At 35.8% G+C, this 144,179-nt stretch overlaps 1 protein-coding gene across 3 annotated transcripts; it reads left to right on the top strand.

The window, feature by feature from the left end:
- Positions 1-29,220: 29,220 nt before the first annotated feature.
- LOC100378114 (D-serine dehydratase-like) lies at positions 29,221-112,272 on the top strand. 3 transcript variants are annotated; one of them, XM_085495599.1, is made up of 8 exons: positions 29,221-29,317; positions 50,507-50,899; positions 100,897-101,177; positions 105,457-105,661; positions 108,705-108,832; positions 110,657-110,837; positions 111,276-111,381; positions 111,600-112,272. In XM_085495599.1, the coding sequence occupies exons 1-8, from the start codon at positions 29,280-29,282 to the stop codon at positions 111,687-111,689; spliced, it is 1,422 nt and encodes a 473-aa protein (XP_085351725.1). In that variant the 5' UTR covers positions 29,221-29,279; the 3' UTR covers positions 111,690-112,272. The 3 variants fall into 3 exon arrangements, with proteins under 3 accessions (XP_085351725.1, XP_085351724.1, XP_085351727.1); XM_085495598.1 differs by lacking the exon at positions 29,221-29,317 and having other exon boundaries at positions 50,321-50,899; XM_085495601.1 differs by lacking the exon at positions 29,221-29,317 and having other exon boundaries at positions 50,321-50,899; positions 105,457-105,643.
- Positions 112,273-144,179: the final 31,907 nt, after the last annotated feature.

Here is a 144,179-nt window from a genome sequence, read left to right on the forward strand (position 1 = left end):
GTGAGTACCAGAGATACTAGAATGTCAGGAATAAAGACATTGTACCTGTCTCTGTGTGATGAGAGTTATTGAGTTATTGTGCGAGTACCAGAGATACTAGAATGTCAGGAATAAAGACATTGTACCTGTCTCTGTGTGATGAGAGTTATTGAGTTATTGTGCGAGTACCAGAGATACTAGAATGTCAGGAATAAAGACATTGTACCTGTCTCTGTGTGATGAGAGTTATTGAGTTATTGTGTGAGTACCAGAGATACTAGAATGTCAGGAATAAAGACATTGTATCTGTCTCTGTGTGATGAGAGTTATTGAGTTATTGTGTGAGTACCAGAGATACTAGAATGTCAGGAATAAAGACATTGTACCTGTCTCTGTGTGATGAGAGTTATTGAGTTATTGTGTGAGTACCAGAGATACTAGAATGTCAGGAATAAAGACATTGTACCTGTCTCTGTGTGATGAGATTTATTGAGTTATTGTGTGAGTACCAGAGATACTAGAATGTCAGGAATAAAGACATTGTACCTGTCTCTGTGTGATGAGAGTTATTGAGTTATTGTGTGAGTACCAGAGATACTAGAATGTCAGGAATAAAGACATTGTACCTGTCTCTGTGTGATGAGAGTTATTGAGTTATTGTGTGAGTACCAGAGATACTAGAATGTCAGGAATAAAGACATTGTACCTGTCTCTGTGTGATGAGATTTATTGAGTTATTGTGTGAGTAGCAGAGATACTAGAATGTCAGGAATAAAGACATTGTACCTGTCTCTGTGTGATGAGAGTTATTGAGTTATTGTGTGAGTACTGTTAGTAGGATACTTTTAGATTACATCATTGTTAATGTCAAAGGTCACCTGATGTAACCCACAATGCTTTAGGGCACTTGTAATAAACATGGCGTTCTCCAAGTAACACTCACTGTGTGAGTCTGAGTCATTTCTTAGTCTACCGTGCCTATCAGGCATAACATGGTGTCAGAAGTGCAAGAAGCCAGCGACAAGTATTCATCGCAGCACTGACAGGATCTGAGAGCAGTGAAGCACCAGAACGTGAGAGATTGATGAATGAAGTCGATCTTCCGTAGAGGTTTCTCGAATTCGCGCCATACCACGAGTCTGACAGGAAGTCGTCATATTTGAAACCAAGTCAAGTCGGACAGTCGGGAACACATGTACATCGATTTAACTCGATTCTAAGTGAGTACAAGTAATACGATACTGAACATTATTGTCAACTGCAAGGCCAGTTAGTAAATCATTTTCCGACAGATAGATCAACTTACGTGTTTACAAGCAGTCGATCTATTTATAGCAATGGCGACATACCAGATACCAGCGCCACAGCCCATGAACGTAAAGGGTGATGTGTCAACTAATTGGAAGCATTTTAAATCGGCATGGGAATACTATGTTGTTGCCACAGAATTGGGAGATAAATCCAAACCAATACAGGCTGGTGCACTATGCAGTGTTATGGGTATGGATTGTGTCAAAATTATGAATAGTCTCACGACATTATCCAATGAAGATAAGAAAGATCCAACAAGAATTCTAAAAGAGTTAGGGGATCATTTCATGCCACAAAAACATTTATTGTTCGAGCGTGTGAAATTTGGATATGCAAACCAGACTGAACATGAAACAGTTGATCAGTATGTCATGCGGCTACGTCAACTATCAGAATCGTGTGAGTTTGATAACCTAAATGAAAGTTTGATAAGAGACAGACTAGTCATGGGTACTCACGATTCAAATACAAGAGACAGACTACTACGTGAACGTCCAGTCCCCGATTTGAAAAGGTGTATCGAAGCCATGAGAGCTAATGAACTGTCCAAAGTGCACAGAGAACAAATAAAAGGTGCAATGGGTGAAACACAAGACAACACAGTGCATGCAACACAAAAGAGCAAATCACGAATGTATAGCAAATCAGCTAATGTCAAGAAGCAAGGCAATATTGATAAATGCAGGTATTGCAGTTTGAGCCATTTGAGAGATAAGACAAAATGTCCAGCGTTTGGGAAAACTTGCAACAAATGTGGCAAATTGAACCACTTCGCATCAGCTTGCAGGGGAAAACAGAAACCCAGTAAGAAATTTGTACATCACACAGCAATTCATGATAGTCAAGATGAAGAATCTGACAATTCTGTATTCACATTTCATCGTATAGGTACAGTGAATAGCAAAGTGAACAATACAGCATTTATGATTCCTATGACATTTCATACAGATTATCCTTGCAAAATGTCTGTACAATTAGATTCAGGTGCAACTTGCAACGCTATGTCACATTCAGATTTATTAGGTATTGTGCAAGTTGGGAGTGTAAAATTAGATCCTCCTAAAGGTAAAATTAAGCTTTATGATGGTAGAATTGTAAATCCATTGGGTACATACACATTGACCGTCAGTCAGGGGAATAGCCCTAAATGTAACATACAGTTTGATATACTTGAGAATGCACCATAGCCCATCATAGATGGAAGTACATGCATTGAGAAGGGTTGGTTATCACTTGGTGTAAACAAATCAATAAATATGGTGCAGAGTAAGCATTATGAGCCAATTTCAATGGAGAAAATATTAAGCGATTACAGTGATGTTTTCACTGGATTGGGGTGCTTACAAGGTGAATACAGTATAGAGATTGACCCAACAGTCAAACCTGTACAGCACGTACCACGACGTGTACCAGTTCCGCTAAAGGGTAAACTGAAAGCAAAAATTGATGATATGGAAAGGCAAGGTATCATCGCTAAAGTGACACAATCAACAGATTGGATCAGTAGCCTTGTAGCAGTGCAGAAAGCTGACAAGCTGAGGGTGTGCTTAGACCCAAGGGACTTAAACAAAGCTATAAAGAGAGCAAAATATCAGTTGCCAACAGTAGATAAGTTGCTACCCAAACTAACAAATGCAAAGATTTTCACAGTGTTAGATGCTAAGGATGGGTTCTTCCAAGTCAAATTGGACGAAGAGAGCTCACATCTCACCACATTTTGGACACCATTTGGCAGATATCGCTATCTAAGGTTGCCTCAGGGAATTAGCAGTGCCCCTGAAGAATATCAACGGCGTCAGAATGAGGTTCTTGCAGGACTTGAAGGTACTGAAGCTATAGTAGATGATATTCTGTGTTTTGGTTGTGGAGAAACCATGGATGAAGCACTAGAAGACCATGACAAGAATTTGATACAATTGCTTGAGCGAGCACGAGAAGTAAATCTGAAGCTGAATAAAAAGAAATTCAGGCTGAGAAGAGAACAAGTTACATATATGGGACAACTTGTTACGAGTGAAGGGTTGAAACCTGATCCACAAAAGGTTTCTGCCATTGTCAATATGCCCACACCGACTGACAAGAAAGGAGTTCAGCGCATGTTGGGTTGTGTTAACTATCTATCTAGATTTTTACCAAAGCTGTCAGAGATATGTGAACCACTTCGCAAAATGATAAAGCACAATGTTGAGTTTGTCTGGGAAAGTCAACAAGTGGAAGCATTTTCTGACATAAAGAAGCTCATTAGTTCTGCACCAGTACTCAAGTATTATGATGTGAACAGAGAGGTCACAATACAGTGCGATGCGTCTCAATCTGGATTAGGAGCCACTCTAATGCAAAATGGGCAGCCAGTTGCGTTTGCCTCCAGAGCATTATCACAAACTGAACAAAATTATGCGCAGATTGAGAAGGAGTGCCTGGCAATAGTCTTTGCTTGCTGCAGATTCAACCAATACTTGCATGGTCGTGATAAAATCACTGTATAATCAGACCATAAACCGTTGGTTCCGATCTTCCACAAATCATTACATTCAGCGCCAAAACGTTTGCAAAGAATGTTGCTTCGTTTGCAAAAGTACAACTTGCAAATTGAATACTTACCAGGATCCAAGATGTATATTGCTGATATGTTAAGCAGAGCGTATGAGCAGACAGCAGGACTACAAGAAGACAATATTCCAGAATACCAAATATTTCAACTCGCACAAGAGCAGAGCTTGTTTCAAGAAATCGCTGATATAAAACAGGTAGAATATATGCGCTTATCTGAGGGAACTCACGAACAAGTCAAATCCTGTACATCAGCTGATGCTTCATTACAAACGCTCATGAATACAGTCATGACCGGATGGCCAGATTCACGCGAGGAAATCCCAGTTTGTATCCATGAATACTGGAACTTTAGGGATGAACTAACTGCTCAGGATGGTGTTCTATACAAGGGTATGAAAGTTATAATACCATTTTCAATGCGACCACAGATGATCGCAAGAGCACATACCAGCCATTTAGGACCAGATGCTTGTGTTCAAAGAGCACGAGATGTCCTATTTTGGCCAGGCATGATAGGGGAAATCACAGAGAAAGTAAAGTCGTGTAGTACTTGTAATGACTTTTTGGCCAAACAACAGAAAGAGCCATTAATGACACACAGCATTCCGAATACACCTTGGTCCAAAGTTGGACAAGATTTATTCATAATTTACGGAGAAAACTACTTGGTTACTGTAGATTACTATAGTGACTATTTTGAGATAGATCACCTTGAAGACACCACGTCATCAACAATTATCGATGCGACAAAGTCTCATTTCGCAAGACATGGAATCGCTGACATGATGACAGATAATGGTCCGCAGTATACCAGCGATGAATTCTCTGCTTTCGTACATAAATGGGAATTCAAACAGACAACCAATTCTCCACTGCACAGCCAAAGTAACGGCAAAGCTGAGTCCGCAGTCAAAATTGCAAAGAAGCTAATCAAAAAAGCTAAACGAAACAACAGAGATATACAATTAGCTTTACTCGAATGGAGAAATACCCCTGATGTGAATGGTTCAAGCCCAGTACAGAAACTGATGTCCAGAAGAACTAGAACCAGAATTCCTACAGCTGAAGCTTTACTTAAACCACGAATAGTAGACGGGGTTCCAGAAAATATCAAAATCAAAAGGCAAAAGGCAAAGGCAGTTTATGACAAACACGCTAAACCTTTACCAGAGTTAGTTATAGGCGACTCAATAAGATTACAACCACTGAGGCCTAAACAGCCATGGAAATGAGACTCATGTGTGGCAAAGGTTGGTCCACGTTCCTACTTAATTGAATCAGACGATGGTCAGTTATACAGAAGAAACCGGAAATTCATACGCTTAGATCAGAGTGACAAGAAACCACCACTACAAAGTGAGATTTCACCTGAGCCAGTACAAATAGAGCCACCTTCAGTGTCAGTCATCGATCCAAACAATCCGTCACAGCAAACAGAATCTACAACTATACAATGCTCACCAGTTAAACAAACAACTACACGCAGTGGTAGACAAAGTAAGATCCCGAATCGTTACAAAGATTATGTCATGAACATGTAGCTAGTTAGTGAGCTGGTACAGACACACTTGGGTAAGAATAATTCCCAGTCTGACCAGTATATGGATTTTAAAGGGCAGTCCACCCCTTATCCATGTTAAGTAGATTAGTCAGGCCAGTTATGTTTATCAATTTGAGAAATCAAGTTTTTTCATTGTTGTAAAGGGAGATGTTAGTAGGATACTTTTAGATTACATCATTGTTAATGTCAAAGGTCACCTGATGTAACCCACAATGCTTTAGGGCACTTGTAATAAACATGGCGTTCTCCAAGTAACACTCACTGTGTGAGTCTGAGTCATTTCTTAGTCTACCGTGCCTATCAGGCATAACAAGTACCAGAGATACTAGAATGTCAGGAATAAAGACACTGTACCTGTCTCTGTGTGATGAGAGTTATTGTGCGAGTACCAGAGATACTAGAATGTCAGGAATAAAGACATTGTATCTGTCTCTGTGTGATGAGAGTTATTGAGTTATTGTGTGAGTACCAGAGATACTAGAATGTCAGGAATGAAAACATTGTACCTGTCTCTGTGTGATGAGAGTTATTGAGTTATTGTGCGAGTACCAGAGATAATAGAATGTCAGGAATAAAGACATTGTACCTGTCTCTGTGTGATGAGAGTTTAATATTGAGTTATTGTGCGAGTACCAGAGATACTAGAATGTCAGGAATGAAGACATTGTACCTGTCTCTGTGTGATGAGAGTTATTGAGTTATTGTGTGAGTACCAGAGATACTAGAATGTCAGGAATAAAGACATTGTACCTGTCTCTGTGTGATGAGAGTTATTGAGTTATTGTGTGAGTACCAGAGATACTAGAATGTCAGGAATAAAGACATTGTACCTGTCTCTGTGTGATGAGAGTTATTGTGTGAGTACCAGAGATACTAGAATGTCAGGAATAAAGACATTGTACCTGTCTCTGTGTGATGAGAGTTATTGTGTGAGTACCAGAGATACTAGAATGTCAGGAATAAAGACATTGTATCTGTCTTTGTGTGATGAGAGTTATTGAGTTATTGTGCGAGTACCAGAGATACTAGAATGTCAGGAATAAAGACATTGTATCTGTCTCTGTGTGATGAGAGTTATTGTGTGAGTACCAGAGATACTAGAATGTCAGGAATAAAGACATTGTATCTGTCTCTGTGTGATGAGAGTTATTGTGTGAGTACCAGAGATACTAGAATGTCGGGAATAAAGACATTGTACCTGTCTCTGTGTGATGAGAGTTATTGAGTTATTGTGCGAGTACCAGAGATACTAGAATGTCAGGAATAAAGACATTGTACCTGTCTTTGTGTGATGAGACTGAGTTGACCTGCAGTGTTATTCATGAGATTAAGTGGTTGGTGTTATCCATGTGATATGGCATACATGTGAAATGGCTGTGAAAAAAAATGTATGAATTTCTTACTGGGGGAAATCTTTGTGTTTTTGCAAGTTGTATACTGCAAACTGGCATTTCTATTTCTGTAAGCTATTTAAATTGTATTGTTTTTCTGTTGTCATAACAACCATTTCCCATTAACCAATTTTCTAGCTCAACAAGTTTTTAAACCTGTCACACTCATAAGATGGTATAGATGAGGCATAGACTGATTACGCCTAGAGGGATGGCACTCAATCACACACTGCTAGAATTTCACAGGGAAGCTAATTTATTGCTTGCCGGCTCTACCTGCTGTGTCAATTATAACATGCCTCACAGAATCCTGAGCATTCTGGGATTGGAGGGTGGTGGCTAAAAGGGAGGGTACTTCCTCCCTGAATTGTAAGAAGAAAGTACACATATCTTTTGAAGTAATTAGTTGCTGAAAACAAATATTTTTATTTTTCAAATGTACTTGCACCAGTCCTGTAATATTACTTTGAAGGTGTTACACCAACCTTCTACCCCCCCCCCCCATTACACTCCTAATATATAAGCATTAATGGCCCTATATTCATGCACCCATGTATTCGTACATGTAGATATTTATAGATGATGAATTACCTGAAATATATTTACCCTAAGGTACAGCTGCTTGCCCACCTCTCCTTGACAACTACAATTATAGTAACACAATCACCATGGAAACCATCTGGTATCTGATGTTTTTTGTGTTCAGTTTATTTAAAATTGTTTCCATGGTGCCATTGCAAGAGTGTCTCCCCTAGTTGTCTTTTGTGTCTCCAAACTTTGAGCTGAATTGTATTTATTATGATGAATTGTTTTCATTTTACTGTGTGTTTTGAGTGAGCTAGACTCATTACCAAATGCCCTATGTTTACGTACAGAACATATGACAATGTTCTAGAGATGTCCCCCATGGTCAGTAAGGTGGAATGGTTCTTGTATGTTTTTGACATGTGTGAATATTTCAGCATGTATAGCAGTGGTAATATTATATGCAAAAATCTGTTTATAATTAATTATTTTAGTATTATTCAACAATATGTGGACCTTTTTTAATTCTCTGTTACTGTAAAATACTTTTATTTTAGCTGGAATTAATTTTCGCTGAAAGGACATTTTAGGTGTTTTGTATGGAAATTAATTTCGCTGATTTTTGACAAGTTTAATGTAAAAATATATAAAAAAAGGTATATTCGCTAGATTTTACTTTTGGTGAATAATTCCCTCAGCGAAAATTAATTCTTACGGAAAATAATGTATTTTTCAGTTATCTGTTTTTTGATAATATGTTTAAAATGACAATTTAGCAGCAGTTTGCTCAAACCATAATAAAAACACAATTTTTCATTAAAATCCAGATGAAAATAATTTTTAATATCATTTTGTTATATTTTTCCATATGGTAAAATACCTTAAAACAGACAAAACTTTGCTTTTTTCCCTGTCCATTTTGTACAAGTATCTCAGGACTGGGTATGGTAACCCCATATCAATTTTTTTTTTCTTTGTATTGTGACATGTCACATATGTAAAAAAAAATAAAGAAAATTAAATTATTTTTATTTTTGTGTTGCATATTTTACCTTAATGTAATATTAAAAAAAATGAACTTTTCACTTATTTGAATAAATGCAGTGGAATTTTTCAGCTGTATTAACAATTTGAATGTTTTAGATATCAAAAGATAACCAATTAATTTAATAACAAATTATAAATTAACTTAATCACTTGTGGTTTTATCTTTTAATTTCACCTTACATGGGTTATTACAAATTGCTACTTTAGAGAAGTACCCTAACCTCCTTAACATACACTTCCTTTAAACTATTTTGCATAGTGTGTGCGTATATTTGAGATGACCCCTGCATATAATTAATTCTGTCAATTTCTATCAATTTATAGGGCTGTATATGATAATGTTCTCCAGTCTAGTTACCTCACTCATCAAAGTGAGCAGCTGTCTCCCCCAAGTACATTGCAGCGACCCTACACACATCGAACACCAGCCAGAAACACACTTTACGTACACTGGCCAGTTATAACAGGTAAGAATATATTACAGTGTCTAATCTCTGAATTGGTTCTCATCACATACAAGTTTTCCCATGTGCACTTCTATGAATTATCAGCCAGATAGCTGAAAAAGATGCCAGTGTGGTCCAAAATGAAATGTTTCGTTTCTTTCTGATTAAAATGCAAGGCGCATCCCAATTTATTTTGTAGCTTCAAAAATGCAGTATGCCTACTAGCTGATCCCATAGTTGATTATGTAACTATACCTATATAGCTCACATGTACAGTATAGATCTTATAGCCAGTATATGCACATCAATTCCATAGCCAATATTAAAGCTCCCATAGTGAATGTTCAGGCCTTCATTCTATAGCCGATAATGTTGCTCCTATAGTGAATATTGTAAGACTTCATTCCAGTCAGTATTGTAGCTCCCATTGTAAATGTTGTAGACTTTCATTCTATAGCCAATAATATAGCTCCCATAGTGAACAATGTAAGACTTCATTCCAGTCATTAGTGTAGCTCCCATAGTAAATGTTGCAGGGATTCATCTTAGTCAGTATGTTATGCCTTCAATCCACAGCCAATAATATAGCTCCCATAGTGAATAATGTAGGACTTCATTCCAGTCAGTAGTGTAGCTCCCGTAGTAAATGTTGTAGGCCTTTATTCCATAACCAATAATTTAGTTCCCATAGTAAATGTTGCATGTCTTCATCTTAGTCAGTATTTTATGCCTTCAATTCACAGCCAATAATATAGCTCCCATAGTGAACAATGTAGGACTTCATTCCAGTCATTAGTGTAGCTCCTATAGTTAATGTTGCAGGGATTCATCTTAGTCAGTATGTTATGCCTTCAATCCACAGCCAATAATATAGCTCCCATAGTAAATGTGGTATGCCAGCATTCTATAGCCAATAATGTACCAGTTTTGTAAACTTGATTTTGATCATTAAATCCTAACAAACATTCATAGTGTATTGGTAAATTTATGTTAAAATTATATCTACTGCAACAGTTTTACCTTTTCACCACCAGTTCCCTCTTTTCATCATAAATTCACAAAATTAGTGTTCATTTCCAGAAATATTGAAGAATATGAAAAATTTTGGGCGAGAAAGTCTGGTGGTGAGAAGGTTAACACAATTTATTCTGGCTATCCATGGAGGCTTACAGCAAGCATTATAATTCTATTTTGTGTCTATAATTTGCGTGTTACGTAATCAGTCTGATTTATATGTCAGACAATTTAATATTTTACTGACTTAGCCATTTTATTTAGTGTCTAATTAATACATGGTAGTCATTAAGATGCAGACACTATAACTTTTTTTTATTTGTCGTGGGATTTACTGTTTTATACTTAAATTAAATGAATAATTTAGTTTCTTCTGATGCCACTTTAATGATTGTGTACTTTATTTGTATTATGGATGAAGTAAGGAGAAATTTCGGTTTATGTGTTCTTTGTCTGCATACTGTACAAAAATGTATTTACAATTATACAGTGAATTTCATAAAGGCACGAATGTTTTTTGTAAAACATTATTCCAGACCATCACACTGTGAAGATTATGATTTCATTGGCTGTAAGAGCTGTTTGGTAATGCCCATTACCCATGAGTCTTTGTGGCATACCTTCAATCATTGGCTGTTTTACTGCTATGCATCTGTTATGATTGGTCAAGTTGTTTTCAACTGTCATTTAAAATTTATAAAAAATTGATCAATAGAAAAATGGAGGGATATACATTTTTCTTCCGTACACTAGCATTTTTGTGTCAGCCATTAATGTAAAACTGAAATGTAGTTTTCACTGAATTTTTATGCATAAAATTGAATACCTGCGCAAAATAAATTTATTTGCTACTGATGAAATGGAAAATGTTCTGTGGAAATAAAATCCAGCAAATATACTTTTTTTCCTATATTTCACATTAAACTCATCAAAAATCAGTGAAAATAAATTCCATACAAAACGCCCAAAAATCGTTTTCATCGAAAATTAATTCCAGCGAAAATACATTTGATTTAACTATCACATGTACAAATGTCAATTCTGCAAATAAAAATGTATATTGCTTGTGAATAAATTAATGGAATATATTGTGAAATATTAATTTTCTTTGGCACACCTTCTTCTCCAGAAGTTGAACTTTGGCATTATGCATCAGAAATGTTAGACCTTTCACAGACTTTTGACCAGTAATGTCACATAAGTGCTTGTGTTCTGTTTTCATGCATTTTGTGATCAGCAAATCAGGTTTTATACCTCTGAGAAAAATGACTGCTGTGTACACACGCACATGATTGTAACACTGGAAAAGCAATCACATAGTCAGGAAGTATTGGAATCCAGGAAATGAGATGGTCAAAATATATAAAACAAAAGATATAACTATAAAACACTATGAATTCTAATTGTGTGTATATCTTCAGTAAATTTAGATCCATCTCTGTATTGGAAGTATGGAATTTACCTAAAATGCTGGTTATTCTTATGCAATCGCTGGTAAATCATTTTTTTTTCTAAATTAGCTCCATCTTGCATTGGCAGTAATACAGGGTAGCTCATATATTTTCTGCGATGCACAGTCAAGGTTATTGTGTCAAGTGGGAGTTTACTGTAAAATCTAACACCATGTACATATCTTTCATAATTGACAGTGATTTTTCACACCACTCGTGTGTACTTCACTTAAATCATAATGTATCTCACTAAAAAGCTCGCCCATATATGTACTGTAAACGTTCGATGTTTGCTGCTAGAAATTTTCACTATTTAAGAATTTTATGGTATTCCTGAAGACAAAAATGTTCACTGTTACACCATTTGACATAATTTGCGAAAATTTGAGCAGTTCACTGTATATTAGAGTTAAATATATTAGGCCTTATGCGATTATTCTGGGACTACATGACATGACAACGCAATTACTTCACTTGAAATTATACCTAGTATAACCACCATGGTTTAAGTGTAAATACTGTAAAATACTTTATTTTCGCTCAGAATTAATTTTTAATTTCGCTGAAGGAATGATTAAGTGAAAATAAAATCCAGTGAATATACTTTTTTTTTCTATATTTTACATTCAACTTGTCAGAAATCAGTGAAAATAAATTCCATACAGATCACCCAAAAAGTCTTTTCAGCGAAAATTAATTCCAGCGAAAATAAATTATTTTACAGTACTATTAATATTCTAAAAGTGTAATAAGTTGACTTCCATGTCAGACTATACTTTATAAAACATTCATTTCGTGATCTGTGGTTTATTTTCTGTGAGGTAACAATATGATTACCCCCATACCGGTGTCATAACATTATTTATGATTCCAGAGCAGCTGCAGTTACTCATTTTAATTCTTACCCCTGTGAATCATCCTCCCTCCTGCAGACAAATTGTTATTTAATTTTATTGATTTTCACCAATCTTTCTTTATGAGGTTTTTACTAGAATACAACAAAGCGTCACCAAAGGTAGTAAAGGGATGGCTTTGACATATTTGCCGACATGCTTGTAAAGTCAAAGTTTCATTTTCTATCATGCATGCAAACAAAGGAAATTATTAATCAAATTATTTCATATAAAATTACCGGTAGTGAAGCGTTTACTTGGCTGTGGCAAATTAACCACAAACTGTATCGATGACAGAAATTGGTTAATTTCTTCTTATTCATAATAATAATAATAACTTTATTGCATCCTTAGAAATACAATGTTTCTATCAGTTAATAGCAATAAAGATTAGTTGTGATAACTACTACTATAAAAAGAAAGAAAGTTGTTAAAAGGATAAAGCAAGTGTTACATATCAAATGGCATTTTCATTTCTTGATTGAAATGCGTTATGAATATAGTTGCCAATCTTTTTTATTATTACATCATCTTTTGAAGTCATCAAGAAATTAAATTTCTGGAGATCACCCTGTGTTTCTTGTGAAAATGTAATGTCTTGTATGATTTGTTGGCGTATTAATTTATATTGTGAGCATATCATATTTCATTCCATGTACATTATTTGCAAACTCTATTTTTGAGTAGGTATTTTTGGTTGCATACATACGCCTCCCTTTTTCTATTGCTAAATTGTGATTACTAGTTCTGTTACTACATGTATGATTACTATGCATATACATATGCAAATGATTTGAAAACAATTAAGCTAAACTACATATAGCTTACAGCTAAGTAAATGTTAACTTATATTTAGATCATGTAGCTTAGTAAGCTTAGTTGAGGCACATAACTCTGATATTGCCAATATTGTTGGGAATCTAAGCTTTTTGGAGTCCTGTTTTATCATTCACATTTTCACTTCTTCCACCTTTTTTTTTCATGAGCTTTTACGAGCAAAATTGTTAATTTGATTGAGCCATGTTGATTGGTTACCATGTCAAGCTGAAAATGCTGAAAACTTGTTCGTATAATTATATGACTAATTTGCATAGCATAGTTATTAATAATCTTGTTTGTAAGAGAAATTTGAATATATAATTATTGAAATATATACAACCATGGTATTCAACAGTATAAATGGAGTTTAAGAATTCACTTCAACATTTCAAGTAACACAACAAAAACAACTCAACTTTAGTGATTGACTGCTAAACTTGGGGGAGGGCACAATTGAAATATACAATTGTACAGAAGAACATTGTAAAAAAACTTGTAGGGATCAATACCAGAGATAAAAATCTTAGGGGAAAAAGTATTTCGCACAGTAGAAAATACAAATTAGCATATTAGATGAAGGAAACACCAATTTGCACAGTTTTTCAGGCCATCGTCCCTCATTTGCATATTAGTGATAAATACCACCAATGGTATTCCACGACAAATGACTGAGTAATCCATGGTACATTATAGTATTTAATTTTAACCAACAATATTATACATCTGTCACCGTAACGCCATAAGTCCTGTAATTTTGTGGTATTTTACGGAGTATTTTTCATCCTACCATATTAGGAAATGTGAATTCCAAATATGGAATGATTACGTGCGTAAGCGTCCTCTAATAATAAAAACAAACATGGCTGCCACAAGGGTTTGACCTGACTCCACACAAAGAAGTTTGCTGATTCTGTTCGAAACTTTTTGGATTACGGCATTCCCATGATGCATCCTTGGAAGGAAAAGATATATAATAAAAGGATAATAATAAGTACTCAGATAGTACACCATCGCATCGACCTCCGTTGTGCGTCAGTCGATACTGCCGCTGTATTGTCTTTGTGCATGATTTGAGGTAACCTCGTAATAACCTCATATAATGCATCTGAGTGCATGTTCATAAGATTGTGACTCACCTGTGTACTCTACACAGAGGATAAATTCTATAACATATATTTCAAAAAGAGTCAGGTGTTTTCAGTTCCCTATGAATGAGTCATATCGCTCCCATAATGTCATCTATTGTCACATGACCATTCATCATTCAATATAACATTTTTGTAACAAATGTTTTCTCATTTCTGTTCATTTTCTGACTTTCAGCATTCCATCATGGTTCTAAATTAATTAGTTTTCAGATTAATTACTAACTTGACATACTGGTGCCTACACAAGTGTTATATCTTCATTTATAACGATGTACTTTGTCATTATCAAAACTATTGTGTTAAAATAATGGTAACATTAAAATGCTATAATAGTGACTATTAGTGTTATTACAACGTTGTATGACATCCCCGACTGTGGTATAGCGTGTTCACCTCACTCCATGGGATGCTTTGAAATCGGTTCTAATACTGAACTAATTAGAATAAGTGTCTGGCAATTAAATCAATCAAACATATGACATTGTGTTAAGCTCTGTGAAACTAAGCTTGTTTTTCAAGATTCACACACTTTTTAACATTTCTTTAAAATGATGAAATCTGGGGTCGTCCCAAATCTTAATTTATTACTTTAATGCTGTTAAAATTATTTTTAAAACTAATGAGCTAAAAGTGGAATGATCCCTTGTGGATGACTTTCTCAAAAAATACAGAACCACTTTACTTATTAGCCTAAATAACCAAAGAAAATTATCTCTTTCAATTTAGATTATATATATACAATAAATAATGATAAATTTATTACATACTTAGAAATACAGTTTCCATTGGTTTACAGCAAAAAAAAATAACTCAGTGATGAAAACACAATACATATACATATAATAGTAAAATGTTATATTAATAGTAAAACTAATAGTGATATTATTGCATTGATTTGATTTGTTTTTTTAATTTCATATCTTCAAATGTTTAATTTGAATAAATATTTTTGATAACAAAGATCATTATTTTTGAAAACCACCAGCCTTGTTGTTTACTGCTGGCTATAGGCTTACATGCACATGTCTAGTACAAAAATGTAGTTTGCGGTTATTCAACCAAACAAATAGGGATGAAAAATGTATCACAATCTGATCTGTTATTGATTTGGAAACATGTCATCAACTTTTCAGGGTTTTTTTCCCCAAAAAATACCTAAAAATTTCATGAAAAAAAAAATCACATTTTAGTGCCAAATTAGGGATAAAAAAATTATTACAATTTGTTGTTTCAAAAGTATGAAATAATATCAATGTTTCAGGTTTTTTCCTCAAGCAAATTCATTTTTTGGAGAAAAACAACTTAAAGTACGAGTGTATATATAAATTACATTTAATGCAAAAAATTACTGCTACATTTTGAGCACCATTTTTTGTTCCCACTCAAATTAGAGTAAATTCAATTTTTTTTTTATTTTTCACTGAATTTAATCTTAATTATGGACCATACAGACCAAATATAAAATTACAAAAAATTTGAAATTTTCACAACATTTCATGCGATAAGGTACAGACTATAAATAGAATTATTTTGTGGGTGGTGATTGAAGTTGACTCAGAGGGGGTTAAAATATCATTTTTCAGAATTTGCTTATTTAAAGATAAAGTTCGAAATTATGCAAATGTTTTTTTTTCTACCATAGCTGAATTAGCATACAGATATTAGTAGATCACATGTGTCTCCAAACTGAGTTTATAACTAATTACTTTCATATTGATTTGAATGAACATTAAACATTCCAATACATTAACAATTCACATTCTTTGAAGTGTAACATCTGGAATAATAAAAACTCATTTATTTTAATTAGTTCCCTGTACATAAAGAACAAACATAAAATATTGTAATTACAGATCTCTGTCATGCATGTATGTATGTGTTTCTGTATATCTATATGGACAAATTTGTTTCTTGAAAATCTCAAATGACTTAAATCGATTCAACTTAGCTAGCATTTTAAGTGTAATGCAAAAAAACAAAAAAAAACAGGAGACAGAGTTAAATAATGGTTTTCTATTTTCATATACTGTAAAATACTTTATTTTCGCTTGGAATTAAAAGGAATGATTCAGTGAAAATACAATCCAGCAAATATACCTTTTACCTATATTTAATATTCAACTCGTCAAAAATCAGTGAATATAAATTCCATACAAATCACCCATAAAGTGTTTTCAGCGAAAATTAATTCCAGCTAAAATACAGTACTGTCAAATATTTTAGCTAGCATGTTATTTTAATTTGACTAATCTGTTATTTTGCTAATTCAAGATGTTAATTCAAAAGAAAGTATATTCTCACAATGAAACTAATTGCACTTTAGTTAAATTAAGATTCTGTCAATTCATGTATTGAGCCAAATTTGTTAAAATGGCATGTACAATATATTATGTGTTTTACAATATATTATTATATAATTATTTAATTATTTAAATTTAATTTATTGACATATTTAAAAACATATGTAAAGTACTTATTTTAAAACTTAGAATTTATTTTCGCTGTTTCGACAAGATGAATCAGTGAAAATAAAATCCAGTGAAATATGTTTAGCCCTACGCTTTGCACTCATCAAATATCATTGAAAATAAACTTAACTAAAAAATGTATTTTCATTGAAAACTAATTCCAGCAACAGGTAATATAAATGATTTTACAGTACAGATGTAGATGCTAACTGTATTTTTTATGCTTTTAATAACACAGGTGGAAACAACCTCATTACATTTTTGTTAAACTTGATAACAATTGTTTATAGCTTTTTAATTGACCTTTTCATCACCAGACTTTCTTATCCAAATTGTTCTGCACTTTTTTCTTAAATTTTTCAATATTTCATAAAATGAATCCTAATTTTGATGGCAACAGATAAAAATTTGAGTCAATTTTCAGTTTTTACTCCAAAAATTTGTCTATTTTTGTCCTAATCTTCTGAAGGAAAGTGGAGACTATAAACAGGACAATTGTTTAGCTCCACTGTTGACTTTGACGAGCAGGGCTTATCATATGAGTGATTGTCCATCAACGTCCGTTGTCCATGTCAACTTTTCACTTATTCAACTTCTTCTTGAAAACTACAATCCTTATTGCTTTGAGTCTTGGTGTATATGTACCTTAGGCAGACCTCTTAGATTTGTTCATTTTGTGATATCTTCTATTCTCTTTTTTGATGAATATTTTTGTCATTTTTGTTAAAAAGTAATATTTTCGACTTCTTGTTAAAAACCGCAATTTCGATTGTTTTGATATTATACATATAGATACTACAGGTAGACTTCTCTCAAATTTGTTCATTTCATGATGGTATCTTCTATTCTCTAATTTTGATGAATATTTTTGGTAAAAAGTGATATTTTCGACTTCTTGTTGAAAACAGCAAGTCTGACTGCTTTGATACTATATATATTGTTCATCTCTAATGATAACTTCAATTCTTTATTAAAGTGAAATGTGCATTGCTAACAGCGGAGATATCTCAGCCGAGAGACTGCTTACGAGAATTTGTGATGAAAAGAGGAAAATAGTGGTGAGAATATTAACTAAACTTTTGTGATTTTATTAGCTATTGGTGTATATTTAGATCACTACACAAAAACTTTGTTGTTCAGTTCCTTGTCTGTCCAATTACATCTCAAGAGACAAATATTTGTCACAATAGGTGATTTTCCGTTCAACTGCGAGATGCATGAAAGACGTGCGTCAAACGTCTGCCGCAAAAAAACGAACGATTTGATTTTGAACTCTGATTTTTTTATTTCGTAGCTCACATCGACCGACCGATTTTCGTCAGAGGAATATTGCTTTTGAATACCCTTACTTCATCAAAATTGTCTATTATCAAATGTGTACAGCACATTATTAAGCATGGAAATGTCCCCCAAAATATTTTTGCGTTTGTCGTATCCCACGCGATGTTTGACGCCACTACGATGCTATGACCTTTATTTGTCTTGTTTTACGTTTGATTTCATGCATAACGCGTGATTCTCGCAGTAAACAAAAAATGGTCTATTGGTATAAAGACTAATCATTGCATAGCTTTCCATTCTTAAATTAAATTCTATTTGCTCTTATTAGTAAGCACTTACATAAATGACAGAGGTGTGCCTATGGTTGAAATATTCAAATGATCCAGCATACAGTAAATGTAATTTTTGGTTTATTTGCGTTCCCATTGGAAAGTATACATGTAGGTCTGCTTAGACTTGTATAAATTTATCAATGTAAACTGAAAATAATTTCATTTCACGTTGTAGCGAAAAAGCTACTTCGCATCATTGTCTGTGACCCTGTTTATTATATACAATTGCAAAATAATGAAATAATGTACTGTTCATATGTTGTCACGTTATATTTCTCACAATAAAGTTCCCTGTGATTAGGATTACAGATTGGCAAATGATGAGTGATGCAAATCGTAGTTCCTGGTATTTTAAATTTCCAGTTGGCATACAACTTTCCCTAATTTTATATATGCTACATTGGTGACTCTGTCATTGTCACTGCAAGGAAATAAAGAAAACATTTGAACAATATTTGGAGGCTGTCACAGTGTAAGACCTGCTTATCGCAATTGAGAGGGCCACACACAGAACTCACACTGGACAGGAGGTTCTTTCACTGCTAGTATGGGATAGACAAGACAATAGTACTGGAAATGAAATACACATACACCAAAATATCGAGTTAAAGCTCCTGGCTTTAATACCTCTCAAAATAATTACAAGAAATAAATCACAGAAAAATACAATGAATAAAGTCACTAAATAGGGAATTGCTTAGGGAAGTGTGCATTGGTGAGAACTCACAGTTCCAGGATGTATTATTGGACGACAGTCAATGGCTTCTGCAATACAACAACGGAGAAATACAGGAGTCTTGCTTGCAGAGGAACGCTGGTATTCTAGAGGGCACTGCTGAAAGCAGGAGATCGCAGAGCAGTTCATACAAGTCTCACAGAATGATGGTTGTATCCTGTAATATAGTATCATAGCAGAACACACAGGAAAGCAAGTTGAAGTGGCAGACACCAAGTTGAAATGATCGACCCAAACTGTCCTGAGTCTGTCCAATTTATAGGCATCATTCAGTGTCACCACCTGGGTTTTCACATAAACCAATCAGAATGTGATCTTGCTAGCAGCTGTGTCACGTAGCCAACTTTGTAGATCATAAACATCCTTTGTTATTCAAATAACAGTACACCTGGTAGATTCCAATTCTCCTTCTCAAGTTGTAAACACCCTTTGTTATGTAAATTACAAGCACACCTGGTAGAACCCACTGTCCTTCCAAAGTTAAAAACAAGTATGACCTGTCAATCACCTTTATGACAGTAATTATCACAATGCACACCGTTTCTTCCCATGATTCCATGCACACTTCCATTTGCAGGGTTTGAGGTAATATTACAAAAACATGAAATAAAGGATGCTGACATTGCCCCCTCATCAAGACTGAACATGGCACATTTTCAGTCCAATAATCAGCATCAACTACCAATAAATTTACATTTCTCAAAATTGCAAAAAATATAACAGTAATTCTAACCATTCTCAATCCTGCTTAAATAATCTGCACCTATATTTTCTTTACCTTTAATTTCTATAATACGGTAGCTAAAAGATTGTAAATATAGAGCCCACTGCATTAACCTACTGTTTACTTCTCGTGCCTTGTTTAAATAAATTAATGGCTGGTGATCAGTCTCCAAAATAAATTCTTTACCATATAAATATTGGTGAAATTTATGCAATGCCCAAATCACTGCCAAACACTCTTTTTCAATTACAGAGTAAGACTTCTCTCTGGCTAGCAATTTATGACTGGCATATGCCACTGGAAGTTTTCCTTCCTCATAGTAATGTAATAAAACTTTTAAGTGATTAAAGGCACGTTCTTGGGAATCTCCCCTGACTACCTTTCTTGGCTGACCTTTTCTGGTCAAATCACTGAGAGGAGCTGCTATTGTAGCAAAGTTTGGTACAAATTTGCGATAGTACCCAGCCATGCCTAAACTTAATTGGCTCTTTGCTAACTGAATCATTGCCATTTACTGGAGCATCTTATAGTGTGAAATCAGTGACGCTATGAAGTACCATCCTGAATCGGGCTGATTGATCAGTAGAAACTAAGTGGCGATGCGCAGAGAACTCTGCTTACCTAACAGCATTAAGTATATCACTTGTACACAACAGCGATGGTGGTATTGCTGATGACGGCATTGTGTTAACATTACATTATGATTATGAAATCAACCAATGCAGTCATGCCTGGCAGACTTTAGTTGTAAAATTGAAACTGTAATCAATTTATCTGTTTTTAATATTGGTGATTAGATCACCAAAGTCTCTAGTTTTCTCTAACTAATCTGCAGAGCTTTATCAGGCCCAACAGTGCACAAATTTTAATTAGGACACAGCGGATATGTTGCTTATTTAAGAGTAAATTAAATTTCAATAAATCTGATTAGATATTCTTACATCAGTGAATTTCCCACAGATTCATATTGAATGAGGAATAATGCTAGATAGTGTGCAATCTTCAGATAAGTGAAGTCGGCTTCGTATTCAATATGTCAGGAACCTTTTGAGACAGTGCTTCTTTGTTTCTTACTCTCTGGTGGGGGGGGGGGGGGTACTTGCCTCAGGAGGTTCCAGGCATGTGACATATTTCCCAGAATGCAGTGTGCATGACAATGTTGTAGGCTAGTGACATGTACGTAATATATTGAATTGACAGATAATGACTTATCACACAATGCACTTACTTTTCTAAAAATCAAGGATGGTGATCAATGCAAACTTTGGGGGGAATTACAACCCTTACTACAATTTATTCAAGTAAAGTTTTCAAGTTCAACCCGGTCACTGGTAGTCTAGTGGTTGTCGCATCAAACTTATGATTAGTAGACCCAAGTTCACATCCTACCTTAGACTGAACATCAAAACGGTCGACCCCTACCCTACTCTGGGTGAGTGTGCCACAGACTCAATGGGAAGGCCAATTCCACTGGCCAAGATTCATTCACTAATGCTACTTTGGGGGAACCTTAGTTAAGGTTCGTAGGTGCTTGTGTTTGACCGAACCTGGTTGACACCAGGATAGTGCATTGAATTGCCATTTGACAGGAAGATGGCCGCACAGCCCACAGTTAGCTGGCGCACACATGATATAATAAAATAAGTGCAATATTTACTATATGGGGGCCGCCATCTTGAATGACGCATAAAACTAAATAAGAGACAAGTTGTGAAACACGTTTTTTAGATTCCTACAAATCAGAACAAAAATACCAATCTTTCACAAAAATACGGTCTGTTGGCCGGGGTTATATTAAGCCAACCGATAACAAAATTTGGCCGAATTCGTCGTTTTTGTGTGGAAAAATCCCTTGCATAGGAACACCTAATTACACGAAGAACCTAGAACACTTTTCTGGGGTATTTGAAACTAAAAATTGGCATTCCAGCTCAGCAGCCAATCAGCGACGGCCTTACACTTAAATGACAATTTCGGTTTCAAACACCCCGGCAAAAATGTATTATGTGTCAGCACTAGCACTAGCAATTTGCACCTACAAAAAAAAAGTGAAGAAAGACAACAGTGACATTCAATGTTCATAATGTTCATGTCACCTGGCACAAAATAAAAAAAAAAATGTATTTAAAATGTTGTCCTGATGAATTTTTGAATATGGCAATTTTTAATCAAATATGACACTACTTGAATAACAAATCTTAACTTGGTTCTGAACAATACATATTGACTAAAAACATTGCTGTTTGTTTGCCTTTGTTCCGTTCATCTCTTTTCAACAAAATTCTACTGATTCTCTCAACAAATAACTAGACATTGTATTGGCTAATTCAAATTGACCATTAATCTGTATTCCACATAACAGTATTTAGTGTAATTGCTTGAATATTTAATGAATTCTGACTGTGATCAATGAGACTCTTCGGGATGACTTGAATGTTAATTTCCTTGTTTTAATGCCTCAGGCAGTAGTGATATTATCAGTATGTGGTATGAATATTTCTGTTATTGTAGAACCTAAACTTATAACAAATATGGATTAAAGTTTAGGTGACGATTATTATCAATATTTCAAGAGCAGTTAACTGTGCACAAGGTATAAACATCTTGGAAGAAAAATATGTTGACTTGTGCATTATGGGTATTTTCAAGAGCAGTTAACTGTGCTTGAGGTAGAAATAATTTGGAAGGGAAATATGTTGACTGTTGCATTTTGGGTATTTTCGAGAGCAGTTAACTGTGTTCAAGGTATAAACATCTTGGAAGGAAAATACGTTGACTGTTGCATTTTGGGTATTTTCAAGAGCAATTAACTACATGTGTATGCTCGAGGTATAATACCTTGGAAGGTAAATATGTTGACTGTTGCATTTTGGGTATTTTCAAGAGCAGTTAACTGTGCTCAAGGTATAAACATCTTGGAAGAAAAATACGTTGACTGTTGCATTTTGGGTATTTTCAAGAGCAATTAACTATGCTCGAGGTATAATACCTTGGAAGGAAAATACTTTTGCTGTTGCATTATGGGTATTCTATATCAGTCTGTAATACTAAATGTATGCATTTCTTTGCATTTGCTTTTATTGGTGTTCGTTTAGAATGAGATTGTTATGACAGCCTTTGACAATATTCATTCTGATATCATTTCATTGTGTACTCCTGGCTTATTTTGTGTTTTTCTAGGGATCTAGCATGAAATAATTTTATATTTGGCAAAGATAATTTGGAAAATTAAACACTTGGGGACACTGTTCATCTAAACACATCAATCACAATTTCTTAGGGTCGCAAATCTTGCAAAATATATTTAGATGAACATTCATGTGAATTTTAAAGTTGAATGAAATTTTGGAGAAATGATGAAAGAAAATATCAAACTATTTAAATAATGGTGTACATGTAGTTGTTATCATAGAGTGAATGTGAGATCATCTTTGTCAGACAAGGTTACTTTATTTGGCTGTTGTCTAACCATTATTGTACCGTGGAAGAATTCCCACTATAAACTTGTATTGACTTGACTCTCAACAAAATGAAATACAGTGGCACATGTTCTGGTGTGTTTCCATGTGAAAGTTGATTGGTGGATCCAGCTTCTTGGTGTGCCCAATCAAATTATTCCATTTAACTGAGGTCAAATACAGTTTTTCTTAACATCATCACGAACAGATTTATAGAGACGGCCATAGATGCCTGGTATCTGTGAAACTGTGCGAATTTGACGATGATGGGAGGTGATCCCTAAGATGAAATAATTTAAAAACAATCAGCGTATCACGGTATGTAATCAATCTCTTAGTGACGTTATGCAATTAATGGACATACTCTCGTCTGTCTAAATTCAAAATTAATATATTTGCACTGTAGTTTAATCTGTATTACGCATATTTACAAAACACTTACAAGTAATGATGTACAAGACAAATCACCATGTCTCTTTAAGTATTAACATTACACGATTTTCAAAGATGTATCACCATGTCAGTATTACTGTTGTCAACATGTTTTGTAAAGAGGCATCGTCCTGTCTCAATATCAATGTATATTAACATTGCTGATATGGTTTACAGTTTATTAATATAACTCTGGCTAGACGGTGTTCAACATGTTTAAATAGCTGATTTATATCTCAGAACGGTAAGGTTACATTATTTTGAATAATGTATTATGTATATGCCCCGTATACATAATATATGGGGGACACATAATAACCACTCTGTGTCAAAAGGTTCCATAATATAAAACCACCAAAACATATTTTCACCTTCTTGTGTACACAACATAACTTCCATTCACAGTGACTCAAAGTGTACAGGTGAAAGCAGCGAAACATTGTTACACACCCACACCTAATTTGTGGATAACCCACACCTAATTTGTAGATAGCCCACCCCTAATTTGTAGATAGCCCACCCCTAATTTGTAGTTAGCCCACCCCTAATTTGTAGTTAGCCCACCCCTAATTTGTAGATAGCCCACCCCTAATTTGTAGATGGCCCACCCCTAATTTGTGGATAGCCCACCCCTAATTTGTGAATAGCCCTCCCCTAATTTGTGGATAACCCACCCCTAATTTGTGGATAGCCCACCCCTAATTTGTGGATAGCCTACCCTTAATTTGCAGATAGCCCACCTCTAATTTGTAGATAGCCCATCCCTAATTTGTGGATAGCCCACCCCTTATTTGTGGATAGCCCACCCCTAATTTGTAGATAGCCCACCCCTAATTTGTAGATAGCCCACACCTAATTTGTAGATAGCCCACACCTAATTTGTAGATAGCCCACACCTAATTTCTAGATAGCCCACCCCTAATTTGTAGATAGCCCACCCCTAATTTGTAGTTAGCCCACCCCTAATTTGTAGTTAGCCCACCCCTAATTTGTAGATAGCCCACCCCTAATTTGTGGATAGCCCACCCCTAATTTGTGGATAGCCCACCCCTAATTTGTGGATAGCCTACCCTTAATTTGCAGATAGCCCACCTCTAATTTGTAGATAGCCCATCCCTAATTTGTGGATAGCCCACCCCTTATTTGTGGATAGCCCACCCCTAATTTGTAGATAGCCCACCCCTAATTTGTAGATAGCCCACCCCTAATTTGTAGATAGCCCACCCCTAATTTACAGATAGCCCACCCCAAATTTGTAGTTAGCCCACCCCTAATTTGTGGATAGCCCACCCCTAATTTGTAGATAGTCCATCTCTAATTTACAGATAGCCCACCCCTAATTTACAGATAGCCCACCCCTAATTTGTAGATAGCCCACCCCTAATTTGTAGATAGTCCATCTCTAATTTACAGATAGCCCACCCCTAATTTGTAGATAGCCCACCCCTAATTTGTAGATATCCCACCCCTAATTTGTAGATAGTCCATCTCTAATTTACAGATAGCCCACCCCTAATTTGTAGATAGCCCACCCCTAATTTGTAGATAGTTCATCTCTAATTTACAGATAGCCCACCCCTAATTTGTAGATAGTCCATCTCTAATTTACAGATAGCCCACCCCTAATTTACAGATAGCCCACCCCTAATTTGTAGATAGCCCACCCCTAATTTACAGATAGCCCACCCCTAATTTGTAGATAGCCCACCCCTAATTTGTAGATAGTCCACACCTAATTTGTAGATAGCCCACCCCTAATTTGTAGATAGTCCATCTCTAATTTACAGATAGCCCACCCCTAATTTGTAGATAGCCCATCCCTAATTTGTAGATAGCCCACCCCTAATTTATAGATAGCCCACCTCTAATTTGTAGATAGCCCACCCCTAATTTGAGAGCGCCAATGTCACATTGGATACCCTCAGGTCTATATCTTGAGTATCGGATTACATAACTAATTATTTGAAGTGCAAGTGACTAGTGGCCCTATCCTCAGGAATGGACATACAGGCATTTTTACCGCCTGTCAACCATCACATGGAAAATAAAAACTCTCAGAAAACGGTAATTTAGGATGGTTGTTGACTCCCCTGAACAGTGTAACAAGATTACCCCTGTGTGTACAACATATATAGATTTGGTTGCTCAAGATTACTTCAAAGTTGAGTTTGTGTTGTTTTCTCGAATTTAGCTATTTTCACCAGTGTTCCATGGCAGCTCGCACGAAGTCCATAGAAATACGTGGTACAGCGGTGCGCATCTTAACACTATGGAACGTCTTGTGATGTAGCTCCACCCCAAGGATAGTTTAAGTGTATTATATATAGCGCCCTCTATGTCCAGACTAGTCTTGACCCTTTGTCAGTGTTTGAAATTACTGCCTGTATGCCTGAGACAAGTGACTTTCCAATCAGGCTGGTAAAAATTGAGTCCTCAGTAAAGAAGGGAACATAGAGACACTATAGTAGAAAAATTAGGCACACGACCTTTACAAAAACAAAATGAAAAAAATAATGCCGTCATAGGAATCAAATCTCATATTTGTGCTGCAGTATATTGAATTCACAATCTAAATGTAATCAGAATTCACAGATCAAGATGAAAGGGATACAATCAAGACACTTATGGTCAGTGTCCTTTTCTCCTAAATAAAATGACTTTGTGTGCTTGTATGGAATATGAATATGATTTTTATTGCACAGCTGTTAACTCTCTGGCAAGGCTGGTAAAATTTGGTAAAATCTGGTACAAAATTCTCAGAAATTTTAAACCTGTTGGTGATGTTATTCCAAACATTTTTGGTGTTATTTTTGATTGCAAATTTGTTTTAACTCCATAAAAATCTGTACATCTTTTTTACCCTGGGGAGCTAGCACATTGACATTTATGGGACCCTGGGGACCTAGCACATTGACATTTATGGGACCCTGGGGAGCTAGCACATTGACATTTATGGGACCCTGGGGAGCTAGCACATTGACATTTATGGGACCCTGGGGACCTAGCACATTGACATTTATGGGACCCTGGGGACCTAGCACATTGACATTTATGGGACCCTGGGGACCTAGCACATTGACATTTATGGGACCCTGGGGACCTAGCACATTGACATTTATGGGACCCTGGGGACCTAGCACATTGACATTTATGGGACCCTGGGGACCTAGCACATTGACATTTATGGGACCCTGGGGACCTAGCACATTGACATTTATGGGACCCTGGGGACCTAGCACATTGACATTTATGGGACCCTGGGGACCTAGCACATTGACATTTATGGGACCCTGGGGACCTATATTGTCAAGACAGGATAGATAGATAGGGATGTGATATCCTCTTATGATCAATTATCTTCAGCCAATTAAGCCTTAGGTCCCTATTGTCATCACATTGCCATGTTTATCTAGACATGCTTTCTCTTTGTAATACTTGTTAAGACCTGTTTGTTTTATTCTAAATATAGTCGTCTATTTTTGTTAGGAGTTATAATTAGCTGGTCAATTGCAATATATGTGGTTTATTGAATTAGAACGTAGACTCTGTCTGGAATGATGAGTACTGGGTACATGACGTCATCCAGTTTGAACCAGTTTTAGAAAGTTCAGAGGTTACTAATATTAATTTATCTATTATTTATCTGTATTTATTTAATATCAATTTCATAATTTGTATCCTAATATCAATTTCATAATTTGTATCCTAATATCAATTTCATAATTTGTATTCTAATATCAATTTCATAATTTGTATTCTAATATCAATTTCATAATTTGTATCCTAATATCAATTTCACAATTTGTATTCTAATATCAATTTCATAATTTGTATTCTAATATCAATTTCATAATTTGTATTCGAATATCAATTTCATAATTTGTATCCTAATATCAATTTCATAATTTGTATCCTAATATCAATTTCATAATTTGTATTCTAATATCAATTTCATAATTTGTATTCTAATATCAATTTCATAATTTGTATTCTAATATCAATTTCATAATTTGTATTCAAATATCAATTTCATAATTTGTATCCTAATATCAATTTCATAATTTGTATTCGAATATCAATTTCATAATTTGTATTCTAATATCAATTTCATAATTTGTATTCGAATATCAATTTCATAATTTGTATTTGAATATCAATTTTATAATTTGTATTCGAATATCAATTTCATAATTTGTATTCGAATATCAATTTCATAATTTGTATTCTAATATCAATTTCATAATTTGTATTCTAATATCAATTTCATAATTTGTATTCTAATATCAATTTCATAATTTGTATTCTAGTATCAAGTCTTTCAAAGTCCTTGTACAGCCATGTTTCATGTAAATAAATAATGTAATTTACAACAGAGGTTGTACATGAATACACCCATGTCATATGGGACTGGTATCGAACATAACACAAGGATGGGATTAAACATGGCAACAAAATACCATGCATTTATTGTTCATTTGAAAGGATTACTATTTTATTCGTTATCATTCATTTTGATAAAAATTCATTTCTGACATAATGAGTATATTAGTTTTAGTATTCCATATAAATAAACAATTGGTTTTACACACACGTTGTCCATTAATACATATATACCACATGGGACTCATATCAACACGACACATTGTTGAGACCACCAGCATCACATTTTAACTAATATAAAATATTTATTAATTGACTGTACTGTAATTTCAGTCACATAATGATGGTTCAGTCAGGTATGACAAAGTAGCAAAAAGCAAATATAATAATTTTATTGTTGATGTTTCGTAAGCACTGGTCCGATTGATAAACATATAATATTGTCATCTTTAGTGATGTACGTTCAGGCTTTACTCAATACTATAATAAAGGAATCAATTATTCGCTGTTTTTCGTTAAATCTGCTAAATTGAGTCCACATGAACAGGTACAAAAACAATAGAACTCGTTGTTTCTCTGCCAAGTTGTGAACTTAAAAACCCAGTGAAATTACTCAATCAGTTAAAATAAATAGTTTTACAGTATATTTGCAAGAGAGAAACAAACATATATTTGGTACGGACAAAAGGGACCACTAAACTTATAAAAATACAAACTTTCAGTTCTTAACTTCTATTTCTTACTCCAGTAATCCCTGAGGTATATATTTTAGTTTCATGCTAATAAAACACTAACAGTACAAAGACAAAATGTTGAAGTTGCAGAATATTAATTGGAAGCTTGTCAATTTGAAAATTATTTTATCGAAATGAATGATTATGAATATAATAGTAAATCTTTCAAACAAACAAAGAATACTTGGTCTTTTGTTGCCATGTTCCATCCCATTGGGCGCTCAGCGTGTGCTAACTGTTCTTGAACACTCCGATAGCTTTTTTACACCCTCTGATGATCATACAATTTAAGGTTAGGGTTAGAGTTATGGTTTCGTTTCCTTTTCTGGAAAAGATTAAGCCTCATGATACATGTAATATAATCGACTTGCACACGAGTCAATTCAAACAGGTGGCATATGCTGGCATGCTGGGCACTAATTATATAACACATGCTGAAATCTATTGTTGTGTATGCTAATAACCCATGTCAATTGCATACACATTAGTGTCATAGATGTCTATTTCCAATCTTGAAAATAAACGTTGTTATGAGTGTGTTTTAGTAGCAGTTGTCTGATTCATACCTTTGGGAATTATTAGGATTTGTTGTCAAGATGAAACGCTTTGAACTGATAAGAAATTCATATCAACGGTAAGAATTCTTGATTGTATTACTAAACTATTATAGATGAATGTATCATAGTATTTTAAGTCTAGCAACACGTGATAGGGGTGGATACAGTGGATATAATTTTTGAAGTGAGTACCATCGTCATCAATAATTACAACATATTTTTTATACCGATACTGTTGATCTATGTTACTAATATGAGATTACTCTGGACAATTTCGATATGTGTTTTAAAAGCAATCTACGATAGATTTAAGCCGGCCTAAAGCTATTTAAATTTCAAGTACTCTTGAGTCGTACTCTAATGTAATGTTGTAAGGTGATATGGAAATGAACATTTTATTCAAAGATGCTAATATGGATATACATATAATATACATATAATTTTTTTTTTACCTTGCCTGAATAATATATGTACCGGTAGATGATAGGAAATTTTGTCATTCTGTTTGTTATTGCTCTTGTTATCCTCTCTGGCCTAAACATTTTCTTGCAGCTATCGTAAAAACAATTTTTTTTTAACAAAATAAATTATTTTGTGTATTCTTTTAATTTGTGGTATTCGAAAAAAGGATTAATTTGTGTTCTTTTAATTCATGCTCAAATTTGTTATTAAACACAGCATGGAAATTATTATTATCGAGCAAATTTAAAAAAAAATGCAAAACTTGTCTACATGTTACATCTCCAGTGATCACAATCAGAGATCGCAACACTTCATACCAGTGACAATTTCAACAAAATGTGAATTTCAATCTGTTTTACTGCTGTCATAAACATAAACAAATCTCTCAGTTGCATAATTTTGAATTTCAGATTGCATATACATGTATTAAAATTAATCGAACAAGGAACTTGCCTTATATATTTGGGGGGGGGGGTACCTAGGTCACTTGGGCATATTAATTTGAATATATGTATCAGTGTTATTTTTTGGAAGATTTGCATACTTTCCCCTTCTACAAAGCTCCATCGAAAAAATATTGTGGTTGTGTGCATGAAATCTTACTGATCAAATCATGGCAAATGTCTGTCTGTATCTATTTTTATCTGAAAAAAATTCTATTAATTCATGCAAAAAATAAACATAATTTCATAGAGATTACCATGCATAGTGGCACCATCATTTTGTACCAAAAACACCCACATCACTTGGTAACCTTGAACCACAAAGTAAGTTTAACCACATGATAAGTGAAATTCACCCAAGCCACTTCATACCACTGGTATACTTTATACCATATGTGCACTGTAGTAAATATTCAAGATAAGGGGGTATATCTTTTCATTTAACAATGCCGTTAGCAATACAGCACACTAATGTGTATGACTTAATAATCATTATAATGATTGAATAACTGTAAAACATGTTGAAAAAGCGGCATGCAATTTTAGCGAATTGTGGTAAAATGACGTAATAGCGAAGTGTAAATTTAGCAAATCTCTCTTGTCATTGTCATTTCTTTGTTCGGTGGCCATTTTGAATTGATAATAAAGTCATTATCGACATCTTGAGTTAGCGAATCAGTTCTCTCGCTAAATTCGCGAAAAAGACATGCTCGCGAAAAAGACATGTTTTACAGTATACTAGAATTAGACAGTGAATGGATAACCTATGCCATTGCTGACAGTCGTTTTAATTGTTGTTATCCTGGTATGTATTGTTGGTGCGGGATATAGTTGTTACCAGCGTCCATCTATACAATGTCATATCAGAAACACTTTTGAAATAAAAACATTCATTCAGTGTTATATTGAAGACACTAGATCTGATCAACATATTTAATGACTATAAAATTCATTTTTTATTTAAGATTCATTATTATGTAATGCAATTACAAAATCATTTTTTGCTGAAAGTAATGAGTGAAAAGTAATAGATCGTTATATATATAGTCATGTGACTTCATTAAAAATGCACGAATACCATATCTGGAACACATGCAACCAATGCTTTATTGAGTAAGGCTGTTTTGACTGAAATTCTTTTGAATATGTTATAAAATGTTATTGCTGCCAACCAATGAAACCTATTCTTATAGATGTAATACTGTGGAATACTTTATTTTCGCTGGAATTGATTTTCGCTGAAAAGGCTTTTTGGGCATTTTGTGTGGAATTTATTTTCACTGATTTTTGATGAGTTTAATGCGAAATATAGGAAACAAAGTATATTCACTGGATTTTATTTTCACGGAATCATCCCTTCAGTGAAAATAGCGAAAATAAATTCCAAGTGAAAATAAAGTATTCTACAGTAACTGATTTGTTAGTATTATATTATGATATATCTGTCATCATAATGCTTAAGTTGCAGCGTACCATAATTTCGTTGTATTGCACTGGATTTTAGATTGATGCCTAAATTATAATATTGATGGTGTTCACACTAACATTTTTGTCCCAGGTTAGGATTCTCAAAAGTGTAATGTGGTTCTATTCCTACACAAAAAGTATTGCTTACACAAGCCAGACTTAAAATATCCTAATACATACAACAATAACTTGTAACTGTTAACTCATGTATACCCGCATATTTTACTGAGACTCTTCCATCTGTGTATTTCGACTCAAATAGTCTGAGCACCGATATATTGGGTGCCCTGAATTGCAATAATTTGTAAATGATATGATTGTGAATATATTTTTTTACCCATCAGTCTATAACTATAACCTTTTCACCACCAGACATTCTCACCCAAATTTGTCTGCACTTTTTTCTTACTCAGTATATTCTTCAATATTTCTGGAAATGAACCATAATTTTTGAAGCCAACAGACAAAATTTGAGTCAATCTTAAGTTTTATCTCAAAAAAATTGTTTATTTTTGTCCCAATCTTCTGAAGGAAAGTGCAGACTATAAACGGGCCTATTTTGTAAATTAGTGATGAAAAGAAAGAACTGGTGGTGAAACTGATAATACCTCATCCTACTCTAAGTTGAGGTAATCAGTTCCAATTCAGAATTATGTCTTAAAAATACCTAGAAATATTTGTTTACCTCATAGTGTGGATAGAGAGTACTAATTAAGTATGAACCCTGTTCATTAATGTACAGGTGGCAGTGTTTTCTCCATATTGTCATTATATTGTTATGTATAAAAATAAGCTAAAATTTATTGAACCATACCATAAATACTATTGCCATCTAGGTGTTAATCATTAAGTTTGGGACAGCTTAGTTCATCTTGGATTGCAAGTCGAGATTTGGACAGTTACATGGAACCCTGTTCCATGTACACTACCCTCTGATATGATGCAATCCTGGCAATGAATATTACCCATGAAGCATTGTGAATGGATCAAATTTACACTGATAATTTTGTGTTCATTTTTAATTGAAGCTTAATTGTTTTACACTTGTTTTTTACCAACAAAAAACAACCAATTCTTGTTACATTAAAACATGGGAATACCAACCATTATTTACATAAAATAAAGCCTTTCAATCTTGTCTGAAGACTAAATTAGAATAATGTGGTAGCAGTCATACAATCACAGTATGCAAGCTAAAATTCGAACATGTAATCATGCACCCTCAGACGTGATGCAAATTAAGTGACAGTTACAATCATGGCAAAATCATGCGATTATTTTGATCGACTCACAAAGAAGGTTGCACACCAGAAGTGCCATGCACAACTATAGACACAGCAATACAATATGAAATGTAGACATAATTTATTCATCTTCTTCTGGCTTTAAACTGAAATTGCTTAAAATTTAAGATGTAAGGTTAACACAGCTATATCGCACCAGATATATTTTTATATGATTGTGCAATTATTATAAAAAACTAAAACTATTGAGGCTGCAATCCACTGTATATATTTTAATTGCAAACCAATTTTCTGAATTCAGTAACATTCTGTAAATTTTAAAATCTGATAGTTTATGGATAGCTTAAGGATAGCTTATGGGTAGCTTAAGGATAGCTTATGGATAGCTTATGGATATTTTATGGATAACTTAAGGATAGCTTATGGATAGCTTATGGATATCTTAAGGATAGCTTATGGATATCTTAAGGATAGCTTAAGGATAGCTTAAGGATAGCTTATGGATAGCTTAAAGACAGCTACAGCTTATGGATAGCTTATGGATAGCTTAAGGATAGCTTAAGGATAACTTGTGGATAGCTTATGGATAGCTTAAGGATAGTTTATGGATATCTTAAGGATAGCTTAAGGATAGCTTATGGATAGCTTAAAGACAGCTACAGCTTATGGATAGTTTATGGATAGCTTAAGGATAGCTTATAGATAGCTTATGGATATCTTAAGGATAGCTTATGGATATCTTAGAGACAGCTACAGCTTATGGATAGTTTATGGATAGCTTAAGAATAGCTTATGGATAGTTTATGGATAGCTTATGGATAGCTTATGGATAGCTTAAAGACAGCTACAGCTTATGGATAGTTTATGGATAGCTTAAGGATAGCTTATGGATAGTTTATGGATAGCTTATGGATAGCTTATGGATAGCTTAAAGACAGCTACAGCTTATGGATAGTTTATGGATAGCTTAAGGATAGCTTATGGATAGTTTATGGATAGCTTAAGGATAGCTTAAGGATAGCTTATGGATAGCTTAAAGACAGCTACAGCTTATGGATAGCTTATGGATAGCTTAAGGATAGCTTATGGATAGCTTAAAGACAGCTACAGCTTATGGATAGCTTACGGATAGTTTATGGATAGCTTATGGATAGCTTAAGGATAGTTCATGGATAGCTTATGGATAGCTTATGGATAGCTTATGGATAGCTTAAGGATAGCTTATGGATAGCTTATGGATAGCTTATTGATAGCTTATGGATAGCTTGTGGATAGCTTATGGATAGTTCATGGATAGCTTATGGATAGCTTATGGATAGCTTATGGATAGCTTAAGGATAGCTTATATACAGCTTATGGATAGCTTAAGGATAGCTTATGGATAGCTTATGGATAGCTTATTGATAGCTTATGGATAGCTTGTGGATAGCTTATGAATAGTTTATGGATAGCTTATGGATAGCTTATGGATAGCTTATGGATAGCTTAAGGATAGCTTAAGGATAGCTTATGGATAGCTTATGGATAGCTTATGGATAGTTTATGGATAGCTTATTGACAGCTTATGGATAGCTTATGGATAGCTTATGGATAGCTTGTGGATAGCTTGTGGATAGCTTATGGATAGCTTATGGATAGCTTATGGATAGCTTATGGATAGCTTGTGGATAGCTTATTGATAGCTTATGGATAGCTTATGGATAGCTTATGGATAGATTATGGATAGCTTGTGGATAGCTTGTGGATAGCTTATGGATAGCTTATGGATAGCTTATGGATAGCTTATGGATAGCTTATGGATAGCTTATGGATAGCTTATGGATAGCTTGTGGATAGCTTGTGGATAGCTTATGGATAGCTTATGGATAGCTTATGGATAGCTTATGGATAGTTTATGGATAGTTTATGGATAGCTTATTGATAGCTTATGGATAGCTTATGGATAGCTTGTGGATAGCTTGTGGATAGCATGTGGATAGCTTATGGATAGTTTATGGATAGCTTATGGATAGCTTATGGATAGCTTATGGATAGCTTGTGGATAGCTTATGGATAGCTTATGGATAGTTTATGGATAGCTTATGGATAGCTTATGGATAGCTTATGGATAGCTTATGGATAGTTTATGGATAGCTTATGGATAGCTTATTGATAGCTTATGGATAGCTTGTGGATAGCTTATGGATAGCTTATGGATAGCTTATGGATAGCTTGTGGATAGCTTGTGGATAGCTTAAGGATAGCTTATGGATAGTTTATGGATAGCTTATGGATAGTTTATGGATAGCTTAAGGATAGCTTATTGATAGCTTATGGATAGCTTATGGATAGCTTGTGGATAGCTTATGGATAGTTTATGGATAGCTTATGGATAGCTTATTGATAGCTTATGGATAGCTTATGGATAGCTTAAAGACAGCTTATGGATAGCTTATGGATAGCTTATGGATAGCTTATGGATAGCTTATGGATAGCTTAAAGACAGCTACAGCTTATGGATAGCTTATGGATAGCTTAAGGACAGCTTATGGATAGCTTATGGATAGCTTATGGATAGCTTAAGGACAGCTTATGGATAGCTTATGGATAGCTTATGGATAGCTTATGGATAGCTTATGGATAGCTTGTGGATAGCTTAAGGATAGTTTATGGACAGCTTAAGGATAGCTTATGGATAGCTTGTGGATAGCTTAAGGGTAGCTTAAGGACAGCTTATGGATAGCTTATGGATAGTTTATGGACAGCTTAAGGATAGCTTATGGATAGCTTAAGGATAGCTTATGGATAGCTTAAGGATAGCTTATGGATAGCTTGTGGATAGCTTAAAGATTGCTTAAGGATAGCTTATGGATAGCTTATGGATAGTTTATGGATAGCTTGTGGATAGCTTAAGGATAGCTTAAGGATAGCTTATGGATAGCTTGTGGATAGCTTAAGGATAGCTTAAGGATAGCTTATGGATAGTTTATGGATAGCTTATGGATAGTTTATGGATAGTTTATGGATAGCTTAAGGATAGCTTAAGGACAGCTTAAGGATAGCTTATGGATAGTTTATGGACAGCTTATGGATAGCTTAAGGATAGCTTATGGATAGCTTATGGATAGCTTAAGGATAGCTTGTGGATAGCTTAAGGATAGCTTAAGGATAGCTTATGGATAGTTTATGGATAGCTTATGGATAGTTTATGGACAGCTTATGGATAGCTTAAGGATAGCTTAAGGATAGCTTAAGGATAGCTTATGGATAGCTTGTGGATAGCTTAAGGATAGCTTATGGATAGCTTATGGATAGTTTATGGATAGCTTATGGATAGCTTATGGATAGCTTAAGGATAGCTTATGGATAGCTCAAGAATAGCTTATGGACAGCTTATGGATAGCTTATGGATAGCTTATGGATAGCTTAAGGATAGTTTAAGGATAGCTTAAGGATAGCTTATGGATAGTTTATGGATAGCTTAAGGATAGCTTATGGATAGCTCAAGAATAGCTTATGGACAGCTTATGGATAGCTTATGGATAGCTTATGGATAGCTTAAGGATAGCTTAAGGATAGCTTAAGGATAGCTTATGGATAGCTTGTGGATAGCTTAAGGATAGCTTAAGGATAGCTTATGGATAGTTTATGGATAGCTTATGGATAGCTTATGGATAGCTTATGGATAGCTTATGGATAGCTTATGGATAGCTTATGGATAGCTTATGGATAGCTTATGGATAGTTTATGGATAGCTTATGGATAGCTTATGGATAGCTTATGGATAGCTTATGGATAGCTTATGGATAGCTTAAGGATAGCTTATGGATAGCTTAAGAATAGCTTATGGACAGCTTATGGATAGCTTATGGATAGCTTAAAGACAGCTTATGGATAGCTTATGGATAGTTTATGGATAGCTTATGGATAGCTTAAGAATAGCTTAAAAATAGCTTATGGATAGCTTGTGGATAGCTTAAGGATAGCTTATGGATAGCTTAAGGATAGCTTAAGGATAGCTTAAAGATAGCTACAGCTTATGGATAGCTTAAGGATAGCTTAAAGACAGCTTATGGATAGCTTATGGATAGTTTATGGATAGCTTATGGATAGTTTATGGATAGCTTAAAGACAGCTACAGCTTATGGATAGTTCATGGATAGCTTATGGATAGTTTATGGATAGCTTATGGATAGTTCATGGATAGCTTATGGATAGCTTATGGATAGCTTATGGATAGTTCATGGATAGCTTATGGATAGCTTATGGATAGCGTATGGATAGTTCATGGATAGCTTATGGATAGCTTATGGATAGCTTAAGGATAGCTTAAGGATAGCTTAAAGACAGCTTATGGATAGCTTAAAGACAGTTTATGGATAGCTTATGGATAGCTTATGGATAGTTTATGGATAGCTTAAAGACAGCTACAGCTTATGGATAGCTTATGGATAGTTTATGGATAGCTTATGGATAGCTTATGGATAGTTTATGGATAGCTTATGGATAGCTTATGGATAGCTTATGGATAGCTTATGGATAGTTCATGGATAGTTTATGGATAGCTTATGGATAGTTTATGGATAGCTTAGGGATAGCTTATTGATAGCTTATGGATAGCTTATGGATAGCTTGTGGATAGCTTATGGATAGTTTATGGATAGCTTATGGATAGCTTAAAGACAGCTTATGGATAGCTTATGGATAGCTTATGGATAGCTTATGGATAGCTTATGGATAGCTTATGGATAGCTTATGGATAGCTTAAAGACAGCTACAGCTTATGGATAGCTTATGGATAGCTTATGGATAGCTTATTGATAGCTTATGGATAGCTTATGGATAGCTTAAAGACAGCTTATGGATAGCTCAAGAATAGCTTATGGACAGCTTATGGATAGCTTATGGATAGCTTATGGATAGCTTAAGGATAGCTTAAGGATAGCTTAAGGATAGCTTATGGATAGCTTGTGGATAGCTTAAGGATAGCTTAAGGATAGCTTATGGATAGTTTATGGATAGCTTATGGATAGCTTATGGATAGCTTATGGATAGCTTATGGATAGCTTATGGATAGTTTATGGATAGCTTATGGATAGCTTATGGATAGCTTATGGATAGCTTATGGATAGCTTATGGATAGCTTAAGGATAGCTTATGGATAGCTTAAGAATAGCTTATGGACAGCTTATGGATAGCTTATGGATAGCTTAAAGACAGCTTATGGATAGCTTATGGATAGTTTATGGATAGCTTATGGATAGCTTAAGAATAGCTTAAAAATAGCTTATGGATAGCTTGTGGATAGCTTAAGGATAGCTTATGGATAGCTTAAGGATAGCTTAAGGATAGCTTAAAGATAGCTACAGCTTATGGATAGCTTAAGGATAGATTAAAGACAGCTTATGGATAGCTTATGGATAGTTTATGGATAGCTTATGGATAGTTTATGGATAGCTTAAAGACAGCTACAGCTTATGGATAGTTCATGGATAGCTTATGGATAGTTTATGGATAGCTTATGGATAGTTCATGGATAGCTTATGGATAGCTTATGGATAGCTTATGGATAGTTCATGGATAGCTTATGGATAGCTTATGGATAGCGTATGGATAGTTCATGGATAGCTTATGGATAGCTTATGGATAGCTTAAGGATAGCTTAAGGATAGCTTAAAGACAGCTTATGGATAACTTAAAGACAGTTTATGGATAGCTTATGGATAGCTTATGGATAGTTTATGGATAGCTTAAAGACAGCTACAGCTTATGGATAGCTTATGGATAGTTTATGGATAGCTTATGGATAGTTTATGGATAGCTTATGGATAGCTTATGGATAGCTTATGGATAGCTTATGGATAGTTCATGGATAGTTTATGGATAGCTTATGGATAGTTTATGGATAGCTTAAGGATAGCTTATTGATAGCTTATGGATAGCTTATGGATAGCTTGTGGATAGCTTATGGATAGTTTATGGATAGCTTATGGATAGCTTATGGATAGTTTATGGATAGCTTATGGATAGCTTATTGATAGCTTATGGATAGCTTATGGATAGCTTAAAGACAGCTTATGGATAGCTTATGGATAGCTTATGGATAGCTTATGGATAGCTTATGGATAGCTTATGGATAGCTTAAAGACAGCTACAGCTTATGGATAGCTTATGGATAGCTTAAGGACAGCTTATGGATAGCTTATGGATAGCTTATGGATAGCTTAAGGACAGCTTATGGATAGCTTATGGATAGCTTATGGATAGCTTATGGATAGCTTGTGGATAGCTTAAGGATAGTTTATGGACAGCTTAAGGATAGCTTATGGATAGCTTGTGGATAGCTTAAGGGTAGCTTAAGGACAGCTTATGGATAGCTTATGGATAGCTTATGGACAGCTTAAGGATAGCTTATGGATAGCTTAAGGATAGCTTATGGATAGCTTAAGGATAGCTTATGGATAGCTTGTGGATAGCTTAAAGATAGCTTAAGGATAGCTTATGGATAGCTTATGGATAGTTTATGGATAGCTTGTGGATAGCTTAAGGATAGCTTAAGGATAGCTTATGGATAGCTTGTGGATAGCTTAAGGATAGCTTAAGGATAGCTTATGGATAGTTTATGGATAGCTTATGGATAGTTTATGGATAGTTTATGGATAGCTTAAGGATAGCTTAAGGACAGCTTAAGGATAGCTTATGGATAGTTTATGGACAGCTTATGGATAGCTTAAGGATAGCTTATGGATAGCTTATGGATAGCTTAAGGATAGCTTGTGGATAGCTTAAGGATAGCTTAAGGATAGCTTATGGATAGTTTATGGATAGCTTATGGATAGTTTATGGACAGCTTATGGATAGCTTAAGGATAGCTTAAGGATAGCTTAAGGATAGCTTATGGATAGCTTGTGGATAGCTTAAGGATAGCTTATGGATAGCTTATGGATAGTTTATGGATAGCTTATGGATAGCTTATGGATAGCTTAAGGATAGCTTATGGATAGCTCAAGAATAGCTTATGGACAGCTTATGGATAGCTTATGGATAGCTTAAGGATAGTTTAAGGATAGCTTAAGGATAGCTTATGGATAGTTTATGGATAGCTTAAGGATAGCTTATGGATAGCTCAAGAATAGCTTATGGACAGCTTATGGATAGCTTATGGATAGCTTATGGATAGCTTAAGGATAGCTTAAGGATAGCTTATGGATAGCTTATGGATAGCTTATGGATAGCTTAAGGATAGTTTAAGGATAGCTTAAGGATAGCTTATGGATAGTTTATGGATAGCTTAAGGATAGCTTATGGATAGCTTATGGATAGCTTATGGATAGCTTATGGATAGCTTATGGATAGCTTATGGATAGTTTATGGATAGCTTATGGATAGCTTATGGATAGCTTATGGATAGCTTATGGATAGCTTATGGATAGCTTAAGGATAGCTTATGGATAGCTTAAGAATAGCTTATGAACAGCTTATGGATAGCTTATGGATAGCTTAAAGACAGCTTATGGATAGCTTATGGATAGTTTATGGATAGCTTATGGATAGCTTAAGAATAGCTTAAAAATAGCTTATGGATAGCTTGTGGATAGCTTAAGGATAGCTTATGGATAGCTTAAGGATAGCTTAAGGATAGCTTAAAGATAGCTACAGCTTATGGATAGCTTAAGGATAGCTTAAAGACAGCTTATGGATAGCTTATGGATAGTTTATGGATAGCTTATGGATAGTTTATGGATAGCTTAAAGACAGCTACAGCTTATGGATAGTTCATGGATAGCTTATGGATAGTTTATGGATAGCTTATGGATAGTTCATGGATAGCTTATGGATAGCTTATGGATAGTTCATGGATAGCTTATGGATAGCTTATGGATAGCGTATGGATAGTTCATGGATAGCTTATGGATAGCTTATGGATAGCTTAAGGATAGCTTAAGGATAGCTTAAAGACAGCTTATGGATAGCTTAACGACAGTTTATGGATAGCTTATGGATAGCTTATGGATAGTGTATGGATAGCTTAAAGACAGCTACAGCTTATGGATAGCTTATGGATAGTTTATGGATAGCTTATGGATAGTTTATGGATAGCTTATGGATAGCTTATGGATAGCTTATGGATAGCTTATGGATAGTTCATGGATAGCTTATGGATAGCTTATGGATAGTTCATGGATAGCTTATGGATAGTTCATGGATAGCTTATGGATAGCTTATGGATAGCTTATGGATAGTTTATGGATAGCTTATGGATAGTTTATGGATAATTCATGGATAGCTTATGGATAGCTTATGGATAGTTCATGGATAGCTTATGGATAGCTTATGGATAGCTTATGGATAGTTTATGGATAGCTTATGGATAGCTTGTGGATAGCTTATGGATAGTTTATGGATAGCTTATGGATAGCTTGTGGATAGCTTATGGATAGCTTAAGAATAGCTTATGGATAGTGTATGGATAGCTTAAGGATAGTTTATGGATAGTTTATGGATAGCTTAAGGATAGTTTAAGGATAGCTTAAGGATAGCTTAAGGATAGCTTAAGGATAGTTTATGGATAGCTTATGGATAGCTTGTGGATAGCTTAAGGATAGCTTATGGATAGCTTAAGGATAGCTTATGGATAGCTTATGGATAGTTCATGGATAGCTTATGGATAGTTCATGGATAGCTTATGGATAGCTTATGGATAGTTTATGGATAGCTTATGGATAGTTTATGGATAGTTCATGGATAGCTTATGGATAGCTTATGGATAGTTCATGGATAGCTTATGGATAGCTTATGGATAGCTTATGGATAGTTTATGGATAGCTTGTGGATAGCTTATGGATAGTTTATGGATAGCTTATGGATAGCTTGTGGATAGCTTATGGATAGCTTAAGAATAGCTTATGGATAGTGTATGGATAGCTTAAGGATAGTTTATGGATAGTTTATGGATAGCTTAAGGATAGTTTAAGGATAGCTTAAGGATAGCTTAAGGATAGCTTAAGGATAGTTTATGGATAGCTTATGGATAGCTTGTGGATAGCTTAAGGATAACTTATGGATAGCTTAAGGATAGCTTATGGATAGCTTATGGATAGCTTGTGGGCAGCTTATGGATAGCTTGTGGACAGCTTATGGACAGCTTATTGACAGCTTAAGCATAGATTAAGGATAGCTTATGGGTAGCTTATTGATAGCTTATGGATAGCTTATGGACAGCTTAAGGACAGCTTAAGAATAGCTTATGGATGGCTCAAGGACAGCTTATGGACAGCTTAAGGACAGCTTAAGATTAGCTTATGGATGGCTCAAGGATATCTTAAGGATAGCTTAAAGACAGCTTATGGATAGTTTATGGATAGCTTATGGATAGTTTATGGATAGCTTAAGGATATCTTAAGGATAGCTTAAAGACAGCTTATGGATAGCTTATGGATAGCTTATGGCAGCTTAAGCATAGATTAAGGATAGCTTATGGACAGCTTATGGATAGATTGTGGATAGCTTAAGGATAGCTTAAGGATAGCTTAAGGATAGCTTAAAGACAGCTTATGGATAGCTTATGGATAGCTTATGTACAGCTTAAGCATAGATTAAGGATAGCTTATGGACAGCTTATGGATAGATTGTGGATAGCTTATGGACAGCTTATGGATAGCTTATGGATAGCTTATGGATAGCTTAAGGATAGCTTATGGATAGCTTAAGAATAGCTTATGAACAGCTTATGGATAGCTTATGGATAGCTTAAAGACAGCTTATGGATAGCTTATGGATAGTTTATGGATAGCTTATGGATAACTTAAGAATAGCTTAAAAATAGCTTATGGATAGCTTGTGGATAGCTTAAGGATAGCTTATGGATAGCTTAAGGATAGCTTAAGGATAGCTTAAAGATAGCTACAGCTTATGGATAGCTTAAGGATAGCTTAAAGACAGCTTATGGATAGCTTATGGATAGTTTATGGATAGCTTATGGATAGTTTATGGATAGCTTAAAGACAGCTACAGCTTATGGATAGTTCATGGATAGCTTATGGATAGTTTATGGATAGCTTATGGATAGTTCATGGATAGCTTATGGATTGCTTATGGATAGCTTATGGATAGTTCATGGATAGCTTATGGATAGCTTATGGATAGCGTATGGATAGTTCATGGATAGCTTATGGATAGCTTATGGATAGCTTAAGGATAGCTTAAGGATAGCTTAAAGACAGCTTATGGATAGCTTAAAGACAGTTTATGGATAGCTTATGGATAGCTTATGGATAGTGTATGGATAGCTTAAAGACAGCTACAGCTTATGGATAGCTTATGGATAGTTTATGGATAGCTTATGGATAGTTTATGGATAGCTTATGGATAGCTTATGGATAGCTTATGGATAGCTTATGGATAGTTCATGGATAGTTTATGGATAGCTTATGGATAGTTTATGGATAGCTTAAGGATAGCTTATTGATAGCTTATGGATAGCTTATGGATAGCTTGTGGATAGCTTATGGATAGTTTATGGATAGCTTATGGATAGCTTATGGATAGTTTATGGATAGCTTATGGATAGCTTATTGATAGCTTATGGATAGCTTATGGATAGCTTAAAGACAGCTTATGGATAGCTTATGGATAGCTTATGGATAGCTTATGGATAGCTTATGGATAGCTTATGGATAGCTTAAAGACAGCTACAGCTTATGGATAGCTTATGGATAGCTTAAGGACAGCTTATGGATAGCTTATGGATAGCTTATGGATAGCTTAAGGACAGCTTATGGATAGCTTATGGATAGCTTATGGATAGCTTATGGATAGCTTATGGATAGCTTGTGGATAGCTTAAGGATAGTTTATGGACAGCTTAAGGATAGCTTATGGATAGCTTGTGGATAGCTTAAGGGTAGCTTAAGGACAGCTTATGGATAGCTTATGGATAGCTTATGGACAGCTTATGGATAGCTTAAGGATAGCTTAAGGATAGCTTATGGATAGCTTAAGGATAGCTTATGGATAGCTTGTGGATAGCTTAAAGATAGCTTAAGGATAGCTTATGGATAGCTTATGGATAGTTTATGGATAGCTTGTGGATAGCTTAAGGATAGCTTAAGGATAGCTTATGGATAGCTTGTGGATAGCTTAAGGATAGCTTAAGGATAGCTTATGGATAGTTTATGGATAGCTTATGGATAGTTTATGGATAGTTTATGGATAGCTTAAGGATAGCTTAAGGACAGCTTAAGGATAGCTTATGGATAGTTTATGGACAGCTTATGGATAGCTTAAGGATAGCTTATGGATAGCTTATGGATAGCTTAAGGATAGCTTGTGGATAGCTTAAGGATAGCTTAAGGATAGCTTATGGATAGTTTATGGATAGCTTATGGATAGTTTATGGACAGCTTATGGATAGCTTAAGGATAGCTTATGGATAGCTTATGGATAGTGTATGGATAGCTTAAAGACACCTACAGCTTATGGATAGCTTATGGATAGTTTATGGATAGCTTATGGATAGTTTATGGATAGCTTATGGATAGCTTATGGATAGCTTATGGATAGCTTATGGATAGTTCATGGATAGCTTATGGATAGCTTATGGATAGTTCATGGATAGCTTATGGATAGTTCATGGATAGCTTATGGATAGCTTATGGATAGCTTATGGATAGTTTATGGATAGCTTATGGATAGTTTATGGATAATTCATGGATAGCTTATGGATAGCTTATGGATAGTTCATGGATAGCTTATGGATAGCTTATGGATAGCTTATGGATAGTTTATGGATAGCTTATGGATAGCTTGTGGATAGCTTATGGATAGTTTATGGATAGCTTATGGATAGCTTGTGGATAGCTTATGGATAGCTTAAGAATAGCTTATGGATAGTGTATGGATAGCTTAAGGATAGTTTATGGATAGTTTATGGATAGCTTAAGGATAGTTTAAGGATAGCTTAAGGATAGCTTAAGGATAGCTTAAGGATAGTTTATGGATAGCTTATGGATAGCTTGTGGATAGCTTAAGGATAGCTTATGGATAGCTTAAGTATAGCTTATGGATAGCTTATGGATAGTTCATGGATAGCTTATGGATAGTTCATGGATAGCTTATGGATAGATTATGGATAGTTTATGGATAGCTTATGGATAGTTTATGGATAGTTCATGGATAGCTTATGGATAGCTTATGGATAGTTCATGGATAGCTTATGGATAGCTTATGGATAGCTTATGGATAGTTTATGGATAGCTTGTGGATAGCTTATGGATAGTTTATGGATAGCTTATGGATAGCTTGTGGATAGCTTATGGATAGCTTAAGAATAGCTTATGGATAGTGTATGGATAGCTTAAGGATAGTTTATGGATAGTTTATGGATAGCTTAAGGATAGTTTAAGGATAGCTTAAGGATAGCTTAAGGATAGCTTAAGGATAGTTTATGGATAGCTTATGGATAGCTTGTGGATAGCTTAAGGATAGCTTATGGATAGCTTAAGGATAGCTTATGGATAGCTTATGGATAGCTTGTGGGCAGCTTATGGATAGCTTGTGGACAGCTTATGGACAGCTTATTGACAGCTTAAGCATAGATTAAGGATAGCTTATGGGTAGCTTATTGATAGCTTATGGATAGCTTATGGACAGCTTAAGGACAGCTTAAGAATAGCTTATGGATGGCTCAAGGACAGCTTATGGACAGCTTAAGGACAGCTTAAGATTAGCTTATGGATGGCTCAAGGATATCTTAAGGATAGCTTAAAGACAGCTTATGGATAGTTTATGGATAGCTTATGGATAGTTTATGGATAGCTTAAGGATATCTTAAGGATAGCTTAAAGACAGCTTATGGATAGCTTATGGATAGCTTATGGCAGCTTAAGCATAGATTAAGGATAGCTTATGGACAGCTTATGGATAGATTGTGGATAGCTTAAGGATAGCTTAAGGATAGCTTAAGGATAGCTTAAAGACAGCTTATGGATAGCTTATGGATAGCTTATGTACAGCTTAAGCATAGATTAAGGATAGCTTATGGACAGCTTATGGATAGATTGTGGATAGCTTATGGACAGCTTATGGATAGATTGTGGTCTGCTTAAGGATAGTTTATGGACAGCTTATTGACAGCTTAAGCATAGATTAAGGATAGCTTATGGATAGCTTATGGATAGATTGTGGATAGCTTAAGGATAGCTTAAGGATAGTTTATAGATAGCTTATGGATAGCTTATGGATAGATTGTGGACAGCTTATGGATAGATTGTGGGTAGCTTATGGACAGCTTATGGATAGATTGTGGATAGCTTAAGGATAGCTTAAGGATAGCTTAAGGATAGCTTAAAGACAGCTTATGGATAGCTTATGGATAGCTTATGTACAGCTTAAGCATAGATTAAGGATAGCTTATGGACAGCTTATGGATAGATTGTGGATAGCTTATGGACAGCTTATGGATAGATTGTGGTCTGCTTTAGGATAGCTTATGGACAGCTTCTTGACAGCTTAAGCATAGATTAAGGATAGCTTATGGATAGCTTATGGATAGATTGTGGATAGCTTATGAACAGCTTATGGATAGCTTATGGACAGCTTATTGACAGCTTATGGATAGATTATGGATAGCTTAAGGATAGTTTATGGACAGCTTATTGACAGCTTATGGGTAGATTAAGGATAGCTTATGGGTAGCTTATTGATAGCTTATGGATAGCTTAAGGACAGCTTATGGACAGCTTATTGACAGCTTAAGCATAGATTAAGGATAGCTTATGGGTAGCTTATTGATAGCTTATGGATAGCTTATGGACAGCTTAAGGACAGCTTAAGAATAGCTTATGGATGGCTCAAGGACAGCTTATGGACAGCTTAAGGACAGCTTAAGATTAGCTTATGGATGGCTCAAGGATATCTTAAGGATAGCTTAAAGACAGCTTATGGATAGTTTATGGATAGCTTATGGATAGTTTATGGATAGCTTAAGGATATCTTAAGGATAGCTTAAAGACAGCTTATGGATAGCTTATGGATAGCTTATGGCAGCTTAAGCATAGATTAAGGATAGCTTATGGACAGCTTATGGATAGATTGTGGATAGCTTAAGGATAGCTTAAGGATAGCTTAAGGATAGCTTAAAGACAGCTTATGGATAGCTTATGGATAGCTTATGTACAGCTTAAGCATAGATTAAGGATAGCTTATGGACAGCTTATGGATAGATTGTGGATAGCTTATGGACAGCTTATGGATAGATTGTGGTCTGCTTAAGGATAGTTTATGGACAGCTTATTGACAGCTTAAGCATAGATTAAGGATAGCTTATGGATAGCTTATGGATAGATTGTGGATAGCTTATGAACAGCTTATGGATAGCTTATGGACAGCTTATTGACAGCTTATGGATAGATTATGGATAGCTTAAGGATAGTTTATGGACAGCTTATTGACAGCTTATGGATAGATTATGGATAGCTTAAGGACAGCTTATGGACAGTTTAAGGAAAATGTCAACAGAGTATTGCTTCAGATATTCATATTACTGATTCTCCATTTACATTTTCAAATTTTTCTGTAACATATCGGCTCTATGGATACTGCAAAAGTAGCTGATTATAGGTGGTTCACTCTCAGATCTGTTCTTTTTGTGATATACCTTCTATGTTCTCTAATTTTAATGAATATTTAATTTACTTACTATATGCACTTATCAGACTTGAAAGTGTATTATCTGTAGTCCCAACCATATTTGAACAGCTAGTGGATAGTTAGTGGAAAACTTCTAGTTTGATTATGATTTTCATCAAGTCTGTTTTTGTGTCTTCAAATTGAATGCAGCTATTTTTAATATATAATTAACTATTCATCGTAATAAATCCTTATTTGCTTGTTTTAACATGTGCTTACTATGAGCATTCTTAGACACATAGATATTGTTTTACCCCGTCCTGTCTGTGATTTGTACTCAATGCACTCGTACATATAGTAATCGATTTACACACTGCGACGCTGTAACAGTTCTGACTGCAAATTCTATCACTGTAGTGCTTTGAAACAGAAATAAATGTTGTAATCTCTCGTATATAAACTAATTTCCTGTCAACTTGATCCTTTTATCTGTTGAACAGAGTGTTTATTTTAGATGTTGCCGATACTGTCGTTTTGTAGCTTATATTATCTTGTGTCAAATTGAATTTAAGCTTTGATGTGATTCTAGATGCGTGTATTGCTCTTACAACTTTTTAACTGACAACTATATGTATTTTGCTATATGCCACAAAAGTCTACTCTAACAAGGTCACTTTAGTTGAATTAATGTGCGGTACTGGTAACGTACCAATTAATCTGCTTTCCAGAAGGGGCCCTCTATGGTAGCTCTGAGAAATGTTTCATCATTTTTTTTTCAAATTTGTGCCTGGGGTCAAATTTAATATGCACAAATAAGAAATGCTTTACTGCACCATCACTTTCAAGTTTAAACAATTTCTATAGCCGGATCTAAAGGCCTTTTTTCATTTATTGATTGATTGATTGATTGATTGATTGATTGATTGATTTATTTATTTATTTATTTATTTATTTATTTATTTATTTATTTATTTATTTATTGCTGTCCTTTTATAACAGGAGCTCACAAATCAGCAAAGAATAAGAGTTTTTAATTTAGCATCAGTTATTTCTGTAACCTTATTTTTGTTTATGTTTATATTTTCATTTTTCAGTATAGTCCTTCTTGACTAACATGTAAAAATAACTTTTGCAAAAGTGGAATTTCATATATTGAAATATTTTAATTTCATTATATCTAATGTACTTTTAATCAGAAAACTATAAATTTCTAAAGACAAAATATATAACAAGGAAATTTAAGGTTCAAAAACACTTATAGTTTTGAAGCTTATCTTTCTACATTGAATACCAAACAAAGTTATAATAGCTGTATGGAACAAGTAATTAGTAATTGGGAAAAAAAGACATACCCGGCCAAAGACACCCTTAAAAAATAGAATTTGTAAACATGTTAGTTAAATGAGTTTGAAGATGAATTCGTTTTTACTACCTTGTCCTAGATATCATTTAGACAGACAAAAACAAAAAATCCTGTCAGATATTGCATTACCTGTTTGCTCTATTAGAAGCGCATACATTTTTGCATATTACAGAAATATTGTTCACAGTCAAAAAACATGTTCTATCTAAATTTGTCAGTATACAAATTAAAGTGATTTATGGTTTATATGTATTTCTATTGGATAATAGTGCAAATTCGATGGAGCCAATATGGTGAATACAATGATTGATTATTTATTAAAAATTCTCATGAAAAAAATTATTATTCTTCTATAAAATCTATTTTTTGATTTGTGAAATTATTTTTCTTCATCAACATAATATTCAGATTGCTGTGTTTGTTTATATTCATAAACCTTGTAAAATTTATCAAATTCAACTTTACTCTCCTTCTAGTTGCATGCTAGGAATATTAATACATTAATATGTGTAATATAATTCCTTCCAAGTGTATATGCATGACACTCAGGGATCTACTACCCCTTTAATTAATGGTATGGTCGGATTGTATACTGCTATATTGACACCCCTTGTATAATTAATGGTATGGTCCAATACCAAGAATTCAGTCCTGCATTGCAGTGATATTTAATAACAGTTTTATAACAGGAGTCGCGAACAGGAACTTGAAGTAGCATAATTAGTATGCAAATAACTGAGTACGTTTGAAGTGTGCTAATTCTTGTATAATTGTATAAGAGCTATTTTATTGGATGTGTTCCATTAATATTCACTAAAGTGTGCCCATGTTCCAACTTAATCGGAATTTATTGCTCTTAATTTTCTCTCTGGTTGCGTGCACATCATCTCAAAACAGGAACTATGTTTTATTTAATGTTGATTTTGAGAAAATAGCATCACTCTCATTAGTGCCATTGTATAGAAAGTTATTGCGTGACAGTTCTCAATTAGATACGATAGGAAATGTTCAAAGTATGCCTTATTTTCATTTCACTGATCATATATGCTAAAAATGACATATACTAATGATATATGTGTGTACTTGCCCTCTTCCGTATAAACTAACCGTGCCACGGTTACTCTTCATTACAAATTGGTAATTTCATTTTTTTTAATCAGCATAACCATATATTTACTGACCTGTTCTTATATTTGGTATAATTTCATTTTTGTAATAAAAAAAAAAACAGGTCAGGTGTTGAAACATACTACAAATAGAATATTCATATGCAGGTGTTCAGTTAGCGTGTCGGTATTTTGAAATTAACACTCGCATTAATTTGATATGATGATTACAGTGGCATGCATACGCACATGATGGCTTTAAAGGATACATGTAGAAATTATACGATGGCTGATTGGTTTCTGTGGTAACCAGTATTTAAATTACCCACTGTGTTGTTCTATTACTTCCAACTTAAAGAGGCATAACGTTATCAGACCACTTAGGTCTGACACCAGGTATACGTGTGTTGGTGTTGGAAAGCTAACTTGCGTGGGCACTATCAGAGGACATTTAAAGCTTGCTATGCGTGTTGGTGTTGCATATCTACACATTGTTCCACAGAGTAGAAACATATTCTGTGCCCGTCTGCCACAATGAGGAAATCGGTTTCATTTGATTTTTCTTTTGGTCGCAGGAAAATGGCGAGTAAACCATCCAAGAAATCGGGAGGAAAAGGAAGCAAGGGTGGCGTGAGTAAGTCCAATCCGACGACCCCCATTGCATCCAATGAGAAACAGGATAATATTGGCGTGCCCGCTCCTCAAGTGATTGAAGAAGTCAACAACATTGAAGACAACAGTAAGATTGATGTAAATGAAAACAAGAAGAAGGTACCGGTAGAGGAAATAGAAGTGAAGACAGATACAGCAGTCGGTGCCAGTTATATCGGGAAATCTGTCGAATCTTTGATGACACCTGCGTTGATCTTGGATAAAGAACGTCTAAAAAACAACGCATCTACAATGCTTGCGAAAGCACAGGAATATGGTGTACAACTGAGACCACATATGAAAACACACAAAACCATGTGAGTACTTCTTTTTTTATTTTTTAAATTGTATTTTTTTTGTTAATTTATTACAATTTTTTCTGTTGTTTTTTTTAATTCACATGTACTGGTATAGGTAGGGATGTTTTAGTTCAAAGTCTCTGATCTTTGCATGTTTTTGAACATTTAAATTGAAAACAACTTATTTATTTAATTTTTGTGGGAAAATGTCACAATATGTGCAAGTGTCTCTTACAAATAGTCACTCAATCGAATAATATACAGCTTATACAGTTGTCTGTAGACTAATATAAACTAGATTTTATCAGTATTAGAAACACTTAGATTAATTTAAAAATGGTGTCATTAAAGCATAAAGACTTTTATCGATGTTATCTTATATGACGTAATCTGTTGTGAACGCACAAAACAGCCATGATGTATAACCCATAGTGATGGCACAAACACAGCCCTGATATATCACATTGTCAAACCCATAGTGATGGCACAAACACAGCCGTGATATATCACATTGTCAAACCTATAGTGATAGCACAAACACAACCGTGATATATCACATTGTCAAACCCATAGTGATGGCACAAACAGCCGTGATATATCACATTGTCAAACCCATAGTGATGGCACAAACACAGCCGTGATATATAACATTGTCAAACCCATAGTGATGGCACAAACATGGCCATGATATATCACATTGTCAAACCCATAGTGATCTCACAAACATGGCCCTCATATATCACATTGTCAAACCTATAGTGATGGCACAAACACAGCCGTGATATATCACATTGTCAAACCCATAGTGATGGCACAAACACAGCCGTAATATATCACATTGTCAAACCCATAGTGATGGCACAAACACAGCAGTGATATATCACATTGTCAAACCCATAGTGATGGCACAAACACAGCCGTGATATATCACATTGTCAAACCCATAATGATGGCACAAACACAGCCGTGATATATCACATTGTCAAACCCATAGTGATGGCACAAACACAGCCGTGATATATCACATTGTCAAACCCATAGTGATGGCACAAACACAGCCGTGATATATCACATTGTCAAACCCATAGTGATGGCACAAACACAGCCGTGATATATCACATTGTCAAACCTATAGTGATGGCACAAACACAGCCGTGATATATCACATTGTCAAACCCATAGTGATGGCACAAACACAGCCGTGATATATCACATTGTCAAACCCATAGTGATGGCACAAACACAGCCGTGATATATCACATTGTCAAACCCATAGTGATGGCACAAACACAGCCGTGATATATAACATTGTCAAACCCATAGTGATGGCACAAACACAGCCGTGATATATCACATTGTCAAACCCATAGTGATGGCACAAACACAGCCGTGATATATCACATTGTCAAACCCATAATGATGGCACAAACACAGCCGTGATATATCACATTGTCAAACCTATAGTGATGGCACAAACACAGTCGTGATATATCACATTGTCAAACCCATAGTGATGGCATAAACACAGCCGTGATATATCACATTGTCAAACCCATAGTGATGGCACAAACACAGCCGTGATATATCACATTGTCAAACCCATAGTGATGGCACAAACACAGCCGTGATATATAACATTGTCAAACCCATAGTGATCTCACAAACATGGCCCTCATATATCACATTGTCAAACCTATAGTGATGGCACAAGCACAGCCGTGATATATCACATTGTCAAACCCATAGTGATGGCACAAACACAGCCGTGATATATCACATTGTCAAACCCATAGTGATGGCACAAACACAGCCGTGATATATCACATTGTCAAACCTATAGTGATGGCACAAACACAGCCGTGATATATCACATTGTCAAACCCATAGTGATGGCACAAACATGGCCATGATATATCACATTGTCAAACCCATAGTGATGGCACAAACACAGCCGTGATATATCACATTGTCAAACCCATAGTGATTGCACAAACACAGCCATGATATATCACATTGTCAAACCCATAGTGATGGCACAAACACAGCCGTGATATATCACATTGTCAAACCCATAGTGATGGCACAAACACAGCCGTGATATATCACATTGTCAAACCCATAGTGATGGCACAAACACAGCCGTGATATATCACATTGTCAAACCCATAGTGATGGCACAAACACAGCCGTGATATATCACATTGTCAAACCCATAGTGATGGCACAAACACAGCCGTGATATATCACATTGTCAAACCCATAGTGATGGCACAAACATGGCCATGATATATCACATTGTCAAACCCATAGTGATGGCACAAACACAGCCGTGATATATCACATTGTCAAACCCATAGTGATGGCACAAACACAGCCGTGATATATCACATTGTCAAACCCATAGTGATGACACAAACATAGCCATGATATATCACATTGTCAAACCCATAGTGATGGCACAAACACAGCCGTGATATATCACATTGTCAAATCCATAGTGATGGCACAAACATGGCCATGATATATCACATTGTCAAACCCATAGTGATGACACAAACATGGCCATGATATATCACATTGTCAAACCCATAGTGATGGCACAAACACAGCCGTGATATATCACAACTTCAAACCCATAGTGATGGCACAAACACAGCCGTGATATATCACATTGTCAAACCCATAGTGATGGCACAAACACAGCCATGATATATCACATTGTCAAACCCATAGTGATGGCACAAACACAGCCGTGATATATAACATTGCCAAACCCATAGTGATGGCACAAACACAGCCGTGATATATCACATTGTCAAACATATAGTGATGGCACAAACACAACCTTGAAATATCACATTGTCAAACCCATAGTGATGGCACAAACAGCCGTGATATATCACATTGTCAAACCCATAGTGATGGCACAAACACAGCCGTGATATATAACATTGTCAAACCCATAGTGATGGCACAAACATGGCCATGATATATCACATTGTCAAACCCATAGTGATCTCACAAACATGGCCCTCATATATCACATTGTCAAACCTATAGTGATGGCACAAACACAGCCGTGATATATCACATTGTCAAACCCATAGTGATGGCACAAACACAGCCGTTATATATCACATTGTCAAACCTATAGTGATAGCACAAACACAGCCGTGATATATCACATTGTCAAACCCATAGTGATGGCACAAACACAGCCGTGATATATCACATTGTCAAACCCATAGTGATGGCACAAACACAGCCGTGATATATCACATTGTCAAACCCATAGTGATGGCACAAACACAGCCGTGATATATAACATTGTCAAACCCATAGTGATCTCACAAACATGGCCCTCGTATATCACATTGTCAAACCTATAGTGATGGCACAAACACAGCCGTGATATATCACATTGTCAAACCCATAGTGATGGCACAAACACAGTCGTGATATATCACATTGTCAAACCCATAGTGATGGCACAAACACAGCAGTGATATATCACATTGTCAAACCCATAGTGATGGCACAAACACAGCCGTGATATATAACATTGTCAAACCCATAGTGATGGCACAAACACAGCAGTGATATATCACATTGTCAAACCCTTAGTGATGGCAGAAACACAGCCGTGATATATCACATTGTCAAACCCATAGTGATGGCACAAACACAGCCGTGATATATCACATTGTCAAACCTATAGTGATGGCACAAACAGCCGTGATATATCACATTGTCAAACCCATAGTGATGGCACAAACACAGCCGTGATATATAACATTGTCAAACCCATAGTGATGGCACAAACATGGCCATGATATATCACATTGTCAAACCCATAGTGATCTCACAAACATGGCCCTCATATATCACATTGTCAAACCTATAGTGATGGCACAAACACAGCCGTGATATATCACATTGTCAAACCCATAGTGATGGCACAAACACAGCCGTTATATATCACATTGTCAAACCTATAGTGATAGCACAAACACAGCCGTGATATATCACATTGTCAAACCCATAGTGATGGCACAAACACAGCCGTGATATATCACATTGTCAAACCCATAGTGATGGCACAAACACAGCCGTGATATATCACATTGTCAAACCCATAGTGATGGCACAAACACAGCCGTGATATATAACATTGTCAAACCCATAGTGATCTCACAAACATGGCCCTCGTATATCACATTGTCAAACCTATAGTGATGGCACAAACACAGCCGTGATATATCACATTGTCAAACCCATAGTGATGGCACAAACACAGTCGTGATATATCACATTGTCAAACCCATAGTGATGGCACAAACACAGCAGTGATATATCACATTGTCAAACCCATAGTGATGGCACAAACACAGCCGTGATATATAACATTGTCAAACCCATAGTGATGGCACAAACACAGCAGTGATATATCACATTGTCAAACCCTTAGTGATGGCAGAAACACAGCCGTGATATATCACATTGTCAAACCCATAGTGATGGCACAAACACAGCCGTGATATATCACATTGTCAAACCTATAGTGATGGCACAAACACAGCCGTGATATATCACATTGTCAAACCCATAGTGATGGCACAAACATGGCCATGATATATCACATTGTCAAACCCATAGTGATGGCACAAACACAGCCGTGATATATCACATTGTCAAACCCATAGTGATGGCACAAACACAGCCGTGATATATCACATTGTCAAACCCATAGTGATGGCACAAACACAGCCGTGATATATAACATTGTCAAACCCATAGTGATCTCACAAACATGGCCCTCGTATATCACATTGTCAAACCTATAGTGATGGCACAAACACAGCCGTGATATATCACATTGTCAAACCCATAGTGATGGCACAAACACAGTCGTGATATATCACATTGTCAAACCCATAGTGATGGCACAAACACAGCAGTGATATATCACATTGTCAAACCCATAGTGATGGCACAAACACAGCCGTGATATATAACATTGTCAAACCCATAGTGATGGCACAAACATGGCCATGATATATCACATTGTCAAACCCATAGTGATCTCACAAACATGGCCCTCATATATCACATTGTCAAACCTATAGTGATGGCACAAACACAGCCGTGATATATCACATTGTCAAACCCATAGTGATGGCACAAACACAGCCGTTATATATCACATTGTCAAACCTATAGTGATAGCACAAACACAGCCGTGATATATCACATTGTCAAACCCATAGTGATGGCACAAACACAGCCGTGATATATCACATTGTCAAACCCATAGTGATGGCACAAACACAGCCGTGATATATCACATTGTCAAACCCATAGTGATGGCACAAACACAGCCGTGATATATAACATTGTCAAACCCATAGTGATCTCACAAACATGGCCCTCGTATATCACATTGTCAAACCTATAGTGATGGCACAAACACAGCCGTGATATATCACATTGTCAAACCCATAGTGATGGCACAAACACAGTCGTGATATATCACATTGTCAAACCCATAGTGATGGCACAAACACAGCAGTGATATATCACATTGTCAAACCCATAGTGATGGCACAAACACAGCCGTGATATATAACATTGTCAAACCCATAGTGATGGCACAAACACAGCAGTGATATATCACATTGTCAAACCCTTAGTGATGGCAGAAACACAGCCGTGATATATCACATTGTCAAACCCATAGTGATGGCACAAACACAGCCGTGATATATCACATTGTCAAACCTATAGTGATGGCACAAACACAGCCGTGATATATCACATTGTCAAACCCATAGTGATGGCACAAACATGGCCATGATATATCACATTGTCAAACCCATAGTGATGGCACAAACACAGCCGTGATATATCACATTGTCAAACCCATAGTGATGGCACAAACACAGCCGTGATATATCACATTGTCAAACCCATAGTGATGGCACAAACACAGCCGTGATATATAACATTGTCAAACCCATAGTGATCTCACAAACATGGCCCTCGTATATCACATTGTCAAACCTATAGTGATGGCACAAACACAGCCGTGATATATCACATTGTCAAACCCATAGTGATGGCACAAACACAGTCGTGATATATCACATTGTCAAACCCATAGTGATGGCACAAACACAGCAGTGATATATCACATTGTCAAACCCATAGTGATGGCACAAACACAGCCGTGATATATAACATTGTCAAACCCATAGTGATGGCACAAACACAGCAGTGATATATCACATTGTCAAACCCTTAGTGATGGCAGAAACACAGCCGTGATATATCACATTGTCAAACCCATAGTGATGGCACAAACACAGCCGTGATATATCACATTGTCAAACCTATAGTGATGGCACAAACAGCCGTGATATATCACATTGTCAAACCCATAGTGATGGCACAAACACAGCCGTGATATATAACATTGTCAAACCCATAGTGATGGCACAAACATGGCCATGATATATCACATTGTCAAACCCATAGTGATCTCACAAACATGGCCCTCATATATCACATTGTCAAACCTATAGTGATGGCACAAACACAGCCGTGATATATCACATTGTCAAACCCATAGTGATGGCACAAACACAGCCGTTATATATCACATTGTCAAACCTATAGTGATAGCACAAACACAGCCGTGATATATCACATTGTCAAACCCATAGTGATGGCACAAACACAGCCGTGATATATCACATTGTCAAACCCATAGTGATGGCACAAACACAGCCGTGATATATCACATTGTCAAACCCATAGTGATGGCACAAACACAGCCGTGATATATAACATTGTCAAACCCATAGTGATCTCACAAACATGGCCCTCGTATATCACATTGTCAAACCTATAGTGATGGCACAAACACAGCCGTGATATATCACATTGTCAAACCCATAGTGATGGCACAAACACAGTCGTGATATATCACATTGTCAAACCCATAGTGATGGCACAAACACAGCAGTGATATATCACATTGTCAAACCCATAGTGATGGCACAAACACAGCCGTGATATATAACATTGTCAAACCCATAGTGATGGCACAAACACAGCAGTGATATATCACATTGTCAAACCCTTAGTGATGGCAGAAACACAGCCGTGATATATCACATTGTCAAACCCATAGTGATGGCACAAACACAGCCGTGATATATCACATTGTCAAACCTATAGTGATGGCACAAACACAGCCGTGATATATCACATTGTCAAACCCATAGTGATGGCACAAACATGGCCATGATATATCACATTGTCAAACCCATAGTGATGGCACAAACACAGCCGTGATATATCACATTGTCAAACCCATAGTGATGGCACAAACACAGCCATGATATATCACATTGTCAAACCCATAGTGATGGCACAAACACAGCCGTGATATATCACATTGTCAAACCCATAGTGATGGCACAAACACAGCCGTGATATATCACATTGTCAAACCCATAGTGATGGCACAAACACAGCCGTGATATATCACATTGTCAAACCCATAGTGATGGCACAAACACAGCCGTGATATATCACATTGTCAAACCCATAGTGATGGCACAAACACAGCCGTGATATATCACATTGTCAAACCCATAGTGATGGCACAAACATGGCCATGATATACCACATTGTCAAACCCATAGTGATGGCACAAACACAGCCGTGATATATCACATTGTCAAACCCATAGTGATGGCACAAACACAGCCGTGATATATCACATTGTCAAACCCATAGTGATGACACAAACATAGCCATGATATATCACATTGTCAAACCCATAGTGATGGCACAAACACAGCCGTGATATATCACATTGTCAAATCCATAGTGATGGCACAAACATGGCCATGATATATCACATTGTCAAACCCATAGTGATGACACAAACATTGCCATGATATATCACATTGTCAAACCCATAGTGATGGCACAAACACAGCCATGATATATCACAACTTCAAACCCATAGTGATGGCACAAACACAGCCGTGATATATCACATTGTCAAACCCATAGTGATGGCACAAACACAGCCATGATATATCACATTGTCAAACCCATAGTGATGGCACAAACACAGCCGTGATATATAACATTGTCAAACCCATAGTGATGGCACAAACACAGCCGTGATATATCACATAGTCAAACATATAGTGATGGCACAAACACAACCTTGAAATATCACATTGTCAAACCCATAGTGATGGCACAAACAGCCGTGATATATCACATTGTCAAACCCATAGTGATGGCACAAACACAGCCGTGATATATAACATTGTCAAACCCATAGTCATGGCACAAACATGGCCATGATATATCACATTGTCAAACCCATAGTGATCTCACAAACATGGCCCTCATATATCACATTGTCAAACCTATAGTGATGGCACAAACACAGCCGTGATATATCACATTGTCAAACCCATAGTGATGGCACAAACACAGCCGTGATATATCACATTGTCAAACCCATAGTGATGGCACAAACACAGCCGTGATATATCACATTGTCAAACCCATAGTGATGGCACAAACATGGCCATGATATATCACATTGTCAAACCCATAGTGATGGCACAAACACAGCCATGATATATCACATTGTCAAACCCATAGTGATGGCACAAACACAGCCGTGATATATCACATTGTCAAACCCATAGTGATGGCACAAACACAGCCGTGATATATCACATTGTCAAACCCATAGTGATGGCACAAACACAGCCGTGATATATCACATTGTCAAACCCATAGTGATGGCACAAACACAGCCGTGATATATCACATTGTCAAACCCATAGTGATGGCACAAACACAGCCGTGATATATCACATTGTCAAACCCATAGTGATGGCACAAACACAGCCGTGATATATCACATTGTCAAACCCATAGTGATGACACAAACATAGCCATGATATATCACATTGTCAAACCCATAGTGATGGCACAAACATGGCCATGATATATCACATTGTCAAACCCATAGTGATGGCACAAACATGGCCATGATATATCACATTGTCAAACCCATAGTGATGGCACAAACACAGCCGTGATATATCACATTGTCAAACCCATAGTGATGGCACAAACACAGCCGTGATATATCACATTGTCAAACCCATAGTGATGGCACAAACACAGCCGTGATATATCACATTGTCAAACCCATAGTGATGGCACAAACACAGCCGTGATATATCACATTGTCAAACCCATAGTGATGGCACAAACACAGCCGTGATATATCACAACTTCAAACCCATAGTGATGGCACAAACACAGCCGTGATATATCACATTGTCAAACCCATAGTGATGGCACAAACACAGCCATGATATATCACATTGTCAAACCCATAGTGATGGCACAAACACAGCCGTGATATATCACATTGTCAAACATATAGTGATGGCACAAACACAACCTTGAAATATCACATTGTCAAACCCAAAGTGATGGCACAAACAGCCGTGATATATCACATTGTCAAACCCATAGTGATGGCACAAACACAGCCGTGATATATAACATTGTCAAACCCATAGTGATGGCACAAACATGGCCATGATATATCACATTGTCAAACCCATAGTGATCTCACAAACATGGCCCTCATATATCACATTGTCAAACCTATAGTGATGGCACAAACACAGCCGTGATATATCACATTGTCAAACATATAGTGATGGCACAAACACAACCTTGAAATATCACATTGTCAAACCCATAGTGATGGCACAAACAGCCGTGATATATCACATTGTCAAACCCATAGTGATGGCACAAACACAGCCGTGATATATAACATTGTCAAACCCATAGTGATGGCACAAACATGGCCATGATATATCACATTGTCAAACCCATAGTGATCTCACAAACATGGCCCTCATATATCACATTGTCAAACCTATAGTGATGGCACAAACACAGCCGTGATATATCACATTGTCAAACCCATAGTGATGGCACAAACACAGCCGTTATATATCACATTGTCAAACCTATAGTGATAGCACAAACACAGCCGTGATATATCACATTGTCAAACCCATAGTGATGGCACAAACACAGCCGTGATATATCACATTGTCAAACCCATAGTGATGGCACAAACACAGCCGTGATATATCACATTGTCAAACCCATAGTGATGGCACAAACACAGCCGTGATATATAACATTGTCAAACCCATAGTGATCTCACAAACATGGCCCTCGTATATCACATTGTCAAACCTATAGTGATGGCACAAACACAGCCGTGATATATCACATTGTCAAACCCATAGTGATGGCACAAACACAGTCGTGATATATCACATTGTCAAACCCATAGTGATGGCACAAACACAGCAGTGATATATCACATTGTCAAACCCATAGTGATGGCACAAACACAGCCGTGATATATAACATTGTCAAACCCATAGTGATGGCACAAACACAGCAGTGATATATCACATTGTCAAACCCTTAGTGATGGCAGAAACACAGCCGTGATATATCACATTGTCAAACCCATAGTGATGGCACAAACACAGCCGTGATATATCACATTGTCAAACCTATAGTGATGGCACAAACACAGCCGTGATATATCACATTGTCAAACCCATAGTGATGGCACAAACATGGCCATGATATATCACATTGTCAAACCCATAGTGATGGCACAAACACAGCCGTGATATATCACATTGTCAAACCCATAGTGATGGCACAAACACAGCCATGATATATCACATTGTCAAACCCATAGTGATGGCACAAACACAGCCGTGATATATCACATTGTCAAACCCATAGTGATGGCACAAACACAGCCGTGATATATCACATTGTCAAACCCATAGTGATGGCACAAACACAGCCGTGATATATCACATTGTCAAACCCATAGTGATGGCACAAACACAGCCATGATATATCACATTGTCAAACCCATAGTGATGGCACAAACACAGCCGTGATATATAACATTGTCAAACCCATCGTGATGGCACAAACACAGCCGTGATATATCACATTGTCAAACATATAGTGATGGCACAAACACAACCTTGAAATATCACATTGTCAAACCCATAGTGATGGCACAAACAGCCGTGATATATCACATTGTCAAACCCATAGTGATGGCACAAACACAGCCGTGATATATAACATTGTCAAACCCATAGTCATGGCACAAACATGGCCATGATATATCACATTGTCAAACCCATAGTGATCTCACTAACATGGCCCTCATATATCACATTGTCAAACCTATAGTGATGGCACAAACACAGCCGTGATATATCACATTGTCAAACCCATAGTGATGGCACAAACACAGCCGTGATATATCACATTGTCAAACCCATAGTGATGGCACAAACACAGCCGTGATATATCACATTGTCAAACCCATAGTGATGGCACAAACATGGCCATGATATATCACATTGTCAAACCCATAGTGATGGCACAAACACAGCCGTGATATATCACATTGTCAAACCCATAGTGATGGCACAAACACAGCCATGATATATCACATTGTCAAACCCATAGTGATGGCACAAACACAGCCGTGATATATCACATTGTCAAACCCATAGTGATGGCACAAACACAGCCGTGATATATCACATTGTCAAACCCATAGTGATGGCACAAACACAGCCGTGATATATCACATTGTCAAACCCATAGTGATGGCACAAACACAGCCGTGATATATCACATTGTCAAACCCATAGTGATGGCACAAACACAGCCGTGATATATCACATTGTCAAACCCATAGTGATGGCACAAACACAGCCGTGATATATCACATTGTCAAACCCATAGTGATGACACAAACATAGCCATGATATATCACATTGTCAAACCCATAGTGATGGCACAAACATGGCCATGATATATCACATTGTCAAACCCATAGTGATGACACAAACATTGCCATGATATATCACATTGTCAAACCCATAGTGATGGCACAAACACAGCCATGATATATCACAACTTCAAACCCATAGTGATGGCACAAACACAGCCGTGATATATCACATTGTCAAACCCACAGTGATGGCACAAACACAGCCATGATATATCACATTGTCAAACCCATAGTGATGGCACAAACACAGCCGTGATATATCACATTGTCAAACATATAGTGATGGCACAAACACAACCTTGAAATATCACATTGTCAAACCCAAAGTGATGGCACAAACAGCCGTGATATATCACATTGTCAAACCCATAGTGATGGCACAAACACAGCCGTGATATATAACATTGTCAAACCCATAGTGATGGCACAAACATGGCCATGATATATCACATTGTCAAACCCATAGTGATCTCACAAACATGGCCCTCATATATCACATTGTCAAACCTATAGTGATGGCACAAACACAGCCGTGATATATCACATTGTCAAACCCATAGTGATGGCACAAACACAGCCGTGATATATCACATTGTCAAACCCATAGTGATGGCACAAACACAGCCGTGATATATCACATTGTCAAACCCATAGTGATGGCACAAACACAGCCGTGATATATCACATTGTCAAACCCATAGTGATGGCACAAACACAGCCGTGATATATCACATTGTCAAACCCATAGTGATGGCACAAACATGGCCATGATATATCACATTGTCAAACCCATAGTGATGGCACAAACGCAGCCGTGATATATCACATTGTCAAACCCATAGTGATGGCACAAACACAGCCATGATATATCACATTGTCAAACCCATAGTGATGGCACAAACACAGCCGTGATATATCACATTGTCAAACCCATAGTGATGGCACAAACACAGCCGTGATATATAACATTGTCAAACCCATAGTGATGGCACAAACACAGCCGTGATATATCACATTGTCAAACATATAGTGATGGCACAAACACAACCTTGAAATATCACATTGTCAAACCCATAGTGATGGCACAAACAGCCGTGATATATCACATTGTCAAACCCATAGTGATGGCACAAACACAGCCGTGATATATAACATTGTCAAACCCATAGTCATGGCACAAACATGGCCATGATATATCACATTGTCAAACCCATAGTGATCTCACAAACATGGCCCTCATATATCACATTGTCAAACCTATAGTGATGGCACAAACACAGCCGTGATATATCACATTGTCAAACCCATAGTGATGGCACAAACACAGCCGTGATATATCACATTGTCAAACCCATAGTGATGGCACAAACACAGCCGTGATATATCACATTGTCAAACCCATAGTGATGGCACAAACATGGCCATGATATATCACATTGTCAAACCCATAGTGATGGCACAAACACAGCCGTGATATATCACATTGTCAAACCCATAGTGATGGCACAAACACAGCCATGATATATCACATTGTCAAACCCATAGTGATGGCACAAACACAGCCGTGATATATCACATTGTCAAACCCATAGTGATGGCACAAACACAGCCGTGATATATCACATTGTCAAACCCATAGTGATGGCACAAACACAGCCGTGATATATCACATTGTCAAACCCATAGTGATGGCACAAACACAGCCGTGATATATCACATTGTCAAACCCATAGTGATGGCACAAACACAGCCGTGATATATCACATTGTCAAACCCATAGTGATGGCACAAACACAGCCGTGATATATCACATTGTCAAACCCATAGTGATGACACAAACATAGCCATGATATATCACATTGTCAAACCCATAGTGATGGCACAAACATGGCCATGATATATCACATTGTCAAACCCATAGTGATGACACAAACATTGCCATGATATATCACATTGTCAAACCCATAGTGATGGCACAAACACAGCCATGATATATCACAACTTCAAACCCATAGTGATGGCACAAACACAGCCGTGATATATCACATTGTCAAACCCACAGTGATGGCACAAACACAGCCATGATATATCACATTGTCAAACCCATAGTGATGGCACAAACACAGCCGTGATATATCACATTGTCAAACATATAGTGATGGCACAAACACAACCTTGAAATATCACATTGTCAAACCCAAAGTGATGGCACAAACAGCCGTGATATATCACATTGTCAAACCCATAGTGATGGCACAAACACAGCCGTGATATATAACATTGTCAAACCCATAGTGATGGCACAAACATGGCCATGATATATCACATTGTCAAACCCATAGTGATCTCACAAACATGGCCCTCATATATCACATTGTCAAACCTATAGTGATGGCACAAACACAGCCGTGATATATCACATTGTCAAACCCATAGTGATGGCACAAACACAGCCGTGATATATCACATTGTCAAACCCATAGTGATGGCACAAACACAGCCGTGATATATCACATTGTCAAACCCATAGTGATGGCACAAACACAGCCGTGATATATCACATTGTCAAACCCATAGTGATGGCACAAACGCAGCCGTGATATATCACATTGTCAAACCCATAGTGATGGCACAAACACAGCCATGATATATCACATTGTCAAACCCATAGTGATGGCACAAACACAGCCGTGATATATCACATTGTCAAACCCATAGTGATGGCACAAACACAGCCGTGATATATCACATTGTCAAACCCATAGTGATGGCACAAACACAGCCGTGATATATCACATTGTCAAACCCATAGTGATGGCACAAACACAGCCGTGATATATCACATTGTCAAACCCATAGTGATGGCACAAGCACAGCCGTGATATATCACATTGTCAAACCCATAGTGATGGCACAAACACAGCCGTGATATATCACATTGTCAAACCCATAGTGATGACACAAACATAGCCATGATATATCACATTGTCAAACCCATAGTGATGGCACAAACACAGCCGTGATATATCACATTGTCAAATCCATAGTGATGGCACAAACATGGCCATGATATATCACATTGTCAAACCCATAGTGATGACACAAACATTGCCATGATATATCACATTGTCAAACCCATAGTGATGGCACAAACACTGCCATGATATATCACAACTTCAAACCCATAGTGATGGCACAAACACAGCCGTGATATATCACATTGTCAAACCCATAGTGATGGCACAAACACAGCCATGATATATCACATTGTCAAACCCATAGTGATGGCACAAACACAGCCGTGATATATAACATTGTCAAACCCATAGTGATGGCACAAACACAGCCGTGATATATCACATTGTCAAACATATAGTGATGGCACAAACACAACCTTGAAATATCACATTGTCAAACCCATAGTGATGGCACAAACAGCCGTGATATATCACATTGTCAAACCCATAGTGATGGCACAAACACAGCCGTGATATATAACATTGTCAAACCCATAGTGATGGCACAAACATGGCCATGATATATCACATTGTCAAACCCATAGTGATCTCACAAACATGGCACTCATATATCACATTGTCAAACCTATAGTGATGGCACAAACACAGCCGTGATATATCACATTGTCAAACCCATAGTGATGGCACAAACACAGCCGTGATATATCACATTGTCAAACCCATAGTGATGGCACAAACACAGCAGTGATATATCACATTGTCAAACCCATAGTGATGGCACAAACACAGCCGTGATATATAACATTGTCAAACCCATAGTGATGGCACAAACACAGCTGTGATATATCACATTGTCAAACCCATAGTGATGGCACAAACACAGCCGTGATATATCACATTGTCAAACCCATAGTGATGGCACAAACACAGCCGTGATATATCACATTGTCAAACCCATAGTGATGGCACAAACACAGCCGTGATATATCACATTGTCAAACCCATAGTGATGGCACAAACACAGCCGTGATATATCACATTGTCAAACCCATAGTGATGGCACAAACACAGCCGTTATATATCACATTGTCAAACCTATAGTGATAGCACAAACACAGCCGTGATATATCACATTGTCAAACCCATAGTGATGGCACAAACACAGCTGTGATATATCACATTGTCAAACCCATAGTGATGGCACAAACACAGCCGTGATATATCACATTGTCAAACCCATAGTGATGGCACAAACACAGCCGTGATATATAACATTGTCAAACCCATAGTGATCTCACAAACATGGCCCTCATATATCACATTGTCAAACCTATAGTGATGGCACAAACACAGCCGTGATATATCACATTGTCAAACCCATAGTGATGGCACAAACACAGTCGTGATATATCACATTGTCAAACCCATAGTGATGGCACAAACACAGCAGTGATATATCACATTGTCAAACCCATAGTGATGGCACAAACACAGCCGTGATATATCACATTGTCAAACCCATAGTGATGGCACAAACACAGCCGTGATATATCACATTGTCAAACCCTTAGTGATGGCACAAACATAGCCATGATATATCACATTGTCAAACCCATAGTGATGGCACAAACATGGCCATGATATATCACATTGTCAAACCCATAGTGATGACACAAACATTGCCATGATATATCACATTGTCAAACCCATAGTGATGGCACAAACACAGCCATGATATATCACAACTTCAAACCCATAGTGATGGCACAAACACAGCCGTGATATATCACATTGTCAAACCCATAGTGATGGCACAAACACAGCCATGATATATCACATTGTCAAACCCATAGTGATGGCACAAACACAGCCGTGATATATCACATTGTCAAACATATAGTGATGGCACAAACACAACCTTGAAATATCACATTGTCAAACCCAAAGTGATGGCACAAACAGCCGTGATATATCACATTGTCAAACCCATAGTGATGGCACAAACACAGCCGTGATATATAACATTGTCAAACCCATAGTGATGGCACAAACATGGCCATGATATATCACATTGTCAAACCCATAGTGATCTCACAAACATGGCCCTCATATATCACATTGTCAAACCTATAGTGATGGCACAAACACAGCCGTGATATATCACATTGTCAAACCCATAGTGATGGCACAAACACAGCCGTGATATATCACATTGTCAAACCCATAGTGATGGCACAAACACAGCCGTGATATATCACATTGTCAAACCCATAGTGATGGCACAAACACAGCCGTGATATATCACATTGTCAAACCCATAGTGATGGCACAAACACAGCCGTGATATATCACATTGTCAAACCCATAGTGATGGCACAAACATGGCCATGATATATCACATTGTCAAACCCATAGTGATGGCACAAACGCAGCCGTGATATATCACATTGTCAAACCCATAGTGATGGCACAAACACAGCCATGATATATCACATTGTCAAACCCATAGTGATGGCACAAACACAGCCGTGATATATCACATTGTCAAACCCATAGTGATGGCACAAACACAGCCGTGATATATCACATTGTCAAACCCATAGTGATGGCACAAACACAGCCGTGATATATCACATTGTCAAACCCATAGTGATGGCACAAACACAGCCGTGATATATCACATTGTCAAACCCATAGTGATGGCACAAGCACAGCCGTGATATATCACATTGTCAAACCCATAGTGATGGCACAAACACAGCCGTGATATATCACATTGTCAAACCCATAGTGATGACACAAACATAGCCATGATATATCACATTGTCAAACCCATAGTGATGGCACAAACACAGCCGTGATATATCACATTGTCAAATCCATAGTGATGGCACAAACATGGCCATGATATATCACATTGTCAAACCCATAGTGATGACACAAACATTGCCATGATATATCACATTGTCAAACCCATAGTGATGGCACAAACACTGCCATGATATATCACAACTTCAAACCCATAGTGATGGCACAAACACAGCCGTGATATATCACATTGTCAAACCCATAGTGATGGCACAAACACAGCCATGATATATCACATTGTCAAACCCATAGTGATGGCACAAACACAGCCGTGATATATAACATTGTCAAACCCATAGTGATGGCACAAACACAGCCGTGATATATCACATTGTCAAACATATAGTGATGGCACAAACACAACCTTGAAATATCACATTGTCAAACCCATAGTGATGGCACAAACAGCCGTGATATATCACATTGTCAAACCCATAGTGATGGCACAAACACAGCCGTGATATATAACATTGTCAAACCCATAGTGATGGCACAAACATGGCCATGATATATCACATTGTCAAACCCATAGTGATCTCACAAACATGGCACTCATATATCACATTGTCAAACATATAGTGATGGCACAAACACAGCCGTGATATATCACATTGTCAAACCCATAGTGATGGCACAAACACAGCCGTGATATATCACATTGTCAAACCCATAGTGATGGCACAAACACAGCCGTGATATATCACATTGTCAAACCCATAGTGATGACACAATCATAGCCATGATATATCACATTGTCAAACCCATAGTGATGGCACAAACACAGCCGTGATATATCACATTGTCAAACCCATAGTGATGGCACAAACACAGCCATGATATATCACATTGTCAAACCCATAGTGATGGCACAAACACAGCCGTGATATATAACATTGCCAAACCCATAGTGATGGCACAAACACAGCCGTGATATATCACATTGTCAAACATATAGTGATGGCACAAACACAACCTTGAAATATCACATTGTCAAACCCATAGTGATGGCACAAACAGCCGTGATATATCACATTGTCAAACCCATAGTGATGGCACAAACACAGCCGTGATATATAACATTGTCAAACCCATAGTGATGGCACAAACATGGCCATGATATATCACATTGTCAAACCCATAGTGATCTCACAAACATGGCCCTCATATATCACATTGTCAAACCTATAGTGATGGCACAAACACAGCCGTTATATATCACATTGTCAAACCTATAGTGATAGCACAAACACAGCCGTGATATATCACATTGTCAAACCCATAGTGATGGCACAAACACAGCCGTGATATATCACATTGTCAAACCCATAGTGATGGCACAAACACAGCCGTGATATATCACATTGTCAAACCCATAGTGATGGCACAAACACAGCCGTGATATATAACATTGTCAAACCCATAGTGATCTCACAAACATGGCCCTCGTATATCACATTGTCAAACCTATAGTGATGGCACAAACACAGCCGTGATATATCACATTGTCAAACCCATAGTGATGGCACAAACACAGTCGTGATATATCACATTGTCAAACCCATAGTGATGGCACAAACACAGCAGTGATATATCACATTGTCAAACCCATAGTGATGGCACAAACACAGCCGTGATATATAACATTGTCAAACCCATAGTGATGGCACAAACACAGCAGTGATATATCACATTGTCAAACCCTTAGTGATGGCAGAAACACAGCCGTGATATATCACATTGTCAAACCCATAGTGATGGCACAAACACAGCCGTGATATATCACATTGTCAAACCTATAGTGATGGCACAAACACAGCCGTGATATATCACATTGTCAAACCCATAGTGATGGCACAAACATGGCCATGATATATCACATTGTCAAACCCATAGTGATGGCACAAACACAGCCGTGATATATCACATTGTCAAACCCATAGTGATGGCACAAACACAGCCATGATATATCACATTGTCAAACCCATAGTGATGGCACAAACACAGCCGTGATATATCACATTGTCAAACCCATAGTGATGGCACAAACACAGCCGTGATATATCACATTGTCAAACCCATAGTGATGGCACAAACACAGCCGTGATATATCACATTGTCAAACCCATAGTGATGGCACAAACACAGCCGTGATATATCACATTGTCAAACCCATAGTGATGGCACAAACACAGCCGTGATATATCACATTGTCAAACCCATAGTGATGGCACAAACATGGCCATGATATACCACATTGTCAAACCCATAGTGATGGCACAAACACAGCCGTGATATATCACATTGTCAAACCCATAGTGATGGCACAAACACAGCCGTGATATATCACATTGTCAAACCCATAGTGATGACACAAACATAGCCATGATATATCACATTGTCAAACCCATAGTGATGGCACAAACACAGCCGTGATATATCACATTGTCAAATCCATAGTGATGGCACAAACATGGCCATGATATATCACATTGTCAAACCCATAGTGATGACACAAACATTGCCATGATATATCACATTGTCAAACCCATAGTGATGGCACAAACACAGCCATGATATATCACAACTTCAAACCCATAGTGATGGCACAAACACAGCCATGATATATCACATTGTCAAACCCATAGTGATGGCACAAACACAGCCGTGATATATAACATTGCCAAACCCATAGTGATGGCACAAACACAGCCGTGATATATAACATTGTCAAACCCATAGTGATGGCACAAACACAGCCGTGATATATCACATTGTCAAACATATAGTGATGGCACAAACACAACCTTGAAATATCACATTGTCAAACCCATAGTGATGGCACAAACAGCCGTGATATATCACATTGTCAAACCCATAGTGATGGCACAAACACAGCCGTGATATATAACATTGTCAAACCCATAGTCATGGCACTAACATGGCCATGATATATCACATTGTCAAACCCATAGTGATCTCACAAACATGGCCCTCATATATCACATTGTCAAACCTATAGTGATGGCACAAACACAGCCGTGATATATCACATTGTCAAACCCATAGTGATGGCACAAACACAGCCGTGATATATCACATTGTCAAACCCATAGTGATGGCACAAACACAGCCGTGATATATCACATTGTCAAACCCATAGTGATGGCACAAACATGGCCATGATATATCACATTGTCAAACCCATAGTGATGGCACAAACACAGCCGTGATATATCACATTGTCAAACCCATAGTGATGGCACAAACACAGCCATGATATATCACATTGTCAAACCCATAGTGATGGCACAAACACAGCCGTGATATATCACATTGTCAAACCCATAGTGATGGCACAAACACAGCCGTGATATATCACATTGTCAAACCCATAGTGATGGCACAAACACAGCCGTGATATATCACATTGTCAAACCCATAGTGATGGCACAAACACAGCCGTGATATATCACATTGTCAAACCCATAGTGATGGCACAAACACAGCCGTGATATATCACATTGTCAAACCCATAGTGATGGCACAAACACAGCCGTGATATATCACATTGTCAAACCCATAGTGATGACACAAACATAGCCATGATATATCACATTGTCAAACCCATAGTGATGGCACAAACATGGCCATGATATATCACATTGTCAAACCCATAGTGATGACACAAACATTGCCATGATATATCACATTGTCAAACCCATAGTGATGGCACAAACACAGCCATGATATATCACAACTTCAAACCCATAGTGATGGCACAAACACAGCCGTGATATATCACATTGTCAAACCCATAGTGATGGCACAAACACAGCCATGATATATCACATTGTCAAACCCATAGTGATGGCACAAACACAGCCGTGATATATCACATTGTCAAACATATAGTGATGGCACAAACACAACCTTGAAATATCACATTGTCAAACCCAAAGTGATGGCACAAACAGCCGTGATATATCACATTGTCAAACCCATAGTGATGGCACAAACACAGCCGTGATATATAACATTGTCAAACCCATAGTGATGGCACAAACATGGCCATGATATATCACATTGTCAAACCCATAGTGATCTCACAAACATGGCCCTCATATATCACATTGTCAAACCTATAGTGATGGCACAAACACAGCCGTGATATATCACATTGTCAAACCCATAGTGATGGCACAAACACAGCCGTGATATATCACATTGTCAAACCCATAGTGATGGCACAAACACAGCCGTGATATATCACATTGTCAAACCCATAGTGATGGCACAAACACAGCCGTGATATATCACATTGTCAAACCCATAGTGATGGCACAAACACAGCCGTGATATATCACATTGTCAAACCCATAGTGATGGCACAAACATGGCCATGATATATCACATTGTCAAACCCATAGTGATGGCACAAACGCAGCCGTGATATATCACATTGTCAAACCCATAGTGATGGCACAAACACAGCCATGATATATCACATTGTCAAACCCATAGTGATGGCACAAACACAGCCGTGATATATCACATTGTCAAACCCATAGTGATGGCACAAACACAGCCGTGATATATCACATTGTCAAACCCATAGTGATGGCACAAACACAGCCGTGATATATCACATTGTCAAACCCATAGTGATGGCACAAACACAGCCGTGATATATCACATTGTCAAACCCATAGTGATGGCACAAACACAGCCGTGATATATCACATTGTCAAACCCATAGTGATGGCACAAACACAGCCGTGATATATCACATTGTCAAACCCATAGTGATGGCACAAACATGGCCATGATATATCACATTGTCAAACCCATAGTGATGGCACAAACGCAGCCGTGATATATCACATTGTCAAACCCATAGTGATGGCACAAACACAGCCATGATATATCACATTGTCAAACCCATAGTGATGGCACAAACACAGCCGTGATATATCACATTGTCAAACCCATAGTGATGGCACAAACACAGCCGTGATATATCACATTGTCAAACCCATAGTGATGGCACAAACACAGCCGTGATATATCACATTGTCAAACCCATAGTGATGGCACAAACACAGCCGTGATATATCACATTGTCAAACCCATAGTGATGGCACAAGCACAGCCGTGATATATCACATTGTCAAACCCATAGTGATGGCACAAACACAGCCGTGATATATCACATTGTCAAACCCATAGTGATGACACAAACATAGCCATGATATATCACATTGTCAAACCCATAGTGATGGCACAAACACAGCCGTGATATATCACATTGTCAAATCCATAGTGATGGCACAAACATGGCCATGATATATCACATTGTCAAACCCATAGTGATGACACAAACATTGCCATGATATATCACATTGTCAAACCCATAGTGATGGCACAAACACTGCCATGATATATCACAACTTCAAACCCATAGTGATGGCACAAACACAGCCGTGATATATCACATTGTCAAACCCATAGTGATGGCACAAACACAGCCATGATATATCACATTGTCAAACCCATAGTGATGGCACAAACACAGCCGTGATATATAACATTGTCAAACCCATAGTGATGGCACAAACACAGCCGTGATATATCACATTGTCAAACATATAGTGATGGCACAAACACAACCTTGAAATATCACATTGTCAAACCCATAGTGATGGCACAAACAGCCGTGATATATCACATTGTCAAACCCATAGTGATGGCACAAACACAGCCGTGATATATAACATTGTCAAACCCATAGTGATGGCACAAACATGGCCATGATATATCACATTGTCAAACCCATAGTGATCTCACAAACATGGCACTCATATATCACATTGTCAAACCTATAGTGATGGCACAAACACAGCCGTGATATATCACATTGTCAAACCCATAGTGATGGCACAAACACAGCCGTGATATATCACATTGTCAAACCCATAGTGATGGCACAAACACAGCCGTGATATATCACATTGTCAAACCCATAGTGATGACACAATCATAGCCATGATATATCACATTGTCAAACCCATAGTGATGGCACAAACACAGCCGTGATATATCACATTGTCAAACCCATAGTGATGGCACAAACACAGCCATGATATATCACATTGTCAAACCCATAGTGATGGCACAAACACAGCCGTGATATATAACATTGCCAAACCCATAGTGATGGCACAAACACAGCCGTGATATATCACATTGTCAAACATATAGTGATGGCACAAACACAACCTTGAAATATCACATTGTCAAACCCATAGTGATGGCACAAACAGCCGTGATATATCACATTGTCAAACCCATAGTGATGGCACAAACACAGCCGTGATATATAACATTGTCAAACCCATAGTGATGGCACAAACATGGCCATGATATATCACATTGTCAAACCCATAGTGATCTCACAAACATGGCCCTCATATATCACATTGTCAAACCTATAGTGATGGCACAAACACAGCCGTGATATATCACATTGTCAAACCCATAGTGATGGCACAAACACAGCCGTTATATATCACATTGTCAAACCTATAGTGATAGCACAAACACAGCCGTGATATATCACATTGTCAAACCCATAGTGATGGCACAAACACAGCCGTGATATATCACATTGTCAAACCCATAGTGATGGCACAAACACAGCCGTGATATATCACATTGTCAAACCCATAGTGATGGCACAAACACAGCCGTGATATATAACATTGTCAAACCCATAGTGATCTCACAAACATGGCCCTCGTATATCACATTGTCAAACCTATAGTGATGGCACAAACACAGCCGTGATATATCACATTGTCAAACCCATAGTGATGGCACAAACACAGTCGTGATATATCACATTGTCAAACCCATAGTGATGGCACAAACACAGCAGTGATATATCACATTGTCAAACCCATAGTGATGGCACAAACACAGCCGTGATATATAACATTGTCAAACCCATAGTGATGGCACAAACACAGCAGTGATATATCACATTGTCAAACCCTTAGTGATGGCAGAAACACAGCCGTGATATATCACATTGTCAAACCCATAGTGATGGCACAAACACAGCCGTGATATATCACATTGTCAAACCTATAGTGATGGCACAAACACAGCCGTGATATATCACATTGTCAAACCCATAGTGATGGCACAAACATGGCCATGATATATCACATTGTCAAACCCATAGTGATGGCACAAACACAGCCGTGATATATCACATTGTCAAACCCATAGTGATGGCACAAACACAGCCATGATATATCACATTGTCAAACCCATAGTGATGGCACAAACACAGCCGTGATATATCACATTGTCAAACCCATAGTGATGGCACAAACACAGCCGTGATATATCACATTGTCAAACCCATAGTGATGGCACAAACACAGCCGTGATATATCACATTGTCAAACCCATAGTGATGGCACAAACACAGCCGTGATATATCACATTGTCAAACCCATAGTGATGGCACAAACACAGCCGTGATATATCACATTGTCAAACCCATAGTGATGGCACAAACATGGCCATGATATACCACATTGTCAAACCCATAGTGATGGCACAAACACAGCCGTGATATATCACATTGTCAAACCCATAGTGATGGCACAAACACAGCCGTGATATATCACATTGTCAAACCCATAGTGATGACACAAACATAGCCATGATATATCACATTGTCAAACCCATAGTGATGGCACAAACACAGCCGTGATATATCACATTGTCAAATCCATAGTGATGGCACAAACATGGCCATGATATATCACATTGTCAAACCCATAGTGATGACACAAACATTGCCATGATATATCACATTGTCAAACCCATAGTGATGGCACAAACACAGCCATGATATATCACAACTTCAAACCCATAGTGATGGCACAAACACAGCCATGATATATCACATTGTCAAACCCATAGTGATGGCACAAACACAGCCGTGATATATAACATTGCCAAACCCATAGTGATGGCACAAACACAGCCGTGATATATAACATTGTCAAACCCATAGTGATGGCACAAACACAGCCGTGATATATCACATTGTCAAACATATAGTGATGGCACAAACACAACCTTGAAATATCACATTGTCAAACCCATAGTGATGGCACAAACAGCCGTGATATATCACATTGTCAAACCCATAGTGATGGCACAAACACAGCCGTGATATATAACATTGTCAAACCCATAGTCATGGCACTAACATGGCCATGATATATCACATTGTCAAACCCATAGTGATCTCACAAACATGGCCCTCATATATCACATTGTCAAACCTATAGTGATGGCACAAACACAGCCGTGATATATCACATTGTCAAACCCATAGTGATGGCACAAACACAGCCGTGATATATCACATTGTCAAACCCATAGTGATGGCACAAACACAGCCGTGATATATCACATTGTCAAACCCATAGTGATGGCACAAACATGGCCATGATATATCACATTGTCAAACCCATAGTGATGGCACAAACACAGCCGTGATATATCACATTGTCAAACCCATAGTGATGGCACAAACACAGCCATGATATATCACATTGTCAAACCCATAGTGATGGCACAAACACAGCCGTGATATATCACATTGTCAAACCCATAGTGATGGCACAAACACAGCCGTGATATATCACATTGTCAAACCCATAGTGATGGCACAAACACAGCCGTGATATATCACATTGTCAAACCCATAGTGATGGCACAAACACAGCCGTGATATATCACATTGTCAAACCCATAGTGATGGCACAAACACAGCCGTGATATATCACATTGTCAAACCCATAGTGATGGCACAAACACAGCCGTGATATATCACATTGTCAAACCCATAGTGATGACACAAACATAGCCATGATATATCACATTGTCAAACCCATAGTGATGGCACAAACATGGCCATGATATATCACATTGTCAAACCCATAGTGATGACACAAACATTGCCATGATATATCACATTGTCAAACCCATAGTGATGGCACAAACACAGCCATGATATATCACAACTTCAAACCCATAGTGATGGCACAAACACAGCCGTGATATATCACATTGTCAAACCCATAGTGATGGCACAAACACAGCCATGATATATCACATTGTCAAACCCATAGTGATGGCACAAACACAGCCGTGATATATCACATTGTCAAACATATAGTGATGGCACAAACACAACCTTGAAATATCACATTGTCAAACCCAAAGTGATGGCACAAACAGCCGTGATATATCACATTGTCAAACCCATAGTGATGGCACAAACACAGCCGTGATATATAACATTGTCAAACCCATAGTGATGGCACAAACATGGCCATGATATATCACATTGTCAAACCCATAGTGATCTCACAAACATGGCCCTCATATATCACATTGTCAAACCTATAGTGATGGCACAAACACAGCCGTGATATATCACATTGTCAAACCCATAGTGATGGCACAAACACAGCCGTGATATATCACATTGTCAAACCCATAGTGATGGCACAAACACAGCCGTGATATATCACATTGTCAAACCCATAGTGATGGCACAAACACAGCCGTGATATATCACATTGTCAAACCCATAGTGATGGCACAAACACAGCCGTGATATATCACATTGTCAAACCCATAGTGATGGCACAAACATGGCCATGATATATCACATTGTCAAACCCATAGTGATGGCACAAACGCAGCCGTGATATATCACATTGTCAAACCCATAGTGATGGCACAAACACAGCCATGATATATCACATTGTCAAACCCATAGTGATGGCACAAACACAGCCGTGATATATCACATTGTCAAACCCATAGTGATGGCACAAACACAGCCGTGATATATCACATTGTCAAACCCATAGTGATGGCACAAACACAGCCGTGATATATCACATTGTCAAACCCATAGTGATGGCACAAACACAGCCGTGATATATCACATTGTCAAACCCATAGTGATGGCACAAGCACAGCCGTGATATATCACATTGTCAAACCCATAGTGATGGCACAAACACAGCCGTGATATATCACATTGTCAAACCCATAGTGATGACACAAACATAGCCATGATATATCACATTGTCAAACCCATAGTGATGGCACAAACACAGCCGTGATATATCACATTGTCAAATCCATAGTGATGGCACAAACATGGCCATGATATATCACATTGTCAAACCCATAGTGATGACACAAACATTGCCATGATATATCACATTGTCAAACCCATAGTGATGGCACAAACACTGCCATGATATATCACAACTTCAAACCCATAGTGATGGCACAAACACAGCCGTGATATATCACATTGTCAAACCCATAGTGATGGCACAAACACAGCCATGATATATCACATTGTCAAACCCATAGTGATGGCACAAACACAGCCGTGATATATAACATTGTCAAACCCATAGTGATGGCACAAACACAGCCGTGATATATCACATTGTCAAACATATAGTGATGGCACAAACACAACCTTGAAATATCACATTGTCAAACCCATAGTGATGGCACAAACAGCCGTGATATATCACATTGTCAAACCCATAGTGATGGCACAAACACAGCCGTGATATATAACATTGTCAAACCCATAGTGATGGCACAAACATGGCCATGATATATCACATTGTCAAACCCATAGTGATCTCACAAACATGGCACTCATATATCACATTGTCAAACCTATAGTGATGGCACAAACACAGCCGTGATATATCACATTGTCAAACCCATAGTGATGGCACAAACACAGCCGTGATATATCACATTGTCAAACCCATAGTGATGGCACAAACACAGCAGTGATATATCACATTGTCAAACCCATAGTGATGGCACAAACACAGCCGTGATATATAACATTGTCAAACCCATAGTGATGGCACAAACACAGCTGTGATATATCACATTGTCAAACCCATAGTGATGGCACAAACACAGCCGTGATATATCACATTGTCAAACCCATAGTGATGGCACAAACACAGCCGTGATATATCACATTGTCAAACCCATAGTGATGGCACAAACACAGCCGTGATATATCACATTGTCAAACCCATAGTGATGGCACAAACACAGCCGTGATATATCACATTGTCAAACCCATAGTGATGGCACAAACACAGCCGTTATATATCACATTGTCAAACCTATAGTGATAGCACAAACACAGCCGTGATATATCACATTGTCAAACCCATAGTGATGGCACAAACACAGCTGTGATATATCACATTGTCAAACCCATAGTGATGGCACAAACACAGCCGTGATATATCACATTGTCAAACCCATAGTGATGGCACAAACACAGCCGTGATATATAACATTGTCAAACCCATAGTGATCTCACAAACATGGCCCTCATATATCACATTGTCAAACCTATAGTGATGGCACAAACACAGCCGTGATATATCACATTGTCAAACCCATAGTGATGGCACAAACACAGTCGTGATATATCACATTGTCAAACCCATAGTGATGGCACAAACACAGCAGTGATATATCACATTGTCAAACCCATAGTGATGGCACAAACACAGCCGTGATATATCACATTGTCAAACCCATAGTGATGGCACAAACACAGCCGTGATATATCACATTGTCAAACCCTTAGTGATGGCACAAACACAGCCGTGATATATCACATTGTCAAACCCATAGTGATGGCACAAACACAGCCGTGATATATCACATTGTCAAACCCATAGTGATGGCACAAACACAGCCGTGATATATCACATTGTCAAACCCATAGTGATGGCACAAACACAGCCGTGATATATCACATTGTCAAACCCATAGTGATGGCACAAACACAGCCGTGATATATCACATTGTCAAACCCATAGTGATGGCACAAACACAGCCGTGATATATCACATTGTCAAACCCATAGTGATAGCACAAACACAGCCATGATATATCACATTGTCAAACCCATAGTGATCTCACAAACATGGCCCTCATATATCACATTGTCAAACCTATAGTGATGGCACAAACACAGCCGTGATATATTACATTGTCAAACCCATAGTGATGGTACAAACACAGCTGTGATATATCACATTGTCAAACCTATAGTGATGGCACAAACACAGCCGTGATATATCACATTGTCAAACCCATAGTGATGGTACAAACACGGCCGTGATATATCACATTGTCAAACCCATAGTGATGGCACAAACACAGCCGTGATATATCACATTGTCAAACCCATAGTGATGGCACAAACACAGCCGTGATATATAACATTGTCAAACCCATAGTGATAGCACAAACACAGCCGTGATATATCACATTGTCAAACCCATAGTGATCTCACAAACATGGCCCTCATATATCACATTGTCAAACCTATAGTGATGGCACAAACACAGCCGTGATATATTACATTGTCAAACCCATAGTGATGGCACAAACACAGCTGTGATATATCACATTGTCAAACCTATAGTGATGGCACAAACACAGCCGTGATATATCACATTGTCAAACCCATAGTGATGGTACAAACACGGCCGTGATATATCACATTGTCAAACCCATAGTGATGGCACAAACACAGCCGTGATATATAACATTGTCAAACCCATAGTGATCTCACAAACATGGCCCTCATATATCACATTGTCAAACCCATAGTGATGGCACAAACACAGCCGTGATATATCACATTGTCAAACCTATAGTGATGGCACAAACACAGCCGTGATATATCACATTGTCAAACCCATAGTGATGGCACAAACATGGCCATGATATATCACATTGTCAAACCCATAGTGATGGCACAAACACAGCCATGATATATCTCATTGTCAAACCCATAGTGATGGCACAAACACAGCCATGATATATCACATTGTCAAACCCATAGTGATGGCACAAACATGGCCATGATATATCACATTGTCAAACCCATAGTGATGGCACAAACACAGCCGTGATATATCACATTGTCAAACCCATAGTGATGGCACAAACACAGCCGTGATATATCACATTGTCAAACCCATAGTGATGGCACAAACACAGCCGTGATATATCACATTGTCAAATCTATAGTGATGGCACAAACATGGCCATGATATATCACATTGTCAAACCCATAGTGATGACACAAACATGACCATGATATATCACATTGTCAAACCCATAGTGATGGCACAAACACAGCCGTGATATATCACATTGTCAAACCCATAGTGATGGCACAAACACAGCCGTGATATATCACATTGTCAAACCCATAGTGATGACACAAACATAGCCATGATATATCACATTGTCAAACCCATTGTGATGGCACAAACACAGCCGTGATATATCACATTGTCAAATCCATAGTGATGGCACAAACATGGCCATGATATATCACATTGTCAAACCCATAGTGATGACACAAACATGGCCATGATATATCACGTTGTCAAACCCATAGTGATGGCACAAACACAGCCGTGATATATCACATTGTCAAACCCATAGTGATGGCACAAACACAACCATGATATATCACATTGTCAAACCCATAGTGATGGCACAAACACGGCCGTGATATATCACATTGTCAAACCCATAGTGATGGCACAAACACAGCCGTGATATATCACATTGTCAAATCCATAGTGATGGCACAAACACAGCCCTGATATATCACATTGTCAAACCCATAGTGATGGCACAAACACAGCCGTGATATATCACATTGTCAAACCCATAGTGATGACACAATCATAGCCATGATATATCACATTGTCAAACCCATAGTGATGGCACAAATATGGCCATGATATATCACATTGTCAAACCCATAGTGATGACACAAACACAGCCGTGATATATCACATTGTCAAACCCATAGTGATGGCACAAACACAACCGTGATATATCACATTGTCAAACCCATAGTGATGGCACAAACACGGCCGTGATATATCACATTGTCAAACCCATAGTGATGGCACAAACACAGCCGTGATATATCACATTGTCAAACCCATAGTGATGGCACAAACACAGCCGTGATATATCACATTGTCAAACCCATAGTGATGGCACAAACACAGCCGTGATATATCACATTGTCAAACCCATAGTGATGGCACAAACACAGCTGTGATATATCACATTGTCAAATCCATAGTGATGGCACAAACACAGCCGTGATATATCACATTGTCAAACCCATAGTGATGGCACAAACACAGCCGTGATATATCACATTGTCAAACCTGTAGTGGTAACACAATATAGCCTGAGAATAGAGTGATATCACATTGTCAAATCAGTGAATTATTTCCACTTCAGTTTTTGGCAGAGAAAACCAAAAAATAGTTGTCAATTAAATTTATTTGAAATATGAAATATAGCGATGAATATCATAACACGCCAGAATCAATATGTTAAGATACTGAACACTTTGTTCATTTTATTTCCTTTTCATATTCAGTGACAAGAAAGTCAGAGTGGAATCGTAACATTTTAAAAGGCCAGATATAAAGCTGTTCATTTAAATGATTGCCGATAGAGTACGTTTGCACAGGATATGTTGTGATCCATTTCCTTTTGTGTCTATCATGGTTCCAGTGTTTGTATAGTATTCAGTGCAAGAAGCTGTCACTATTCTCTGATACATTAATATTGTAATGGATTCACTATTCCCTGTCACGCCTAATTCTTTCAACTTGCCATCATTATAGAGGTCATTTAGTCATCCAGTCAGATTTTGTATACATCTATTGAATTGTTTTTTGCTGGATTTCTGTTGAATTTCACTTTGCGCATTTCAAATTGCATTTCCACTTTGCAAAGTGCGAAGTAAAAATGTGTTAAAATGATGCTGTTTTAGCTTTAAAAATATGGTATATCGAAGTAGATATCCTGCTCTCATTTTCCACTTATTCTATTTTGAAAGTGCTGGAGTGTCTTGTCCCTTAGACAACGTATTGTCTAGAATGTCTTCAAGGACAGACAAAGCCTCCTAACACAGTTAGTGTATATTGCTTACAAATCTAGTTTAATTTAGGAGGCTTGTGTTAATTCTTTCTGCAGTTAATTTCTCATTACTCATTCACAATCTCGATGTTTGATGGTGTATACAGTAGTCAGGGGGCTTAGTCTTTTCCACGAAACGAAATGAAACAAAATAAAACGAAACGAAACGAAACCTTAACCCTAACCCTAACCTTAGATTTTGAACGACCTCAAACATCGTCACGTCCGTATTTCACAGTGTGAAATTTTCTCAGATATTATTGGGCCAATGAAAAAAAAATGCGAGTTAGGGTTAGGGTTAGGGTTTGGGTTTGGGTTTTGTTTCGTTTCGTTTCGTTTCGTTTCGTTTCGTTTCGTTTCGTGGAAAAGACTAAGCCTAGTCAGGGAATGTACATGTATGGTAGCTCACAGATTTGCAAAAAGTTGATGCCACTTCAAATTTTTGGTGCAAGCACTGCAGAGCTAGATTGGTCCTTTTACTTGCCTTGTTTGCTGTTACTTGCACAAAGCTTAGATCTAAGATTGGTCCTAAGATCTGGTAATCTTGGCTTATTTATGTTTTTGTTTGGATTTTTGTGTCAGCCATCTTTCAACGTATAATGTTTGGGAACTGAATATTTCCTGTATCTCCCAAAAATGTGTGCCCATTAATGTTACTGTCTGTATGTCTGGCAATAATAATAAAAAGAATTAGGATAAGAGTAATAATAATGATAATAATATAATAATAAAGTTATTTCCTCTTTAGAAATTTTTTTTTTCATAGGCTATCTGAAACTGTTTTAAATAGTTACGATATATGTAACTGTACATATTTTGTTTTGTGTTCTTTTTGCATACATCATTAGATAGTTATGCGTGTTATTTGTTTTGAGATCTTGTTATAGTGCTGAAAATTCATCAAAATCAAGCATTTTGAATCGTGTTTAGATTTTTTTTTTATTTATCATTGAACATAATGGGACCTATATGCACATCACTTTTCTCTGCAGATTGCATTCAAAATGGCCGACTGACAGCCATGCATCTTGTTTTATACATTCTGTTATATCTATATTTAGCTATATCTATAGGACAAGCCCTGACTAATCATACTCAAATTTCACACATACATCATACATTTTGAGATACATATGCATTCATTAAGTTTGTGCCATACAGATACAGATACAGATACAGCTACAGATACAGATACTAGGTGATGATAACAGTCATTTGTCATACCTTGACAGCTATTATCACCCACAATAAATATAACAAATCACCATACAGAGACTGACTCATCATAATTCTTATAGATATTTTTTATTTCTCATTATCGTCTTTGATGATGAATACAATTGTTGAACTGTGTTGTCGTCAAGGAAACACCTGTCCTGTATAAGACATTTATTGAGGAAACCCTGTTGTTAGATTTGACAGGCTTCAACAGATTTGAGTCATTCCAGCACTTCATTGCCTGCATGGATTCTTTGTTTATGTATAGCTATACATCCATTAAATCATTAGTGGTTAGGTAATCACCATGAAACTCGCAGAGAGAATGATGTCATATCAGCTGGGGACAATTGTCGTTCAGTTTTTCAATTGAAATTTATAATAGGCCACTTTCATGACCCCTAAAGGTCACACATCCTGGTACTTTTGTTGGTATGACTGCATCAAAAACATACACAATTAGGGTGTTTTTTTGTTACAACTGTGTTTCTTTTTTTCTTCCATATATATATTGTAAGAATTATTTCAGAATTATATATTGTAAGATTGAGTGTCATAAATCATATTTAAAGTTTACATAACCCAGTTTTGAATTTCTATCAAATCTTATTCAAAGCCTGTCACAATTCTGTGAAGTTTTCCCGAATTTGGCCAAAAAATGTTTAGGGTCGGGCAGTAAAAAATTAGGTAGGAACTACACATTTTTTTTTTCTCTCGGCCTAAATAACATGTCATGATTATTGTTATCACAGAATTCATAAATGGCATGAAAATTTTTTTTTTGTGTTAAGAAAATGTCTAAAATTTGGTTTATGTAAAGTAAAATTCCGATGATCTCCACTTCGGAGTCTTGACCGTAATCTTTTATCCCTTGTGAAGCAAATTATTGTTGTCACTCGTGTGCGAAGCACACAATGGGAGTCTTTGCAGGTAGTGTGTCTGTATGTGTGTGTGTGTGTGTCTGTATATGTGTGTGTGTGTTCCACTGATATCTCAAGAACCATACATTTATTTTTGATGAAACTTGGTGCATAGATGCTCTGGGCCAATGCACAGATTTGATTAGGTTTTGGTAAAAATCCATGCATAATTAGCTGATTTTTAGCTGTTCCTAACTGTTCCACTTATATCTAAAGAACCACTCATTGGATTTTGATGAAACTTGGCACATATATGCTCCAAACTAATGCGCAGATTTGATTAGTTTTGGGTAAAAATCTGTGCAATATTAATTACCTAATTTGCATAATGATTAATCTATTTTCGGCTTTTCCACTGATATCTCAAGTACTAATCATCACATTTCAATAAAACTTGGTACATAGATGTCATAGGACACTGCATAAACCTGATAGTTTTTAGTGTAATATCAGTACATATTAATTACCTAATTTGTATAATTAATTAATTTTCAGCTTTTGATATTTCAAGTAGTAATCATCACATTTCAATGAAACTTGATACATAGATATCATAGGACACTGCACAAACCTGATAGTTTTCAGGGGAATATCAGTACATATTAATTACCTAATTTGCATAATTAATTAATTTTCAGCTTGTGATATTTTAAGTAGTAATCATCACATTTCAATGAAACTTGGTACATAGATGTCATAGGACACTGCACAGACCTGATATTTTTCAGGGGAATATCAGTACATATTATTTACCTAATTTGCATAATTAATTTTCAGCTTTTGATATTTCAAGTAGTAATCATCACATTTCAATGACACTTGGTACATAGTTACTTAAGGACTGTTCAAATCCAGGATTAGTTTTTGGGTAAACATTTGTGCATATTAATTACCTTATTAGCATAATTAGTTAATTTTCAGCTTTTTGCCTGATATCTCAAGTACTAATCATCATATTTCAATGAGACTTGTTACATAGACCTTCTAGGACTATGTAGAGACCTGATTAGTTTTAGGGTGAATAATTGTGGATATTAATTACCTAATTTGCATAATTAGTTAATTTGTTCCATGAATGTTCCACTGATACATATAGAACCATGAATTGGATTTTAATGAAACTTTTAAAGAGAACTATGCAGAGACCCAATTAGTTTTTTAGTAATTATTTATGCTTATTAATCACCTAATTAACATAATTAATTAACACTGATATCTTAATTACTGATCATCACATTTGAATAAAATTTGGTACGTAAATGCTCTAGGACAATAGACAGGCCTGATTAATTTTGGGTTAAAATTTGTTCATATTAATTTTCTAATTAACAAAATAATTCATAATTTTATTGTTCAGTTCTGTTCATATTAGTTACCTGATTTACATAATTAGTTTTCAGCTTTTCCATCAATATCTCATGTACAAGCAATTTTGAATTAATTTTTAATGTGTCTTCAATACTCTCAGCACACGGGAGTTCTTTTTAAGCTTTCTTTGATTTTCATACTTTTTTTCAAACATTCTGATCGAAAGCTGTAGGAAAAGAAATATTATGTTCATTTGGTCCAGGTTGAACAAGGAAATTATATTAAAATATTCAATTATGTGCACTATTTGTGGTAAAAAAATCAACAGGTCAATCTTTCCACTGCCTTGGGTCATAGGTCATACATGTACTAGTATTCTGATGTAAATTGTGATAGTTTGTATCAAGTATTCTGATTGGTCAATTGATGTAATCAAAGATTTGTTCCATTTGCTGTGAATTTTTTTTTTCTTTCAAATTTTGTCTGAAATACGTCTTACAACCATTCTGAGAATTATTCAAACAATCAATATGTCAGCACTAGCACTTGCAGTTACAAAAAAAACAGATCAGGAGAGACAACAGTGACATTCAATGTCCGCAACTATCGCCTGGCACAAAAACATTTATATAAAAAAAAAAACAATCAGTTAGCAAGATTGCTGGTAACTTTGCAATAAAAAATATTTTTCTTGGCTTTGTTCTAAACTTTACGACATTGATTGAGAGATGCCATGCTGTGTGTAATTCACTATTTCATAACTATTCTTTATTTCATGTTTATTTTCATTTTATGTAATTCAAGAAATCGTAAAACACTTCTAAATAACCTGTTCTATTCTAATGGACACTTTTCATTTTGAAAAACTGCACTTTACCCCCCTCTAGTATAATAATGGAATGATCTAAACGGCATGCATGTAAGTAACGTCACCGTCAAGTCTAGATTTGACAAAAACCAAAGTGTTTTGCAAAATTGCAAATCATCTTGCCTGAATAATTCTCAGAATGGCTGTATAAGTTCACCAAAATATGGTCTTGAAAATGACTGAAATTTTATAAGCTAAATTATGTATTTGTTATTTACACAAGCTAAGAAATGCTTGCTATAGAATGAAATCAAATATATCAATTAAATTAAATATTAACTTGATGGCAATAAGCCCATTTTCATTTATTAATCAGTTTGCTTTCTGACAGCTTTGCATTACATGCCACTCAATAAATAATTTCATAATTATATAGAACTTTACTGAATCTATTGTGATGGCATCAAGTAATTAGCAAAGTATCTAAACAAAGTCAGTAATTAATAATTATTTTGACAGAAAAGTCCATCCACTAATCCTCCTAAAACTCAGTAACAGCAATGTTTGTTTAATTCATAATTATAATCTCTAATACTGACATAGCAAATCTGAAATTTCAAGTCCATTATAAATATTGACTTATTTTGTTTTTGTGACGTGCATTAATCAGCTTACATATCATAATCATTGGCTGATACAACGAGACATCAAGTATGTTAAGACTCTCGATTGTAGGCAAGCACACTCACAATTAAAAAATTCCAGTTGTGATTGCTATTCTATTCTATTCTATTCTATTCTATTCTATTCTATTCTATTCTATTCTATTCTATTCTATTCTATTCTATTCTATTCTATTCTATTCTATTCTATTCTTTTCAATTCTACTCTATTCTATTCTATTCTATTCTATTCTATTCTATTCTATTCTATTCTATTCTATTCTATTCTATTCCATTATTCCATTATTCTATTCTATTCTATTCTATTCTATTCTATTCTATTCTATTCTATTCTACTCTATTCTTTTCAATTCTACTCTACTCTACTCTACTCTATTCTATTCTATTCTATTCTATTCTATTCTATTCTATTCTATTCTATTCTATTCTATTCTATTCTATTCTATTCTATTCTATTCCATTCCATTCTATTCCATTCTATTCCATTCCATTCCATTCTATTTTATTCAGTGTATTTGGTTTATCATAAGACCTTGATGTACATCTTTGCGTTCATTCAGGTCTAAAATACTTTATTTTAGCTGGAGTTAATTTTCGCTGAAAAATACATTTTGATTGTTTTGTATGAAGTTTATTTCTGCTGACTTTTGATGAGTTATGAGTAAAATATACAAAAAACATATTTTCACTGGATTTTATTTTCATGATTTATCCCAAAAATAGGGAAAATAAATTGTACTTTACAGTAGTTTTGAAAAGTGCCCTGACTAAATGCATTCAGACTTTTGTGTTATAGTGATATAAATATTGTATTGTCTCTTTTGAATAGGGACATTTCTATCAGTTGTTAGCAATAAATATAACAGAAACTAGAAAGTAGTACATGTGCAAGTAACATCAACAAAATTAAGCAATTTCATTTTGTATTGTGATGCACCTGTTTATAAAACTTCCAATGCTTTGATCATTTCCTCATCTCTGTTTTTAAGTAGATAAATAAGTTTCTGGAATGAATTGGTCATTTTATCTAGGAATTCAATATCTGTCAGGATTTTTTGTTGGTCTAAATGATATTTAGAGCAAAATTGTAAAAAGAGTAATTCAACTTGAATCTTTATTAGCGAGCATTGTTTACAAATTCTATTTGACTCATGAACTTTTAAAGGGTCTTAGTTGTCTTTCACCTGTATTGACTGCTTGTTTTCACTATAATACCATAAGATATACATGTATATTGAAATATACCGGTAGAATATGATCTTTAGTACCAATGTATATTATAGGTTGATGTGTACTTGAATTGCCTGAGTACATACTTTTGCGGTATTCTTGTGATTATCTTATTATTACATTGTTTTTTTTCCATAATAATATAATTATAGATATAAACAGCGCAAAATGAAATGAATAATGTTTTGCAATGTACAAACATTTGCAATAAGTGATTCTATTGCATGTCACTTCTTTGTTCAAATGTAAAGTGAATGGGATGCACATTTTCCAAATAAGGAAGACATCCAATCGCACATATAACACTTTGTAACAGGTCCGTATGTTTTATCAACGGATGAATTGTTTCAGGTGTATAATAATGTTTTATATTTATAAGTTGAATTATTTAAAACATTTTCTTTCTTAAAATAGCTAGGAGTCGTATGTAATATATTACTTTCTCATATCAGTGCACAGTGAAGAGCTCACTGAAGATTAGAATAGACTAAACTGAAAATAAATTGCTTCAATAACAGTATCTCCATGGAAACAATTGCTCAATTGATAAAACAATTGAAGCAGCAATCAACATATATGTCCCTAATTACGATGTATGTTACGCCTAGCGAACTCTGAGTGAGATATCGTTTACGGCAGGCATTGCCTACTGATATACATTTACCAATTGATACCATTCATCATGGGTAAATGGGTAAATCCATTGCTTATTTCATTGATTATTTTTGCCATTAAACTTCTGACCCTATTATCTAGTGAGTACCACAACAAATTTAGAATACATATGAAATATATACTTGAACTTGAGCTTAAAGGGCGGTATGTTCGATATGGGACTCATAGCGACATACACAACATGGGTAAAATATTTATTTACATGAAATTCAAACACATGCTGCGCGTCGACCACTGCGCTTTAAACCTGAGCCCAATTTCTTCAGTAAGCCATTTAATCATTTATTAGCTTTGCTGTCGACTTTGTCGAGCAGAGATCAAGATATGAGTAATTGTCCGTCGTCATCTCTGTCAACTTTTTCGAGTTCTTTTTGAAAACAAGTCTGATTGCTTTGATACTTACATGTATATATGTACCTTGGGTAGGTTTGTTCATTAGTCCCCGTTCGGACGCAGTCCGAAAACGGGGACTTATGTTTTGCCCTGTGTGCGTCCGTCCGTGCGTCCGTGATCACCTGTATCTCGAACATGCATGGACCGATTAAGTTCAAACTTCACTCATACATCACACATTATATGGGACATATGCACATGCATTTTTTTCATGATCCGATTAACGATAGCTGAATAGCGGCCATTTTAAGGCCGAAAATGTATCAAAATCGCACATTTTCACCATTCCGGACCCGGATCTCAGTTATGCATGGACGGATTTCATTCAAATTTGGTACATACATTAAACATAATAGGACCTTGATGCATGTCATTTTTTTTTTCGGATCAAGTTCGAAATAGCCGACTGGCGGCCATTTTGTTTTAAAGAATTCAGTTCTGGATCCGTATCCGAGACATGTCTGGATTGATCAAGTTCAAACTTCACACACACAAGGTACATCATGTCACAAATATGTATGTGCATTTGTTTCATGATCTCATTAACGATAGCCAAATGGGGGCCGCTTTAAGGCCGAAAATGCATTGAAATCGCACATTTTCACCATTCCGGACCCGTATCTCAGTTATGCATGGATGGATTTTGTTCAAATTTGGTACATACATTAAACATAATAGGACCTTGATGCACGTCTTTTTTTTTTTTGGATCAAGTTCGAAATAGCCGACTGGCGGCCATTTTGTTTTAAAGAATTCAGTTCTGGATCCGTATCCGAGACATGTCTGGATTGATCAAGTTCAAACTTCACACACACAAGGTACATCATGTTACAAATAGATATGTGCATTTGTTTCATGATCTCATTAACAATAGCGGAATGATGGCCATTTTAAGGCCGAAAATGCATCAAAATCACGTATTTTCACGATTCCAGAACCGGATCTCAGTCATGCATGGATGGATTTTGTTCAGATTTAGCACAAAGTGTTGTACATATGCAGGTGCATTTCGGTCATGATCTGCTTTGAATGTATATGTCACTCAAATATGAACGGAATGGGGACGTGTCATTGACAATGACTTGTTTCATAATGATATCTTCAATTCCCTAATTTCGATGAATATTTTTGTCATTTTTAGTAAAAAGTGATATTTTCAACTTCTTGTTGTGAATTGGAAGTTTGATTGCTTTGATATTATACATAAAGGTACTACAGGTAGACCTCTCTTAGATTTGTTAAATTCGTGATGATATTTCATTCCTCCAATTGAAATGTGTATTGCTAACAGCGGCCCTTATCTCAGCCAAGAGGCTGATAGTTTGTTTATGTTTAGGGCTTGTGACAAAAAATATTATATTTAATATACTATTTTGACAATGCTTTCGTGTTATCGCATAATTGTTGTAAATCTGACCAACATCTTCACAATTGCTGTATAATACACAGCCACACAAACAATATAACTAAATAGGATTGGGTGTATGTGATCTTACGATACCAGTACTGTAGTTATCAACATTGCAATCCAAGTTGACCATAAGTAACACATATTATGACTGTATTTGATCACGGCTAATTTCAAGTTAAATTGTCAGTAATATTTTGTTTGAAGTCCTTGGCATGTGAGGTGGTATGTAACTGTTAAGATATTCACAAGATATCAACATCAGAATTGTCATGGCAATAAATGTAGAACAATGTTGGTATATTATGATGTCATTAAGTCACCACTGGATCAAGTCACAATGTACTTGCGCTGTAAAGCAGTATTTTCCGCATGACTAAAACATTAATTTCACATCACTTTCTTCTAAATTTATTATTTTCATTGAACCGTGTCCTCTTAATTGATTTTACTTAAAAAAAATGGAGCTTCTATTCTATTCTATTCTATTCTATTCTATTCTATTCTATTCTATTCTATTCTATTCTATTCTATTCTATTCTATTCTGTTCTATTCTATTCTATTCTATTCTATTCTATTCTATTCTATTCCTAAATTTATGCAATAAAGTCAACAAGCAAAACATAATAATTTAAAAACGGTTGATTGTCGAAAATATCAGTAAAGTTAAAAAAAAATATGAGTATTAAAATTAAGAAAGCAGCATTTATTATGAATTTGTTTGTATGTAGATCGATAATCACCAAAATATGTTTTGATCAGTGTAACTTGAGAAGTAGTAATTTCCTGATTTGATGTTTGGCCAAGTTACTCAATATCTGAATGACTTAAACATTTTTCTGACAACACAATTTGGGCTTGCCCATAATGAAGTGGAGAGAACCCTATAAAAACCAACCTGTGTACATTATGTGTAAATAAGAAACCTATAAAAACCAGCCAGTGTACATTATATGTTCATTAGAAACATACAAAAACCTATCTGTGTACATTATGTGAAATTAGAAATCTATAAAAACCTACCTATGTACATTATTTGTGAATTAGAGACCTATAAAACCTACCTGTGTACATTATGTGTAAATTAGAAACCTACAAAAACCTTCCTGTGTACATTATGTGTGTGCGAATTAAAAATCTATAAAAACCTACCTGTGTACATTATGTGTAAATTAGAAACCTATAAAAACCAACCACTGTACATTATATGTCAATTAAAAACTTCTAAAAATCCAACCTATGTACATTATGTGAAATTAGAAAGCTATAAAAACCTACCTATGTACATTAGTTGTGAATTAGAAACCTATAAAACCTACCTGTGTACATTGCATGTATGTGTGAAATTGGAAACCTGTAAAAATAAGAACACCTCAGTTCGCAATTTGGCCAAGTTGATTTAGTTACATTAGGTGGATTTGTTAATGTTTTATGGTCATTAACTCAAATACAATATACATATGCTAATGAGCCCTATATTCCAAACATGTTCACATAGCTTCATTATATTGTTAAATGTTCATTTATGTTGCATCTGGGTCCTTCAATCGAACCTGTTCAAACCATAAATTGCTTTTAAATAGTTACATAGTCTGCAATTGACACTGTGTCATTTTCATGCTTGCTTCCCCTTGTGATGAGTTTTAGTATTTCCCTTGAGAGATGTTTCTAACATCTATATTTGTTTGATAGATTGTAATATATGAGACTATTGTACATGACTGCACAATAATATTAGGAAGAGTAAATGTGTACTTATTGATACAATAAATTATTGGCGCAAAGGATCATGGGAGCTGTAAATGTATACTTATATAAGACTTGTTATTTTAATGGATTAATAATGCAAAGGATCATGGGAGCTGTAAATGTGTACTTATATAAGACTTGTTATTTAAATGGATTAATAATGCAAAGGATCATGGGAGCTGTAAATGTGTAGTTATATACAACTTGTTATTAAAATGGATTAATAATGCAGAGGATCATGGGAGCTGTAAATGTGTACTTATATAAGACTTGTTATTTAAATGGATTAATAATGCAAAGGATTATGGGAGCTGTAAATGTGTACTTATATAAGATTTGTTATTTAAATGGATTAATGCAAAGGATCATGGGAGCTGTAAATGTGTACTTATATAAGACTTGTTATTTAAATGGATTAATAATGCAAAGGATTATGGGAGCTGTAAATGTGTACTTATATAAGATTTGTTATTTAAATGGATTAATGCAAAGGATCATGGAAGCTGTAAATGTGTACTTATATAAGACTTGTTATTTAAATGGATTAATAATGCAAAGGATTATGGGAGCTGTAAATGTGTACTTATATAAGATTTGTTATTTAAATGGATTAATGCAAAGGATCATGGGAGCTGTAAATGTGTACTTATTTTTGTACAATATAAGACTTGTTATTTAAATGGATTAATAATGCAAAGGATCATGGGAGCTGTAAATATGTGCTTATTTTTTGATTCATGATAAATTTCTATTATCAGGCAAATCCATTATACTCTGTTGAAATCCAAACATTATTCCTGAAGAAAAAAAACTAAACAGGTTTAGGAAATGGAATAATATTCCATAAAATGTTTTCAACATAAACATTATGAAAAGTCTAGATATGTACTAAGTATATACAACAAACAATTCTACAGCCTTTTCCAAAACAGTTGATAGAGAATGTCATGTTTTCCATCAATTATATAGACTTGACAGTATACTGAATTGAACCATCTGTTCCAACATTGACAAGATTGTTATCACTGATGTTAAACTAAATCCATTGAGACTTGTTCTATTTCACGATGATTAAAATCTCATATATTCATTCTACAATTGATTGTACTTGTACAGTGTCTAAACCAACAAAAAATCTACAACTTTTCCAAACTGAATAATTTCAGAAAAACCTCAGTAAACTCAATAAATTATTAAACAAGGTTCATGAGTAATTAACAACATTAAATTATTTAATATATTCTAGCCAAACATAGTTGAAAATTAAGACACGTTTGCCATAGATGACAACAGTCAGTTATATAAATTATTCTGAGTTGATGGTGTCTTCTCAATTATTACTAGTTGATAGTTTATACTAAATTATTAATAGTTGATGTTTACTCAATTATTACTAGTTGATAGTTTATACTAAATTATTAATAGTTGATGTTTACTCAATTATTACTAGTTGATAGTTTATACTTACTTATTAATAGTTGATGTTTACTCAATTATTACTAGTTGATAGTTTATACTAAATTAATACTAGTTGATAGTTTATACTACATTATTACTAGTTGATGGTGTCTATTAAATTAATACTACACTGTAGTTGATGATGTCTACTAAATTATTACTAGTTGATGGTGTCTACTCAATTATTACTAATTGATAGTTTATACTAAATTATTACTAGTTGATGGTGTCTACTCAATTAATACTAGTTGATGGTGTCTATTCAATTATTACTAGTTGATGGTGTCAACTCAATTATTACCAGTTGATAGTTTATACTAAATTATTAATAGTTGATGATGTCTACTAAATTAATACTAGTTGATGGTGTCAACTCAATTATTACTAGTTGATAGTTTCTACTAAATTATTGAATAAACGTTTTCAATAAAATTGTGCTTTTAAAAAAATCTTGGTTTTAATTTTGCTTAATTTGCTGACTGGAAAATGAACTAAATTAAAACCCAGCGAATATGTAAACTTTAGCAAAGAACACATTATCTAAATGATAAAACCGTGAATTTAAAACCCACTGAATATGCCTGAAATGGTAAATCAGTGAAATTTAAACGCAGTGAAAATTATAAATGTGTTTTCCCCAGGACTTGTTTATCAAGATTCAAATATGTTATCATGGAAGTATATGATTACAAAATATCGTCTTGTTATTTAAGATTATTTCAATTGAAGAAGAACTTTGTCTGCATGGTACAATAGAAGGACATACGTGTGGTAGCTGAACATGTTGCTTAGTAACAGTCAACCTGAAATAAAGTAAGGTCATAAATTCTTGAATAATCTGAGTTTATTTAATAGATACACAATAAATTTTGTAATCACTCATTTCCATGGCAACCATCATCAAGTTGAGCATTTCAGTATAAAATATTGTTAACTGTTTGCAGTAATCAATGAATGTCGCATTTTGTAAATAATTGTGACTTAGTAACCATATATAGATTAATTCTGTCACGTCTTATACTACAGATATTATTATAGTAACGATAGTAATTTTATAAAATTATACTTTATGACATCATATCCTTCCCTCCAATAAAACATTTTCAATCATTTCTATGAGGTAATTGAGGCCATCTTTAGAGGGCAGTTCTTGAGATAAGTCGCAATTTCCCCCAAAATAGAATGCAATTATCAAATATTTTCCAATCTTGACACCTATCTAAAATAGAGGTTGTCAAACACCTGCACATAATGGGTTTAATTGATTTGTTTTTTAAAGTTTACCAATAGTGATTGTCATGTGGTGGCTGTCTTGTGGTGGCTGTCTTGTGGTGGCTGTCTTGTATGCTGGTTGTCATGTGGTGGCTGTCTTGTATGCTGGTTGTCATGTGGTTGCTGTCTTGTATGGTGGCTGTATTGTATGCTGGTTGTCAATAGGCGACTGTCTTGTGTGGTGGCTGTCTTGTATAGTGGTTGTCATGTGGTGGCTGTCTTGTATGCTGGTTGTCATGTGGTGGCTGTCTTGTATGCTGGTTGTCATGTGGTGGCTGTCTTGTATGGTGGTTGTCATGTGGTGACTGTCTTGTATGGTGTTGTCATGTGGTGACTGTCTTGTATGGTGTTGTCATGTGTAGGCTGTCTTGTATGCTGGTTGTCCTGTGGTGGTTGTCTTGTATGCTGGTTGTCATGTGGTGGCTGTCTTGTATGGTGGTTGTCATGTGGTTGCTGTCTTGTATGGTGGCTGTCTTGTATGGTGGTTGTCATGTGGTGGCTGTCTTGTATGGTGGTTGTCATGTGGTTGCTGTCTTGTATGGTGGCTGTATTGTATGGTGGTTGTCAATAGGCGACTGTCTTATGTGGTGGCTGTCTTGTATGGTGGTTGTCATGTGGTGACTGTCTTGTATGGTGTTGTCGTGTGGTGGCTGTCTTGTATGGTGGTTGTTGTGTGGTGGCTGTCTTGTGTGCTGGTTGTCATGTGGTGGATGTCTTGTATGCTGGTTGTCCTGTGGTAGTTATGTGGTTGTTGTCTTGTATGGTGGCTGTCCTGTATGCTGGTTGTTATGTGTTGGCTGTCTTGTGTGCTGGTTGCCATGTGGTGGTTGTCAATAGGTGACTGTCTTGTGTGGTGTCTGTCTTGTGTGCTGGTTGTCATGTGGTGGCTTTCTTGTATGCTGGTTGTCATGTGGTGGCTTTCTTGTATGCTTGTTTTCATGTGGCAGTTGTCATGTGGTGGCTGTCTTGTATGCTGGTGACTCTGTTGTATGGTGGTTGTCATGAGGTTGCTGTCTTGTATGGTGGTTGTCATGTTGTGGCTGTCTTGTATGTTGGTTGTCATGTGGTTGCTGTCTTGTATGGTGGTTGTCATGTGGTGGCTGTCTTGTATGGTGGTTGTCATGTGGTGACTGTCTTGTGTGCTGGTTTCCATGTGGTGGTTGTCAATAGATGACTGTCTTGTGTGGTGTCTGTCTTGTGTGCTGGTTGTCATGTGGTGGCTTTCTTGTATGCTGGTTGTCATGTGGTGGCTTTCTTGTATGCTTGTTTTCATGTGGCAGTTGTCATGTGGTGGCTGTCTTGTATGCTGGTGACTCTGTTGTATGGTGTTGTCGTGTGGTGGCTGTCTTGTATGGTGGTTGTTGTGTGGTGGCTGTCTTGTATGCTGGTTGTCATGTGGTGGATGTCTTGTATGCTGGTTGTCCTGTGGTAGTTATGTGGTTGCTGTCTTGTATGGTGGCTGTCCTGTATGCTGGTTGTTATGTGGTGGCTGTCTTGTATGCTGGTTGTTATGTGGTCGCTGTCTTGTATGCTGGTTGTCATGTGCTGGCTGTCTTGTGTGCTGGTTGCCATGTGGTGGCTTTCGTGTATGCTGGTTGTCATGTGGTGGCTTTCTTGTATACTTGTTGTCATGTGGTGGCTTTCTTGTATGCTTGTTTTCATGTGGCAGTTGCCATGTGGTGGCTGTCTTGTATGCTGGTGACTCTGTTGTATGGTGGTTGTCATGAGGTTGCTGTATTGTATGGTGGTTGTCATGTTGTGGCTGTCTTGTGTGGTGGTTGTCATGTGGTGGTTGTCATGTTGTGGTTGTCTTGTATGCTGGTTGTCATGTGGTGGCTGTCTTGTATGCTGGTTGTCATGTTGTGGCTGTCTTGTATGGTGGTTGTCATGTGGTGGTTGTCATGTGGTGGCTGTCTTGTATGGTGGTTGTCATGTGGTGGCTGTCTTGTATGGTGGTTGTCATGTGGTGGCTGTCTTGTATGCTGGTTGTCAATAGGCGACTGTCTTGTGTGGTGGTTGTCTTGTATGGTGGTTGTCATGTGGTGGTTATGTGGTTGTTGTCTTGTATGGTGGCTGTCATGTGGTGGCTGTCTTGTATGCTGGTTGCCCTGTGGTAGTTAAGTGGTTGATGTCTTGTATGGTGGCTGTCTTGTATGCTGGTTGTCAATAGGTGGCTGTCTTGTATGCTGGTTGTTATGTGGTGGCTGTCTTGTATGCTGGTTGTCATGTGGTGGCTGTCTTGTGTGCTGGTTGCCATGTGATGGTTGTCATGTAGTGACTGTCTTGTGTGGTGTTTGTCTTATATGCTGGTTGTCATGTGGTGGCTTTCTTGTATGCTTGTTGTCATGTGGTGGCTTTCTTGTATGCTTGTTGTCATGTGGTGGTTGTCATGTGGTGGCTGTCTTGTATGGTGGTTGTCAATATGTGACTGTCTTGTATGGTGGTTGTCATGTGGTGGCTGTCTTGTATGCTGGTTGTCATGTGGTGGTTGTCATGTGGTGGATGTCATGTGATGGCTGTCTTGTTTTGTGTCTGTATGGTACATGTTTGTCACAAAGTATGTCTTGGCTGTCTTATATGGTGGCTATTATGAGTGGTTGTCTTGTATTGTGGCTGTTATGAGGTGTCTGTTGTGAGGTGGCATTATATACCACAAGGTCAAAGGTCAGTTGGGCTCGCCATTTTACATGCATATCTATGAAACAAACACCAAATAATGAAGTAAGATAAAACAAAACGTTTATTTTTGGAAACAAGCAAGTCACATTGGTGCAAATCTATTCTTATATACACCACAAAAACTATATGGCAACACAACCTTGAAATCACCCTACACCACTGAATGAATATCATAATGGCTTGAATGCCTGAAGATAGTGTAACATATTATTTGTGACAAATATCACAAAGTCAAACTTGGATTTGAAATGAAACTCTAGGTTTGCAGTTGACTCAAAGCATAATATACAAGGCAGAAATTGATATGTGGAACAAAAACAGTCAACAAACAAGCTGCTCTCTGATTGGTCAGACTGTGAGGTATTAAGGTTGGGTAGCCAATCAGGCACATTCTTGTATCACATTGACTTTAGATTTGTTTAGCACTGATTAATGAACTGTAGATGGTTATCTGTAGTATGTACATGTATAATGATATTGAAACAGCTTGGTTTTATCTGTTGTGTATCTCTAAGGCTATCTTGGAATTAAGTTTGTTAAAATAAATGAAGTAATGAATAAATCATAAATCTGTGTAAAGTAATTGTGATATGTTATCAGAAAATGATTGAAACAACAGCACTCTGTTTAATTATAATGCTTGTGGATAAATTGGTTTGGTATTGACGTGTACGTTGGCACTGTGAATGTTCATGCAGGTCCCAATAAACTGATTCTACATTGGACCAAACTACTGAAATATAATTTCCCAATACAACTAATTACAATTATTACATTTTTTGCACTCAAAAATAACAAATTTAAAGTTTTCAGTTTTCAGTAAAGAAAAAGTTTATTTAATATTTATATACAAATTTTGTAAAACTTACCTGAAAATCAATAATTTCAAATATAATAACACGTATTCATTATGTGCATATTCATTTTTGTTGAATAGAATAAATTTAGTACAAAATATTAGAATAAATAAATTGTGTACTAAATTTTCTAGTTATTTTGCTCAAATTTGTAAATTTGATTTTCTCGGTTAATGTTGATTATAAATATTATCATTGATAAAAAAAATTTACACTCACACATCATTTATTGTGTACCGGTATATACTAATTAATATGCATATGTATTTTTTCTTGCATCTGATATAGGTTTCAGTACATGTTCATGCATATTAATTAGCTAATTAGCATATAGGTAAAGAAAATTATTATTTTTACTGAAATATATATAATATTAATTTTTTTTTCTCCAGTGAAGGAGCAGATCTGATGACAGGTGGTCGCAGACGCTGCATCGCTGTATCTACCTTGGCTGAAGTGAAATTCTATTCAGATGTTGGTTATGATGATATTCTGTATACCGGTTATTTAGACAGAGCTAAGATTGAAGTATGTGCAAAGTTTGCAGAAACCATCAATAGCTTTCATATCTTACTAGACAGCTACTATATTGTGGAGTTGTTACGTGATAGAGTTTTAAAAGACGATAAAAAATGGTCGGTATTCATGGATGTAGACTGTGGCTATCATAGATGTAAGTATATACCCTCATTTATAACTTTCCACCCCTATGCATGAAATGGAATAAGCTAGTTCTTGTGTGAATGCCAGCAATATTTCTGTAGAACTGGGTATGTGAATTCAGTAAGAGGTTACATTGTTAATTATTCACTGGTTTATAATTATGCTATTTTTGCTGATAAGCACATTTCGCAAAATTGAAATTAAATTCAATGAACATGTAGAACTCATTGTTTCTCTGCAAAGTTTATTAACTTAAAACCCAGTGAAATTGTTCAAATATCAAAATAGTGAGGGTGGGTTTGTTTGTTTATTGATATTCGCCACACAAAGTATGAAATAATAAAAAAATTAAAAGTTGTCACCTACGCATGCGCGGGAATTGATTCCCAAGCGACGATAACAACACTCGCTAAAAATGCAAAGGCTCATCGGTAGACGCTTGTTCATAAACAAGACACCTTATAGCAATCTGACGCATGCACAGGTGACGACTCCCCCGCTTCATTAAAATAATTTAAAGCAAAGTTCATAAAAATGCTAAAAATTACAATTAGCAATAAATACATTAACAAATGTCGTAGACAGATGAGGGCGCACTTCATTGACTGAACTACTCAATTTTCAGAACACTTGTGCACGTAATTTCACTTTTGGTGATAATCGTCTGTTTGGGGGTTATAAATGTTCAGCCTCACTCGAAATTAATTTACAATGTAAATATGATGTTAAATTCAACCCATAATTTTCGAATGTAGAGGAATTAATTACTTAATGTGATGAAGACTTTATTAGTCGACGAAGTCCGAAAACGGGGACTTATGTTTTGACCTCCGTGTGTCCGTGCGTGCGTGCGTGTGTGCGTGTGTGCGTCTGTGCGTGCGTCCGGACCTGTATCTTAGAAATGCCTGGACCAATCACAATCAAACTTCACACATACATCATACATGATATCATACATATGCACGTCAATTTGTTTCACGATCTGATTCAAGATGTCCGAATGGCGGCCATTTTTGTACTAAAAATCATCAAAATCAAGCATTTCCCGGCTGTTTACAGATGGATTTTGTTCAAACCTTGTATATACGTTGGACATTATAGGATCTTGATGAACATCATTTTGTTTTACGATCTGATTCAAGATGGCCGAATGGCGGCCATTTTTGTGCTAAAAAATCCTAAAAATCAAGCATTTCTCGGCTGTTTACAGATGGATTTTGTTCAAACTTGATATATACATTAGACATTATGCGACCTTGATGCAAATAATTTTGTTTTTCAGATAACATTCAAAATGGCCGACTGGCGGCCATTTTGTTTTAATGAATGGGCTTCTAGACCCATATTTCCAATTTGTTTTGACTGATTATGTTCAAATTTTAAATATTCAATATACATCATGTCATAGATAGACAGATATATTGGTTTGACGATCCTATTCAAAATGGCCGAATGGTTGTCATTTTTGTGCTAAAAAATCATCAAATATCAAGCATTTCTGGCATTTATGAATGGATTTCGTTCAAACTTGGTACATACATTAGACATTACGGGTTCCTGATGCACGTCATTTCATTTTTCAGATCAGACTCAAAATGGCTGTCCGGTGGCCATTTTATTTTAATGAATGGGTTTCCAAACCCATATGTCTGACTTGTTTTGACTGATTATGTTCAAATTTTTAATATTCATTATACATCATGTCACAGATATACGCATATATTGGTTTGACGATCCATTTCAAAGTGGCCTAATGGTGGCTATTTTTGTGCTAAAAAACTTGTTTTATTTTTTAGATCGGATTCTGAATGGCTGACTCGTGGCCATTTTGTTTTAATGAATGGCTTTTAGAGCCATATCTCTGACATGCTTTGACCGACTATATTCAAATTTCATATATTCATTATACATATATTCATAATGGCTGATTTTGTTTTAATTAATGCTGTTCCAGAGCAATATCTCTCAATACTCGTTTGACGATCAGATACAAATGTCAATCATTTAAATGTTAAACAATCATCATATTCCTGACATGTTTATATTCCAGCTATATTACTATAAACAAAACTTTATGTCTTAAATTTGATAACTAAAAGGGACTGTGCGATGCATGGCTTGTTTTGTATAACACATAGTACATGTGATGTTTAATCTCAGACCTTACCAAGATTAAAGTTTGGTGCTGAACTAATTATGCGTAAACAAAAATCTAGTATTATCTATATATTATGAGGATACCGGAAAGTATGCACTGTGACCGTGTACTGTCTGAGTGCATACTTTGAGGTATCCTCATAATAACCTTATTATTATACATCTTTACCTCCCAAGGATACATCATGGGGGTACCGAAATATAAAAGGTTTTATCAGAACAAATCAAGTGAACTTCTTTGTATGGGGTTCGGCCAAACTCTGGGGGCTGCCATGTTTGTTTTTATTATTAGGGGGCGTTTATGCGCGTAATCGCTCCATATTTGGAATTCGCATTTCTTAATATGGTAGGATAAAAATACCCCATAAAATACCGCAAAATTACGGCACACTTTAACTTATGGCGTTACAGCGACAGATGTATAATAATAGATATTATTTTGTAACAATTTGTTTAAAACTTATAAATAATACAGAGCAAACTTTCTAGAAACAAAAGACTGGTATATATATGGTTGTAACCATGGAAACTGAAAATATTAAAAGTGAAGTACTGTGTTATACCTCAAATAGAAACGCATACAAATGTATAAACCAAAAATTGCATTTGTAATAAAAAATCATTAAATATTACTTATTTTGACCATAGAAATAACTTTATATGCATTACTAATAAAGCAAATACGGTTCTTTTCATTTAGTAGTTTATTGTATTACGCAAGGAATTTCCCATAATCGCACAAGTCTCAGAGTAAAATAACTGCATTTGTATTGATGCTGTATGTGGTTATATAGGTCACAAAGATCACAGAAATCACATGGATACTCACCAATCAAAAACCACATTTTAAAATGCTATTTAAGCTGCAAAACATTGATAACTAAGTTCAAAATGTTAATTGATTATTGCCAAGGGTATTGAACCACTCCTGGATATATTCTGAAAGACGTTTGGGAAAAGAAAGCATGAGGCAAATTAATTATTAAAAATTGCTGTTATTAAATATTAAGTTTAATTTAACTTTGTGATGAACTTCAGAGACCTTACTCGATATCACGTTAATAATTAATAATAATTGAATGCTATTCTGACAATTTTCATTTGAACTAGTCACAAATACTTGTAATTTGGTTCTCTATGGTACAGTTTTTATTATGTTGAATTGACATCAGTGAGAGTGGAATCCCAAAGCAATAAACCAAACATGCCTTATGTTTATGAAAATGGCTTCCTATATCAGTCAGTCTCATCATCTACTACTCCCATGAGTGTACATTACATGCTAAGATCCTAGTGAACTTACATGGGATTGGTTCCATTCTTCATATCAGCCTTCCTGCTAGCTGGTGAGACCTGTACTCCTTGGCCTCTTCACATTTTGATTCAAGTCATTAGAAATTAATTATATACATAGCAAATTACATACATGCGTAATTGCCTTCCATTAATAAATTTGGTTTGCATGCTGGTATATCAACTATTTTTTTATTATTTTTATTATATTAAAATTTTCACAAACACCAAGTAGTTTTATTCTTTCACACACACCATGTGCACCAGTGGGATTACTATGCCGATAGCATGCTACTGGCACAAACACATTTGCTTTGACACAACTAGTTGTGTCAATTCACTGGTACTTCCTTGATGCAACAGAAAATCGTACATTGATATAGTGATTTTTTTTTTAAAAAAGCATCTTACTCATTTGTAATTTGGTAAAATTAAATTGAAGAAAATAAGTGTAAAAATGAAAAAAATCATGGGTTTATGTCTCAAGTCACCTATACACGCAGTCACATACAATTTTATTTTTTCTGGAAGGTCGACCTCTCCAGCAGTCAACAAACTGATTCAACTTAATTTTTGAGATTACATTTTAAATCATGATTTTCAACAAAATCAGTCTTTTTAGAGTGCACTGATCTTTGACACCTAAAATGTATGTTTTTTTGTGAGATATTATATCGACTCAAATTTGTGTTCTATTCTTCAAATCACTCTGACTTCCATCACCTATCACACAATTGCATAATATCTATTTATAAACCTTTGTTGTCATAGATACTTGTTTTGGTTCTGAGAAAAAATTACTGAAACTGTTTTCTAAATAATATATTGTTTTTTTTCAGCTGGTGTAGATCCGTCTGAATATAACGGTGTGGGGTTGGCTGTGTCTCTCATGTCCAAAGCGAACATCTTTTTTTGTGGCCTGTACATTCACTGCGGCAATGCCTACAACTGCGCGTCAGTCGAAGAGGTTGCAATAGTGGCAGACGATTCAGCAAAGAAAGCCAAGGATTTTGCTCAAAAACTGAGGTACTACTATGCAGTAAGGTGTGTTTGACTTGCTCTCAAAATGACAGGCTTCCAGTTTAAGAATGTTGCCATGGAAACAGTTTCAGATGATGTGAACAAAATTTTAAAATTGTGAGACCTTTGTTAGGATAATCAGGCAGAAGTTATGCAAATTAGGTTAGAATTATGCTAATTAGACTAAACATGCTAATTAGACTAAACATATGCTAATTAGACTGAACATATGCTAATTAGACTAAACATATGCTAATTAGACTAAACATGCTACTTAGACTGAACATATGCTAATTAGACTAAACATATGCTAATTAGACTGAACATATGCTAATTAGACTAAACATATGCTAATTAGACTGAACATACACTAATTAGACTGAACATATGCTAATTAGACTGAACATATGCTAATTAGACTGAACATACACTAATTAGACTGAACATACACTAATTAGACTGAACATATGCTAATTAGATTGAACATACACTAATTAGACTGAACATACACTAATTAGACTGAACATATGCTAATTAGACTGAACATATGCTAATTAGACTGAACATATGCTAATTAGATTGAACATACACTAATTAGACTGAACATACACTAATTAGACTGAACATATGCTAATTAGACTGAACATATGCTAATTAGATTGAACATACACTAATTAGACTGAACATACACTAATTAGACTGAACATATGCTAATTAGACTGAACATACACTAATTAGACTGAACATATGCCAATTTTTGACTGAATATTGAAAAGTGTATATACAATCATTCTAACTATATTTCATTATAAAACTATTATTATGCCCCAAAGTATACTTAAATATCATGTCTGTTATGAATAATATAATAATTGCTATAAATAAAAGCTGATCATTTCCTGGAAAGTATTTAAATGTAGCACAGTTATCAAGATAATAACTCCAAACTGTCTACTGAATTAACCATTGGAAATAATATTGGTTAATTGTATACAACCTGCTCTTGAAAAATATTACAACATTTTGGCCAAAAAAATAGAAATAGGTTTGCCCCCCCTCCCTCTCAAATGTCCTTCAACATCTAGTTTTATAATCGTTTTCACAACCAAATAATTACATATATTTTCATGTACAAATTCTAAAAATGTGCCCATACCAAATAATTATGATAAACAACTTTTATCTAAAATACAATGTATTTTCCGACATTAGTTTGGACATAATTAGTCTGAAACGTAACAAAGAAACAGAAAACATGCACTCCACACCAAAAGACTTCAATACAAAACTTAAAAATATTATCTAACAACATAATTGTTCTCCTTTTTATGACTATTTTTAATTTGAAACAAGTGTTTTGTTTGAGTAAAGACTTTTTCTCATGGATAATAAGTCAAATATTTGTTTTAATTCATTTGAATTAAGGAAAATAAATGAATGATATTAGGGAAATTTATTTTTAATATTGACAGTATTATACCGGTAACATGCAATCTTTGATTCCAATTTTGTTGCTGTATATTCTTAAAAGCAGCAAATCCATTTGCAATATAATTACCGTAAAACATGTATTTAGCTGGTATATGTTATTTTAGCTAATTTAGCAATTTTTACTTGTGCTAATTCAAAGATGTAGCTAATTTAAAAGAAAGCATATTCTCACAATAAAATTGATGGCACTTTAGCTACTGTAAATTAAGATACTGTATATTCATGCATTTAAGCCAAATTTGGTAAAATGACATGTAACGTTTTAAAAGTGTTTTACATTATGTGAAACATGTTATTTTCATCATCGATATGTACAAGTATGTGCAACATTTTTAGCTGCAACATTATTGAACTGGAATCTGTTATAGTATTCTGTACTGTGTTCTGACTATTATAGTCCTGTGTAGTTTTCTGTCTGTCTGTGATGCGTTTGCACATTAGGCTGTGATGTTACGTAGATTCATTTAGGTGTTGACTATCGTCTCTAGGTGGCGCTGTTCATCTCATTATGCCTAGCTAGAATAGAAATTGCTATAAAAGTACAGTTAATAGTTTTGTTTTGTTTTGTTGTTTTGTTTTTTTCAATTTGACCATTAATGCTGTACATATATAAGTTGCAATTCCCCATTACTGATTAAAAATAACCATCATGCAATGCTTAGAAAAAAATTGGCTTATGTTTTTTTTTTTCGAGTCATACAATTTTTTTCTCATCAACATTTTGCCTGTTTTTAATTTGGATCAAAAAGACATTACACCTTATTGGCATCAAGTCTTGATCAAAATTAGGACAAAAAACAAAAACATTTTACTGCACTATAAGATTTCAATCATCATTACCATATATCTAATTTTTTGAATATAAGGGTTAATGATTAATGTTAGCAGTTGGTGCTTATTTCTTAGCACTATTTACTTGTTACCATAGAAATGAGTATCTTTAATTCTTAAAACATTTTTTTTAATCTAGCATAATAGGATTTTCCCAATGTAGATAATTTTGTATACTTTTTTGGGGTAATTTGTAGAAATTTGTGAAACCTTAATCACTTTGTAGAATCAAGATTAGATAGAATTAGACTTAAATACATTTTTTTTGTCAACTTATAACGTTTATTCAATAATTGAGCTGAAATCTTTGGAATTGCTTTTAGCTTTGACATTCGTCAATTGCACATTGTTTGCGTAAATCTATAATTTTCTATTTTTATATATGTACAAAATACTGGAGCAAGCTTTACATACTTTATGTCTTTATGTAGCTTTGATGTTTCTATTATGGCGATACCAGTCTGCAAAACAATCCATCAACATTTGTTATAATTGGACTGAAAATAGGAAACAGTTGGTATCGCCATGGTAACTGACAATGTTAAATGCACGTTATAGATCACTCACTGCTTAGTTATTTTTTCTCATTATTTGTCGATTTATTTATTCATTTATTTATTTATTTGTTTATGTTATCTTCTTTCCCTGATTTAAATTGTGTTGTCATTAATGTTAATTTATTGTATATTTATTTTGTCATGATTATCGTTTGTTATTTTGTTTGTTTATTTTCTCTTCTTACTAGAAAAATGAAGAGACATAAAGTAAATTTTCCACACATTGCACTCGGCTCCACTCCAACATGCAGTCAGCCTGTACCAAGCATGAAAGATGAAGTCACAGAATGGCACCCTGGGAACTACATTTTTTATGGTAAGGGGTAACATCATATCATGGTGAATGTACATTAAATCTAATATTACAAACATTTCTAGAAAAATTCAGACAGTCAACTAGCAAGATGGCTTGCAGCTTAATAATATACTTTGGTTTTTGCTGTTTTTCAAATTTGGAGTTGAATTGTTTAAAATTGTAATTTTGTTGAAAGTTTTTTTAAAAGTGTATATAATGTCTATTGATTAGTGATCAAAAGATCAAAGTCCATGCTAGCATAAATCATAATTTTTTACTTTTTTATTTAAAATTTACCAATAAAGGGCGTCCTGTATCTTTTTGTTCAATATGTTCAGTTTTTAACATGTTTGCTTGTTTTGTCGTATTGAAGTGACAGTGCTGGTATTAATTTGGGCTAAACCATTCAAAAAAATGGGGAGCGATGTGCAGTCATGATTTCTAGCAATTTAACTAATCTACAGGTTGATTGGGAAATCTTGTTGAAGTTCTTGATAAATAAATTAACATTAGTGTTGATTTTGTGAATAAAAGTTTCAGATCATTCTACTTTAAGTTTATAACAGCATGAATACCTTGAGCCCTTTTGTTTCTGTTTTGCTGTACATAATACGCACTACTACATTACACCTACTTATGAATTCTTTTAAAATGTTTTTCATTTTGATAAAATTCCATATTTTTTTCTACATTCTAATCAAGTGATTACTATAAAACTAATTCATATGGTTACCTATGTGTACATAGATTTATGTTTTATCAGGTTTGATTAAAAATGGCTGGCTGGCTGGTGGCCATTTTGTTTTTACAAATGCAGTTGCAGTGTCATTATCTCTGACATGCCTTGACTGATTGCACTCAAACTTGACAATTTACTTTATGTAAGTGTTATTATGTGTCAGGCTTATTAATGTGCATTTGTTTCTGATTCAAAATTTCTGACTCAGTTGTTTCAAGAAATGATCGAGTTGCGTCAACATTGATCCACATTTTGATAATAAACAACTAACATGAATATGCACTTTTATTACGATATTATTTACAACCCATCAGAATTTATAATGTAAAACTTCCTAGAACATTGGGAAAAACAGTTACAGTCAAGCGTGTTATTATTTTTTGTTGTTCTGTGGTTTTGTATGTAACGTACTCAAAGTCTTAATGTGATGTAATTTTTGCAATGTTGTTTTATTGAATGATTTGACCTACAACAATGCTCTTTGTATATATGTTATTATTAAGTTGTTGTTATTAAGTATGTAATCATCCAATCAGAGTGCTGTGTCATACTGATGCTCTTTGTATGTATGTATGTTATTATTAAGTTGTTGTTATTAAGTATGTAATCATCCAATCAGAGTGCTGTGTCATACTGATGCTCTTTGTATGTATGTATGTTATTATTAAGTTGTTGTTATTAAGTATGTAATCATCCAATCAGAGTGCTGTGTCATACTGATGCTCTTTGTATGTATGTATGTTATTATTAAGTTGTTGTTATTAAGTATGTAATCATCCAATCAGAGTGCTGTGTCATACTGATTCCATTTCCTAGGAATTCTATTGTCAATGACATGTTTTAACTGCAAAACATAAGTTAATTACTGATGTTGTGATCTGGTAACATTAATTTCAACCACAAAATTAAGTATGATGTCAGAATATGGTTTAAAACATCAAAAAAGACATGTCTAATGACAACTTTTCTTGACTAGTTTGGTATTTTGGAAAGAGTGATTGGGTTTCATGGGTGCTTGACCCCTGATGGCTGCTAACACAGGTGAGTACGGTGTATAGTTGTGTATCAATTGCGATGTCTTGAAATAACGCTTATTTCTTTTGCAGACGTGGAGCAGCAGTCACTTGGATCTTGTAAAGCATATGACATCGCCGTCCAAGTGCTAACGAGAGTGATTGCTCACTACCCTAGTAGAAAACAAATGCTGATAGATTGTGGATGGACTGGATTGAATCTACATGGTGCAGAACATGGACATGGAACAGTACTAGGACACCCCCATCTCAAGTATGTCATGTACTATAACAGGCATCGATCCCTGTCTGAAAGTAGGAATGCTACTTGACATGTGTGCATATTTTAGTATTTCGAAATCTGTCTATAATTATATAATCATTTTAGTATTGGTCAACAGTAAAATTTAATTGTATCTTTAGAAAAAGAACATTTTTATTAGTTTTATTGGTTTTAGCAATATATATACATGCAATTTCATTTTGTGTAGTAAAGCATCTGTTTACAATGTGCAGTATGCAGATTTCGTAAATTCACTGTCAATCTGTTTTTTTTTGAGAATATGACATTTTACTAGCAGTTTTCAGAGATCGCACTGGGAGGACATTATGTAATTCTATGTAAGACTGCCAACATTCCGTGTATTATGCCATTAATACATAATAATTTTACATTACTTCACTAACACTAATAATTTTGATTGATTTCCAGAATTATTTCTATGTCTCAAGAAGTCAGCATAGTGGAAGATGACCGTGGTACTTTAGATCAAGCTAGATATCCTATTGGAACCATTTTAAGAATTTATCCTTACCATGTAAGTAAACATACTACATTACGATTCAAGTATAACAGCCAAAAGTCACAATGAAGTAGGTTACCTGATAAGTTAGGAAGACACAATGAAGTTGGTTCTCTAATGAGTTAGGGGACACAATGATGAATTTTGAAATATGGAGTAAACCTCACCATCTGAACTAATGGTAAATCACTCAACAATGCTGTTTGACACATTTTTATTGTGTTTGATTATAGGCCTGCGGTACTGCTGCACTGCATCCAGTCTATTACGTACATTCCAATGATACTATCATAGAACAATGGACACCTGTGAGAGGATGGTGAAATAAAGAACATTTATTGAGTGATAGGCTCATGAATATGCAAATTACCTGGTGACATCATGACCATTTTGTTTCTATGGAATCAGGGGTCAGACAGAGTACATAATTATTTGATGTCTTAAAACTAAAAGTGCTCCTTGTACTGCTAGGGAATAATCATGTGTGTGTTTTTTGTTTTGTTTTTTGCAATGTTTACATAATAATCATGTCCATAATATTTTGAGCAAATTTAAATATCAATTGATAGTGGCAATATTGTGTTGCATGTATTGGGATTTACTAGGCATGTACTTCACATCTCCAGCAATGTACGCAGTGTGGTATAACTTGACGGTTGTCTTGGCAACAATGAGTATCTGTGACTCCCTGTCAAAACATCTTGGGATCTAGATACTAACTTCCTGTGATTTCTTACCAAAGCACCCTAGTCACATTTTTACTTCTACAAAATTAACAAAAAATATAGCAGTAGATAGCAATAATGTAATTCTGTGCATGTAAGACACAAAGACATTACTTTAATAGATAACCCCTTCTCTGCTGTGTACAATACACATGGGTCTGTGAGTAATATAATACTTTCATTGTGCATTGTGGTACTCCCATGGTGCACTGTGGTACTCCCATGGTGCATTGTGGTACTCCCATGGTGCATTGTGGTACTCCCATTGTGCATTGTGGTAGTCCCATGGTGCATTGTGGTAATTCCATGGTGCATTGTGGTAGTCATGGTATTGTATTGTATCACACCCATGGTGTATGATTTTACTCCCATGGTGTTTCTCATTTGGGCACTTGTGTGAACTATAAAAGGATTGTCTCTGTTGAGAGAATTAAAATTTTGATGTCGACATTTTTGTCTTTTCAACAGGAAGATGTAGATTTTAAGCCATGCGTCAAGGAATCTTAAATAAATTAATAAACTATGAAATTGAGTTGTAAACTTTATTCTGTTATTTACAAACATGTACTAATTTCATTTTAGCTTTCACGTTTACTTTAAGTAGCAACATGCACTTACAACATTCTGTGGGAAACTCTGAATTATTACAGTAGTGATGATAACAAATTTCCACACAGTACAATATCGGATTTTTAACAATTATTTCAGTTAATAGAAAATTTAGAAATGAATGCATGTAGTGAAAAATCTATGAGTTGTGTTTTCGTAATTTACTGAATTTTGGCATTATTGGAGCAGGGCTCCAGTGGAATAAAAATACAAAACAATCTTTTTAATTTATTATCATCAAATTTTGCTAATACTATCGACAATAGTGTGTATGCAAGCTGTGGTACTAAAATAAATCCTATGCAAGCCCTCATATGTCAGTGTATCAAAATTCTCTTGTTTTTATTGTAATGTGCCATTCCTGTAATGTATTCTTGTGTCATTGACAACACTCCTCTCAGAGTGATATTTATGTTCATTTCAAAGTGACCTGTCATGTGAAAGTACATTTCTGGTTGGTGCTTAGCAAACATTATGGCTTGTTTATGATGCATGGTACCATGGTAAATTATTTCTTATATTTTTCTTCAAACTAGTGAATGTTAACTTACGTTAACTTTGAATAGGAATACTGTATTAGCATTTGTCATTTCATTCTACAGCAGCAATAAAATCAATAGTTTTATCTGAAAATGAGTTTTGTCCAGTTACTATAGTAATCAGTGGTGTCCCCACTGTTTCTATTATAACCAATTAAATTAACATGGTTACTATTTAAACCAATGAAACCAACATGATTACTATTATAACCAATTAAAACTAACATGGTTACTATTTAAATCAATAGAGCCAACATGATTATTATTATAACTAGTGAAACTAACATGGTTACTATTTTAATCAATAGAGCCAACATGGTTACTATTATATCTAGTGAAACTAACATGGTTACTATTTAAATCAATAGAGCCAACATGGTTACTATTATAACCAATGAAAACAACATGGTTACTATTATAACCAATGAAAACAACATGGTTACTATTATAACCAATGAAAACAACATGGTTACTATTATAACAATGAAGCCAATATGGTTACTATTATAACTAGTAAAACCAATATGGTTGGTATTATAACCAACAGAGCCAACATGGTTACTATTTACAGTGAAAATAACATGGTTACTTTTTAAATCAACAGAGCCAACATGGTTAATATTTTAATCAATAGAGCCAACATGGTTACTATTATAACTAGTGAAACTAACATGGTTACTATTTAAATCAATAGAGCCAACATGGTTACTATTATAACCAATGAAGCCAATATGGTTGCTATTATAGCCAACATGGTTACTATTTTAATCAATAGAGCCAACATGGTTAATATCATAACCAACAGAGCCAACACAGTTACTATTATAACCAATGAAACCAACATGATTACTATTATAACAATGAAACCAACATGATTACTATTATAACCAATGAAACCAACATGATTATTATTATAACCAATGAAATCAACATGGTTACTATTATAACCAATGAAGCCAACACAGTTACTATTTAAATAAATAGAGCCAACATGGTTACTATTATAACCAACAGAGCCAACACAGTTACTATTATAACCAATGAAACCAACATGATTAATATTATAACCAATGAAACCAACATGATTACTATTATAACCAATGAAACCAACATGATTATTATTATAACCAATGAAACAAATATGGTTACTGTTATAACCAATGAAACCAATGCGGTTACTATTATAACCAATGAAACCAATACGGTTACTATTATACCCAATGAAACCAATATGGTTACTGTTATAACCAATGAAACCAATATGGTTACTGTTATAACCAATTAAACCAATATGAACATTACTATAGCCAATGAAACCAATATGGTTACTGTTATAACCAATGAAACCAATATGGTTACTGTTATAACCAATGAAACCAATATGGTTACTCTTATAACCAATGAAACCAACATGGTTACTATTATAACCAGTTGAACAAACATGGTTACTATTATAACCAATGAAACCAATATGGTTACTATTATAACCAATGAAACCAATATGGTTACTATTATAACCAATGAAACCAATACGGTTACTATTACAGCCAATGAAACCAATATGGTTACTGTTATAACCAATGAAACCAATATGGTTACTATTATAACCAATGAAACCAATACGGTTACTATTATAACCAATGAAACCAACATGGTTACTATTATAACCAATTAAACCAATACGGTTACTATTATAAACAATGAAACCAACATGGTTACTATTATAACCAATGAAGCCAACATGGTTACTATTATAACTAGTAAAACCAATATGGTTGCTATTATAACCAACAGAGCCAACATGGTTACTATTTACAGTGAAAATAACATGGTTACTTTTTAAATCAACAGAGCCAACATGGTTACTATTTTAATCAATAGAGCATACATGGTTACTATTATAACTAGTGAAACTAACATGGTTACTATTTAAATCAATAGAGCCAACATGGTTACTATTATAACCAATGAAAACAACATGGTTACTATTATAAACAATGAAAACAACAAGGTTACTATTATAACCAATGAAGCCAATATGGTTACTATTATAACTAGTAAAACCAATATGGTTGCTATTATAACCAACAGAGCCAACATGGTTACTATTTACAGTGATAATAACATGGTTACTCTTTAAATCAACAGAGCCAACATGGTTAATATTTTAATCAATAGAGCCAACATGGTTACTATTATAACCAATGAAGCCAATATGGTTACTATTATAACCAACGAAAACAACATGGTTACTATTATAAACAATGAAAACAACATGGTCACTATTATAACCAATGAAACCAACATGGTTACTATTATAACCAATGAAACCAACACAGTTACTATTATAACCAATGAAACCAACACGGTTACTATTATAACCAATGAAACCAATATGGTTACTGTTATAACCAATGAAACCAATATGGTTACTGTTATAACCAATTAAACCAATATGAACATTACTATAGCCAATGAAACCAACATGGGTACTATACCCAATGAAACCAATATGGTTACTGTTATAACCAATGAAACCAATATGGTTACTCTTATAACCAATGAAACCAACATGGTTACTATTATAACCAGTTGAACAAACATGGTTACTATTATAACCAATGAAACCAATAAGATTACTATTATAACCAATGAAACCAACATGATTACTATTATAACCAATGAAACCAACATGATTATTATTATAACCAATGAAACAAATATGGTTACTGTTATAACCAATGAAACCAATGCGGTTACTATTATAACCAATGAAACCAATACGGTTACCATTATAACCAACATAATTACTATTATAACTAGTGAAACTAACATGGTTACTATTTAAATCAATAGAGCCAACATGGTTACTTTTATACCCAACAGAGCCAATACAGTTACTATTATAACCAATGAAACCAACATGGTTACTATTATAAGCAATGAAACCAATACGGTTACTATTATAACCAATGAAACCAACATGGTTACTATTATAACCAGTTGAACAAACATGGTTACTATTATAACCAATGAAACCAATATGGTTACTATTATAGCCAATGAAACCAATATGGTTACTGTTATAACCAATGAAACAAATATGGTTACTATTATAACCAATGAAACCAATACGGTTACTATTACAGCCAATGAAACCAATATTGTTACTGTTATAACCAATGAAACCAATATGGTTACTATTATAACCAATGAAACCAATACGGTTACTATTATAACCAATGAAACCAACATGGTTACTATTATAACCAATTAAACCAATATGGTTACTACTATAACCAATGAAACCAATACGGTTACTATTATAACCAATGAAACCAACATGGTTACTATTATAACCAATGAAGCCAACATGGTTACTATTATAACTAGTAAAACCAATTTGGTTGCTATTATAACCAACAGAGCCAACATGGTTACTATTTACAGTGAAAATAACATGGTTACATTTTAAATCAACAGAGCCAACATGGTTACTATTTTAATCAATAGAGCATACATGGTTACTATTATAACTAGTGAAACTAACATGGTTACTATTTAAATCAATAGAGCCAACATGGTTACTATTATAACCAATTAAACAACATGGTTACTATTATAACCAATGAAAACAACATGGTTACTATTATAAACAATGAAAACAACAAGGTTACTATTATAACCAATGAAGCCAATATGGTTACTATTATAACTAGTAAAACCAATATGGTTGCTATTATAACCAACAGAGCCAACATGGTTACTATTTACAGTGATAATAACATGATTACTCTTTAAATCAACAGAGCCAACATGGTTAATATTTTAATCAATAGAGCCAACATGGTTACTATTATAACTAGTGAAACTAACATGGTTACTATTTAAATCAATGGAGCCAACACAGTTACTATTATAACCAATGAAAACAACATGGTTACTATTATAACCAGTGAAACTAACATGGTTACTTTTTAAATCAATAGAGCCAACATGGTTACTATTTTAATCAATAGAGCCTACATGGTTACTATTATAACTAGTGAAACTAACATGATTACTATTTAAATCAATAGAGCCAACATGGTTACTATTATAACCAATGAAGCCAATATGGTTGCTATTATAACCAACAGAGCCAACATGGTTGCTATTTACAGTGAAAATAACATGGTTACTTTTTAAATCAATGAAGTCAACATGGTTACTATTTTAATCAATCGAGCCAACATGGTTAATATTATAACCAATGAAATCAACATGATTACTATTATAACCAATGAAGCCAACACAGCTACTATTTAAAGAAATAGAGCCAACATGGTTACTATTATAACTAGTGAAACTAACATGGATACTATTTAAATCAATAGAGCCAACATGGTTACTATTATAACCAATGAAAACAACATGGTTACTATTATAACCAATGAAAACAACATGGTTACTATTATAAACAATGAAAACAACATGGTCACTATTATAACCAATGAAACCAACATGGTTACTATTATAATCAATGAAACCAACATGGTTACTATTATAACCAATGAAACCAACACAGTTACTATTATAACCAATGAAACCAACACGGTTACTATTATAACCAATGAAACCAACATGGTCACTATTATAACCAATGAAACCAAAATGGTCACTATTATAACCAATGAAACCAACATGGTTACTATTATAACCAGTTGAACAAACATGGTTACTATTATAACCAATGAAACCAATATGGTTACTATTATAGCCAATGAAACCAATATGGTTACTGTTATAACCAATGAAACCAATATGGTTACTATTATAACCAATGAAACCAATACGGTTACTATTATAGCCAATGAAACCAATATGGTTACTGTTATAACCAATGAAACCAATATCGTTACTATTATAACCAATGAAACCAATACGGTTACTATTATAGCCAATAAAACCAACATGGTTACTATTATAACCAATGAAACCAACATGGTCAATATTATAACCAATGAAACCAACATGGTCACTATTATAACCAATGAAACCAACATGGTCACTATTATAACCAATGAAACCAACATGGTAACTATTATAACCAATGAAACCAACATGGTAACTATTATAACCAATGAAACCAACATGGTCACTATTATAACCAATGAAACCAACATGGTCACTATTATAACCAATGAAACCAACATGGTCACTATTATAACCAATGAAACCAATACGGTTACTATTATAGTCAATGAAACCAATATGGTTACTGTTATAACCAATGAAACCAATATGGTTACTATTATAACCAATGAAACCAATACGGTTACTATTATAGCCAATAAAACCAACATGGTTACTATTATAACCAATGAAACAAACATGGTCACTATTATAACCAATGAAACCAACATGGTCACTATTATAACCAATGAAACCAACATGGTAACTATTATAACCAATGAAACCAACATGGTCACTATTATAACCAATGAAACCAACATGGTCACTATTATAACCAATGAAACCAACATGGTCACTATTATAACCAATGAAACCAACATGGTCACTATTATAACCAATGAAACCAACATGGTTACTATTATAACCAATAAAACCAACATGGTTACTATTAAAACCAATGAAACCAACACAGTTACTATTATAACCAATGAAACCAACATGGTCACTATTATAACCAATGGAACCAACATGGTTACTATTATAAACAATGAAACCAACATGGTTACTATTATAACCAATCAAACCAACATGGTCACTATTATAACCAATGAAACCAACATGGTCACTATTATAACCAATAAAACCAACATGGTCACTATTATAACCAATGAAACCAACATGGTCACTATTATAACCAATAAAACCAACATGGTCACTATTATAACCAATGAAACCAACATGGTCACTATTATAACCAATGAAACCAACATGGTTACTATTATAACCAATGAAACCAACATGGTCACTATTATAACCAATGTAACCAACATGGTCACTATTATAACCAATGAAACCAACATGGTTACTATTATAACCAATCAAACCAACATGGTTACTATTATAACCAATAAAACCAACATGGTCACTATTATAACCAATGAAACCAACATGGTCACTATTATAACCAATAAAACCAACATGGTCGCTATTATAACCAATGAAACCAACATGGTCACTATTATAACCAATGAAACCAACATGGTTACTATTATAACCAATGAAACCAATATGGTCACTATTATAACCAATGAAACCAACATGGTCACTATTATAACCAATGAAACCAATATGGTTACTATTATAACCAATGAAACCAACATGGTCACTATTATAACCAATGAAACCAACATGGTCACTATTATAACGAATGAAACCAACATGGTCACTATTATAACCAATGAAACCAACATGGTCACTATTATAACCAATGAAACCAACATGGTCACTATTATAACCAATGTAACCAACATGGTCACTAGTATAACCAATGAAACCAACATGGTCACTATTATAACCAATGAAACCAACATGGTTACTATTATAACCAATGAAACCAACATGGTTACTATTATAACCAATAAAACCAACATGGTCACTATTATAACCAATGAAACCAACATGGTCACTATTATAACCAATAAAACCAACATGGTTACTATTATAACCAATGAAACCAACATGGTCACTATTATAACCAATGAAACCAACATGGTTACTATTATAGCCAATGAAACCAATATGGTCACTATTATAACCAATGAAACCAACATGGTCACTATTATAACCAATGAAACCAACATGGTTACTATTATAACCAATGAAACCAACATGGTCACTATTATAACCAATGAAACCAACATGGTCACTATTATAACGAATGAAACCAACATGGTCACTATTATAACGAATGAAACCAACATGGTCACTATTATAACGAATGAAACCAACATGGTCACTATTATAACGAATGAAACCAACATGGTCACTATTATAACCAATGGAACCAACATGGTTACTATTATAACCAATGAAACCAACATGGTCACTATTATAACCAATGAAACCAACATGGTCACTATTATAACCAATAAAACCAACATGGTCACTATTATAACCAATGAAACCAATACGGTTACTATTACAGCCAATGAAACCAATATTGTTACTGTTATAACCAATGAAACCAATATGGTTACTATTATAACCAATGAAACCAATACGGTTACTATTATAACCAATGAAACCAACATGGTTACTATTATAACCAATTAAACCAATATGGTTACTACTATAACCAATGAAACCAATACGGTTACTATTATAACCAATGAAACCAACATGGTTACTATTATAACCAATGAAGCCAACATGGTTACTATTATAACTAGTAAAACCAATTTGGTTGCTATTATAACCAACAGAGCCAACATGGTTACTATTTACAGTGAAAATAACATGGTTACATTTTAAATCAACAGAGCCAACATGGTTACTATTTTAATCAATAGAGCATACATGGTTACTATTATAACTAGTGAAACTAACATGGTTACTATTTAAATCAATAGAGCCAACATGGTTACTATTATAACCAATTAAACAACATGGTTACTATTATAACCAATGAAAACAACATGGTTACTATTATAAACAATGAAAACAACAAGGTTACTATTATAACCAATGAAGCCAATATGGTTACTATTATAACTAGTAAAACCAATATGGTTGCTATTATAACCAACAGAGCCAACATGGTTACTATTTACAGTGATAATAACATGATTACTCTTTAAATCAACAGAGCCAACATGGTTAATATTTTAATCAATAGAGCCAACATGGTTACTATTATAACTAGTGAAACTAACATGGTTACTATTTAAATCAATGGAGCCAACACAGTTACTATTATAACCAATGAAAACAACATGGTTACTATTATAACCAGTGAAACTAACATGGTTACTTTTTAAATCAATAGAGCCAACATGGTTACTATTTTAATCAATAGAGCCTACATGGTTACTATTATAACTAGTGAAACTAACATGATTACTATTTAAATCAATAGAGCCAACATGGTTACTATTATAACCAATGAAGCCAATATGGTTGCTATTATAACCAACAGAGCCAACATGGTTGCTATTTACAGTGAAAATAACATGGTTACTTTTTAAATCAATGAAGTCAACATGGTTACTATTTTAATCAATCGAGCCAACATGGTTAATATTATAACCAATGAAATCAACATGATTACTATTATAACCAATGAAGCCAACACAGCTACTATTTAAAGAAATAGAGCCAACATGGTTACTATTATAACTAGTGAAACTAACATGGATACTATTTAAATCAATAGAGCCAACATGGTTACTATTATAACCAATGAAAACAACATGGTTACTATTATAACCAATGAAAACAACATGGTTACTATTATAAACAATGAAAACAACATGGTCACTATTATAACCAATGAAACCAACATGGTTACTATTATAATCAATGAAACCAACATGGTTACTATTATAACCAATGAAACCAACACAGTTACTATTATAACCAATGAAACCAACACGGTTACTATTATAACCAATGAAACCAACATGGTCACTATTATAACCAATGAAACCAAAATGGTCACTATTATAACCAATGAAACCAACATGGTTACTATTATAACCAGTTGAACAAACATGGTTACTATTATAACCAATGAAACCAATATGGTTACTATTATAGCCAATGAAACCAATATGGTTACTGTTATAACCAATGAAACCAATATGGTTACTATTATAACCAATGAAACCAATACGGTTACTATTATAGCCAATGAAACCAATATGGTTACTGTTATAACCAATGAAACCAATATCGTTACTATTATAACCAATGAAACCAATACGGTTACTATTATAGCCAATAAAACCAACATGGTTACTATTATAACCAATGAAACCAACATGGTCAATATTATAACCAATGAAACCAACATGGTCACTATTATAACCAATGAAACCAACATGGTCACTATTATAACCAATGAAACCAACATGGTAACTATTATAACCAATGAAACCAACATGGTAACTATTATAACCAATGAAACCAACATGGTCACTATTATAACCAATGAAACCAACATGGTCACTATTATAACCAATGAAACCAACATGGACACTATTATAACCAATGAAACCAATACGGTTACTATTATAGTCAATGAAACCAATATGGTTACTGTTATAACCAATGAAACCAATATGGTTACTATTATAACCAATGAAACCAATACGGTTACTATTATAGCCAATAAAACCAACATGGTTACTATTATAACCAATGAAACAAACATGGTCACTATTATAACCAATGAAACCAACATGGTCACTATTATAACCAATGAAACCAACATGGTAACTATTATAACCAATGAAACCAACATGGTCACTATTATAACCAATGAAACCAACATGGTCACTATTATAACCAATGAAACCAACATGGTCACTATTATAACCAATGAAACCAACATGGTCACTATTATAACCAATGAAACCAACATGGTTACTATTATAACCAATAAAACCAACATGGTTACTATTAAAACCAATGAAACCAACACAGTTACTATTATAACCAATGAAACCAACATGGTCACTATTATAACCAATGGAACCAACATGGTTACTATTATAAACAATGAAACCAACATGGTTACTATTATAACCAATCAAACCAACATGGTCACTATTATAACCAATGAAACCAACATGGTCACTATTATAACCAATAAAACCAACATGGTCACTATTATAACCAATGAAACCAACATGGTCACTATTATAACCAATAAAACCAACATGGTCACTATTATAACCAATGAAACCAACATGGTCACTATTATAACCAATGAAACCAACATGGTTACTATTATAACCAATGAAACCAACATGGTCACTATTATAACCAATGTAACCAACATGGTCACTATTATAACCAATGAAACCAACATGGTTACTATTATAACCAATCAAACCAACATGGTTACTATTATAACCAATAAAACCAACATGGTCACTATTATAACCAATGAAACCAACATGGTCACTATTATAACCAATAAAACCAACATGGTCGCTATTATAACCAATGAAACCAACATGGTCACTATTATAACCAATGAAACCAACATGGTTACTATTATAACCAATGAAACCAATATGGTCACTATTATAACCAATGAAACCAACATGGTCACTATTATAACCAATGAAACCAATATGGTTACTATTATAACCAATGAAACCAACATGGTCACTATTATAACCAATGAAACCAACATGGTCACTATTATAACGAATGAAACCAACATGGTCACTATTATAACCAATGAAACCAACATGGTCACTATTATAACCAATGAAACCAACATGGTCACTATTATAACCAATGTAACCAACATGGTCACTAGTATAACCAATGAAACCAACATGGTCACTATTATAACCAATGAAACCAACATGGTTACTATTATAACCAATGAAACCAACATGGTTACTATTATAACCAATAAAACCAACATGGTCACTATTATAACCAATGAAACCAACATGGTCACTATTATAACCAATAAAACCAACATGGTTACTATTATAACCAATGAAACCAACATGGTCACTATTATAACCAATGAAACCAACATGGTTACTATTATAACCAATGAAACCAATATGGTCACTATTATAACCAATGAAACCAACATGGTCACTATTATAACCAATGAAACCAACATGGTTACTATTATAACCAATGAAACCAACATGGTCACTATTATAACCAATGAAACCAACATGGTCACTATTATAACGAATGAAACCAACATGGTCACTATTATAACGAATGAAACCAACATGGTCACTATTATAACGAATGAAACCAACATGGTCACTATTATAACGAATGAAACCAACATGGTCACTATTATAACCAATGGAACCAACATGGTTACTATTATAACCAATGAAACCAACATGGTCACTATTATAACCAATGAAACCAACATGGTCACTATTATAACCAATAAAACCAACATGGTCACTATTATAACCAATGAAACCAACATGGTCACTATTATAACCAATGAAACCAACATGGTTACTATTATAACCAATGAAACCAATATGGTCACTATTATAACCAATGAAACCAACATGGTCACTATTATAACCAATGAAACCAACATGGTTACTATTATAACCAATGAAACCAACATGGTCACTATTATAACCAATGAAAGCAACATGGTCACTATTATAACCAATGAAACCAACATGGTCACTATTATAACCAATGAAACCAACACAGTTACTATTATAACCAATAAAACCAAGATGGTTACTATTATAACCAATAAAACCAACATGGTCACTATTATAACCAATAAAACCAAGATGGTCACTATTATAACCAATGAAACCAACATGGTCACTATTATAACCAATGAAACCAACATGGTTACTATTATAACCAATAAAACCAACATGGTCACTATTATAACCAATGAAACCAACATGGTCACTATTATAACCAATGAAACCAACATGGTTACTATTATAACCAATGAAACCAATATGGTCACTATTATAACCAATGAAACCAACATGGTCACTATTATAACCAATGAAACCAACATGGTTACTATTATAACCAATGAAACCAACATGGTCACTATTATAACCAATGAAAGCAACATGGTCACTATTATAACCAATGAAACCAACATGGTCACTATTATAACCAATGAAACCAACATGGTCACTATTATAACCAATGAAACCAACATGGTTACTATTATAACCAATAAAACCAACATGGTTACTATTATAACCAATGAAACCAATATGGTCACTATTATAACCAATGAAACCAACATGGTCACTATTATAACCAATGAAACCAACATGGTTACTATTATAACCAATGAAACCAAAATGGTCACTATTATAACCAATGAAACCAACATGGTCACTATTATAACCAATGAAACCAACATGGTCACTATTATAACCAATGGAACCAACATGGTCACTATTATAACCAATGAAACCAACATGGCCACTATTATAACCAATGAAACCAACATGGTCACTATTATAACCAATGAAACCAACATGGTCACTATTATAACCAATGAAACCAACACAGTTACTATTATAACCAATATAACCAAGATGGTTACTATTATAACCAATAAAACCAACATGGTCGCTATTATAACCAATAAAACCAACATGGTCGCTATTATAACCAATAAAACCAACATGGTCACTATTATAACCAATGAAACCAACATGGTCACTATTATAACCAATGAAACCAACATGGTTACTATTATAACCAATAAAACCAACATGGTTACTATTAAAACCAATAAAACCAACATGGTCACTATTATAACCAATAAAACCAACATGGTTACTATTATAACCAATAAAACCAACATGGTTACTATTATAACCAATAAAACCAACATGGTTACTATTATAACCAATAAAACCAACATGGTCACTATTATAACCAATGAAACCAACCTGGTTACTATTATAACCAATAAAACCAACATGGTTACTATTATAACCAATGAAACCAACATGGTTACTATTATAACCAATAAAACCAACATGGTTACTATTAAAACCAATAAAACCAACATGGTCACTATTATAACCAATAAAACCAACATGGTTACTATTATAACCAATAAAACCAACATGGTTACTATTATAACCAATGAAACCAACATGGTTACTATTATAACCAATAAAACCAACATGGTTACTATTAAAACCAATAAAACCAACATGGTCACTATTATAACCAATAAAACCAACATGGTTACTATTATAACCAATAAAACCAACATGGTTACTATTATAACCAATAAAACCAACATGGTTACTATTATAACCAATAAAACCAACATGGTCACTATTATAACCAATGAAACCAACATGGTTACTATTATAACCAATAAAACCAATATGGTCACTATTATAACCAATGAAACCAACATGGTCACTATTATAACCAATGAAACCAACATGGTTACTATTATAACCAATAAAACCAACATGGTTACTATTATAACCAATAAAACCAACATGGTCACTATTATAACCAATAAAACCAACATGGTTACTATTATAACCAATAAAACCAACATGGTTACTATTATAACCAATAAAACCAACATGGTTACTATTATAACCAATGAAACCAACATGGTCACTATTATAACCAATGAAACCAACATGGTCACTATTATAACCAATGAAACCAACATGGTTACTATTATAACCAATGAAACCAACATGGTCACTATTATAACCAATGAAACCAACATGGTCACTATTATAACGAATGAAACCAACATGGTCACTATTATAACCAATGAAACCAACATGGTTACTATTATAACCAATGAAACCAACATGGTTACTATTATAACCAATGAAACCAACATGGTTACTATTATAACCAATGAAACCAACATGGTCACTATTATAACCAATGAAACCAACATGGTTACTATTATAACCAATAAAACCAACATGGTTACTATTATAACCAATGAAACCAACATGGTCACTATTATAACCAATGAAACCAACATGGTCACTATTATAACCATTGATGCCCAGGTGGTTAAGTTATGGTGCTAACATGTTACTACTGAACAGTTTGGTAACCATACGATACCCAGCGGCGGATCTTGGGGGGTGGGTCTTGGAGTCCGGGACCCCCCCCCCCCGCGTTGAAATCAATTTGTTTTTGTATAATATAAAAAAATCATTAGATTAGTCTGGCGATTTTAAAGTTTGCACCCCCCCCCCATAAGAAATTCTGTATCCGCCATCTGGATACCATATACTATGAGTATATTTTGTCGTTTAAGAATTTGTGTTTCCAATTACGTGTGACAAAAGGGATTTAGTTATGTCCAGAAATGCAACAATTTGAGCATGCGTGTTTCTCTAACAGTAAGTTCAACATTAACAGCCATGGCATAAAGTACTCGATGGATATGTGTGATGAGAAAGATACCATATTAGAGAGTGTACTAAATGTTATTGGCTTGATTCCTTGAATTTTAAGACACATTTGTCTCTGCTTTCTCAAACACAGGCTTTCACAGCTGTTATGTTTATATCCTTCTTAGTTTGCCGCCACCTATTGACGAATCTGAGAGAGTATCAGAATAAGACGCCACACACGGCCACTCGTGTAAAGGCTGTAGCGATGTCCTCGACTATCCTCGGGGGCGGACATCCGGGCATTTTCTCCGCCCCCGAGGATTGCCGGCGAGTCTTTGTAAGTAAGTAATAACTTTATTGATTTCGTATCCTTATTGGGATCTTGAAAATAATACAATAAAGAATGTTGTTTAAATAAACAACAGCTAGCTAAAAAAAGTAACAAAATAGAGTAAACAATTAGAAAATTACATCAATAAGTAAAACAGAACAAAAGTAAAAGAAAAAATACAAGAAATGTAAAATTGAGTGATTATTTTGGGGCAGCTGGTGGTTTTTTCAGTGTAATATCTCTGCGGTTAAAGAAGTTAAAAATGTATTTTGCATAGTCAGTGATTTCTTTGTTGTCAGTAGAGGTGAGAATTTTTATCATGATTTCTTCCTCGGCTACACCAGCTGAGGATAAGTTATGTTCAGTGAACAGTTTAATCCTCTCCTCTTGGTGTAGTTTGCATTTTAGAAGAAAGTGTTTCTCGTCTTCTACTACTTCATCAAGATCACAGACATTGCATTTTCTATGGCTAATGTCAATATTTTTGTACCGCCCCATTTCTATCTGTAAGGTATGTATCAAGAATAGATCAATGGAATATGTATGAATGGTGAACTACTACTCAACCAAGAGCCATATAACTGCACTTCAAATTGTGTCATATTCGCTAGCTGTATTAGACCATATGCAAGACTTGAATTTCTGTATGTTTTATTACCCTGGGGAATTAAACATTGAACATGAAGATTAAATACAAAACGAAAACAAGCACAAACACAGGAATTCAGCTACAACATACAGTGAAACACATTGCAGAAATGCAAGCTTACAAACAAACACTAGAACACGTAAAACAACTTTAAAAAAAAATAATCCTATGCTTTGTCCTATGTTATTGCCCAATATCACTATAAATTCTCTTTTTTCAGATTTGTAAAACTGTTTATTTTTCAGGTGCCCCTAAGAAAGTAATATGTCCCAGTTATGTATTCATCCTCACCTTTAAGTGCCCCTATCCATAACAAAGAAATGTGCCCCAGTTATATTTTCACCCCTCACCCGCGGGTGCCCTTTCTAATAAAACAAGATGTGTTGTTTGTTTCCATAGCAACATCCTCCGGCAATGCTACGATTATATGGGTCATAAATATTCTCAAACCTTCGTTCTGATCATATCGTTTACATTTGTTGCGTTACATAGTTAACTCAAAAGCATAGAAGGGCCTTGTAATATAAATCAACTCGAAAACAAATCCAGACATTAATGTGCGTGTAGTATAAAGGGTACAAAACAAACTAAGCCACAATTGACAGTCAAATGGCACTTAAATTGAACGAAAACAATAGCAAAAACTACTGGTAGACGTTCAGACAATATTTCACGCAAAACTGAGCCTCGCTTTTTACAGGCCGGTGCGTCACTTTTAAAAGCTACATGTTAACAATGACTGAACATTTTACGATCGCGAAGGTTTCATTAAGTACTAGTATTTTATGACCACAACCCATCTGAGTATTAAAAGCTAACAAGGTCGTACTAATTATTAATACGCCTGCTCCAGTTTCACATCAATCTGGGACAATGCATGGCCGTACGCTAGCGTACAAAGTGGACTATTTTATAGCTCTAACAACGAACTTGAAATTAAAAGACTTGTTCTGAAAAACAAAATCACTACCTGACGCAGTTTTCATGACATTCGTATCATGTAAGATCGCATCATTTATTTTCTGGAGTTGTCTGTAGACAATATTTCTGAGTCTCTATAAATGAAAAGGGAAGTGTGTTTATTCTAGAGTAATATATGTATTATATTAGTATACGCCTAGATCTGTAACGTATGGCGCGGACTAATACAAAATGTTTGTTTGTTATTGTACTCAGGATAGTGTACTCTGTTAGACCCGATGAATGAAAACACAAAGTAAATAATCGCGAAGAATTTATACCGAAGCGTACGGTGTTACGAGAACGTCAATTCCAATATTTTGTTAATAACCTTATTATTGTACTTTATTGTTCAAAAAAAAAAAAAAACAGTAAAGAAAAGGCGCGACACTGGAAAGAAAAGGTACGGCGGTCACTGCTTTTTACATTCCGGAAACACCCCAAACCTAGCCCTGCGTACAGTGCTGTGTGTACGGGGACGCGTTCGGTTGATAGATGTCCCCACCACAGCCCTGCGTACCTCCATAGACAAAGTCCGGGAGCGCACCGTAATTGGTGCGCAAGTTAAAAATAAGTAGTTTCCCAGCCCAAATCGGTTGAAATGACGATAGTTATCCGTAACAACCATTACAAAGTTATCTGAAACTGAAATGTCTTTAAAAAGCGACTAGTAAAGACGGACAAAATGTAAACGCGTTGGTACCGGAGGAATTATCCACCAAGCGCCGCCATTTTTAATTTAATTCACGCAAGAGAATGTGTTTGTTTTTCGGGCAAAGTAGCCGATTTCATCCACAATTGGACTCCGAACTGGGAGTTCTGGATATATCTGGTGATCGATCATCATTTTTGGTACCTGGGCATGTTATTTCATTAAAAAGTTTATATTTTTAAAAGTCCCGGACTTTGTCTATGGAGGTACGCAGGGCTGTGGTGGGGACATCTATCCCCGTACACACAGCACTGTACGCAGGGCTACCCCAAACCTATATACTAGTAAGTTGTGTACAGCGCAACTAGACACGACTTCATATTTGACACTGGCTCTATGGTTTTGATTTTACTTTTTTTTAAACATTTTCTCAACTATTGACAATCGCTTGTTTTCAAGTTTGGACACGTGTAATATACCAATTATCGGTTTCTGGGTCCATTTCAAGAGAAATCGTGACACGTTCTTGTTATATGAGGTGCATTTTAATGTATGCACTTGAGGGCAGCAGACAAACAAAATGGAGTACCACAGGAAGTGATGCACTGAATGAGATTATAGGTGCACTCATGAATGATATGGACAACACGGATGAAGCTTTAAACCGTCAATCATCAAATTTAATTGAAAGTCATATAACAATGTGAATTCTATTCGATACATTGAGCCACAGTCTCCATGTTATGACCAAGCTATCCCAGCCAAACCACGAACGCCATGTCATGTCTGATCCCTCAGATCCGCCAAGCCAGAAACTCCATGTCTTGGGTAACTTCTCAGATCCGCTCCATGTCATGTCTGATCCCTCAGATCCGTCAAGCCAGAAACTCCATGTCTTGGGTAACTTCTCAGATCCGCTCCATGTCATGTCTGATCCCTCAGATCCGCCAAGCCAGAAACTCCATGTCTTGGGTAACTTCTCAGATCCGCTCCATGTCATGTCTGATCCCTCAGATCCGCCAAGCCAGAAACTCCATGTCTTGGGTAACTTCTCAGATCCGCTCCATGTCATGTCTGATCCCTCAGATCCGCCAAGCCAGAAACTCCATGTCTTGGGTAACTTCTCAGATCCGCTCCATGTCATGTCTGATCCCTCAGATCCGCCAAGCCAGAAATTCCATGTCTTGGGTAACTTCTCAGATACGCTCCATGTCATGTCTAATCCCTCGGATACACCAAGCCATGAACTCCATGCCATGTCTAATCCCTCGGATACACCAAACTCCATGTCATGGCTAAACCCTCAGAAGCACCAAGCCACAGAATCCGTGCCATCATGGCTTATCCGTCAGATCCGCCAAGCTACGGTCCCCATGTCTTAGCTAAGCCATCATACCCCCAGGACAAAATGGCTAAAACAGTTGAATAGGGGTGACAAACAAAACGTATATAAATTTGAGAACTATTTAAAAAAAAAAAAAAACATTTCTGGTCATAATATTCGCACAGCAATAAAAGAAGCAAGAATCATCGGTTTCCATATCAACAATACACACTAAATAAACGTACTCTTTTTTGGCTCAACATAAATCGTAGACGAAGCACATCATGCAGTGCTCCAAAATAGACATTAAAACATACAAATAACATTTTTGTCAAAATAATCAGCTTCCAAAAATTTGAAAAGTTAAATCAAGAGGTACAAATGTATTATTTATTGAGTGTTGTTGGTAACTCATCTGATTATAGTTATGCATATCATATTTTGAAGTAGTCGACGATAACTGTAGATATTAGTGTCTATACTGCTGTTCTATTTATAGACAATGTTGTTTCAAATAAATAAATAAATGATTGAATAAATCGCCAACATTAAAAGATCCGAGACAATACTGGTATATGTACGTGGGTTCAATGAGACATTTACTGCAGTGTAACAAGGACGTACGAGCTATGCGTACGAAATTAAAACAGAGAACGTGTTCAGTATTCTTTATTAAACTCATGGGATTCTTTATAAAATAGAATTAATAAAGTTGTTCATTGTCGAAGTTCAATTGAACAATGCATACCCTTAACACGTGCCGTGTTATTAATTGATATAGACTGTATAGCTGACAGCGTGCTCAGATGGCGTGTCGAATGGCACCAACGGCTTTCTTTGATATATATGACGCATGCGCCGTACGTACGCAGAGACCTAAGTATCTTCGTTGGTTCACATTTGGCCTCACACTTGGCTGACTGGGGGTAAAAGAAACCTGTTCCATATTTTGCTTGCCTGAGAGCCGGTTAAATTGTTATGACACTGGCTCTATATGAATTATTTGATTGGTTTTGATTTAATTTTTTTTAAACATTTTCTCAACAATCGCTTGTTTTCAAGTTTGGAAACATGTAATATACCAATTATCGGAAACCGAGTCCATTGCAAGAGAAATCATGACACGCTCTTTGGAGGTAAAACAAACCTGTTCCACATTTAGCTTGCCTCAGAGCCGGTTAAATTGTGTTGTTGTTGTTTCTCCTCGGAGTTTTTCTGTATGTACGTAGCAAATTTCAACGAAGAAATTTGCATCATCGGAACGTCCTGAAGTTCTCCCAACCAATTTGAGTCGTGGTTAGCGGGGTGAGAGTGGACACAAACGAGCCGTTTGATTTTGAACGTGGCTTGTTTTAAACATAAACTCGGTGACTTTGGTGAGATTGACACTAGAACAAAACATTAATTGGTGGACCATGGAGCTAGCTCCATGGGTGGACACCAATAGTTTTGAAGACATCGCAAGACTTTCTCTTTCGGCCACTGCGATTGTTGTTGCCAATTGTCGATTTAAAATCCGCCAACAGAAATCTCAACCTTCGTTTCACTTGTGCTGCCGCTCTCTCTATTTCAGTATGTCCAATCGGACTGCGACCTTTTCGTGTTGAATTTGGTCGTTCGTCCATATAACCTGTGATATAACAATGATTTTTTTAATCGGCAGGCAGTCCTATTGACTCCCCACACTCACAGTCATCGTTGCGGCGTTTGTAAACAGGTTTTGAGACTGCACAACAAAGCTCACGAACCTGATTTGCATGTTTAGTCAACGATTATCAGCGGCGATTACGTAATCTGGCGCTAGTCCGTACTGTATTCAGGCCAGCCTAACTTCGGATTGGAATTAGGCCGTCCTAAATATTTAGGTTCGTGTTCACACACAATGCTTGCACTGTGGTCGCAAAGCGATGAACTATATTATACTTAACGCGGTTACTAAAAAAAGATCGTTTTAGTAAGCGTGGACTTGACCTCAACGTTTGCACTGTGGCAGCAACGCGGTGCACTGTTTTATACGACATGACCAAAATGACATAAACTGACATAGTACTTGACTAGGTCACGTGACATTTCATAATTTGTGACACTGGATATTAGACGAAAGCGATTATTTTTTTTTTTTCATTTTTTATTTCTACCCCGGATATGGCCTTTAAACTCTTTGAATTAAAAATAAAACTTCCACCACAAAAGCGCTGCAAATCTCCATTTCATTCTCGCGACGTATATTGAATAAATGTATTAAAGATATATAGATTTATTAAAAGTGGGATTTTTTTGTTTCCGAGAACCCTGTTGTTGTACACATATGAGACTAGATATTACAATAACTTTCTAAAGCTGTATGTAGTAAATCTTATTAGACATATCTATATTTTGGTGACCATGGTGTTAAATTAGTCTCTAATATTTGCCCATAACGCCCTGGATTCAATCAATAATATTGTCGAAATTACTGCCAAACCTATTCAGCACGGCAAGCAAAGCTTTTGTTACCGGTTCACGGAGAGTCGTTACTTTTACTTCAAGATATATAGATCAGTTTGTGTGCAGTCTGCTGCTTTTCAATCATGGTAAAAAAATATTTTATACACGAGCAATCTGCATATCATGTGTATATAGTTTGCTGTTTCAATGTTGATAGATATAATGGCACTTTTATCCACCGAGTGAACGGAAAAGATCACCACAATATTGCCGTCGACTTATACCGTGTTTTATGGTTATTCAATGAGTTCAACCACGTGGCTTTCTAGGTTAGGTACGAGGGTGCCCAGGAGAGCCTCCAATTTTCTGCTAACATTACGTTATTGAGGTACACGGGGAAGTCTCGATGCCGTCACAGGGCGGTGTCACGCACGTGACATAGGGGCATATTATTGGTGTTTAGGCTGAGGAGAATAAAAATCGAGAGAATTATCTATTTATTGACATTATTTTAAATTATGACATTTTCTTTAAAATTCGTTGTGACATTGATTAATATTGTCGTTTTTGGTGAATGTATGGATAGTAGCAGAAATGATCAAGTTATTTATAACACAATACATTCTATATCAATTACATGTTTTATCTTTGAAGTTGCCGCCACGAGTTAACAATATAGCAAGCAGCCCACATAAACTTAATGGCTGTGCTCGTAATATACATTACGACAGCACTGCAAAATAATAGTATTTTCTTCCCCGGAAATTGATGCCGTAAAAGAAAAAACAACTCATCTGATTCGGCTTGCAATAATGCCATTGGCACGTGCATAAATGTCAAGACTACCTGTCTATTGCTTCTCATTAGGGACCGATTCTGATGTTGTTGTATTCATTTCCGGATTATAGTGTCGGGACTCTTTGAAGTCATTGTCTCCCCCCCCCCCTCCGTGACATATCATACAGCCTTCCCACATTGCAAGTTAGCGCCACCAACGTAATAAACGGGAAACGTTACGAAACGTGTTACATTAATAATATTTATATGTCATGAAACTGATATTGACCTGGTGATATGCAAAGTTTTATAGGCTAAATGAGACATGATAGTCACGACACTGTACGACAACCAACGTGTTTAATTAAGTATGGCATTACTTCAAGTTTGCTATCGTATTTTATTTTGTGGTCATTTCACAAAAATATAGGAAATATTTACTTCTAACTTAGTGTACTTTTGTTATTTTATGACGTTTTTTTTTTTACTTTTTATTTGTAGTAGAAACAGTTTAAACGCCCGTGAGTGTGTTAGTGAGATCTCACAGATTTTTGAGTAACCATCACTGATGTATGGTTTGGTTATGGTTCTCGGAGGATAGGGATCAGCGAACTTGAAAGTTTGTTATGATAGGAATTTTGTGAATGCTAGTTTTTTGGGTCGGCTTTCGATCTCGATATATTTTGTCTGTTGTAATTCTGGTCATAGAATTATTTTCAATCGCTAGTTCTCTAGTCCTGCAGAATGTGTATCATGACTGAACAGGAAGGTGCGATTTTCCACTGGAGAGTGTATTCATGATCCCAATCATGACGTCAAGGGGTGAGTACTCAGCATATACTAAAAAAAGATGAAATCCAGGTAGAGACGCTACATGTATGAGAACAAAAGAGTCATGACCACGAACATCCACTGTGACATGTATTTATTTCAAATCAATATTAAAGACAGTGTAAGTGAAACAAGAAATGCATTCTTTAAAGCGGGAGGGTCGTCACCTGCGCATGCGTCAGATGGCCATAGCGTGTCATTGTTTACAAACAACTGTCTACCCATGAGCCTTTGCGTTTTTAACCTGTGTTGTTATCGTCGCTTGGGACTCAATTCCCACGCGTGCGTAGGTGACGACCCCCCACCCCCGCTTTAAATCAGACTGATATACATAATTACCACCGCATATACTAGCAAACCAAAGCTGTCCACGATTTGGAGGGAAGGGGGCTGACTGGCGTGGATTCATTCTTTGCAAGTGGCACACAGAACGAGTCGAATAAACCATTTTCAGTTCACTGTGAGATCCCGCGTTGTGCGTGAAATCAAACGTAAAAAGAGAAGAAAACAAAGGTCATAGCGTTGCAGTGGCGACAAACATCGCGTGTGATTGAACAAACGCGAAATTATTTTGGGGGCTATTTCCATGCTTAATAATGTGCTGTACATATTTGATGATCATTAATTTCGATGAAGAAAATGGGTCTAAGCGCAATATTCCCCTGTCAAATATCGTTCGTTTAACTTTGAGCTATGAAAAAAAGAAATTCGAATTCAAATGGAATTCAAATGGATTGAATTATTGATTGATTGATTGAAATTATTATTTTTAGTAGAATCAGGTTTTTGTTTATGTCACACGCAACGCAATATTACCGTAATTGGTATAGTACAGGTGTGACGGTTCAAATACCAAAATGGCAACAGTAACAGAAAGACTTCCCTGGCGGCGATGATAAAATACGAACACGGAGCCAACAGATGAGGTTTCAACTGGTACTGGTATTATTATACTCTGCAAACATCAAGTACAATAACGCGGTAAAACTCAACTACTCCAATAACTAGATACTTAAACTCCAATACAATTCAACGAGATTTCCGATCTGAACTCAATGCTGAACAACTCCCCTATATATATCCACACTGTCTATAAATAGACCATTACATCGGCATACATAATGAGTCTGGAATTTACTATAAATTTCTAGAATGTTCCAGTACCTTCTATTGCCTCCTACAGTGTTCTATTACCTATTCAACCAGTTTCTAAAAAAAATCTAGAATATTCCACCCAGAGACATTACGGTTCTAGAACATTCTCAGTGACACGGAAGTGGTAAATAAGTCGTATGCGACAGTTTACGTGATCATTTATGCAGTTTAAACGCCCGTGAGTGTGTTGGTGAGATCTGTAATATTGCTGGGTAGCCAACACTGATGTACGTATGGTTTGGTTTTGGTAATCGGTGGATGGGATCTGCCAAAATATGATAGAAATTATGGGACTACTAGTTTTTGGGTCGGCTTTCGATCTCGATCTCTGTTCTAGAAACAGTAAGAAGCGTCACAGTGAAACATTTCTATTTATCCAGGAAGTATAGTTGGTGAGGTTAATGAAGTAATCAAAGTTCACATGACAACTGACTTTAGAAGTAGTCCCAAAGCTGAAGACCACAGCAAGATTATCACTTTGATTTGACAGAATCAAGAATTGAGAGTTATCAGCTAAATCGAACTACAGATCGTTTCAAGGTAAAGATGACTAGAAGGAGTGTTATTCAGTATATCTTTGCATCTATCTTACTGATAAGAAACCAATTCATGAGAGACACCACTGACTGCCACCAGGTAAATATAACGAGCTTTATAGAAGACTTAGATGGTTGCTGAAGAATAATTAAATGTCACCAGCGAATGTAATAGTCAATAGGCAGCCCTGACCATGCCAAGAAAGCATATTATGCCGCTATATGTATCAGTGACAGGAAGATTAATGTCAAGACATGTTGTGATGTGAGAGTCAATGAGAGTCTTTAGGCATTGAAAGGTATTGACTGGTTCTCAACTATCGAGCGGAATAACCGATTTTGTAACTCCTGTTGGGCATTATAAAATAATATGCATACCTATGGGATTGTACTATGAGCAATGTCTGTTTTTAATGTTGTAATCTTCTCTCAAACATTTGAAAAACATTCTATTGGAGTATAGGGGAAGGCAAAACATGCGTGGTTTGTCTACTGCAAAATTACACTACTTGGGCATATCACATTAAAGGCTGGTGTGAGAATAGAACCAGCTAAAACAGTGGTAATATATAGTTATCCTGGGTGCCAAAGAATGCTCTAAAAGGTACTTTGGAATGGGCTTTTATGTTGGGGATTTTCAAGGATTGGTAAACTGGTCAAAGTCATACCATAAACAAAAGGAAACAAGAATATTCATCATCAATGAATGGATGGATGGAACAAAAGGAAACAGTACACTACTTGGGCATATCATATTAAAGGCTGGTGTGAGGGTAGAACCAGCTAAGACAGTGGTAATATATTGTTATCCTGGGTGCCAAAGAATGCTCTAAAAGGTACTTTGGAATGGGCTTTTATGTTGGGGCTTTTCAAGGATTGGTAAACTGGTCAAAGTCATACCATGAACAAAAGGAAACAAGAATATTCATCATCTATGAATGGATGGAACAAAAGGAAACAGTACACTACTTGGGCATATCATATTAAAGGCTGGTGTGAGGGTAGAACCAGCTAAGACAGTTGTAATATATAGTTAACCTGGGTGCCAAAGAATGCTCTAAAACGTACTTTGGAATGGGCTTTTATGTTGGGGCTTTTCAAGGATTGGTAAACTGGTCAAAGTCATACCATAAACAAAAGGAAACAAGAATATTCATCATCTATGAATGAATGGAACAACTTCAGTAATATTATTTATAACTTACCTAATCCCCCAGTCAAAGCTAATCTGTCTTTGAGAATTATTACCCACCCCACAGGTTGGAATATTTGGCTCTCTTTCATGTAGGCTGTAACAGATATGTTGGATAAAGATAGCTAAATTAGATGCCACAAACCTTAACTGTTATCAAAACTAGCTATTCACTGGTTTTAGTTTTAGTGTAGGGATGGAAGAAAATACCTCATCCCTGTTAATTTTGTGCTCCATGTAAGGACATATTAGAGTACCAAGTTGTGACAACAAAGGCACATTATCACTGGACAATATCACTTGAATCCTCACACCCGGAATAGTATTGTTAGGCAAAGGAGGATACTATTCTATCAAAGAAAAACTGTTGAACTGTTGATGACTAGTAAGATATTGCTGCCCAGTCACTCCATGTGAATGATACAGAAAGCATGTTATGTGATCAGTTGTGTGCATCACTGTATTGGCATGGGATAATATGCACCAAGCCAAACCAAAATAGCAACAACAAAAAATACCTATGGTGTGTGCATCCTTCACATTTTCACTACCAGACTTTCTTGCCCAAACATTTGGCTATTTTTGTCCCAATCTTCTGAAGGAAAGTGCAGAATATAAAAGGGATTATTCTGTGAATTGGTGATAAAGAGAGGAAACTGGTGGTGGAAAGGTGAACAAAATATAAACAGATCTACCCCAGAGATGGTGTTGTGTACTGTAAATGAGAAAACACAAATGAACAGCAGCGTTGGTGCAAAGAATAAAGTTTTGTGAACAATATATGCATCAAAAGATCACTGCAGAAGGCAAAACACAGGCACCGTTGATAAATTTCAGAGTGGCACAACCATTTCCTATCTCTTATACTGCCTAAAGGTGGGGAATATTTCACTATGTGTTCTGTTGCTGTCCCAGCAAGAAAGTTAGTCTTAACAAGTGCATAGGACCAAGGACTTTACATCGCCATCTGAAAGGATTCCATTATCCAAAATGTGAATTCTACAAACCTGGCTGGTGAGTAGAATGTGTGCAAGCTGACCATGGGAGTCACACAATCTTCCTAATGATGGATGGATGGGTGCGACTCATTGTGCCATACATCATCACAGTTGAGGATACTCACCCAGAAATGCACAACTGATATTGCTTTGAAAAAATGTCTTGACATGATTGATAGTGTGTTTATCTACCTGTATATACTTTCCCTCTTTGCAATGTAGAATGTGATTTACTGTTGCCAAATATCCAGGTACCAGACCACAAGTTCAAATATCTAGATACCAGACCACAAGTTAAATTATTCAGGTACCAGACCACAAGTTAAAATATCCAAGTACCAGGCCAAAGGTCACATTATCCAGGTACCGAAACACAAGTTAAATTATCCAGGTACCAGACCACAAGTTAAAATATCCAGATACCAGACCCAAAGTTAAATTATTCAGGTACCAGACCACAAGTTAAAATATCCAGGTACCAGACCAAAGGTCACATTATCCAGGTACCAGACCACAAGTTAAATTATCCAGGTACCAGACCACAAGTTAAAATATCCAGATACCAGACCACAAGTTATTTTTTTCAGGTACCAGACCACAAATTAAAATATCTAGATACCAGACCACAAGTTAAATTATTCAGGTACCAGACCACAAGTTAAAATATCCAGGTACCAGGCCAAAGGTCACATTATCCAGGTACCGAACCACAAGTTAAATTATCCAGGTACCAGACCACAAGTTAAAATATCCAGATACCAGACCCAAGTTAAATTATTCAGGTACCAGACCACAAGTTAAAATATCCAGGTACCAGACCAAAGGTCACATTATCCAGGTACCAGACCACAAGTTAAATTATCCAGGTACCAGACCACAAGTTAAAATATCCAGGTACCAGGCCAAAGGTCACATTATCCAGGTACCGAACCACAAGTTAAATTATCCAGGTACCAGACCACAAGTTAAAATATCCAGGTACCAGACCAAAAGTAATGTTATCCAGGTACCAGACTACAAGTCACATTACCCAGATACCAGACCACAAGTCACATTTCATTTTGTAAGTTACCACTGATAATGTGTTGTCAAGTTCATATTACTAAGATGAAAGCCACTCCAGTAGATGACCATATGTTGTGGACGCTTTTTATTTAGGAAATAAAACCACCCCCACCCACACCGCGGCGAGTATACCGCAAATTGGACCAGTTTCGACATGTACACGGGCAATAGCATGGGGTGAGCTGATCAGAATTACCTCTGGTGGTGGTTATTCCTATTATAGTATAAATTGGTTTTAAAGGTAATTCTGAGGCACCAAAAACATCGTGGAGTGGTGCAAATTCGCAACCATATTTCGGCGTTGCGAGGTATATTCATGTAATGTCTGGGCAGTGGGATTGCTGATGTGTGAAAACTTCATCCATGCCAAATTTTTTTGAGATGCAGCAATTTTAAGATTTAAAGGGTGCACAATTTTTTATTATTGATTTTGGGATTTTTGAAATCTGACTTTCTGAAGTAAAAATAAATGAGAATAAAAAATAACTTTAACATGTTACAAAAATGTTTAACGTGCCTGAATTCCAAACGTGCTTTACAAACATAATCCTGAAAAAATATTTCTCACATGCTTCTCGTTTGAACACAAATTACCCTCCAATGTCCCTCCAAAATACCCTCGGTTTTCGTGTTTGGGCCTTCGTCTAAAACCGTGGTATATCAGGCATTTATCCACGGTGTGCATAATTAAAAATACGATCTCGACCAATCAGAACGACGTATTCGGGCATAATATAATGATCATATAATGATCATTATTGTTTATGGAAAATATTACACTACATTCATTAATTTCATATTTTTATTAAAAATTAAACATTTTAAAACAATTCGTGTCCTGTTACCTCAATTACAAATAATACCATTAGCATGAATTGTCAAATCATTTCTATAAATTACGTGTGAGTGGTTAATATCATGATTTATAAATATCTACATGTCATTTTTAATACTCTGGCTCGAAATAAAAATATAAACAAACGTTAGTGAAACATGTCTACAGCGGCAGCTTTGATATCAGAAACAATAGGAACAAAAAAGGATACCGCCAGTCCACACAAGCCCAGCATTACCGGCTGCTGGTGTCCATTAATTATTAGGAATGTAAACGGACAGCAACACGTGCGCCAAAATAATCCTGGGTAGGCGGCGGCTCGCTTTGAAAAACATGGAATATATACAAATACCACATTTCTATAAAATTTTCAGACAATAAGGGAAATATGGCAACCATAGTGTCTATATGTGATATGTTGATGTGAAATAAGTATATTTAAAACTTGATTCTGGCAATTTTACAGTAAAATATATGTTGCTGAAATGGAATGGGAGGGGAGGAGCAGGTCCCTGTTTTAATCGGTATGTTAAATACGCCATACGCTGATTTTCATGCACTGATGTTACAATGGACAAATTGGGTTAGTAACCATGCGTTAAATCTGATATATCATGTGGGGACAGGGCGTGATAGTATTGGTTCATGTTTATACAGACAAATGAACAGTATTTTACTCTGATGCTGCAACTGTAGATATACTGTTGTCATAGATACTGGCATAATGCCGAAATGTTATAAACCATACCATCAAAAGAAAGAGATAACTCTCTTACCGTGCAACGAGATACCTGTCTTTCTGATTGTGGGACGAGATGTCTCTTTGACTGAGGGACATGATACCTGTCTCTCTGACTGTGGGACGAGATGTCTCTTTGACTGAAGGACATGATACCTGTCTCTCTGACTGTGGGACGAGATGTCTCTTTGACTGAGGGACATGATACCTGTCTCTCTGACTGTGGGGCGAGATGTCTCTTTGACTGAGGGACATGATACCTGTCTCTCTGACTGTGGGACGAGATGTCTCTTTGACTGAAGGACATGATACCTGTCTCTCTGACTGTGGGACGAGATGTCTCTTTGACTGAGGGACATGATACCTGTCTCTCTGACTGTGGGGCGAGATGTCTCTTTGACTGAGGGACATGATACCTGTCTCTCTGACTGTGGGACGAGATGTCTCTTTGACTGAGGGACATGATACCTGTCTTTCTGACTGTGGGACGAGATGTCTCTTTGACTGAGGGACATGATACCTGTCTCTCTGACTGTGGGACGAGATGTCTCTTTGACTGAGGGACATGATACCTGTCTTTCTGACTGTGGGACGAGATGTCTCTTTGACTGAGGAACATGATACCTGTCTCTCTGACTGTGGGACGAGATGTCTCTTTGACTGAGGAACATGATACCTGTCTTTCTGACTGTGGGACGAGATGTCTCTTTGACTGAGGGACATGATACCTGTCTCTCTGACTGTGGGACGAGATGTCTCTTTGACTGAGGGATATGATACCTGTCTCTCTGACTGTGGGACGAGATGTCTCTTTGACTGAGGGACATGATACCTGTCTCTCTGACTGTGGGACGAGATGTCTCTTTGACTGAGGGACATGATACCTGTCTCTCTGACTGTGGGACGAGATGTCTCTTTGACTGAGGGACATGATACCTGTCTCTCTGACTGAGGGACATGATACCTGTCTTTCTGACTGTGGGACGAGATGTCTCTTTGACTGAGGGACATGATACCTGTCTCTCTGACTGAGGGACATGATACCTGTCTCTCTGACTGTGGGACGAGATGTCTCTTTGACTGAAGGACATGATACCTGTCTCTCTGACTGTGGGACGAGATGTCTCTTTGACAGAGGGACATGATACCTGTCTCTCTGACTGTGGGACGAGATGTCTCTTTGACTGAAGGACATGATACCTGTCTCTCTGACTGTGGGACGAGATGTCTCTTTGACTGAAGGACATGATACCTGTCTCTCTGACTGTGGGACGAAATGTCTCTTTGACAGAGGGACATGATACCTGTCTCTCTGACTGTGGGACGAGATGTCTCTTTGACTGAAGGACATGATACCTGTCTCTCTGACTGAGGGACATAATACCTGTCTCTCTGACTGTGGGACGAGATGTCTCTTTGACTGAAGGACATGATACCTGTCTCTCTGACTGTGGGACGAGATGTCTCTTTGACTGAGGAACATGATACCTGTCTTTCTGACTGTGGGACGAGATTTCTCTTTGACTGAGGGACATGATACCTGTCTTTCTGACTGTGGGACGAGATGTCTCTTTGACTGAGGAACATGATACCTGTCTCTCTGACTGTGGGACGAGATGTCTCTTTGACTGAGTGTAATGTATTGGGTTTGCCTAGGCGTATTGCATGCTGGGTACAGCCTCGTTGCGAGTTTTGGTAAATAAAGTCTCCTTCCGTGTAACGATTCAATTCTGATTTGAGTCCTCTAATTTATAGCAGTAAGAGCGACGATCTGGTATATTACAGAACCTAAGAGTAATATACTACACTGGCGACGAGGATACTCCACAAAGACGAAAATAGTGAGGTAAATATGGAGAAAAACGCTATACCGAATTTTGAATGCTACGCCGAACCTTCTACGTTGGGGCCTCGCTGGTCAAGATGGTTGACGTCATTTCAACTGTACGCAGATGGGAAAGGGCTAATTGTGAATGAGGACACAGAAAACGCTGTAAAACAGAGGCGACGGGCATTACTGTTACATTCGGCAGGACCTGATGTACAGGACATATTTTCTACATTACCGTTAACAGGGGAAGTAACTGATTATGATGCCGCCGTCACTGCGCTAAATACCTATTTTGTACCCCAAGTAAACCCAGCGTTCGCCAGACAGACTTTCCACCAGATTGCACAGAAACAAGGTGAGACGGTACAACAATTCGTTACTCGTTTGCGGAAAGCAGCCCGAGATTGTAATTTTGCTGCTGACAACGATAATCAAATCAGAGACGCTGTACTGAATAAATGCACTTCTGATTATGTACGCCGAAAACTGTTGGAGGAAGGTCAGGGGTTAAACTTAGCACGCACACTCGTAATAGCAGATCAATGTGAGAAAGTTGAAGCTCAGATGACAGC

The sequence above is a fragment of the Saccoglossus kowalevskii genome, chromosome 22 (assembly GCF_978046115.1).
Source record: "Saccoglossus kowalevskii chromosome 22, keSacKowa6.1, whole genome shotgun sequence".
In the NCBI taxonomy this organism is placed as follows: domain Eukaryota; kingdom Metazoa; phylum Hemichordata; class Enteropneusta; family Harrimaniidae; genus Saccoglossus; species Saccoglossus kowalevskii.

Excerpts from the sequence above, each read along its gene's own strand:
- LOC100378114 (XM_085495598.1), top strand. The coding sequence starts at position 50,466 with ATGAGGAAATCGGTTTCATTTGATTTTTCTTTTGGTCGCAGGAAAATG. Across the intron at positions 50,900-100,896 it reads ATGAAAACACACAAAACCAT|TGAAGGAGCAGATCTGATGA; the intron begins GTGAGTACTTCT and ends TTTTTTCTCCAG. Across the intron at positions 108,833-110,656 it reads TGGGAACTACATTTTTTATG|ACGTGGAGCAGCAGTCACTT; the intron begins GTAAGGGGTAAC and ends TTTCTTTTGCAG.